The sequence below is a fragment of the Kogia breviceps genome, chromosome 12 (assembly GCF_026419965.1).
Source record: "Kogia breviceps isolate mKogBre1 chromosome 12, mKogBre1 haplotype 1, whole genome shotgun sequence".
Lineage (NCBI taxonomy): Eukaryota > Metazoa > Chordata > Mammalia > Artiodactyla > Physeteridae > Kogia > Kogia breviceps.
In genome coordinates this window covers 30,813,596-30,950,176 of record NC_081321.1, presented here as the reverse complement: position 1 = coordinate 30,950,176, position 136,581 = coordinate 30,813,596, and the positions used below count along the sequence as shown (strand labels likewise).

Sequence of the window (136,581 nt, the reverse complement as noted above, 5' to 3'; positions counted from 1 at the left end):
GTGCCCCGGTCCGGGAGGATCCCACATGCCGTGGAGCGGCTGGGCCCGTGAGCCATGGCCGCTGAGCCTGCGCGTCCGGAGCCTGTGCTCCGCAAAGGGAGAGGCCACAGCAGTGAGAGGCCCGTGTACGGCAAAAAAAAAAAAAACTTTGGCACAGAGAGAAAAGTGACTTTTCAAAGTCAGAAATATAAGAAGTATGATAGAGGCTGCAATAACACTAAATAATCCAGATTATAAAGAGAAAAAAGAAATATCAATTGTATAAGCAGTTCCCACATTATAAAGATCAATAGAATTAGGGATAAGTCAAAGTCTAAATACAGTCTTAATATATGCATAAACCAACTGAATTTATTCCAGGCTGATTTTCCATTATCCAGGACATTATCACCAAATTCTATGTACTACATAATCCCTGTTCCTATGTGCCTAAGAAAAAATTAATTGGGAATTCAAGACCAGTTGCTAGATCGGCTTACTAATCTAAACCACAGTGAAAGTAAAAAAGGATCCTGATGTATAAGTCAAAGGTAATTTCTTAAACAGAACTTTTTAGACTATTATTAAGGCACCCAATGCTAGTAAACAGTAAGTACTCTACGTCTAAATGTTTTACTGGATATAGTCCCTTTCAATTACCTATATTAAAGAAGAATATTGCATCAGTTAGGATTCTTAGTTAAAAGAAATGAAAGCATCTTTGGTTAATTTAAACAGAAAATAAATTAAAAGGAAATTGGATAAAACTACAATGAAATATTATCTCATACTGGTCAGAATGGCCATCATCAAAAAATCTACAAACAATAAATGCTGGAGAGGGTGTGGAGAAAAGTGAACCCTGTTACATTGTTGGTGGGAATGTAAATTGATACAGCCACTATGGAGTACAGTATGGAGGTTCCCTAAAAAACTAAAAATAGAACTACCATGCAACCCAGCAATCCTGCTACTGGGCATATACCCTGAGAAAACAATTATTCAAAAACAGTCATGTACCACAATGTTCATTGCAGCTCTATTTACAATAACCAGGACAGGGAAGCAACCTAAGTGTCCATTGACAGATGAATGGATAAAGAAGATGTGGCACATATATACAATGGAATATTACTCAACCATAAAAAGAAACGAAATTGAGTTATTTGTAGTGAGGTGGATAGACCTAGAAACTGTCATACATAGTGAAGTAAGTCAGAAAGAGAAAAACAGATACCGTATGCTAACACTATATATGGAATCTAAAAAAAAAAAAAAAAAAAAAGGTCATGAAGAACCTAGGGGCAAGACAGGAATAAAGATGCAGACCTACTAGAAAATGGACTTGAGGACACAGGGAGGGGGAAGGGTAAGCTGGGACAAAGTGAGAGAGTGACATGGACATATATACACTACCAAATGTAAAATAGCTAGCTAGTGGGAAGCAACCGCATAGCACAGGGAGATCAGCTCAGTGCTTTGTGACCACCTAGAGGGTTGGGATAGGGAGGGTGGGAGGGAGGGAGACACAAGAGGGAAGAGATATGGGGATATATGTATATGTATAACTGATTCACTTTGTTATAAAGTAGAAACTAACACACCACTGTAAAGCAATTATACTCCAATAAAGATGTTAAAAAAAATAAAAATAAAAAATAAATTCTCTTTGAGTATTGATATTTAAAAAAAAGGGAAATTGGATAGCTAATAGACCTGCCAAGAGGGCTGAGGAAGCAGATTTGGCAACTGGCAAGAACACGGAAGTCGAGGCAGCTGTGGGGTCACAATCAAAATTACGCCATGATTAATCTCATAAAGACACCACTGCTGGCACTGGCAAACACTGGACACCAATGACTGCACCATTTCTACACCTGGACAATGAACAACAACCTCTTCTGGCATCACTGGCATTACTAACCCTGAAAACTCAATGTTGTTTCAGATCCTACAACTGCCTGCAACTACAATAGGTGCCCTGTAGGTCTTATTTCTTTGGGTCACTAACCTCTGATTCAAGGTATAGGACAAGTACATCAAAGTCTGAGCTTAGATCATATGCCCATTCACTAGCAGCAAAACAGGCTGAAACAGGTATCTGGGTTTGTTTTTTTTTCCAGATTCTATAGAGGTAGGTAGGCTATGCCTATCATCAAAATTCAAAAAGTGAGAAATACCTAAGGCATAGACAAGGTGCTCAGATGCTGGGCTGCCAAAGGGTACAAAGTCCACTAAAGAGATGTTGTACAATAAAGTTAAAATAGTTGACAATCAAAAAGTGATTTTTTATTTGGCTACGTAAGGTATGGATTTATATGTATATATTTATGTGTGTGCATGTTGGAAATATATATATATATATATATATATATTTCTAATAGTTGCTTCTAATGGTTTTGCTTAGATTAACATTAAAATAAGAGAGCAAAGTTGTTTTTTGCTCCCAAGGGTTGACCAAGATTGTGTCAGAGAAGAAGAATTTTTCTTCTGCCTTTCCAGGGTCTTACAACTGGTCTAAGAATTAAATTGACATGAGACACGTTAACAGGAGAAAACCAAACAAAAGTTTAATAACATGTATACATGAGAGAGATCCAGGAAAACTGAGTAACTCACCAAAATGGCTGAAGTCCTCACCTTTAATACCATCTTCAGCTAAAAACAAAAGAGGATGTTGGGAGTAGTGGTTTGGGACTTCAAAGGGGAGAAAGGCACTTCATATGGAGATGGAAAAGCAAATGTTTGGTACATAAATGTTTGCCGGGCCATGCAGACAATGGGATACAGAGTGGACTCTGATCTGTAGGCCCTGCCAATTTTCCCACACCACACCTAGGTGATATTTGCAGATATCTCTGATGATAGCTCTGTTCTGGGAACAGGCCATCTATCTGAATTCTTTTAGGCAATTAGGAGGAAGGTCAATGTTTCTTCCTGAGTCTTTTGGGCCTAGATGTTTTCAGCTTGAAATAATCCACATGCCAAAGAGACATTTTGGGGTGGAAGATTTTGTTCCCTTACAGTGGCAATATAAGAGTTTCCTAAGCTTCCTTCTTCTCACAGACACACCCAATGTACAGCTACACTTGGAGCATTCCCTGTGAAAGAGATCCAGAAACTAGGTGAGTGACTCCTGCACATTGGACAAATGATAAAATTTCCATATTAAAATGAATAGGAAAGGCTGAGACACACTGTTACCATAAACCCTACCCTAGCACAATGCCATACAGTTGGGAAAGAACCCCCAACTTCTAGCTTCTCCCTGAGGAGCAAAGGGTTTGGACTCCATATTTACCACTCCAACCCACAGCTAATATTCAATGGTGAAACACTAAAACCTTTTCCTCTAAGATCAGGAACAAGGGTGCCCAATCTTACCACTTTCATTCAATACAGTAAGGAAATCCTAGCCAGAGCAGTTGGCAAGAAAAAGAAATAAAAGGCATCCAAAATAGAAAGGAACAAGTAAAATTGTCTTTATTTGCAGATAACATGATATTATAGATAGAAAACCCTAAAGATTCCACCAAAAACTGTTACAACTAAAAAACTCAGTAATGTTTCAGGATACAATATCAATGTACAAAAATCACTTGTATTTCTATGCATTAACAACGATCTATCAGAAAGAGAAATTAAGAAAACAATCCCATTTATAATGGCAGCAAAGAGAATAAAATACTTAATAAATTTAACCAAAGAGATGAAACATCTGTATACTAAAAACTATTAGACACTGATGAGAGAAACTGCAGAAAACACAGCTAAATAGGAAGATATTCAGTGCTCATGGACTGAAATAATTAATGTCATTTAAATGTCCATACTACTCAAAGTGATCTGCAGATTCAATGCAATCCCCATCAAACTTCCAGTGAAAGATTTTACAGAAATGGAACTAATAATCCTAAAATTTGTATGGAACCACAAAAGACCCCAAATAGCCAAGACAATCTTGAGAAAGAACAAAGCTGGCGGCATTACACTGCTTGATTTCAAACAACATTACAAAGCTATGGTAATCAAACAGTATGGTACTGGCATAAAAACAGGCACATAGACCAATGGAACCAAACAGACAGCCCAGAGATAAATGTACATACATACGGTCAATTAATTCATGACAAGAATATAAAATAAGGAAAGGATAGTCTCTTCAATAAATGGTGTTGGGAAAACTGCACAGCCATGTGCAAAAGAATAAAATTAAACTACTATCTTACACCACACACAAAAATTAACTCAAAATGAATTAAACACTGGAATGTGAGACCTGAAACCATAAGATTCCTAGAAGAAAACAGAGAAAAAGATGCCTTGATACTGGTGTTTGTAGTGATTTTTTGGATATGGCACCAAAAGGATAAGGAAAAAAAGCAAAAATCAGTAAGTAAGACTACATCAAACTAGAAAGCTTCTGCGCGGTAAAGTAAAGCATCAACAAAATGAAAAAGCAACCTATGGAATGGGAAGGTATATTTGCAAATCTTACATCTGATAAGGGGTCTATATCTAAAATATGTAAGGAGCTCATACTACTCAATAGCAAAAGACCAAATAACCCAACTTAAAAATTACAAAGGACTTAAATAGACATTTTCCCAAAGAAGACATACAAATGGCCAACAGGTACATGAAAGAGTGCTCAATATCACCAATTATCAAGAAAATGCAAATCAAAACCACAATGATTTATCACCACACACCAGTTAGGATTACTTTTATCAAAAATAAAAAAGATAAATGCTGGGGAGGATGTGGAGAAAAAGGAACCCCTGTAAAGTGTTGGTAGGAAAGTAAATTTATGCAGCCACTATGGAAAAAAGTATGGAGTTTCCTCAAGAAATTAAAAATAGAACTACCACATGATCCAGCAATACCACTTCTGGGTATGTATCCAAAGAGAAATCCATATCTCAAAGCGATAGCTCTAGTCACATGTTCATAGCAGCATTATTAACTCCAGCTAAGATACAAAAACAACCTAAGTGTTCATCAATGAAAGAATGGATCAAGAAAATGTGGTGTATATATACACAATGGAAAGTCATTCAGCCTTTAAAAAGAATGAAATCATGTCATTTGCAATAATATTGATGAACGTGGAGTGCATTATCATAAATAAAATAATCCAGAGAAATACAAATACCACATGGTAACACTTATATGTGGAATCTAAACAAAAAAGTCACACTCAGAAACAGAGAATAGAAAAGTTGTTGCTGAAGGGTGGGGGAAATAGGGAAAGCTCTGTAAAAATGGCACAGATTTTCAGTTATAAGATGACTACAGTCTGAGGATCTAATGTATACCATGGTAACTGTAGTTAATAACATTGTACTATATAACTGAAATTTGCTAAGAAAGGAGAGCTTAAATGCTTTCACCAAAAAAAAAAAAAAAAAGAGAGAGAGATTGGTTCAAGACGGTGGATTAGAAGGATATGAGCTCACTCTTTCTTGCGAGAACACCAGAAGAACAACTAACTGCTGAATAATCATTGACAGGAAGACATTGGAACTCACCAAAAAAGATACCCCACATCCAAAGACAAAGAAGAAGCTGCAATAAGATGGTAGGAGCAGTGCAATCACAATAAAATCAAATCCCATAACTGGGTGGGTGACTCACAAACTGGAGAACACTTATACCACAGAAGTCCACCCACTGGACTGAAGGTTCTGAGCCACGTCAGGCTTCCCAACCTGGGGGTCCAGCAACGGGAGGAGGAATTCCTAGAGAATCAGACTTTGAAGGCTAGTGGGATTTGACTGTATGACCTCAACAGGACTGGGGGAAACAGAGATTCCGCTCTTGGAGGGCACACACAAAGTAGTGTGTGCATTAGGACCCAGGAAAAGGAACTGTGACCCTATAGGAGACTGAACCAGGCCTACTTGCTAGTGTTGGAGGGTCTCCTGCAGAGGCGGGGGGTGACTGTGGCTCACCGTGGGGAAAAAGACACTGGCAGCAGAAGTTCTGGGATGTACTCCTTAGCATGAGCCCTCCCAGAGTCTTCAATTAACCCCACCAAAGAGCCTGGTAGGGTCCATTGCTGGGTTGCCTCAGGCCAAACAACCAGCAGGGAAGGAACCCAGCCCCACTCATCAGCAGAGAGGCAGATTAAAGTTTTACTGAGCTCTGCCCACCAGAGCAACACCCAGCTCTACCCACCACCAGTTCCTCCCATCGGGAAGCTTGCACAAGCCTCTTACATAGCCTCATCCCCAGAGGGCAAATAGCAGAAGCAAGAAGAACTACAATTCTGCAGGCTGTGGAATGAAAACCACATTCACAGAAAGATAGACAAAATGAAAATGTGGAGGACTAAGTACCAAATAAAGGAACAAGATAAAACCCCAGAAAAACAACTAAAAGAAGTGGAGATAGGCACCCTTTCAGAAAAAGAATTCAGAATAATGAACATGAAGATGATCCAGGACCTTGGAAAAAGAATGGAAGCAAAGATTGAGAAGATGCAAGAAATGTTTAACAAAGACCTAGAAAAAGTAAAGAACAAGCACCTAGAAGAATTAAAGAATTAACAAACAGAAATGAACAATACAATAATTGAAATGAAAAATACACTAGAAGGAATCAATAGCAGAATAACTGAGGCAGGAGAACAGATAAGTGACTGGGAAGACAGAAGGGTGGAATTCACTGCCACGGAACAGAATAAAGAAAAAAGAAGGGAAAGAAATGAAGACAGCCTAAGAGACCTCTGGGACAACATTAAACATAACAACATTCACATTATAGAGGTCCCAGAAAGAGAAGACAGAGAGAGAAAGGACCCAAGAAAGTATGTGAAAAGATTATAGATGAAAACTTCCCGAACATGGGAAAGGAAATAGCCAACCAAGTCCAGGAAGTGCAGAGAGTCCCAGGCAGGATAAACCCAGGAAAAACATGCGGAGACACATAGTAATCAAATTGACAAAAATTAAAGAAAAAGAAAAAATATTGAAAGGAACAGGAGAAAAAGGACAAATAACATACAAGGGAACCCCCAGAAGGTTAACAGCTGATTTCTCAGCAGAAACTCTACAAGTCAGAAGGGAGTGGCATGATACATTTAAAGTGATGAAAGGGAAGAACCTACAACCAAGAACACCCTACTCTGCAAGGATCTCATTAAAATTCGATGGAGAAATCAAAAGCTTTACAGACAAGCAAAGGTTAAGAGAATTCAGCACCACCAAACCAACTCTACAACAAATGCTAAAGGAACTTCTATAAGCGGGAAACACAAGAGAAGAAAAGGACCTACAAAAACAAACCCCCCAAAATTAAGAATACGGTATTAGGAACATACATATCAATAATTACCTTAAACGTGAATGGATTAAATGCTCCAACCAAAAGACACAAGCTCACTGAATGGATACAAAAACAAGACCCATATATATGCTGTCTACAAGAGATCCACTTCAGACCTAGGGACACATACAGACTGAAAGTGAGGGGATGGAAAGATATATTCCATGCAAATGGAAATCAAAAGAAAGCTGCAGTAGCAATTCTCATATCAGACAAAATAGACTTTAAAATAAAGACTATTACAAGAGGTGGGATGGGGAGGGTGGGAGGGAGAGGCAAGAAGGAGGAGATATGAGGATATATGTATATGTATAGCTGATTCACTGTGTTATAAAGCAGAAACTAACACACCATTGTAAAGCAACTGTATTCCAAAATAGACTTAAAAGAAAATAAAATTTAAAAAGAAAAAAGACTATTACAACAGACAAAGAAGGACACTACATAATGATACAGGGATCAATCCAAGAAGAAGACATAACAATTTTAAATATTTATGCACCCAACATAGGAGCACCTCAATACATAAGGCAAATGCTAACAGCTATAAAATGGGAAATCAACAGTAACACAATACTAGTAGGGGACTTGGACACCCCACTTTCACCTATGGACAGATCATCCAAAATGAAAATAAATAAGGAAACACAAGCTTTAAATGACAGATTAAACAAGATGGACTTAATTGATATTTACAGGACATTCCATACAAAAACAAGATAATACACTTTCTTCTCAAGGACTCATGGAACTTTCTCCCATATAGATCATATCCTGGGTGACAAATCTAACCTTGGTGTATTTAAGAAAATTGAAATTGTATCAAGTATCTTTTCCGACCACAACCCTATGAGAGTAGATAACAATAACAGGAAAAAAAAAACAGTAAAAAAATACAATCACATGGAGGCTAAACAATACACTACTAAATAAACAGGAGTTCACTGAAGAAATCAAAGAGGAAATCAAAAAACACCTAGAAACAAATGACAATGAAAACACGATGGCCCAAAACCTATGGGATGCAGCAAAAGCAGTTCTAAGAGAAAGGTTTATAGCAATACAATACTACCTCAAGAAACAAGAAACATCTCAAATAAACAACCTAACCTTACACCTAAAGCAATTAGAGAAAGAAGAACAAAAAATCCCCAAAGTTAGCAGAAGGAAAGAAATCATAAAAATCAGATCAGAAATAAATGAAAATGAAATGAAGGAAACAATAGCAAAGATCAATTCAACTAAAAGCTGGTTCTTGGAGAAGATAAACAAAATTGATAAACCATAGCCAGACTCATCAAGAAAAAAGCGATAAGACTCAAATCAACAGAATTGGACATCAAAAAGGAAAAGTAACAACTGACACTGCAGAAATACAAAGGATCATGAGAGATTACTATAAGCAACTATATGCCAATAACATGGACCTGGAAAAAATGGAGAAATTCTTAGAAAAGCACAACCTGAACCAGGAAAAATACAAAATATAAACAGTAATATAATTGAAACTGTGATTAAAGATCTTCCAACAAACAAAAGCCCAGGACCAGATGGATTCACAGGCAAATTCTATGAAACATTTAAAAAAAGCTAACACTGATCCTTCTCAAAACTCTTCCAAAATATAGCAGAGGGAGGAACACTCCCAAACCCATTCTATGAGGCCACCATCATCCTGATACCAAAACCAGACAACGATGTCACATAAAAAGAAAACTACAGTATCACTGATGAACATAGATGCAAAAATCCTCAACAAAATACTAGCAAACAGAATCCAACATCACATTAAAAGGATCATACACCACAATCAAGTGGGGTTTATCCCAGGGATGCAAGGATTCTTCAATATATGCAATCAATCAATGTGATACAAAATATTAACAAATTGAAGAAGAAAAACCATATGATCATCTCAATAGATGCAGAGAAAGCTTTTGACAAAATTCAACACCCATTTATGATAAAAACCCTCCAGAACGTAGGCATAAGGGAACTTACCTCAATGTAATAAAGGCTATATATGACAAACCCACAGCCAACATCATTCTCAATGGTGAAAAACTGAAACCATTTCCACTAAGATCAGGAACAAGACAAGGTTGCCCACTCTCACCACTATTATTCAACATAGTTTTGGAAGTGTTAGCCACAGCAATCAGAGAAGAAAAAGAAATAAAAGGAACCCAAATCAGAAAAGAAGTAAAACTGTCACTGTTTTCAGATGACATGATACTATACATAGAGAATCCTAATGATGCTACCAGAAAACTACTAGGACTAATCATTGAATTTGGTAAAGTAGCAGTATACAAAATTAATGCACAGAAATCTCTCACATTCCTATACACTCATGATGAAAAATCTGAAAGAGAAATTAAGGAAACACTCCCATTTACCATTTCAAAAAAAAGAATAAAATACCTAGGAATAAACCTACCTAAGGAGACAAAAGACCTGTATGCAGAAAACTATAAGACACTGAGGAAAGAAATTAAAGATGATACAAACGGGTGGAGAGATACACCATGTTCTTGGTTTGGAAGGATCAACTTTGTGAAAATGACTATACTACCCAAAGCAATCTACAGATTCAATGCAATCCATCTCAAACTACCAATGGCATTTTTCACAGAATTAGAACAAAAAATTTCACAATTTGTATGGAAACACAAAAGACTCCAAATAGCCAAAGCAATCTTGAGAAAGAAAAACAGAGCTGGAAAAATCAGACAATACCACAAAGTGACAGTAGTCAAGACAGTATGGTACTGGCACAAAAACAGAAATACAGATCAATGAACCAGGATAGAAAGCCCAGAGATAAACACACGCACATATGGTCACCTTATCTTTGATACAGGAAGCAAGAATATACAATGGAGAAGAGACAACCTCTTCAATAAGTGGTGCTGGGAAAACTGGACAGCTACATGTAAAATAATGAAATTAGAACACTCCCTAACACAATACACAGAAATAAACTCAAAATGGATTAAAGACCTAAATGTAAGGCCAGACACTATAAAATCCTTAGAGGAAAACATAGGCAGAACACTGTACGCCATAAATCACATCAAGATCCTTTTTGACCCACCTCCTAGAGAAATGGAAATAAAAACAAAAATAAACAAATGGAACCTAATGAAACTTAAAAGCTTTTGCACAGGAAAGGAAACCATAAGATGAAAAGACAACCCTCAGAATGGGAGAAAATATTTGCAAATGAAGCAATTAACAAAGGATTAATCTCCTAAATTTACAATCAGCTCGTGCAGCTCAGTATCAAAAAAAAGAAACAACCCAATCCAAAAATGGGCAGAAGACCTAAACAGACATTTCTCCAAAGAAGATATACAGATTTCCAACAAACACATGAAAGGATGTTCAACATCACTAATCACTAGAGAAATACAAATCAAAACTGCAATGAGGTATCAACTCACACCAGTCAGAATGGCCATCAACAAAAAATCCACAAACAACAAATGCTGGAGAGGGTGTGGAGAAAAGGGAACCCTCTTGCACTACTGGTGGGAATGTAAATTGATACAACCACTACGGAGAACAGTATGGAGGTTCCTTAAAAAACTAACAATAGAACTACCATACTACCCAGCAATCCCACTACTGGGCATACACCCTGAGAAAACCATAATTCAAAAAGTGTCATGTACCTCAATATTCATTGTAGCTCTATTTTCAATAGCTATGACATGGGAGCAACCTAAGTGCCCATTGACAGATGAATGGATAAAGAAGATATGGCACATATATATAAAATGGAATATTACTCAGCCATAAAAAGAAACGAAATTGAGTTATTTATAGTGAGGTGGATGGACCTAGAGACTGTCATACAGAGTGAAGTCAGAAAGAGAAAAACAAATACCACATGCTGACACATATGTAAGGAATGTAAAAAAAAAAAAAGTTTCTGCAGAACCTAAGGGCAGGACAGGAATAAAGACGCAGACACAGAGAATGGACTGGAGGACGTGGGGAGGGGGAAGGGTAAGATGGGACGAAGTGAGAGAGTGGCATGGACATATATACACTACCAAATGTAAAACAGATAGCTAGTGGGAAGCAGTTGCATAGCACAGGGAGGGGTGGGATAGGGAGGGTGGAAGGGAGAGGCATGAGGGAGGAGATATGGGGATATACGTATAGCTGATTCAATTTGTTATACAGCAGAAACTAACACACCATTGTAAAGCAATTATACCCCAATAAAGATGTTTAAAAAAAAAATGAACCATGCTGACTACCGAAATGTATCAAGGCATTCTGCCCCTTGCTATTCTTTCTAATAGGAAAATATTTAAAGGAAATGTTAAAGAAATACTTTCTTTAAAAAAAAAAAAAGACAAAATAAGGTTGTCAAAGTAATATGAAAAAGAATACTGAAGTACATGGAATATACAGGATATATTGAAACTACATTAGGGATTAAAAACTATGGGTGTCTTATGCCTTAATTGTCAGTCTTAAATTGTTCTGTTTTGTTTCTTTTATTTTGTTTTGTTTTTTAGTTTGCTGCTTATTTTTTTCAGTGGCATGATACCATGCAAGAGAAACTGTTTCTAGATTGTTAAAATTTTATAATACCTTATGTGTAATTAAAAGTGGAAAATGTAAATAAAATTAATAGAGCAATAACTAAAAAATGAAAAATAATATTTTATGGTTCGTGTTACACTGAAATTAATATTAACCTAAAACATCATAATCTAGCACTGTTAGCTAGCAGACTTATTAAGATTCAGGGCAGTAATTAGCCTAGAAAAAGTACTTACATTGGCTTTCCACAAAACTAAAGCAGGTCTACCTGATGCGTTAAGAATATTAATGATATATTTTAGAATATTATAGCTTTAAATAAACTCTTCTCTTGTAATACAAGAAAAAAGTTTTTAGATGTATGAATTACAAAAGGTAAAGTATTGTGAAAAAATATTGGTACATCAATAGCCAGAAATCCATCTAATACTCAGAATACAGAGGCTAATTAAAAGTAAGTTCTTAAGAGACTGAATTCTTATAGTATTTTCACACAGAAAACAATGTTTCACATTTACAGGCTGTAATGATAAACATGAGCCACCATCTCTTGAGTCACACAGTGGAAGAGATTTTAGAATGTGAATGATACCCCAACATAGGTGTATATTTCAGGCTATTCACAATTAAGTTTAAAAAACATTATTTTCAATAATTATAATTCACTAAAACCTTCAAAAGTTGAAGTTTTTTCCCTCCACTTAGGGACTACTTTGAATAAAAATTTGCAACTGTTTTTGAACAAAATGTCATCAAAATTTAGAGGACTTGCTTATAAAAATGTCCAATAACAATGTAGGACAAACAGACTGATTTATAAAGTAATTTTTTTTTTTTTTTTTTTTTTGCGGTACGCAGGCCCCCACTGCTGTGGCCTCTCCCGTTGCAGAGCACAGGCTCCGGACGCGCAGGCTCAGCGGCCATGGCTCACGGGCCCAGCCGCTCCGCGGCATGTGGGATCCTCCCGGGCGGGGGAACAAACCCGTGTCCCCTGCATCGGCAGGCGGACTCTCAACCAGTGCGCCACCAGGGAAGCCCTATAAAGTAATTCTTAAAGGATTCAAATGTTCATGAAATTCAATTAAGGAAAGGCAGCAAAGAGAGAAAGCTTTTAATGGCATGCCAAAGTATTCTGTTTGTATTCAACATTAGTATTGTCTCAAAAACACTGTAATTCAGTTACATTAACTGCATATATAAAATTGTTTGAAACTGTGACAAGTGCAGCTTCTGTTTGGTAAAATATAAAGCCTCTTTGGATGCAACTACGAAATATATGTAAACCACAATCAATTCCAGGTATATCTTGGCTACATAGGTACATAATTTAGTAAGAACCCTGTTTTACCCATGATGCTATGATCCATCAAATTTGTATTCATATTATTATTGCAGAAGTAATTTTATCTTTAATGTTCTTCAGTTCCATGTGTCAAATTACCGTCTGCAGCTATAATCGCGTTAAAATAACTACTATATCTGAAAGTAAATCCTGATGCTTTTCAGTAGGTTTGTGGCTTCAGATTGTCGTGTGGTCAATGACATAACCATGAGAGATGATACATGCTGGCACACATCTTGTACACAAGTTACAGATTCACATTAACTTAACTGAAAAACAAAATATCAGAACTTAATTTATCATTATTTATTTTTCTTTATTTGAGCTCCATGCTGCAAAAAAGATTACAAAAGCATTACCAAAAAATATTTAAAAAGAAAATAATTGTTGGCAAAACCACTATAGCAGCAACAGTCCTACTACTCTTTGTATGTTCTACCACAGGACTGAAAGGCCCCAATTCCTTATAGATATTTCACTGACACCTAATCTAAAATTTCCCAACCCCAGCCATGGTGGCTGGACAAATCTCTCCGACCTTAGCATACAATGGTACAACTAGCTGGTACAACAAGCGGCCAGCAAGGATAGCAGCGTTAAATACTTCCCACCCAATGCAGCAAGTTAGTTGCCCCAAGCTGCTCATGTCCCAGGCACACTTAATTTTATCAGCAAGTGCTGATAACAGCAAGTTCCTACTGTATAGCACAGGGAACTATATTCAATATCCTATAATAAACCACAATGGAAAAGAATATGTGTGTGTGTATATATATGTGTGTAACTGAATCATCACTTTGCTGTATACCAGAAACTAACACAACATTGTAAATTAACTATACTTCAATTAAAAAACAAAACAAAACAAAAAACCTCCAAGACCAAAGCTGAACTGGGCATGCCACTAGGACCACAGGCATAAACCATGACTGTCCCAAGCAACTGAGATGAAGTTCACTGTACATTTAAGTATTATCTCCATTTAACAGATGAAGAAAGAGATGTATAGAGGCTAATTTACTGTGAAGACAATTTATTGTAAAGCTTAAGCTTCAGCGCACTTCACCTGAATATGCATGCCCTTTCCAAGCCCTGTACATAATTTTGTAGTCACAATTTTGTATTCTTTTTCCATAAAGAAGGCTCCTTACAACCTGGATCTGCCCCTGTACAGAGGTTTAATAATTAACCCAAATTCACATAGTCCACAGTACCTAAAAAGGAGCACTGGTATTGATTTGATTTGGAGAATATACAGTCATATCAGAAAATGAAAAAAATAGTATGTTGTTTTTTTTCCCCCCCAAGCAGAATCCTAACTAGTATTCCTATCTTGGAGTCTTTCCCTGCTATATTCCAACCTACACACCACTAACATCACAAATAGTCATAAAATACCACATTCATTGCGTTACTTCTGAATTTGATTCAGAGTCCTCAATAACAGATCAAATTTCAACTTCTCAGTCTGTCTTTCAACCTGTCAAGCAAATACCACACACATTTTAAAATATTTAAATATATAATCTTATCTCCAATTAGTTATGTAATGTTTATTTTCTTCTTTGTCTTTCTCCATCTGAACTTTCTTTCATCCTTGTTTCTGATTTGCCAAACCCTATCTAAAACTATCCTATGTTCTACTATTATTCACAGTATCTATTTTTTAAACCACATATTTTGGCCTCTGACCTTAAACATTTTCAAGCTTAATAGCATGTCATATTCCCCCTCCCCCCAATAAACTATAAATCTATCAGAAAGAGACTAAATTTTGGTTATTTTGTACCCTGACCTGGCACAGCACCTGGTACATAGCATTCAACAAATGTTTTGCACAGGTGAACATTTTAGGCTACATTTACAAAGGCAAACCTCTACCTCACCTAAATTTAAACAAGATTTTAATCTGTGTCTTTCTTATGACACTGGTCACATTCTTCAATATAAGTTATAAAAAGGCGATCTCATTCTGAATAGCATATTCTGGCCCAAAGACTGGTTACATCTTTATATTCGACTTCCTCTCCTCTATCCTACCACCCTCATTTCTGAGGTGGCTATGAATTTGGTGAAACAAATCACCAATCAATAAATAAGGAAAATAAAAGAGAACCTTTTCCAAATTTAAAAAAATCAGTGCTTATACCTGACCTCTCTCAAATTTACACCTTAACCTGACTAGGAAAATACAGGGTCTCAGCAGTGACTTGTAAAAAGTATAAAACAAAAATTAGAGTTCTAGGTCAATGATTCCCAAATAAAAATAATTTTTTAATTGGTAAGACTGACAAATTACTGATATTTTAATTTTGTCAAGAGAGGACTTAAAGGGGGTGAGGTACTTAAAAATCAAAAAAAGTAAGAGGAATATAATTTTAGAACAGTCCTTAAATTGAAAAACCTGACATCATCACTGATTAGCAAGTTTCAGGGACAGTAGATTGGGAACTGCTATCAGAGATGTATAAATTAGTTTCAGCTTAGATCAAATATCTTACCCCTAAATGAGACTTTGAAATGAACTGTTATGACATCTTGCAAAGATGTCCACAAACCATAACACTAAAGACAAACCAAGTTAAGTAATTTAAAAAGGAAAATAAGGGAAGCTTACTTCTTCCCTAGCCCTTTCCCTCACAAAAGAAGACATTTTATGTATAACCGGTAGAGTCCCTAAAGTGAAGAGCAGCAAAAAGTCAAATGCCAAGAAAAACTGTAAAGACCTTTGCAACTATAAAGATGCTCCTATTAGATGATTCTGTAATTAAACTTAACATATATCAGGTTCCTATAATATACAAGAATACTCCCTTCAGTTTAATGTATACAATCAAGTTGTTATGACAAAAACGTAAACTGGCTATAGCCTGCTTCATTCATTCCCTTGACAAAAATGTATAGTCCCTTAACTGTTTTCCTGTCCTTATGCAGACGCCCCACACACACTGTCTGCAAAATAATCCTTTCAAGTTCTTTAATACCTCCCCTCCCAATCCATCTCTTCTAAGAAGTCTTGCTAAAGATTAGGTCTCCAACTTGATCAATTATTTATCTCACATGCTTTTCAACTTTTAAGAACCTGTATTTCATTGCTTCTCTGTGGTGTTTGTTCTGCTATCCTTCAAGGCTTAACATAATTTCCTGTTTCTCAATTCTCTAAATATCCGCAGCCCTTTATTTATCCACAGGCCACTTTTACAATACACATGTTTCTATATAGCACTGTGTAGTGGTTAAGCACATTGTTCTCTAATCTTAACTCTGTCACTGATTAGCTAGATGACCTTGGATGAGTCGCTTAACATTAATGGTTTGTTTCCCCATCAGTAAAATGGGGATAACATCTGTACATACCTCATAGGGTTCTTGTTAAGAGTAAATGAGCTAATATACAAAAAGCACTTAGAACAGTGCTTGTTATATATTAAGTGCTATCTATCTTGTATTATAGTCATTTACCTAATTCTAATCTCACCATTCTACCATATATTCTTTTTGTGGGCCCAAATTATATCTTTTCACTCTGAATCCCCCCATACAGCTTAACAATGTCCTAAACATGTAGGCATGTAAAAACATACTTGTTGAATACTTAATATTGAATGTTATAAGGGAGCAGTTGTTCTGAGGGGACTCTGTAAATGTTCTCCAGTTATTTCACTTGTCTATATTTTAAGTTCCTAACAGTTCCCCAAATTTTCAACCACAAAATCATCCTAACATCAGAGGGGAAGTAACAATTACTCCAGGATGGTCTGGGATAAGAATTAAAATTTCTATTCTATAGTAGCTCCAATCAGCTGCTAGTGATTACTAAGCATTGTCTGGGATTCTGAGGCCCTTTAGGATCTCATGATCAGATGCCATGATCAACTAATCTTGTCAACTGTTTTAGTAGAAAGTGGAAGTACTCATCTTTTCATTACAAATCTGCAGTTTGACCCTAAGGAGCCCATTCACCCCCCTGCACCCCCACCATGCACAAGAAAATTTATTTTAAATTACATATTGTATCTTAAAATTTCACAAGAGTTTTGTATTTTGCTCTATAATGTATCCATGTTAGTTTAAATTTTAAAATATATTTTTCTCTGATCTCCAAGGTGATCTGATGCTCCAAGGAGATGTGTCATGTTTCTTCTGTGGTTTCTTAAGCCCCCTGGTACCTAATACCTCCAGGTACAGCACTACCTCACTTTGAGAAACACAGTCTTTGACTACACGTTTCCTGTGGTTTACTGCTTTTACATCCTCCCAATAGCAACTAAAATATTACTCCCTGAATAACCAGAAGTTTGAGATATATAACAGAATAAGAATAGCACTTTTACATTTTCATGCTTAAAATGTAACACATTAAATGCTTAAGCATTTGTAAAATGACTTCATATCTCGTTTAATATTCACATTTTAGAAAATATTATAATCAAATAATATGAAATCATAATCATATATCAACTAAATCTTGCAAAGCCTGTAAATGAATTTCACTTTTCTCCAAAGTGGAAGTTTGATGGTAGAACACTAGCCAGGAATAATCAAGATAAATTTCTAAAATAAAATGCTAACATATTCTTCAACAGGATACATGTGCTTGCTAAAATTATTGGGCACAGTTACAATATTTGGTGAATACAAAAACTGTCTTTCCTCTTACAAATTTGTTAGAATGTAAATGTGTTATATTCTAACCATATACCACTCTCCTGGGTCTACTTGTGAAAAAAATTGTATTTAATGGCTTAGAGTTTCAATCAAAACAATTTTTTTCATCAAGGAATTTGATCAAATGAAATTATAGGCCCACATGATTTCCATCCTAGTGGACTTCAAGGTCTATAGCAATGAATAGGTTATATAAAACTAAATTGTCAACCCATTATGTTTTATATGATTACTCCTAAATACAAAGTACATTGTAAATTCTCTGTAAGTTATTAAAGTAAAAACTATTTATTTTACCTCACTTTAAAACAAACTATATTGGATTTTTATGGTTGATAGTGCCCCCTCATCGATGTATTTAAGGGCTGCAAGGAATGTCCTCTTCCATAATACTTTGCAAATTCATGCAAAGATTATATATTGACCTAAAAGAAACCCCTCTCAAGAAAGAGGGGCAGGGCGGGAAGAAGGCAGAAAAGGGCTCAGGTGCTCAGAGGCCTCATTAGAGGAGGACGCGGGACACAGGTGAGCAGAGAACCGCATGGAAAGTAGCCCCAGCCGTGAAGCCTTTGGAAACACAGCGGGGAGAAGCTGGATTGCTTCTGGTTTAGGAATATAGACTTGGTGCTAGGATCTCCCATCTTAGATAACGACTGAAAGACGCACTCCTGACAAATTCTTTCCAGCTAAGTCTGTGCACTCCCCACCAGGGCTAACGGAAGAGGCGCCATTATGGGAATGAATGTCCACGGACTCAAATGCTAATAGTTTCAGGCTCCAGCAGCACAACTCACCGGGATCCCCCGACCCAATTCATCTCCTCAAAACTTCGGAGCAAAAAGACACCGGGGTCGCGACAGGCTGTTGCTCTGACTTCGTCGTGGGCTGAGCGACAGGTTCTTAGGCTTCAGATGGCTCCTTCTCGGCTCCAGGGAGTACGGCCCAGCCTCCCAACAGCCTCTGTGGCCTGGGGTAGGCTGCTTCCGGGCCTCCCGGCAGCCTCTGTGGCCTGGGGTAGGCTGCTTCCGGGCCTCCCGACAGGCTCTGCGGTTTCTGCGGAGAACGTCACCTGACAGAGCCGCAAGCGAAGCTCTGGGAAAGCCCGCTTCAAGGAGGAAGAACACAGGTTTAACAGCTTAGGCAAGGGAAACCTAAGTAAATGAAATATCGGATTGTGGCCACAGGGTTAGTGTTTCAAACCACCTGCACCATAATTTTATTTAGTTCTGTATTGGTTTCAGCCTTTTCTTTCAGGTCAAAGACCAGACTTGGTGGAGAAAAAGAGAGGACAAACTTATAGATCCATAATCCTGAAGATAATATTTCCTTTCCCACTTACCACTCTTTCTCCAAATCCTTTGAAATCTTTCGCTTGTAGTTTTAATATTCAGTAAACAATTGTCTATTAGAAACATTGCACTATAGTAATTGATTATTCTGTATATTTTGTTATTTTTTGAGAGAACTTCATCAAAACTTAATTTAGCTGTAAAGGCCCAAAGACTGTAAACTCCTTACCAAAAAGAAAAAAACCTCAAAACAAAAATTGGGTTTTGCTTTTCATATCTGTGTTATGTTTGTATATCCTTACAAAAAGTTCTATGATATTTTGGTTAGAAACTAGGAATCTCTTATCCCAAAGAAATGCACAAAATACTTTTTTTTTCCCCCAGTTGTCATGATTGTTTTCCACATTTTAACCTGGGGAATATCTCATAATTTCAAATATAATATGTTTTCTGTTGTCATTAGGAAATAGTACGTAAAATAGGATTATGTCCCAGGATAGACATCTTGTGTAATCATATAAATACTGATTTTTTTTTTTTTTTTTTGCGGTACGCGGGCTTCTCACTGTTGTGGCCCCTCCCGTTGCGCAGCACAGGCTCGGGACGCGCAGGCTCAGCGGCCGTGGCTCACGGGCCCAGCCGCTCCGTGGCACGTGGGATCTTCCCGGACTGGGGCACGAACCTGCGTCCCCTGCATCAGCAGGCAGACTCTCAACCACTGCGCCACCAGGAAAGCCCATAAATACTGATTTTTATAACAAAAATTCAATGAAGTACTAAAAAATTTAGACTAGTTATTAGGTAGTTATTTGTAACAGCTGAAATGTTGACCTAAGATCTCATCATCAATGTTGTGCCTCACGAGAATAAGGCTAGCATGACTGATAGATAATAAGAATCAAAGACAGCTGTTTTAGGGCCAGAGGGCAATTAGGTAACCTCTTGGGTCAGGAAACTGTTCAGGAAAGAAATACAGCACTGATAAAATATTTAGCATTTGTTGAAAAGGAAATCCATCCAAAATTCTTAAACCTTAGTTTATCTTTATTACTAAAAATTATTTACTTTCTGGTGATTTACTATCTAAACACACAAGGGTATATTATCTACATGATATATACTTTTATTTACATACCTGTATATGTAGATCTCTTTATTATAAAATATTACTTATGTTTTACAGTTTATAAATCATATAGTTTTCCTAAAATATGTAAACATGTGTATATGTTCTCTAACACATATAAAATGTATTTAATCCTGCTCTTCCATGGACATTGGTAGTATCCACTTTGACACAGACATTGAGAGTATCTCACTTGAGAACAGAGTAATTTAATAATTATTGCTTATTTTTAATTTTTATTTACTTTCAATATCTTTGTCTAAGATTATTTCTCCCCTCTTAAGAAAATTTTAATACTTCCCCATATAAAAACATGTAAACTTGACAAGCTTGAGTGGAAATTAGACTGAACTATATTTACTATATTAAGCAGTGATTTTTTTTTCCACCTCCCTTTTCTCTAGTTTGGAACTCAAATTAAATTAACATTATCGTTGCTTTAATTGCATCATGCCAGTATAAAAAAATGAAAGAAGTACTTTGACATTCATAGTTTCTTATTTAAATGGCATATATTTCCAACTGGAATTACCTATCTGGTTTTCTATCATCTCTGTCTTTCCTGAAGGTTTGAGCCTAGTCTCAGATGCTCAAGTCAGTCCTGGCCCTTGGGGGCAGGGTGGGATAAAGGGTGGGAGTGGAATTTAAGTGGTGATAGTTAGGCCTGTACTTCAGTGGCTTAACAACAAGTTAAATCTTATATTGACCTTTTCCTTAGTTCTAGTAACTGGACTTCAACCTTCCGTGTACCACATTTCTGGCAATCAAATTTCTCTTCTTGATCATTTTCTTTATACCCAGTTCCTCAGTCTAACAAGGCTTTCACTCCAGGCTTTGAAAGCTTTTTCCTGTACCCCAGCTTCATTACCAGTTGGTAAACTGACCTGCCTACATATTTAGGCCTGCATATTTAGGTCTCTAATTTTCTTTGCTTCTAGATTTACCACTGCCCTGCTCCTCCCCTGATCTTGTTGTCCTATGCCAGTGATGCAAGCCACTTCCCTTGACTGCCAGCTGCTTTCTGACCCATGCATCCCTCTGTGTATCATGTTCTGCAAGCTGAACATCCTCCTATCACCCCCAGTTAAGTTTATCCTGACCCTCCACATGTCCTATCATAGTCAGGAGATGTGACATAAAGAATTAAAATTTATAAATGTAAGGCAGCCTTATTTTGACACATGAAAAGCATGAGATTAGAAACAAAAATTATTTTGAAAATAACCACTATGACACTATGATCTCTATGTACAGACTTAGAAAGTCTTAATGGAATGATAGATTACTGTGCTCATATAGCCAGCTATCAAAGAATCCTGCATGAATTTGCTACTCATGTATTAGTAAATCTGAATTGAATGCAAACAAATGAAAAGAGATCTGTGATGATTCTTGGAACTCATATACTACCTGGAAAAGGAGGAGTTTGAAAAGTTTAAGAGTATGGTTACTAATAAAAGTGAGGGTGGTTCTTTATTCACCATAAACTGAATAATGAAGATCACAACGCTGAGGAAAGTTTTATATTCTAGCACAGAGTTTGGCAAACTTCTCTAGAGGGCCAGAGAATGAATACTTTGGGCTGTATTTCATCTACCCAGTTCTGCCACTGTGCCTTGAAAGCCAAGAAGTAAATAAATGGGTGTGGCTTGAAAAATAATAAGTAAATAAGTGGGTATGGCTATGTTCCAATGAAACTTCATTTATGGACACTGAAATAAAAATTTCATATAATTTTCACATGTCACAAACTATTATTCTTTTGATATATTTTCAGCCATTTTTAAAATATAAAAACTATTCTTACTATATAAAAATAGGTGGTGGGACAAATGTGGCCCACTGGTTGGGTTGTAATTTGCCAACCTCTGTTCTAGTTTACTGCATATCTTCCCAGGCTTCCAACTGACTAGAAATGTGTGTGTATGTTGTGTATGGGGGAATGCGGGCAGTGGAGAAACAAAAATGTTTTTGCATTTTTGAGAATAACTCATCTTTGCTTAAAAACATGCCTTTTACATTTTTTAAAATATCAAAATTTTGCTTGACTGTTTAGCAGCTAAGTTTTCCATTAGGGATGTAGAGAATTTTTTTAAACAATTTTGATTTTTATCAAATAATCAAAATGGAAATGGGAAGTAGCCAGTAGATTATTATTATTATTATTACCTAAGCAAAACAAACAAAGCAAAAGCTTACAAAAGACAAGAAACTCTTGCAAAATGAGGTAAGATCCTGGAGAAGCTATTTCTACCGTCTAACTCCTGTTTGATTCCGAAATGGTTAACTTTTGATTATAAAGTAACATACCTCCAAGTAACAACTCTAAAGGACACGGGGTGGTAGAAGTGAAACACTGCTCTCATTTATTTAGTAGTCACATTGTAAATAATCACCAATGCATCAGATCTCTGTTGCTAAAAATAGCAGTTATGGGGCTGAAAGATTTTCATTATAAGGACAAACTTTGGAATGGATGCATAGCAAAGAATTATTTTCTATTATACAGAAGATTTATCTCCTATTTATTTACAAAAAATAGACTCAACTTGTCTGATAGGTTCTGGGACTTCATGTGAAATTACAGAGACGGAAAAAAAAAATTTAATGGAGGAGGGAGGAGTGCAGAAAAACAGATCCAAGTACTTGATACTTTGTTTTTTTCCAGTGCCCCTCCCATTTGTCACTTTCATCTCTCTCCCTTTCAGATTCATTCCATACCCTTTTCATTATATGTTGATCCTCTTGTCCCTCTTACCTCATCTCCCCAGTTCCTCCAACCTCATTCGTTTTTTAGCTCTTACAAATCTCCCTTTCTTTTTGCTCTTCCTCTGTGGTATCTACTAAAACCTTAGAGAAGTGATGTATTTTCTGAAACTTCTGTGGGTTTCTAAGTGACGCTGAGCATGCTCAGTCGCTAGGGCAGGTTTTGTCGCCAGCAGCTGCCCTGATTCGACCTCTCCAAAAATAGACATTTAACTCTTTGAACTGTTTAAGGATGTAATTCGTTTTGCTCTCTCTTCATTTTCAAGGTTCAAAGGAAAGCAGCGAGGATTCCAGGGGTCCCGTCGCCCCTACAGCCAATGAGGGGCCTGAGAGGGAGGAGCTTGGGGCTGCTTGGTGCAGCTTGAGCTTCTGAGGGAATCATCCCCAGTAGACGCAGTGGAGTCTGAGCTGTGCTGCATGACACAGAACAAAATCTTAAAAAATAAAAACAAAAAACAGAAGAGGAGAAACGCTGCAGAGTATGGAACGCTATAGAACTTTCTGAAACATTTGCTTGGGATTCCCGGGGAGCATGATCTTTTAAAACCAATTCTTTCTGAAGCCGGTTTGGGTAACTGGGAAAATGATACATATGCTAAATGCAGCAGCTGATCGAGTGAAATGGACCAGATCGAGGACTGCTAAAAGGGCTGCCTGCGTGGTGGCTGCAGCATATGCTCTGAAAACACTCTGTCCCATCATTGGCAAGCGTTTAAAGCAATCTGGCCACTGGAAGAAAAAAGAAGCTTACCCGGCTGCAGAGAACAGAGAAATACTGCATTGCACCGAGGCCACTTGTAAAAAACCTTCACCTGGAGTGAATGCAGATTTTTTCAAACAGCTACTAGAACTTCGGAAAATTCTCTTCCCAAAACTTGTGACCACTGAGACAGGATGGCTCTGCCTCCACTCTGTAGCTCTAATCTCAAGGACCTTTCTGTCTATCTATGTGGCTGGTTTGGATGGAAAAATTGTGAAAAGCATTGTGGAAAAGAAGCCTCGGACTTTCATCATCAAATTAATCAAGTGGCTTATGATTGCCATCCCTGCCACCTTTGTCAACAGTGCAATAAGGTATCTAGAGGGCAAATTGGCCTTGGCCTTCAGAACTCGCCTAGTCGACCATGCCTATGAAACCTATTTTACAAATCAGACTTATTATAAGGTGATCAATATGGATGGGAGGCTGGCAAACCCTGACCAGTCTCTTACTGAGGATATTATGATGTTCTCTCAGTCTGTGGCTCACTTGTATTCCAATTTGACCAAACCTATTTTAGATGTAATCCTGACTTCCTATACGCTTATCAAGACTGCTACATCCAGAGGAGCAAGCCCAATTGGGCCCACCCTTTTAGCAGGGCTTGTGGTATATGCCACTGCTAAAGTGTTAAAAGCCTGCTCTCCCAAATTTGGTAAATTGGTGGCTGAAGAAGCTCATAGGAAAGGCTATTTGCGGTATGTGCACTCCAGAATTATAGCCAATGTTGAAGAAATTGCCTTCTACAGAGGACATAAGGTAAGAAAGAAATTAAGGTGACGGGTGAAATGTGAGACTGTTCAAGCTGCCACTGCAGTGCTAGATACCATCTGTTGTACTGTTGATGGACCCACTTCTTTAAGGTTTTAGATTCTTATGACATTCAAACCTGTATTAAAATATATGCTTCATTACCCTTTTTAATCATAAGCTGTTAAAGAATTATATGTAGAGTGCAAACTTTTCTAAAGTTTCATGAAAATAACATTTTCAGTGTTCTAAAAAAGTCTACTTAGTCTCAGTTATTGAAATATGCTCAGAATTATCTCTAAAGCATTTTCTTAAAACTGAAATCCTAAGTAGATGGTCCTAGAACATTGAAGAAAATATATATTTAGAAACTAAGTAAACATACTTCCACTGAGATGGAAAATTTAGGATGGTATTGTTTGTTTGTTTGTTTTTCAAGAGAAAAAAAAAAGTGCTTTCATATGAAAGACAGGTGTGACAATTTTGCATGCCTGGTCCATGATGGAGTTCCTCAGTTCTAAGAAATGCAGGAGTGGCTTACAAATGGCATTTCCATTACTCTTAATGTTCAGTACCATATTTTGACACAAATAAAAAAAGGTAGTGAAATGAAATTTTGTCTAGCTTAGAGGGAAAAGCTAAGATTACAGATGAAGAGGAAAAAAGGAGTTCCAGAATGTTATTTTTAAATATTAAAGATTTTCAACATTAAGCAGGTCCCTTAAATAGTTAACCTGATTACATAAACTTGCATACATTAAAGACTTTTTAAGGGGATGCATCTGAAATCTTAATACAAAGGACTTGGCAAATGAAATAGTAAGTTATTCTAAAGTTGAAATGGTATTATAATTAAAAAGCAGAATTATTTAATTTTGAAACATCATCAGTAACAACAAAGAAATTTTATAGTAGTACCAATCTGAAGAAGAAAATTTAAAGCCAATTTAGGACTTCTATTCCCACTTGAAAACTGGCTTAATATGTTGTAGTAATCATATTTATGTCATTCTTGAATCACTGAGCTCAGTGATATAAATTATAGCATGTTGTGTAGGCTTCTTGCATTTAAGACAAAACCTAGTAAATTGAGTTAGTTCAAAAGTGGAGTCTAATTACACATATACATGTCATGTGTTTATTTTCATATTTTTGCTGTAATCAAAAAGGATAAGGTTCTAACTGTTTATTCATGTCTTATGGAATATCATTTAATTTTAACATCTTATACATATAAATTTGAAAACATAAGTATAAATCACTTGTATATATTTATATTTAACATTATATTTACTGAATATCAGACATTTAAAAAATAATACAGGTGTGATTACAACTAAATAATAACTAATTCTGACATTAATCTGTATTTATTGGTTGTTAGAATCACAGATAATAGTATACTAAGTAAAACAAAATAATATGTAATTATCTTTAAAGAAAGTCCTCAAACATACGTTATTTATTTTTATAGTTCATACTAGGTTAATTCTTATCTTTTTTTCTCTCCATAGGTAGAAATGAAGCAACTCCAGAAAAGTTACAAAGCTTTAGCAAATCAGATGAACCTCATTTTATCCAAACGCTTATGGTACATCATGATAGAGCAGTTCTTGATGAAGTATGTTTGGAGCAGCAGTGGACTAATTATGGTGGCTCTACCTATTATCACTGCAACTGGCTTTGCAGATGGTGGTAATGGCATTTATGCTTAATATTAAATATATGTTTCTGATTATTTCTCTTTAAGGTGTCACTGCTGGAGTTATGACAGTGAATTGTGTAGCCATCATTCTATAGTCCTTAATGGTCAGAAACAATGGCAGACTTTGCAACATCCAGTAATAAGACCAGCAATATGAAAGAAATGACTCAAAAGACCTTTCCAGTTCTGTGATAATTTCAGAAAACTCTGATGTAGTGTTTTGGGGAGTTGATCTTAAGCAATTTTAATTATACTGCCTAGTATAGAATGATTCTCTAGTTTACAGTTCAACTCAACATAAGTTAATACCTTCAAAAGGAGTATAATAGAAAGTCTCCCCATGTGTTGTAAATTTCAATTCTGCACATAGCATGCATTTAGTCTATAAATATTCTATAACTAGATCTGCCCTGATTTATGATTTGAATAGTTGGTTGACTACATTAGACAACTAATAATACTGTTTCAGGGAGAGCTTCATGCCATGGAACAAGGTCTCCTCTACTTGTAGGTAATATAGAAAACCTCCTATTTGGTGGTATTGTGGGGATAGGGATTGTCAAGTTTCAGGGGTCTAATTCTATCCTACCACTGTCCCAGTGTTTTTTTTAATCAACATTTTTCATCCTTTGGAACAACTAAGAAAGATAAAGGCAAGGAGGACAATATTAAAATGTTATGTAATACTTGAGATGGGAGTTTGGGTCTTAATTGGCAGGACAGAGGGGGATTAATTAAAGAAGCAGCATTTTCCTCTCTTTTTGCAAAGTAAAATATTCCCCCTCCTCTTTCAAAACCACTTGACCAAAATTGGTCTTAGTGTTGAAGGAGCTAGACAAAAACATGGGCTTTGTAGTGAGACAGAGCTTTGCTCAACTCTGCTTTCCCTCTTTCTGTCTGTGTCCTTTTAGTCATGTTAATTAAACTGTCTAAACCTCAGTTTCCTCATCTATAAAATGAGAATCAGAAAGGCTACTTCAGAGTGGGATGGTGAGGATTTAGTAGAATAATGTATCAAGAACATTGACATGGTGACAATTATTGCCTAGAAAACAAAAGGCAACACTAAGAAAACTGTAACAGAATTCACACTATTTTACAGTTATTTTTGGTGTAGAATTAAGTATTAATAGTTATTTGTTTGACGTCATCCAATAAAAACAAGTAAAAAATTACCATATGCTTTAATATTTTAAAACAGTGCTTTAATGCTTTACCAATTCTCACAAAAACACCTGTCAAATTTGAGTCATTCTTAACCTAAAATTGTTCATTTTGGTAAAGTAGGATTTGTCAATCCCTTGTGGTAAGTGCTATACATATACCAAATGTACTCTGCAACTCAACTGTCTAATAGTGTATTTAGACCACTAGGAAAACTGAATTTTATCTGTTTATTTAATGTTTTCAAAATTCGTTTTAATCATTTTAAAAAGCTTCTATTGAAAAAGGCATTGTTAGTATTTTTAGATTTAATCCTTTCATAATGAAATAAAATAAATTGCTTTTTCAAAAGAGTATTAGGGAAAAAAAGACAAAAATGTATGGTCTTAAGATTAGTTTTACTAAGAAATTTAACAAAATTGTCAGATATTCATAGTGAATATCTATCCATCAGTTTATGGATATTTTAAAAGTTTCATGTATAATTATGGTGTTGTTCTGTTAGTCTTTGGAAGAACTGGTCTTATTAGAAAACCCTGGAGTATTCAACATAGAACAGAGAAAATGCAGCTATTAATGGTGACAAATTAACCCCACAGAGACCAGTAAGAAGTACACAATATATGCAAACAATCTAACAATCTTCTGTAGGTGCTGTAATAAGATATTTAAAAATAAATCCTACAAATCTTGAAAATATAATAGTAAATTAAAGGAACAGCATTGAAATTTTAGATTGAAATTGTGATAATAATCACATTGATGCAAGTGAAACAAAATAATTCTTAAAGCTTCTTTTCAAAAGAAAATTTTATAAAAAGAAAAGCAATGTAAGAATTTCATAGAAGAATAAAATGAATTCCTATGATAATATTAAGAGAGTATGCTTTGATATCTTCTATAATTTCTAAGGTTACTGCGTGTATGCTTATAATGTTCGTATGTATGTATTTATGAAATATATTTGACTTATGATGAAAGTCATACCACATGAAAACACTAAGTTATCATTTTACTCAGACAAAACACTAAGTTATCACTTTACTCAGACAAAATAATTGGTTTTTTTTAGATAATGATATTATATTTGAGGCTTTAGGTCTTGGAATTAAATACTATCTATACTAATCTAGTCTTCCATCTTAATTTATACTTACGCCCTGAGTTGTCTCTTACATTAGAGATAAATTAAGCGCATGATAGTACATATTTTAATGCAAAAATAGATGGAAAAAAATGGATGAATAAGAGAGGGATGGCAAAGAGAAAAGAGAGAAAAAGCAGAAAAGAGGAAAGAAAGAGAAAAGGAAGAAACAGGCCACTCTTCAAATCTTGACTCTGCTATTTAGTAATTATCCATCCTGAAGAAAGTTACAGAAACTTTATATGCCTCAGTGTTCCTTTCTTAACTATAGGAATAATAATATATATTTTACAGAATTGTTATGAAATTATAAATAATGTATTTAATGTGCCTTGAAACAGTCCATAGCAAATAGTAAGAATTTAGGTGGAAGAAACGGTAAATATTACATTCTTCCTATGTGGGCTCTGGTATCATATTGCCTGGGTTCAAATGCTGGCTCTTTGCTTATTGGGCTGTGACTTTGGACAAATCATTTAACCTTTTTGTGCTTCAGTTTCCCCATTTCCAAAATGGGGGAAATTATAGCAGGGTTGTTAAGAAAATTAAGGAAGATCCCATGTGTAAAATTTAGAGCAATGCCTGCATCATAGGTAATGCTCAATAGATGTTTGCTGGCCTGATCATTGTTAAAAGAACAAGGCATTTGAAAGTGATTAGGAAGTTGGATGTAAAGATGCAAATAGGAGGAATAGCCTACATAAATTGTTTGAGAGGAGAAAAGAAAAGCAGTTCTGTAGTAGATTGGTTACACCATCTAGCTACAACTTTAAGTAAAATCTTGTGGTAAGGACAGGATTATATTTATATTCAACTTCACATTACAAAACTGCATATGGTATCATGTCATTTTCACGTCAGAAGAGGAGCTTACAGGTGATCTAGTCTGGAGCCCCAAGCCTGCCTAAGGTCACACAAATGGTTAGTGGAAGCACTAAGGATAGAAGACATTATGTAATTCCTTGTGCATTGCTTTTTTTCCCTTCACTATGCTGCCTCTATATTAGCTATATTGGAACTTATTCTATAAGGGACTTAACTTATTTGAGACCAAGTAATCATGGGAGCAAATGGTTGAAAAAAGGCATCGAAATAGTTAATTTTATATCATCTCTATTATCTTTATAGAGGACATTACCCCTTTATTTGCTTCATATTAAGAGAAAGAATGAAATTATGTGAAGAAAATAGTTACTTGGGAGCTATAATCTCAGTTGTTTCACGTTATAGGCCACTTCCACTTTTCTTCTCTTTATATCAAGAGCAGTTCTGGGCAAGGCCAGGGAAAGCTACTTATAGGTCTCTCCTGTTAGACCTTATTACAGACACCTAATGAGTAGGGAAGAGAGCAGCTAAGCCACTGGCACTGCCAGTGTTGTTAATCTGCTAGTGTGAGGTGGCACATCAGAAGTAGCAACTGAGAGATTCTGTGCTTAGGAATAGAACTATATTCTACCCATCACCCTAGTAACGTGGGTGATGCTTGTATTCTCAAAATGTACCTGCAACAAGATTATATCCATAACTCCTGCTGCACTAGTATGTCTCATATTACAATGTCAAAATATTCAAATAAAATGTTATAATAGGTCATTTTAGATATGATTACTCTCCTGTCAACCAATAACAGTAATTATCAATATATATCAAAAACATACTTTCAGCTGTAAGTAGCCATGCATATATGTAGTTATGTCAACAAGACACAATCATTAGTGTACCACTCAACCAATTGTCACAAAGTTAAGACATATACATAATCACTACTCAGAAGAAATAGAATCTTACCTTCATCCCAGAAGCCTCCATACCCCTTCCCAGTCCTATCCTCATCATTAGCCCCCCACCCCAACTCCACTTACTCCTGCCCTTGCCATGCCACAGCAAAGATAATTATTTTACTGACCATTCATTAATACTTGCTGGGTTTTGAATCTTCTATAAATAGTATCATATAGTACACATGAGCATTCTAGTCACTCCACATCTTTGTCAATGTTTGACGTCAGTCTTTTTCGTTTAGGCATTTTTCATCTTAGGCATATGGTGAGTGTATAGTGGTACCTTACTGTGGTCTTAGTTTTCATTTCTTTGATGACTAATGAGATTAAGCACTTTTGTTCATTTATTGGCCATTTGGATAGCTGTTCTTATGAAGTGCTGATAATTTTTAAAATTAATTTTAAATTAGCTCATCTGTTTTTTCTTATTGATTTGTGAGAGCTGTTATGTATTCTGTAATAAGTCTTTTGTCAGACACACACACACAAAATCTCAAATATCTTTTCCCACTTGATTCTTCCCTTTTCAGTCTCCTAACAGTGTCCTAGAGAAGTTATCATTTTAATATAGTTCAATTTATCAATCATTTCCTTTGTGGTTAATGGTTTTATGTCCTGTTTAAGAAACATTTGTCTAACCCAAGGTCATAAAGATACTCTCCAATTTTATCTTTTAGAAATTTATTGGTTTTTCATTTCACATTGATATCATCAATCTATTTAGAGTTGATATTTATATATGGTATGAAGTAGGGTAAGGCTATAGTTTTTGCTGAGATTTGTCAAGGTGACAAAGGTAAAATGTAAATGAAATTAAATAAACTCAGATTATAAAAGCAAAGGATAAAAGTACAGAATAGCCTACTTTTTTAACTTTTAAAAATTAATAAACTTAAACCTGAGTTATAAAATTCTTTCTCATCTTTTCAGTGAAATAGCAACAGATGTGACTATGTTTCAGTACATACTTATTAGCAGTGATGAAAAGTAGCAGTAAAATGAGCAGATATGTTAACTATTAAATCCTTAAATGTGGAACTTTTGAAAAATTATTTTAAATATTTGGTGAGGAAAATGAAATATGTTTCCTAGGATACAAAATAGACTAGTGCTTTAGGTCATGAATTTATATCTCTGACACTAAGGAATCTGGCCTTGTCATAGAACTTATCTGCTAATGTGTGCATGACAAAATACTCTTGCACTGCCCTCAAACTACCTGCCAAAGAAAAACCAGTAGAATAAGTCAAATGAAGTCTTTCCAGAGCTATTTGTAATTTTGTTACAAATTTGTAATTTTAAAAGCATGGAGAAAACCCAGTAGATAATAGTCTGCCAAAGCAACATAGAAATTACCATGCCATACCAAACGCCAGTCCATCTGTGCTAGTGTTATTTCTTTTTTTGAATTTTATTTTATTTATTTTTATACAGTAGGTTCTTATTAGTTATCTGTTTTATACATATTAGTGTATATATGTCAATCCCAATCTCCCAATTCATCCCACCACAACCCCTGGGCTTTCCCCCCGTAGTGCCCATACGTTTGTTCTCTACACCTGTGTCTCTATTTCTGCCTTGCAAACTGGTTCGTCTGTACCATTTTTCTAGACTCCACATACATGCATTAATATATGATATTTGTTTTTCTCTTTTTGACTTGCTTCACTGTGTATCACAGTCTCTAGGTCCATCCATGTCTCTACAAATGACCCATTTTTGTTCCTTTTTGTGGCTGAGTAATATTCCATTGTATATGTGTACCACATCTTCTTTATTTTATTTTTTTTTAACATCTCTATTTGAGTATAACTGTTTTACAATAGTGTGTTAGTTTCTCCTTTACAACAAAGTGAATCAGTTATACATATACATATGTTCCCATAACTCTTCCCTCTTGTGTCACCCTCCCTCCCACCCTCCCTATCCCACCCCTCTAGGTGGTCACAAAGCACAGAGGTGAACTCCCTGTGCTATGCTGCAGCTTCCCACTAGCTATCTAATTTACATTTGGTAGTGTGTATATGTCCCTGCCACTCTCTCACATCGTCACAGCTTACCCTTCCCCCTCCCCATATCCTCAAGTCCATGCTCTAGTAGGTCTGTGTTTTATTCCCATCCTACCACTAATCTCTTCATGACATTTTTTTTTTTTTTAGATTCCATATATATGTGTTAGCATACGGTATTTGTTTTTATCCTTCTGACTTACTTCACTCTGTATGACAGACTCCAGGTCTATCCACCTCATTACAAATAACTCAGTTTCATTTCTTTTTATGGCTGAGTAATATTCCATTGTATATATGTGCCACATCGTCCTTATCCATTCATCTGTTGATGGACACTTAGGTTGCTTCCATGTCCTGGCTATCGTAAATAGAGCTGCAATAAACATTTTGGTACATGACTCTTTCTGAATTATGGTTTTCTCAGGGTATATGCCCAGTAGTGGGATTGCTGGGTCATATGGTAGTTCTATTTGTAGTTTTTTAAGGAACCTCCATACTGTTCTCCATAGTGGCTGTATCAGTTTACATTCCCACCAACAGTGCAAGAGGGTTCCCTTTTCTCCACACCCTCTCCAGCATTTATTGTTTGTAGATTTTTTGATGATGGCCATTCTAACCAGTGTGAGGTGATACCTCATTGTAGTTTTGATTTGCATTTCTCTAATGTTGAGCAGCTTTTCATGTGCCTCTTGACCATGTATATGTCTTCTTTAGAGAAATGTCTATTTAGGTCTTCTGCCCACTTTTTGATTGGGTTGTTTCTTTTTTTAATATTGAGCTGCACGAGCTGTTTGTATATTTTGGAGATTAATCCTTTGTCCATTGATTTGTTTGAAAATATATTCTTCCATTCTGAGGGTTGTCTTTTTGTCTTGTTTATAGTTTCCTTTGCTGTGCAAAAGCTTTTAAGTTTCAGTAGGTCTCATTTGTTTATTTTTGGTTTTTTTCCATTACTCTATGATGTGGGTCAAAAAAGATCTTGTGTGATTTATGTCAAAGAGTGTTCTTCCTATGTTTTCCTCTAAGAGTTTTGGTAGTGTATATATGTCCACTTTGATTTGTTTCATCAGTGTCTTATAGTTTTCTGAGTACAGGTCTTTACCTCCTTAGGTAGGTTAGCTCTTCTGTTAGCTGTTAGCTGTTCTCTAAATGTTTGATAGAATTCACATTTGAAGCCATCTGGTCCTGGACTTTTGTTTGTTGGAAGATTTGTAATCATAGTTTCAACTTCATTACTTGTGATTGGTCTGTTCATATTTTCTATTCCTTCCTGGTTCAGTCTTGGAAGGTTATACCTTTCTAGGAATTTGTCCATTTCTTCCAGGTTTTCCATTTTATTGGCACAGAGTTGCTTGTAGTAGTCTCTTATGATGCTTTGTATTTCTGCGATGTCCATTGTAACTTCTCCTTTTTCATTTCTAATTTTATTGATTTGAGTCCTCTTCCTCTTTTTCTTGATGAGTCTGGCTAAAGATTTATCAAGTGTGTTTATCTTCTCAAAGAACCAGCTTTTTCATTGATCTTTGCTATTGTTTTCTTTGTTTCAATTTCATTTATTTCTGATCTGATCTTTATAATTTCTTTCCTTCTAACTTTGGGTTTTGTTTGTTCTTTCTCTAGTTCCTTTAGGTGTAAAGTTGATTGTTTATTTGAGATTTTTCTTGTTTCCCGAGGTAGGCTTGTATAGCTATAAACTTCCCTCTTAGAACTGCTTTTGCTACATCCCCTAGGTTTTGGATTGTTGTATTTCTGTTGTATTTTGTCTCTAGGTAGTTTTTGATTTCCTCTTTGATTTTTTCAGTGATCTCTTGATCATTTAGTAACATATTGTTTTGCCTCCATGTGTTTGTGTTTTTTCTGGTTTTTTCCCTGTAATTCATTTCTAATCTCATAGCATTGTGGTCAGAAAAGATGCTTGATATGATTTCAAATTTCTTAGATTTACCAAGGTTTGATCTGTGACCCAAAGTGTGATCTATCCTTGGGAATATTCTGTGTAAACTTGAGAAGAAAGTATAATCTGCTGTTTTCAGATGGAATGTCCTATAAATATCAATTAAAGCTATCTGCTCTATTGTGTCATTTAAAGCTTGTGTTTCCTTATTAATTTTCTGTATGGATGATCTGTCCATTGGTGTAAGTAAGGTGTTAAAGTCCCCCACTATTATTGTGTTACTGTTGATTTCCTCTATTATAGCCACTGGCATTTGCCTTATGTATTGAGGTGCTCCTATTTTGGGTGCATATATATTTGTAATTGTTTTATCTTCTTCTTGGATTGATCACTTGATCATTATGTAGTGTCCTTCCTTGTCTCTTGTAACACTCTTTAATTTAAAGTCTATTTTATCTGATATGAGCATAGGTACTCTAACTTTCTTTTGATTACTATTTGCATGGAATATCTTTTTCCATCCCCTCACTTTCCATCTGTATGTGTCCCTAGGTCTGAAGTGGGTCTCTTGTAGACAGCATATATATGGGTCTTGTTTTTGTATCCATTCAGTGAGCCTGTGTCTTTTGGTTGGAACTTTTAATCCATTCTCATTTAAGGTAATTATCGATATGTATGTTCCTATTACCATTTTCTTAATTATTTTGTGTTTGTTTTCGTAGGCCCTTTTCTTTGTTTTCTGCTTAGAGAAGTTCCTTTAGCATTTGTTGTAGAGCTGGTTTGGTGGTGCTGAATTCTCTTATGTTTTGCTTGTCTATAAAGCTTTTGCTTTCTCCGTCAAATCTGAATGAGATCCTTGTCAGGTATAGTAGTCTTGGTTGTAGGTTCTTCCCTTTCATTTCGTTAAATATATCATGCTACTCCCTCTGGTTTGTAGAGTTTCTGCTGAGAAATCTGCTGTTAACCTTATGGGAGTTCCCTTGTATGTTAGTTGTCATTTTTCCCTTGTTGCTTTTAATAATTTTTCTTTGTCTTTAATTTTTGTCAATTTGCTGACTATGTGTTCAGTGTGTTTCTCCTTGGATTTATCCTGACTGAGACTCTCTGTGCTTCCTGGGCTCGGGTGGCTATTTCCTTTCCCATGTTAGGGAAGTTTTCAACTATAATCTCTTCAAATATTTTCTCGGGTCCTTTCTCTCTCTCTTCTCCTTCCGGGACCCCTATAATGCAAATGTTGTTGCATTTAATGTTGTCCCAGAGGTCTCTTAGGCTGTCTTCATTTCTTTCCCTTCTTTTTTCTTTATTCTGTTCCATGGCAGTGAATTCCACCATTCTGTCTTCCAGGTCACTTATCTGTTCTTCTGCCTCAGTTATTCTGCTATTGATTCCTTCTAGTGTATTTTTCATTTCAGTTATTGTACTATTCATCTCTGTTTGTTTGTTCTTTATTTCTTCTAGGTGTTTGTTCTTTAAATCTTCTAGGTCTTTGTTAAACATTTCTTGTATCTTCTCAATCTTTGCCTCCATTCTTTTTCCGAGGTCCTGGATCATCTTCACTGTCATTATTCTGAATTCTTTTTCTGGGAGGTTGCCTATCTCCACTTCATTTAGTTGTTTTCCTGGGGTTTTATCTTGTTCTTTCATCTGGTACATAGTCCTCTGCCTTTTCATTTTGTCTGTCTTTCTGTGAATGTGTTTTTTGTTTCATAAGCTGCAGTATTGTAGTTCTTTTTGCCTCTGATCAGTTTTATTTCTTCTTAACAGAGGCTATCAGTGAAAGCTATTATTCAAACCCCTTTTAACCCAAATTCATAAAATCTCATAATTATTTTAGATCATCAGCCAGATTCTCTGAGCCAAAACTATTCTTAGCACTTTAACTGATACAACAGTCACTATTTTGGCAGCTTGCTGAGAATCCTTTGTTAATTTTTTGTGGCTATCTAAATTTTATTACACATTTAAATGTGTTTAAGAATATCTACATTCTGTTCCCAGCCTATTTAGCCATTCAGGTCTTTCTCTCATCACTTATACTAACACTCAAAGCCTTTCTTTTTTCATTCTTCAAGGAAACAGACTAACTTCAAGGGAACTAAAGATAGTTCTTTAGAGCAGTACTTAACTCTCGAGCTAGGAGGTCCCCATGAACTCATGGTTTTTCTGATACTGAAGTAAAATTAGTGCTTAACACCAACCCATACTGTAACTTGACCAGTTTATTATTCAATTGGCATTGCTTGAAATTTACCTTCTTTGAGACATTGCTTATGCTGTACTTGTGATCTTTTAAAATTGTATGCAGTCTTCAAGGCCTCACTCCCAGTCTACTCCTTCATGAAGCATTTCTTGTCTCTTGCAGAAAGAAATTATTTTTGCATCCTTCAAATGTGTCATATTAACTCTCCTCATAGGCTGCCCTGCATTGTTATTTGGGAACTTGTCTTCTTTCTCCTATCAAACTGTAAGCTTCCTAAGGAAAGAATCTGAAAATTACATTTAATCCTTGTGTATCCTGTAACACCTTGCCTTATTTCTTGTAAATCCTGCTGTTCAGTAAATATCTACTGAGTGAATTTTACCTTATATTATGCATGGATCCCTTTCAAACTCAGCTGAGCTGTCTATAAGCAAGTAAAGGTGAAAGTATCCAGTAGTTATAACAGGGCACGTGTTAAATATTTGCATGTCATGGAGAAAAAAAAACCCTTTTCACTGAGATAAATCCAAGCAACATAAATAGCAAAGTGGGCCCATGGCTATTTATATTATTCTAATTTCTTCATTAATTTACAGCTTTCAATTTAGAATTTTGGTGATTGTCCATAGAAAGACCGGATAGAGAGTCAAATTGATGCCAAGATTAAAGTAATGACCTGGAGAGAATAATTTTAAAGAATAATACTAAATGGAGTAGATATGCAATAATAACAATAACACAGAGAAAATAATAACACCTAATATTTAAGAGCAATATTATAACTATGGATTAGGCTAACACTTTGTTTGTATTTCCCCTTTAAATCTCACAACAGCCCTCTGAGATAGAATTGTTTGAGATAGTACTATTATTTCCCTCATTTACACATGAGAAAGTAGCATGTCTCCATGCTGCTTGTTAGTAGAGCAAGATTAGTGGCTTGCTCTACTAACCTTACTACTTGCCAATAAGTAGTAGATTCTGGACTCTAACCTAGTATGATTTCTAGCTTTTGACCATAATTCTGCATTGACAGTAATTTAGGATATTTATCTATCTATCCATCCATCCATTCAATACACAGTAAGGAGTACTGTGTTCTAGACACTCTAGTGAGTACTAGGAATAATGAATAAAATACAGTCTTGCCCCTTAAAGAACTTATAGTCCACTGGAAAAGCCAGACAACGGTTTCCAGGGAAACCTGTACTAAAGAGTTAACTCTTTAAGAGACAGCTTGGCAAAAAAGAAGGTATATTAAAGTCAGAAAATATTATATATGCAAATACCAGAGAATAAGCAGAATATTGCATGGTTGGGGTGTTGCTAAACTGTAGGGTGAAAGTTAAAACAGGTAGACAGAGCTAGATTATGAGGGTCAGCTACTTTGCATTTCTATTAAAGAAATCACACTAGAAATATTTGCTTAGATTCTAGTTAATGGTATTTTATTGACTGAATCAGTAGTATTTTATTACCTAGCTCTAATAAGGGCAGGACATTGACTTTGGTAAGGGCTGAAAGAATGCTAAATGAAAATAGTCTTAATTCCTATAGATTTAATTCTTCTAACTCTCCTTCTAGAAAAATAATAAGACAAAGGAAGATTTCAATAAAATCTGGTACAAACACTATTTTTTAAATAATTCATTAATTCCTAGGAAATTGCTGATACTAATGAAAAATTTTCATACAGTTGTTTTAGTCACAGTCTCATAGTACAAAACAAAACATTTAGTTACTTAAAAAATTCAACAGTTTTGTAATTTGCTTTTAGATCTAGAGGATGATCGAAAGCAAGCTATGGTTAGTGAGCGGACAGAAGCGTTTACCACTGCTCGAAATTTATTGGCCTCTGGAGCTGATGCTATTGAAAGGATTATGTCTTCATACAAAGAGGTACTTGCATTTCTTGTTATCAATTTGATTAAGATATATGAAAATCAAGCAAAAATGTAAATTACCACATGTTTATTATTTTGGAAACATCTTTTCTCTACCAAAAATTGCTAAGAGTATAATCAAGATAAAGGACAACTCCCAAATCTATTGCTGCTAATACCTTTCAATTTTTATACTCTCAATTGTCAACTCCTTTTTCTATCTATAGTATGACATATTTGCTCTTAAATTTTACTAAAAGGCCCTTTGGTATGGATTTTGGAGCCAGAGTGCCTAAATCTAAATTCTTGCTCCAGTATTTACAAATTATATGAACTTGACCTGTTTGTGTCTGTTTCTTCATCTGTAAAATGGGGATGATGATAGTGATGACTTTGTAGAGTTGTTGTGATAGTAAGCACTTTAATAAGTGTTAGCCAGTAATATTGCTTATATACCTTGCAAACTTTTACTTATACTTCAGGTCAAGTCAAGCCTTACCAACCACGTATAAAAAACCCTTTTGTGATTCCACTTTCTTTCTGACTTCCCTGCAGAGTCTGGGTCTTCCTTCTCTGTGTTCTTAGTACATCTGGTGCTTTACCACATTATAATTATCTATCTTTTGCATAAGACCCTGAGTGGAAAGCAGGAACTATCTTATTCATCTTTACATTCCTAATATCTATTTTAATGCTTGGAATATTGTATATGGTCAGTAAATGTTTGCTGAGAGAATGGTAATAAGACCTACAGATCGCACAGGGTTAAGATTAAAAATCACTTTATTCAATTCAGATATTAAATAATATTCCCATGGACAGTCATTCTCACTATTAATTACTCTTGTGGCTTTTGTATCAATATAAATTGCCGGAGCATCATAAATTTAGCTACCTATTAAATTATCCTTGAATAAATTATATAAAATAGTTGCAAAGTTTGTGATTTGCTGACAAAACTTTTCAATCTCACTTAACAACTGATTTATTGAATTGGGTTTTTTTAAAAAAGGTAAAACCAGTTGTTTAGGGCCACAAAGCAAGACAACTCAATTAAAACTTTTTTTTCAAATAGTAATTTTGATAATCTGGAGACACAGTTTTAGAGATAGCTTTTTCAGCTAATAAATTACTTATTATTAAAATTAAATGAGAAATCAAAATTTTATATATCTCACATTCAAACACTTTGCTATCTAAGTCACAGAGAGAATATCAGTTCTTTTTTCTAGATTGTCTCCAACACAAGAAATTATTGCATTTTGTTTCATTTTGCCTGTATGTGTATTGAATCATAGAACTTTTACTTCTAAAGAATCTTATTACTCCTGTGAAAGCTCATGAAAGCATCATGGATTCTTCACTAGCTCTAGAGGGAACAAGGTTTCTTTTTAGACAAACCCCCTTGTCTTATATCCCAAAGTAATTTGTCCACAGTCACATTCTCATTTTTTTTTTTTTTTTGACACTCTGCCCATTCATCCCTGCATCCTGGTCTACTAACTCAATGACTCCTGCCTTTCTTTAATTGACCTCCACATTTGTTTCGGATTATTTTAATGCAACTATATTTACTTAGGTTTCTTTTAGATCCATATTTTGTTAATCCTTAGTTCTGTTTTCCTCTACTTGGGAACTCAAGAGCTTCTTCTAGATAACAGTTTAGAAATTATCCTATATAATAGCTATAACATTAATATATAGAAATGAAATACTAATCTAATTATAGACCTCTCACACAGTAGAGACATGTGGTAGAAGACTTTTAACAATAATACCTGCTCATTCACTGTTTAAGTTTTGCACACACAAAAATCTTACACAATGTTGGTAATGTATTAGTCCATAGTCTATTGTTTAAGAGACATTTATTAGTGACATGCCTTGCTTATTGATACCAGTTTCCTACTAAACAGTTCTGTAAGGGAATGGGTTTTGTTGCTTCCATTTCACTGAGAAAGATGGTCTTGACAGGACATGAGTCACCTTTCAGATGAGTCACCTTGATAACAAGGTGTTCTTTTAATAGAAAAGCAGCAGAGATTCAACCTAAATTGGACAACTGGCAGAATAGGAGCACGATACCACTCTATTGAGCCTTTTGAACTAAAGCAGAGATTTATCTCATCTTATAATCTCATCTAGAAAAAAAGTCATATTTAATATTTTTCTTTGGGCATATAAATCATGTTTGACTTGAAAAGAAGCTGAATTTTGTGGGATTTGGACTGAAAAGGATTTAAAGCTTTTTACTGAGCTCACGCCCAATATTAGTATCCACTAGCAGGGGTATTTTCTCTGGCCAAACTTAGGAATTTTGACAATCATTTTGACTCAGAAATGTCATTTCATAATAAGAAAAATATGCATTTTTCTTCTATTTAAAATCTTCTATTTTTAATTGAAAAAAGATATCAAAATAAAGAATCATTATTTCACTGAATGGATTTAAGCTTTTCACAAAACTTCTAATTTCAGGAAATCAAATTTTCATGCAAACAGGGGCCAAATCAGAAAATTGATTGAAAGATTTTTAAGTCTCACTAATATTCTGAAGTCTTTACATTTCACTTTGAACCCTGACTTGAATGAATAATTTTTATGTGCTTTTTAATTCCAATCAAACTTAAGCTGTCGACTTGCTATGCTGCTTTCTTGGTAAGTTTTTTAGTGTTACTTAGTTATCAGATGTATTATCTATTTCATGTATAATAAAATAGGATCTTTAACATTAAATCAAGAAGCTTACATGATTGCATATTTGTTTAAAAGTCTGTCTTGAGTATACTATTTTATCTCCCTATGTTGGTTTTAGATAACTGAATTAGCAGGCTATACTGCTCGAGTATACAACATGTTTTGGGTCTTCGATGAAGTAAAAAGAGGCATTTATAAGAGAACTGCTGTCTTGCAAGAGTCTGAAAACCATAGCAAGAGTGGAGCTAACGTAGAATTACCCCTCAGTGAGACACTGGAAATCAAAGGTATTAAACTCAAATGTTTTTATATTTTTTCTATATTTAAATGTTTATCAACAGAACTGAAGTTTTTTAGAAGACAGCTTTGAACAGATGTAAGGAACCAACATTTAGTTATTTAAACAGTTATTCCTAAAGTTAGTGTTGCATTTTGAGTAGTGACTAATATTACCATAAAAAATATTATGCTACTTTTATTTAGGATAAAATGTCTAAAATTATTTTTAGAAACTGCACATATGGCAGATTGAATTGTTTGCATTTAAAATTCAAATAACAGAATTAGAGCTAATATCATACTGTTCTCCATCATTCTAGCATTTGGTTTGGTTATTATAGTTTTAAAACATAGTTTTCTATGTCTTAATTTCCTTTTGGCAGCTGTGTTTTTTTTCTATAGGAAAGTTTAATTGAGAGAAATAAGTAGTTATAAACAGTGTGGCTGGGTTATACCAGATAGAGTTTAGCTTTGCTCTCATTATGATATTAACATCATATTACAGTAAAATAATATTTCTGAGGAAGATTTTCCAAATAGATATGTCAAAATGTGCAAATTTACATTAGACTTTGCTTTAGATATAGATATCTATATTTACATTTATTTCTATGATTCATTAATGTGAATTATCTTTATAGTGAATTTATCTGTTATACTACATTATGCTTTAAGTTATTTAATTAGCAATAACACATGATAGCTTTTGAAACTTAAACTCTTCCTTAACTTATAGGAAAAGTTATTGATGTGGATCATGGAATTACTTGTGAAAATGTTCCCATAATTACACCAACGGGAGAAGTGGTGGCTTCCAAGCTAAACTTCAAAGTAAGATGATATTCAAGAATCTTCTGATTGTTGCCAACACAATAATACAAAACAACTCAGAATTCATGTTACCTTATATTAAATACTTGGAGGAGCATATGGAAAGGAGGGGAAATCAAGAAAGGTATGCATAGGGGCTCAATTACAGAAGCAGTTACTTCCTCAGAAAGCAGAGAGAAAGAAAAATTTGATTTCCACTGCTTTATGGCCTGGTTGAAAATCAAAATTAGAGTACACTGAGAGCCTATACAAAGTAACTTTGGGGAACAATAGGAAATTTCTTCAGAAATTAATATCTGGAAATATATTTTATTTTTTTTCTTATAGGAGTTACTCAAAAAATACAAGCCTATATTGTTATATATTTACTAAAATATGAGAGAAGTCATCAGCAAGTTTACATTCTCTAAATTTAATTTATATTTTCAATAATCACATCTTCTATTAGGAAAAAATGATCAGAAGATTCATGAATTGAAATTTAGCTTTTAATTATGTTGAGAATAATAGTTATTTGTTATTTAATACTCTGTCTTGATTACAAAAACTAAGGTGCAAAAATAGCTGATAAATCTGAGACCCTGATTTAAAGTATTATAAAATTCAAACACACACTTTGGAATTCAAGTACAAAATAATTTGCTGATAAGTGTAATTGAGTTATCTGTGCTTAGTTCAAACAATAACATGATTGGACTTGATAAAAGAATTAGAAACATGACCGTATATGTGCATTTAATGATTTTAATATGGACCTTAGTCTAGGTTTAATTATTAAAGATGTATTTGAAAATGCATAAGTCTGCTGGAAGAGGATGAGAAGTACTGAACAGGGAGAAATTCTGTGTTAAATAAACGTAAGAGAAATTGTGTTTTAACTACAATTTGGTTGGGCTCTATTTTTCCATTAATTGACCTATAGAGTAGCAATAAGGTGCTAATGATGCAGCATAATCTTAAGTAGATTTAAAATAAAGCCTTTGAAGAGGACTACATGGGATATTTAACTATTTGCTAATACTTTAGCAATTTATAATATATGACTTAGTATAGAGGTTTTTCATCAGGTTAGGTTTCATAATATCAATTCTTGTTGCTCCATTTATTAAATAGAGGAAGAGTCTTGAATTCTGCCACCTACTAACTAAATACATTATTGTGGGCACATAACACTCTTTCTATGAAAACATTCATAGCTCAGTATATTTTTATATAAAATGAATTTTAAAATACTTAATCTAGTGAAAGTATCATAAATTTTGAGGTTCTACAAAGGTATATGTTAATATAGTATACATTTATGATTATTTATTTCTGAGTCAGACAGGGAGTTTTATTTAAAGTTTCAGGTCCCCAAAGTATAATACAAAATTTTGTTTCTTCTGTATGGATTGATAAATAAACAGGTTTCTAGAGGAAAACATTCTCATTCTTAGGTTAGCGTTTTGGAATTAAAAAACCATTTGGAGAAGAAAATTTCAGTAAATGTGGGAATTATTTTGCCTCACACTGTTTACTAAACATCAGAAAACTTATGATAAAAAATAATATGAATGTAGAAAAGTGTTCTATTATGACTCAAAATGTGTTAAATTTCTGAGAATTCCTAGTAGAGAATGACCCTATTAAATATTTTATTTATATACCTTTTGCCATGGCACATACCTTTAAAAAATCATTTGAAGGGCTTCCCTGGTGGCGCAGTGGTTGAGAGTCCGCCTGCTGATGCAGGAGACACGGGTTCGTGCCCCGGTCCGGGAAGATCCCACATGCCGTGGAGCGGCTGGGCCCGTGAGCCATGGCCGCTGAGCCTGCGCGTCCGGAGCCTGTGCTCTGCAACGGGAGAGGCCACAACAGTGAGAGGCCCACGTACCACAAAAATTAAAAAAAAAAAAAAAATCATTTGAAAAGTGTTTATGCTTTTACAAAATTAAACTTTCTTAATCCTCTCTCTACTGAAAGAGCAGAGCAAATCACAAAACCCTTTCTGGGTTCTTCCCAGGATTTTTTTTTTAACTTTATTCTATCAAAATGGCATTTCAGTTTGCCTACAATTAGGGAGAAAAAATATCTGTGGTCAGATTTTATAGACTCAAGCTTGCTCCTGTCTTATGTCTTTGTGGTAGCTATCTTTATTGCCTGGAATGCTCTTCCACCAGATCTTACTTGTTGCTTCTTGTCACCAGGCTAAGGCAAAATGGTATCTCCTCAAAGAGGACTTTCCTGACCACTTAATCAAAAGAAGCCCCCTTCCCCTGCCAACCTCACAATGCCACCATCTTTCCCTAACACATCTTCCTTTTTTGCTATCATAGCATTTATGACTACTTAATTTTTTGTTCATATGTTTATTGCCATCTTTGCCATTGAAATGTAAGCTCCACAAGAACAGGGACTTTGTCTTGAGCAGCACTGTATCTTCTGTGCCTAGAAGAATGTCAAGCACATTTAGATATTCAATCAATGTTTGCCGAGGAAATGACTGATTACTTAGAATATAAATCTGAACCATTTTTGCTTTACATATATTTATTACGTACATTCTTAGTTCTTTTATCTAACCTTCATATCAACCTTTTTTTCCTTCCCTTCCTCCCTTCCCCCCTTCCTCTCCCTACCATCTTCTTTCAGCAAAAAGATTTTAGCTTATGTTATACACAGCAAATGAGTAATGGATATACATGGATATGGTTCCTTATACTGACATAATACAAGTAATATTATGCTCTTTCACCTTTGAGTTTTCAACATAATGTATTCTACATCATGGACTTTAGATATTTGTATCTATACTGTACAAATCTATATATACAGGCATACTGTAAATTTCTGCCTCTCGTACTTTCATACTATATTAATTTTTTAGTCACTAATTATTAAATATCATTTGTTCTTAAAAGTAAATCAGATTTTTAAATAATGTTCCTTTTTCTTGACCCTTACAATGCCTTTTAAATAACACCTTGACAACTTCCTGATCCTATTGGGTGGAATAAATTTAACTGTTAACTGTCATGAAATTTAACTGTTTAAATGATAAATAAGCTGAAAGATTCTAAGGGAATCATCCAATCAACAATCGATAAATAACTTAATTCATCCCTAGACATAAGACTAAATTACAATCTTCTTGCTTGTCTCTGTCTTAATTTCATAAACGTATTTTCTCCATCTGTGAATAAACCAAAATTAGAATCATTTTATGTCTCTCATTATGGGCTTTTGTGATTTCTGTAACATTTCAGACTACTGAATTAAACAACCCAGCTGACTTGTAGAACTCCAACTTACAAATAAAACAAAGTTGTATCTTAATTGAAGTAAATTTAATCAAATATTAATATAAATAAAATAAATTTAATCTATTTTAATTTAAATTAAATTTTTACAATTTCTTATTTCCCCGTGGTTATGTTCCTACATATTTGTGTAGTATGTGATGGCAAGACCTCAATGAAAATTTTGGGAAGTCAGTGCCCATTTGAAGAAGATCCATTTCTTTGGAATTGGATTATTTTATGATGCTTTTAGCATCAGAGCATAATCAAAAGCCAGATTTGATGGTCTCAATCCCGATATATTTTTCTTTGATTTCCTTGCCCATCCTAGGTTATCATGTGTTTGAAAGTTTTTTTTTTTTAAATCCCTTTTAAATGCTGTGAAATTAAACCATTTTTACATATTGTAATTTCTAATTTTATTTCTTACCTTAGGTAGAAGAAGGAATGCATCTTTTGATAACTGGTCCCAATGGTTGTGGGAAAAGTTCTCTCTTCAGAATTTTAAGTGGGCTCTGGCCTGTGTATGAAGGAATCCTATATAAACCACCTCCACAACATATGTTCTATATTCCACAAAGGTAGGTAAAGTTTCTTATATCACAATGAAAAATTTCCTTTTGCTTTTGAATTATCTTGATTCCTTAAGCTCTTCTGTAGGTAATCTTGAAGCATGTTTTTATTGAGAGATGCAAGTAAGGAAATAAAAATTATCCTAGAAAGTTTTATTACTGTTTTGATTATAATAGTTTCCAGGATAATAACAATTCTTTTCATTTTCACATCATTGTAGTGAACACTCAAAGACTAGAGATGTTAGTCTCAAGGAGTAGCAGGCTAGTCCAAAGAGTAAGTACATTGCCTTAGATGTCAGATTATCTCTTCTCACAAAAAAATTAATAGTTCTTGGATAGTATACTAGTCTTTCCATCAAGCTGCATACATTCATATGTTATAAAATTGTTCAATTATGTTTTAAGAGCCTCTGTGAAATAATCTTTATCACAATTCTGTTATATAATTAATTAATGATTTGAAACTACCTTAGTTAAAAATATTTTACCCTAATAATGAGTGTAAAAGTAAGCATAGAAATATTTAAAAGGAACATTTTTCTTCTGAAGTTTTTAACTATCTTCCTTCATAACAATTTACAGATGTCTAAACAGAAAGTTATACTTGAAAACTTGGAATAGTCATTGTGGGTGAGAGAAAATTAAATTTAAAGAAAATTAAAATTAAATTCATCTGACCCAGTACTTTTTCCATCTGTCATCACCCTGGATTAGGTTTACATCACAAAAGTACTCCTACTGTGTTAGAGGACTATTCTGTGGAACCTAATAGAGCACCTATGCTGAAATTATATTACAAGAGCAAATATAAAAGTAACATCAAGTATGATGCTATCACATCTCTCTTCCTCTTTTTCCTTTGTCAGAAAGTGTTTGTACAGTCCTGCCCACTGGACTAGTTTTTAGATCATATGTTGTAGTTATGCAGATGAGGCTTTGTGGGGCTTTTTCTTTAAAGTAAGACCTATCAGAGTAGTAGGAAGCTATCTGAAGTGTAGAAGGATGAAGAACTGTATTGGCAGTAAAAAAATATTGGATGTGAGTGGTGCTATGCATACTTATATTTAACACAAAATAGATAACATCTGTGACAGCAGAATCATTGTCTCTTTCTGTCTGTGCTTTAGAATCCTTTTGGGAAATGTTCTGGATCTGAAAACTAAATAATACTATGAAAGTTTTAAGTTTCAGACATTAATGCATTAAGTAGACCAATTTTAATTTCTTATTTAGGTTTTAAAGCATAAAATCATGAGGAAAATATTCTGTTACATCATAAAATCTACTCTTTTAATGCAAATAAGATTGTATACATAAATTTTACATTTTTTGCTGTTTTAGATTTCATTTATAATATAGATACAGTTCTTGAATATAGCTATACCCTGAGCAATAAAAGACATTTCTCAGGCATAAGAAAGTGCATAATCAGCAAAGTTATCCTTCAGAAATGAAGGAGAAATATTTTCCCAGACAAATAAAAGCTGAGGGAATTCATGTTCATTAGACCTGCCTTACAATAAATGCTGAAAGGAGTTCTTCAAATTGAAATGAAAGGCTGCTAATTAGTAACAGGAAAACATATGAAAATATACAACCCTGGTAAATGTAAATATATAGTCAAATTCATAACACTCTAATACTGTATTATGGTGGTGTGTTAACCATCTAACTCTTAGTATAAAGGTTAAAGGACAAAGTATTAAAATAACTATAACTAGTACAATTTATTAATGAATACACAATATAAAAAGAGGAAAATTATGACATTAAAAACATAAAAGGAGGAGAGTAAAACTTGCAAGATGTTTTGTATACACCTCATAGGAACCAGAAAGCAGAAACCTACAGTAGATTCACAATAGATAAAGAAAAGGAAATCAGAGCATACCACTACAGAAAATCACCAATTCACAAAGGAAGGCTACACGAGAGGAAGAAAGGAACAAGAGACAAAACAACCAGAAAACAATAAGATGGCATTAGTAAATCCTTACCTGTCAATAACTAGTCTAAATGTAAATATGTTGACTTCTCCAATCAAAAGACATAGAATGGTTGCATGGATGAAAAAACAAGACCCAACTATATGCTGGCTATAAGACACTCACTTCAGCTTTAAAGACACACGTAGACAGAAAGTGAAGGGATGGAAAAAGTTATTCCACCTGAATGGAAACCAAAAGAGAGCAGGGATAGTTATACTTATGTCAAAAACATTAGATTTTAAGCCAAAGTTGCTAAAAAGAGACAAAGAAGGTCATTATATAATGAAAATGGGGTCAATTCATCAAGAAGATATAACAGTTGTAATATATGTACACTTAACATCAGAGCACCTTAATATATTAAGCAAATACTAACAGATCTGAAGGGAGATAGACAGCAATAAATTAATAGTTAGGGACTTCAGTACCCCACTTTCAACAGTGGGTAGATCATCCAGACAGAAAATCAACAGGGAAATATTGGACTTGAACCAATATTTAGACCAAATGGATTTAGTAGACATATACAGACATTCCATCCTATGGCAGCAGAATACACTTCTTCTCAATCATGCCCGGAACATTCTCTAGGAATATTATATGATAGGACACAAAATAAGTCTTAGCAAATTTAAGAAGACTGAAATCATACCAAGTATTTTTCTCATTATAACAACATGAAACTTGCAATCAATAACAGGAGGAAAGCTGAACATTTTACAAATAGGTGGAAATTAAACAACACACTCTTGAGCAACCAGTGGATCAAAGAAGAAATCAAAAAAGAAATTAAAATATCTTGAAAGAAATGAAAATGGAAACACAATATATGAAAACCTATGTGATGAGGCAACAGCAGTTCCAAAAGGGGTATTTATAGCAATAAGTTAAGAAAAAAAGAGATCTTAAGTAAACCTAACTTTACATCTCAAAGGAACTAGAAAAAGAAGAACAAATAAAGTCCAAAGTTTGCAAAAGGAAGGAAATAATAAAGAGAAGAGCAGAAATAAATGAAATAGAAACCAGAAAACCAATAGAAAAGATCGATAAAACTAAGAACTGATTATTTGTAAAGATAATATTGATGAGCCTTTAGCCTATCCCTGGGATGCAAAGATGGTTCAACATTGCAAATCAATAAATATGATACACCACATTAATAGAATGAAAAACATATATCATATGATCATCTCAATAGATGCAGAAAAAGCATTTGACAAAATGCAATATCCTTTCATAATATTAACTCTCAACAAACTGGATCTAGAAGGAACATACTTCAACATAATAATGGCCACATTTGACAAACTCAGAGTTAATATCACATTCAATGGTGAAAGAATGAAAGCTCTCCCTCTAAGATCAGGAGCAAGACAAGGGTGCCCACTCTGACCATTCTCATTCAACAAAGTACTGGGAATCTTAGATAGAGCAATCAGGCCAGACAAAGAAATAAAGGCATTCAAACCAGAAGGGAAGAAGTAAAATTGTCTTTGCAGATAATATGATATTTCATGTAGAAAATCCTAAAGACTTCACCAAAAACATTTAGAACAAATCAATGAATTCAGTAAAGTTGAAGGATACAAAATCAACATACAGAAATCAATTGTGTTTCTATACATTAACAACAAACTATCTGAAAAGAAATAAAGAAAATCTATTCCATTTACAATAGCATCAAAAACAATAAAGTACTTAGGAATAAATTTAACCAAGGAAGTGAAAGACCTATACACTGAAAACTATAAGACTTTGAGGAAAGAAACTGAAGACACAAACAATTGGAAAGATATCCCATATTCATGGATTGAAATAATTAATATTATTAAAATGTCCATACTGCACTAAGCCATCTATAGATTCAATGCAATTCCTATCAAAATTCCAATGGCATTTTCCACAGAAATAGAAAAAACAATCCTAAAATTTTTGTGGAAGTACAAAGGACCCTGAATAGTCAAAGCAATCATGAGAAAGAAGAACATGGTTGGAGGCATCACACTTCCTGTTTTCAAACTCTGTTACATAGCTATAGTAATCAAAACAGTATGGTACTAGTATAAAAATAGACATAAACCAATGGAAGAGAATAGAGGGCCCAGAAATAAATGCCTGCATATGGTCAATTAATATTTGCCAAGAGAGTCAAGACTACTCAAGGATAATCTCTTCAATAAATGGTATTGGCAAAATTGGATAACCACATGCAGGAAAATGAAATTGGGCTTCTTCTGTCTTACATCACTCACAAAACTGAACTTGAAATGGATTAAAGACTTAAATGTAAGACCAGAAACCATAAAACTCTTAAGACATAGGAAAAACTCCTTGACATTGGTCTGGGCAATGATTTTTTGGATATGACACCAAAAGCACAAACAATAAAAGCAAAAATCAGCAGGTGGAACTACATCAAACTAAAAATCTTCTACACAGTGAAGGAAACCATCAGAAAAATGAAAAGCCAACCCATGGAATGGGAAGAAATATTAGCAAATCTTACATCTGATAAGAGGTCAATATCCACAATATATAAGGAGCTCATACAACTCAATAGGAAAAAAAACCAAACAGTACAGTTTAAAAATGGGCAGAGGATCTTAATAGACATTTTTCCAAAGAAGATATACAGATTGTCCAACAGGTACATGAAGAGGTGCTCAATGTCACTAATCATCAGGGAAATACAAGTCAAAACCACAATGAGATATCACCTCACACCTGTCAAAGTGGCTAATCTCAAAAGATAAGAAAAAACAGGTGTTGGCAAGGATGTAGAGAAAAGGGAACCCCTATGAACTCCTGGTGAGAATGTAAGTTGGTGGAGCCACTAAGGAAAGCAGTATGGAGTTTCCTCAAAAAATTAAAAATTGTAGTCAACAGATGAATAGAAAGAGATGTGGTATGTATGTATATACAATGGAATATTCTTAAGCCATGAAAACGGAAATCCTGACATTTGTGACAACATAAGTGAAATAAGTCTGACAGAGAAAGATAAATACTGTATTGATATCACCTATATGTGGAATCTAAAAGAGCTGAACTTGTAGAAACAGAGTAGAATGGTGGTTACCAAGAGCTGGAGAGTGGGGGGGAATGGGGAGATGTTGGTCCAGAGTACAAACTTACAGTTAGAAGTTAAATAAGTTCAGGGAATTTAATATACACCACTGTGATTAGAGTTAATAACACATTATATACTGGTAGTTGTTAAGAGAGTAGGCCAATGTTCTCACCACAAAGAAAAAGTAGTAATTATGTGAGTAATAGAAGTGTCAGGTAACAATACCTGACACTGATAATTATTTTGCTATATGTAAGTATATCAAATCAACATGTTTATAACTTGAACTTACACCATGTTATATATCAATTTTATCTCAGTAAACCTGGAAAAAATATCACTGAGCTGTACACTTAAAAATGGTTAATATGGTAAATTTTATTTAACATGTATTTTACCACAGTTTTTAAAAGTAGAAAAAAAAAGTGCAAAAATTCTAGTCTTTGCCCTCAGGAGACCTATGTTATTTTGCAACAAACATAAATCATTAGGAAACTTTTTCTTAATTATGAAATTTACTGTTGCCGAGGCAAAAGGTCAACTACAACTTAGTTAAGAAAAATGAGAATGAAAGTCTATTTTTTAAGGCTTAATTTTCTTTTAATAATTAATGTTAAAAGTCATTTTATCTTGATTATAAAGCTTCTAGAAACATGAAAATTTGTATTTGTTTAAAATCCTATAGGACTGGGCTTCCCTGGTGGCGCAGTGGTTGGGAGTCTGCCTGCTGATGCAGGGGACACTGGTTCGTGCCCCGGTCTGGGGAGATCCCACGTGCTGTGGAGCGGCTAGGCCCGTGAGCCATGGCCGCTGAGCCTGCGCGTCCGGAGCCTGTGCTCCGCAACGGGAGAGGCCACAACAGTGAGAGGCCCGCGTACCGCAAAAAAAAAAAAAAAAAAAAAAAAAAAAGGAAAAAAAATCCTATAGGACTAATATCTTGCAAAAGAGCATAAAATTTATTTAAATGTATATGTAAACTAGGAGAGCCTAAATATAGTATTTACGTCTAGTATTCTAAAAGCAATTGATTTTTTCAAAATGTTTGAAAATAATCTTATATGCCTTTATGATTTAAAAGAAAGCTGCTACATAGACGGGAGGGGACTTTGGGGGAGAATGGATACATGTATATGTATTGCTGAGTCTCTTTGCTGTGCAACTGAAACTATCACAACATTGTTGATTGGCTATACTCCAATATAAAATAAAAAGCTTAAAAAAAAAGAAAGAAATCTGCTACAACCTATTTCAAAATATTTGTCAGTTGGTAATCTTAAACTTTTCTTTTTAGGATATTCTTATTAATGAATATTATCTAGTATCTTATTGCATTAATTTATAGCAATAGAATATAGGTTAAGTACTAGTTTGGCAGAAAAAAACTGTAAATTAAATATAGAATTGAGTCTTATGTACCTACAGAATAAACTTCATAAGTCACAAACAGACCTTTATAATAATCCCCCTGTTTTCACTTTTCATGATTGAAAGACTTCTTTGTAGAGGATCAATCTCATTATGCAATGATCAAATGTAAATTACTTGTTATTTTTGTGGGGAAAAAGGAGTGGGTTTTGTTAAAGTGGATTTCTAATGTAGCGTACAGAAGAAAAAGTAAACTGAGGGAAAAAATGTTCTGATTAAGTACATTGGGACTGCTTATTTTTTTAATGAAATTTTCAGAGAATTTGAAGAGCCGCTATGGCTCATTTTCAAGTTGGGAAACCTGAATTCCTGAGAAATTGTGAAATCACCTCAATATTTTCCCAGTTAATATCTTCTGATACTTCAGCAATGTTAATAATGAGAACCAGATAAAAGAAAATCTTGGCCTTGGTTCAAGAATACAAATTAAAAGTTATTTGGGTTGGTAGATGGTAAAATTCTTAGTTTTGCTCAGATAGTTCTTAAACTATTTTGGCAATCTTAGGCTGTTTGAGACTGAATTTCTTGAGCAATGTGACTATACTCTTTAAACTGATAGTTGAAACTCATTGTTCCCTACTGTATTAGCCATCTGACCCTCAGGAAAATTCTTACACTTGAATACAGATCCTGAATTTCTTTAGTCAGTTCTTGGTGCACTTTGTCTTAACCACTTAAGGGTTGATTTATGATCTCCTGCTCTAGATTTCACTAATCCACAAATTGATGGCTCATTAGTCATTTAGTAATTCCCTAGTACATCTCTGTCTTCAGCCATTAAAGACTCTGAAGCCTAATCTTTTTTTCTTGGCCGCGTCTGGTCTTAGTTGTGGCGCGGGCTCTTTGTTGCTGTGCGCGGGCTCCAGAGCGCACGAGCTCAGTAGTTGCAGCTTGCGGGCTTAGTTGTCCCGCGGCTTGTGGGATTTTAATTCCCCGACCAGGGATCAAACTGGCATCCCCCGCACTGCAAGATGGATTCTGAACCACTGGACCACCAGGGAATCCCTGAAGCCCAATCTTTAATTTGTTTAGTTCACTTGCTAACAAAATACTATTGTATGCTAACACTTAACAAAATGGGAAATTGAAACATTTGGTGGGGGTTGGGGAAACAGAGCGTGAAGGAGAGGAAGGGAAGGAGGGAAGAAGGAAAGAAAGAAGAAAGGGATGGAGGATGGAAGGGAGGGCAGGAAGCAAGACAGAAGATAATAGGTGTTTACTGACAAAAGGCAGCAAAATCTTGGGTTCCTTTGTACTACTTAAAAAAAAAAACTCTCCAGGGTATCAGTTGTATACATCACATATTTCTCTCCAGCAACAGTCTCCAGTTTGGCAACAACCCACCATGTAATTCTGTTCCCAAAGCTCCTGCTATCACTACCCTTTCTTGGTAGAAATATCTAGGGACAGAAATTTCAACCATGATCTTCTCACTACTGTGAACTTTATGCCCAAATACTTACACTAAGGCCAACAGATCTAAAATAGATTGACTTCCCACAAATTTGCATGAAAAGATAATTTGTACACATTTCTGCCCATACTTGACTTGGAAGTATGAGAAGTAAAAGGTTAAGAAAGTGAAAGGATTATAAGGATTGAATTAAATTTTTTTTTTTTTTTTTTTTTTTTTTTGCGGTACGCGGGCCTCTCACTGTTGTGGCCTCTCCCGTTGCGGAGAACAGGCTCCGGACGAGCAGGCTCAGCATCCATGGCTCACAGGCCCAGCCACTCTGCGGCATGTGGGATCTTCCCAGACTGGGGCACGAACCCGTGTCCCCTGCATCGGCAGGCGGACTCTCAACCATTGCGCCACCAGGGAAGCCCAGATTGAATTAAATTTGACTAAACATTTTTTAAAAGAAAGAGAAAAAGAAAAGAAAAAATGGGGGTGGAATAGTAGGGATATTTTATTTCATATCTTGGGAAAATTACTGTACTTTATTCTTTGTCAATGCTCTACTCTTTTTTTAAAAATCAATGTTTATTAATGCCCTGCTAGAAGATGCTTTAGAGGATAGTGAATAAAGAAAGACACAGTCACTCTCAATGTGTGTTTGTGTCTAATTTGGTTATTAAAAAAATCATGCAACTATGTCCTATAAAACCCAGAATAAATGCCTCAAGAAAGACAAGAAATGCTATAGAAATATTCAAAATGAGAAAAAATATTGTAGAACAGCATGTCACTTGACCTGGGTTTTGAAAGTTAGAATTTTAACAATTGTCATAAATTGGATGTTTCTCAAATGTCTAAGTAGAGCAGAAATGCCACAGATTCAGGTAAGCGTGAGTCTTCTGTTTTTGTTTTTTGGATACTTCCTTCTAAGCAGGGCTGTTCTATCCACCCTCCTTCTAATACACCAAGCTGAGGAAAGCAATTATTTATTATTAATATTATGTCATTGGTACATACTGAAGATAATAGAATCCATCCCCTAGGTCCTTAATCATTCCTAAGATGTTCTTTCAGCTGAAGTTCTTTGAATTACTTTTTATTTTTTTATTTTTATTTTTATTTTTTTTGAAATAAACAAAAGTTTTAATACGTGCCCAGATTTTGTAGGTCAGCAATTCAAACAGTACACAGAGGAGGTGGCTTGTCTCTACTCCATGACTGTCTGAAACCTCAGCTCATGAGGATTCAAATGGCTGGGGTTGGAATGAATTACTTTTTAAAGTTCTCTAGTGTTTGGGGGTGTGCCCTTTCCCTAGTGCTTTGGGGGTGTGCCCTTTCCCTAGCATCCACCTAAGAAGCTCGTCTCCTCTTTTTGAATAAATGACATAGTCTTAACAGGTTAAATTTTAGTCTATTAGTGCTTCTTGAAAAACAAAGCAAAAGAAGACAGTAACTTGTTTCTACAACACTCATTTTTTTTTGGTCAGAAGATATTCTGAAATAATAAATAACATTATTTATCAGCTCAGTATTTATTTACTAACTACTTCATTCACAAGGTATTATATTCAAGTATCATGTTACTTAATCTTCTAGACTAAATGTAAATGCTGCTTAATAGATAAAGTAGTTATGAATCATAGTTTTAAATTAAATACAACATTAAAATCCTAAATTTCGTTGTACACAGGAATAATAGCATGACTAATTAGATTGTACAGAGAATTAAATATAGATAACATTACTTCTATCTTTTAACATATGAACAGTACCTATTGATTACTCTCTGGATGTCATGCTAAATAGATTATTTTAAATGATTAAATTTGAGTTCAAAGGAATTATAAACTTTAATTCTTAGAGTTGCACACCAGTTTAAAGCCAGGGTCAGAGTTCACCAAATCTCTGGATACAAATCTTCTGTATTCACTGCCTCTTATTGCAGGTTAATAAAATAATCTTATTAAAAACATCTACCTCAGGTAGAAAAAAAAAAGCCCTACTGTTTGACCTTAAAATATTTTCTCAGACAGTCTTAATCTTAATTAATAAAATTAAAAGATTCTCTAACACTGTCCCAAATTTATGGGGAATAACAAACTATCATTCTTTTATAGTTTGCATTCACTTCCAAAAATTTCTATATTCTTCAACTGTTTCTCTTAGAAGAGCTTATGACATGAAATCTCATCTTTTAGAAGTGCCAACATGTAAGCCATTGTTTTCTTTGATGGCATTTCCACACATCCCTTTAATGATATAGGTTATGTATTTTTAAAATAAGGTGAATTAATATTGATTTTTCTTTTGACAATCTTATGACCTCTTGAGATAATTGGCGGATCCTAGGGCATCCTGAGCAAGGGCTGAGCATCTCTGGTCTATTACTACTAACCTAAGCAATTACTATGTATTAGTCTCTGCTTACATATATTACATGTTTCTGATTTTTCTGTATGACAACTCATAAAGTTGGTGTTAGTATCCCTGTCTTATGGATGAGAAAACTTGGAGAGGTTGAAGTCATTCCACTGATAAATTTTGGAGCCAGCATTTGAACTTTGGTGTGTCTGACTCTAAAGTCACTTTGTCTTGCTTATTGCTAGCAGCAGGGTACATGTTTCTGAAAAATTACTACTCTCCTGCCTGCCCTTGAAAGTGAGTATCACCAGTTAAGGCTGTTTGCTTGGTATGCTGAATCTGTACTAATATCAAGCTATTGTTTGGAAGCAGAGGTCCTTATAATGCTTGGGGAACAGGGCAATCCAAGCCAATTTTAGCATAAAGTTTAGCACAGATACTTGGCTGTCATTCACTTATGTTAATGTGAAAGAAGCTATATTCTTGTGTAAAAGTGAAATTCATTTAAATTAAACTATGTTAAAATCACTTTCAAATTAGAATATGTTCTCTGTTCTTTCCTATTCTTCTAAAATCATTTCTCTATAAAATATAAAATAATCTCTCAAAAATATACCCGTAGTTTTCAGACTTCTTGCAGAAATGTAAAATAAGCAAATCTTAATTTTCATGATGCATTGTGGCATAAAAAAATTATTATTTACCCTTTAAATTGTCAAAAGAAGAGATTATCTTTTGCAACAAAGACTGTTTTGTGTTAGGAAGTTCAGCAGAATGGACAGAATACTTAAATAACACTAGTAACAGCAGCATTGCCACAACTGTACTGCATGCTAAGATATGCCTGTGTCAAATAAGTTCTGTAGATATTTTAAAATATGAACTTTCTTTTGAATTTTTTTCTTTATGAATACCTTCCAAATCCAGGATTTCCTCTTTGGAGGGATAAGAGAACTATGTTATACAACAGCATTGTTTAGTCCACACATTTAAAACTAGATAATGACTATTAAGGAACCAGAAAGCACATGAGACCAGAAAGGAGGTTAGAAGACCTAATTTGCCTCCTTTCTCCATGGAATAGAGGGTGCCCTCATAGTAAAGAATTTTTGGTGTGATCCTTACTTTTCTTCTTCTTTTTTTTTTTTTTTTTTTTTTTTTTTTTTTTTTTTTTTTTGCGGTACGCGCCTCTCCCGTTGCAGAGCACAGGCTCCGGACGCGCAGGCTCAGCAGCCATGGCTCACGGGCCCAGCCGCTCCGCGGCACGTGGGATCTTCCCCGGGCCAGGGCACGACCCCGTGTGCCCAGCATCGGCAGGCGGACTCTCAACCACTGCGCCACCAGGAAAGCCCTACTTTTCTTCTTTTTGCCTAAAATCTCAGATTAAAAAATGAGGGTGTGATCTGGAAAAGGACGTACATAAGAATATGGGGTCGTGCTACTTTAGATATCTTGATGACTGTTTTCTATTGAGTCTCTAGCTTTCGGACTTTTTGATTCGTTTCGATGAATGTCTGGGTGCCAGAACGAGATAGGGAGAGCCTCTGAAGGACAAGGAGTGTATTTACTTAAGTAAGATGCAGGCTAGCCTGAGTGGAATGTTGGTCTGAAAGGGCACTGTTGTAATGGAAAAATGTAATGTGTCTTAATCCAGGCATACTCATGGAGCCCCATACCTAAAAGGTTATACATACACTGATCTTGTTGCCCCCAAATTAGAAAAATCTGGACTTGAGGAGAGGGGGTTGTCACTGGAACAGATTTTACCCTTTTTGCGTCACTGTTGAACAAATCTTTATAACATATAAGCTAGAAAGGGCACGTCTCTGTACAGCACTCTGTACAGCACTCTGTACAGCACTGGGGGTATTCTACTAAGTCTGTAGTATACCTATTGGCATACTGTAACTGTGCAATGAATGTCTGATGAATAATTTAATAAATGAGTGAATTAACATCTCCACTGATTTGGTTTCTACTGCCAAATTGGTCTGGCTTCTTATACTAATTAGGAAGCAAACTATTTATTTCCTTGCTTTCACTAGATATGTCACAGAATCTTCTTTGTGATGGCAATAAATATTTGTCACTTAACATATTTTTTTTTAAAAGAAATTATTTTAGCCATGAATAAGGCTCAGTAGTATTGCTATAGCTAATTCACTTCTATTCCTTTGCTTTCTGACTATTAGAATCAAATCAAGTAAACTTTGCATAAATATCTTTGGGCAATTGGCTCAGAATGATAAACTATACATTTTAATACCTCCTCTGTATTAACTGGTACAGTTCAGTTTTTAAAAATCTCTAAAATAGATCTATAAATATAAAAATGATTTCCCGTAGCTTTAAATTTTTTGCTTTAGTTTTTATTTATCGCTTGGAAAAATGTTAAGGATACTTTTTTTCATATTTAACTCTTTTATAGGCTAATTTATAAAAATGATAATGGAAAAATCTTCCTTTGCATATAAAAGTTTTCATTATTTTATGAGTCAATTATTAGGTTAAACCAAATGGAACTGCATTTTTTGTAGGTCAAAAGGTCAAATATCAGGAATTTCATACAATAATCTAATATAATGATAAATACAACAAAGTTGACTTTTAAAAAGTTTGCATTCTTCCCAGTTTGGGAGTACTTTGATTATTACACTAACAGTATTTTTATTACTACTTGGAAATAAACACAGTTCCTGCTCTTAAAAGGCTGTGCACATATCTCCTTTGGTACCTAGAAATTAATTTCAGTAATGGTAAGTATATCTTTTCAGCTGGGAATTTCTTCTTTTTTGCTACATATTTATTTTAAGACTATTATGAGTGACTTACGCATTGAGAACTCAAATCTAGTTGTTGCTGTTCATGAAAAAATTCTGATGACATGATTGGTTCCAGAATGTACATTTATACGAATTATTAATAGCTAGATTTTATGGCTTTCAGATTCCTAACTTATTACTATGGTAACACAGCAGTACTTAGCTGTACCTTATTCTTAAACTTAACACATCTCATGCCTTAAATACATGAGTATTGCTGTAAAATTTTTATCAATATTGTTCACAATTAAATTCTAGATGACTGAAATATTTAGCATTTTGGGTGATCATTCCAAAGACTTCAAGTACAGAGCTAACATTTCTCAGTGCTTTCTTCTTCCTACTTTGTCTCTATTAAGAAGAAAAAGAGAGAATATTATAAACCCTAATAAATGTCAATACATTTTGCCAAGAATCATATATTGTCAGATATTTAATATAGAAAAGTAGGCAGTATAATACAAATTATAGAAGTACCCTGAGACATTGTAATATAACTGTAAAAAGCCATAATCCCTGGGAGTGGATTTGATCTCTAATAATTTTACTTTAATTCTACTATTATAATTAACAGTTTTAAATATAGATGCAGAGTAATTTCAGATTACAAAGGAAATTTTTATAATTGCTCAAATAATGATAATCTAAATTATAGTGTGATACCTGTAGCTTTATTCCAATATCTTTTCCACAACAAATAGAGGTAATTCTGGATTTTACTTAGAGAAAGTAAATTGAAACTAGATAATGTTTCTTTTTGATATCTACTAATTGTAAGCAATCTATTTCTTTTGTTGTTTGGACTCTGTGTATACTTTCTGATGGGCCAGAGCAAGTGACATGGTAATTGATCTACCTGAAATATTTAGAAGATAATCTGAATAGGTCTATATATCTAGAAAGGAAAGTTTAGTAAAGAGTACTTTAAGTCCTTATCAATTATGTATAACTGTGGTAGCACTAGAGAAACTTGAGCTAACTTAAAATGTTAAATTCCAGGCCTATGAGCAGGAAAAAGGATCACATGCAAACTAATCGTATAAACATGGGATATAGGGGCCTCCATTTTTTTGTGCTTTCAAATAGATTCAACATCAACCCAAATTTCCTTGATATAGCCTTTCCAGAGAATTCAGTTGTAACTTTATAGTAGTATTTTTAAATAATTACATTAATAAAATCTATTATTAGAGTATCCTTAGTTGCTATGTACATCAATAAACACATAGAATGTGTTATTTTTACCATTTCACATGATCATAAAACAATTGAAAAAAAATGGAACTTTAATAAAGCAATATTTTTTAGTCCTTAATGAATATATACTTTTATGAAATATTTTTGTATAATTTCATCAATATTCTGTTCACATAAATTTTCAAAATAGCAATTTTCATATTCTGTTAAATCATTTTGAGTAACAGTAAATCAAATAACAAATTATGTAGACATTTAATTTAAATCTCATCCTGATTGAATTTTTTAAAACTTAGTAGCTAAGAGTATCTTCTTTATAGTTCTATTTTTACTTTATTAAAATTTTGAGAATGCATATTCAACATATTATTAGGCTTATAAACACAATAAGAAATTAAGCATTGCAAAATAAAACTTAATTATAATTGAGTTTTTATGAGATAAATTTTCATATCTGTTCATCAAAGAGAATTGACATTTCATAAGTCATAAAGAAGTCATAAATAATATTAAATGAATATTTTAAAGAAGTTACAAAGTTTTTAAAATAAATTTTTTTTATTTACTTACTTACCTATTTATTTTTGGCTGCGTTGTGTCTTCGCTACTGTGTGTGGGCTTTCTCTAGTTGCGGCAAGCGGGGCTACTCTTCGTTGCGGTGCACAGGCTTCTCAGTGCAGTGGCATCTCTTGTTGCGGAGCACCAGCTCTAGGTGCGCGGGCTTCAGTAGTCGTGATTCACGGGCTCTAGAGCGCAGGCTCAGTAGTTGTGGTACATGGGCTTAGTTGCTCCGCGGCATGTGGGATCTTCCCAGACCAAGGCTGGAACCCATGTCCCCTTCATTGGCAGGTGGATTCTTAACCACTGCACCACCAGGGAAGTCTCAAAGTTACAAAGTTTTTAAAATTAATTTTTATTGGAGTATAGTTGCTTTACAATGTTGTGTTAGTTTCTACTGTACAGCAAAATGAATCAGCTATACTTATGCACATATCCCCTCTTTTGGATTCCCTTCCCATTTAGGTCACCACAGTGGATTAAATAGAGTTCCCTGTGCTATACAGTATGTTCTCATTAGTTGTATATTTTATACATAGTATCAATAGTGTATGTGTCAATCCCAATCCCCCAATTAGAAGTTACAAAGTTTTGCTTCTTCAAATTCCTTTTACTAAGAAAACATTTGGCAGCTTTATGCATATTGATACCTTTGAGGTCCCATACATTGCTGCAATGAACTAAGTGGTGCTCCAGTTACTAAAAGAAATATTTCTGGGTAAACGAGATACTTAAGTGTTTAACAGAATATACTCTCTAAAATCTAGGTAATTATGTATTTATTATTTATTAATCATGTTGAGAATAATAAAAATTTACTATGGGAATGCAACCACATGTCTTTTAGCTGGCTAAATAGAAATTCTTTTGTATCTGCTTTTTTCTTTTTTTTTTAAATTGAAGTATAGTTGATTTACAATGTTGATGTTAGTTTCTGGTGTATAGCAAAGTGATTCAGTTACATATATATTCTTTTTCATATTCTTTTTTTAATTGACCTATAGTTGATTTACAGTTAATTACTGCTGTACAGTGAAGTGATTCAGATATATATGTATATATATGTGTATATATGTATATATATGTATATATATACATACACATACACATTCATACATATCTATACATTCTTTTTATATTCTTTCCCATTATGGTTTTTCATAAGATATTGAATATAGTTCTCTGTGCTATACAGTAGGACCTTGTTGTTTATCCATTCTATATATAAAAGCTTACATCTGCTAATCCCAACCTCCCACTCCATCCCTCCCCCGAACCCCTCCCCCTTGGCAACCACCAGCCTGTTCTCTATGGCTGTGAGTGTGTTTCCATTCATAGAGGGGTTCGTTTGTGTTGTATGTTAGATCCCACATATAAATGACATCATATGGTATTTGTCTTTCTCTTTCTGACTTACTTCACTTAGTATGATAATCTCTAGTTGCATCCATGTTGCTGCAAATGGCATTATTTCATTATTTTTTTATGGCTGAGTAGTATTCCATGGAATAAATACACCACATCTTTATCCATTCATCTGTCAATGGACATTTAGGGTGTTTCCAAGTCTTGGCTATTGTGAATAGTGCTGCTATGAACATAGGGGTTCATGTATCTTTTTTTTAATTTTTGAATTTTATTTTATTTTTTTATACAGCAGTTTCTTATTAGTTATCCATTTTATACATATTAATTTACATATGTCAATCTCAATCTCCCAATTCATCACACCACCACCACCACTACACCCCTCTGTGCCACTTTCCCCCACTGGTGTCCATTTGTTTGTTCTCTAAATCTGTGTCTCTATTTCTGCCCCGAAAACCAGTTCATCTGTAGCATTTTTCTAGGTTCCACATATATGTGTTAATATATAATATTTGTTTTTCTCTTTCTGATTTACTTCACTCTGTATGACAGTCTCTAGATCCATCCATGTCTCAACAAATGACCCAATTTCCTTCCTTTTTATGGCTGAGTAATATTCCATTGTATATATGTACCACATCTTCTTTATCCATTCATCTGTTGATGGGCATTTAGGTTGTTTCCATGACCTGGCTATTGTAAATAGTGCTGCAATGAATATTGGGGTGCATGTGTCTTTTTGAATTATGGTTTTCTCTGGGTATATGCCCAGGAGTGGGATTGCTGGGTCCTATGGTAATTCTATTTTTAGTTTTTTAAGGAACGTCCATACTGTTTTCCACAGTGGCTGCACCAAATTACATTCTTACCAACAGTGTAGGAGGGTTCCCTTTTCTCCACATCCTCTTCAGCACTTGTTATTTGTAGACTTTTTAATGATGGCTATTCTGATTGGTGTGAGGGGGTACCCCATTGTAGTTTTGATTTGCATTTCTCTAATAATTAGTGACTTTGAGCATCTTTTCATGTGCCTGTTGGCCATCTGTATGTCTTCTTTGGAGAAATGTCTATTTAGGTCTTCTGGCCATTTTTGGATAGGGTTTGTTTGGTTTTGTATTTGAGTTCAATGAGCTGTTTGTATATTTTGGAAATTAAGCCCTTATCAGTCACATCATTTGGAAATATTTTCTGCCATTCTGTTGCTTGTCTTTTCATTTTGTTTATTGTTTCCTTTGCTATGCAAAAGCTTGTAAGTTTGATTAGGTCCCATTTGCTTATTTTTGTTTTTATTTTTATTGCCTTGGGAGACTGACCTAAGAAATCATTGGTATAATTTATGTCAGAGAATATTTTGCCTATGTTCTGTTTTAGGAGTTTTATGGTGTCATGTCTTAAGTTTTTTTTTTTTTTGCGGTACGCGGGCCTCTCACCGCTGTGGCCTTTCCCATTGAGGAGCACAGGCTCCGGACGTGCAGGCTCAGCGGCCATGGCTCATCGGCCCAGCCACTCCATAGCATGTGGGATCCTCCCAGACTGGGGCACGAACCTGCATCCCCTGCATTGGCAGGCAGACTCCCAACCACTGCACCACCAGGGAAGCCTGATGTCTTATGTTTTAAGTCTTTAAACCATTTTGAGTTTATTTTTGTGTACAGTGAGAGGATGTGTCCTAACTTCATTTATTTACATGTGGCTGTCCAACTTTCCCAATACGACTTGCTGAAAGACTGTCCTTTTCCCATTGTATATTCTTGCCTCCTTCATCAAAGATAAATTGACTGTAGGTATGTGGCATATTCTTTTCCAGTATAGGTTATTACAAGATGTTGAATATAGTTCCCTGTACTGTACAGTAGGACCTTACTGTTTATCTATTTTATATATAGTAGCTTGTATCTGATAATCCCAAATTCCTAATTTATCCCTCACTTTCCCCTTCCCCCTTCCTTTGGTAACCATAAGTTTGTTTTCAAATTAACTTATTTACAAAATACAAACAGACATACAGACATAGAAAATAAACTTATGCTCTTTTTTAAGATATTGCCCTTTCACATAGGTAGATAACTAAGTTGAAATGAACTTTTTTGTCTCCATAATGGTTTATGGAATGCCTACTATGTGCCTGTGGTACTGTACTAAGTGCTCTACATTGTTTTATAAAAACCTACTGCTTCATTTAATCCTCATAACAAATGCAATAAAGTGAGTTACTTTACAAATGACATAACTATAGCTCAGAATTTGGGTCACATTGCTAGTAAATGGTGAGATTGGGATTCCAGTCCAGAACCATCTCCCCAAAGCCCATTATCACAACCATGACTTTACACTGTCTTCCCCAAAATGTAGATATAAAATATAATTTCATCAAATATTTCCAGCTAATCAAGTCTTATGGTGGAACCCTGTAGGAACACCATTGAAATGAACATTCAGATGTATTTTAATCATTGCAGTCTCAGTTATGTATTGTGTCATGGCTGTTCTGTGGATTGAATTATATTTGGGGTTTATGCTAGGGATATATATACTTCTAATTTACATTAAGTTGGAGCTGGCATCACTTTGTAAGTTAGCTAAAGTACTGACTCCTAATATTTCCTTGTATTTCTTCTTAGTAGTCTCAGGATACCGACTAAAAAATTGTTCACTGGCCCTGATGGTCAGTATCTATTTTATGCTACTGTTATTATTACCAGATATTAATTAAGATAATATCATATTATATAAATGCTTAAAATGATAGAAATAAACATATAACTTTTTGTCCTAATTCTGTTTTTTAAAAATATATGGTTAGACTGGAGAGGGAAGAAAATCAGAGATCAGGAGAAGACATACAGAATATGGTAGAAGAAAAGTGACTAGAAATGGTGCAGCCACTTGGGAAAACAATTGGTCAGTTCCTCAAAAAGTTAAACAGTTACCAAAAGCCCCACTCCTAGGTGTATGCCCACTATTCATAATAGCCAAATAGTGGAAACAATTGAAATATCCAGATTAACAAAATATGGTGTATCCATACAATGGAATTTAATTCAGATATTAAAAGGAATGAAATACTGCTACATGCTATAACATGGGTGAACCTGAAGATATTATGCTGACAGAAAGAAGACCACATATTTTCTGGTTCCGTACATATGAAAATATATGAAATTTCCAGAATAGGCAAATCCACAGATACAGAAAGTAGATTAGTGATTGCCAGGTGTTGGGAGGAGGGAGGAACTAGGAGTGCCTACTCTTAGGTATGGAGTTTCTTTTGGGGGTGAAGAATATGTTCTGGAATTAGATACTGGTGATATTTACATGAGCTTGTAAATATATTGAAAATCATTGAATTTTACACTTAAAAGGGTGAATTTTATAATGTGAATTATATCTCAATTTTTAAAATATGACTAGAGATTCCTTATATTTGCAAAGACTCCACTGAAAATCTTATTACATGAATGAATATATGTATAATTGAAATATAAATATTTTGATTTTCAAATATTAGTTAAATCTGTTATAAAATAAATTTTTGTGCTATCTATCTTTCAACTAAATCATTTGCATGTTATGGGAAAATAGGTAGAGAATTGATCTACAAACACAGTTTGTATTTTAAAACCTTTAATTCTCTCTCTCTGTACACACACACACATCTTTTTTTTTTAAGTAAGTTGCTATAAATAAATCTTCACCCCTAACTTCTTTAGGGTGTACAGTTGACCCTTGAGCAATGCAGAGGTTAGAGACACTGACCCCAGCACAGTTGAAAATCCATGTATAATTTATAGTCGGGCCTTTATAGCTACGGTTCAACATCTGCAGATTCAACCAACCACAGATTGTGAAGTACTGTAATATTTCCTATTTAAAAAAACCCATGTGTAAGTGGACCCATGCAGTTCAAACCCATGTTGCTCAATGAGGAGCAGTGTTTTCAAAGAGCAAGAATAGTCTCCAACATAGACATAGTATGATGATCAAATTCATGAAAATTAACATTGATATAATATTATCTGAACATACTTTTGTTGGTTCTCAAACCGGCCTTTGTACACAGAGGGCAAGAAGAGACAGAAGAAAGAGGCAGACCACTCCAGATTGGTGGATGGTAGGTTTCATAAGCAAGGGAATTTACATTTGAGGCTTGTCTTGGGCAGCCTCAAGATGAGCCTCTCTACTTCAATCCACCAGAATCTTAAAAGTTTATATAGAGGCCTCAATGGGGTTCGGTCATGTATACCATCCATATGGTCTCAACACCACATTGCTCCCTCAAGTCTGTGTCCTTGAAAATAGTTGTCGACTGTGGGAACTGTGAGTTGAGCATACATTCCAAGGTCAGGGAAGGGGGTTGGAGCATCAGATTGCCTGGGTCCAGCTCACAGGTCAACTGGCAGTGAAGTCCTCTTGACTACCTCGTCCAACAACTTTCCACATTCAAATTTTGCCAATTGTTATAATACTATTCTTTATAATAACTTGTTTTTCTCAGTCCATCATCATGCGTTGTATTTTAGTTGCCATGTTGCTCTAGTTTCTTTTAATGTGAAAGAATTCCTTAGGCTTTCTTTGTTTTTTATGACATTGATATTTGTAATGAGTGCAGGACTGTTGTTGTTGTATATTCATAAAGTCCCACAATTTGGGTTTATCTGATAGCTTCCTAATGATACAATACAGTTTACACATTTTTTTTGCAACAGTACTACCTGCATTAGTTTCCAAGATCTACTGAAACCAAAAACTTGCTGATCTGAAACAACAGAAATTTATTTTCTCACAGATCTAGAGGCCAGGAGTCCAAAATCAAGGTGTTGGCAGGGCCACCCTCCTTCTGGAAGCTCAAGGGGAGAATTTCTTCTTACCTCTTCCAGCTTCCAGTGGTGCCAGGCATTCCTTGGCTTGTGACAGCATAACTCCAATCTCTGCCTCTGTCTTCACATGACTTTCCTCCCTTTGTTTTTCCTCTTCTTTAAAGGTATTTATTGGATTTAAGACCCATCTGGTTAATCCAGGATAATCTTATCTCAAGATCCTTAACTTAATTACATCTGCAAACACCTTTTTTTTTTTTTTCCTAAATAAGGTCACATTCACAAATAATAGAGGTTAGGACTTGGACATATCTTTGTGGTCCACATCTCAACCCTCTATACTTCCTAAATGCTGTTGTGACCTTCTCAAAGGATAGTATCAGGATGCAGCAAATGTACACAGAACAAAGGAATAGATTTTTGTTCAAAAAATTATGAATTCATGCTGATACTATAATTCAAATTAAACATTACAGTATATTTTTATTGCCTTCCCACATTTCATATTTGTATCTTCCTTCTTCCACAGCGAGAACCTTGCCTTCTAACATTATTAAAATGTTTACTTACTTGGTCAATTCTACAACATAGTTTCAGAATTGCTACACCTATAGCAACAAGAAACATGAACAATTGGTTTTAAGGTTTCTTTGTGGTTCTTTTGGTTTTCAACTGAAATTATGTAACCAAATATGAAAGTTACTTGGATCAATCCCTCCTCCCCGTTTTATGTGGTTATGTTATTCATTTGATATACTTTTCAGTTCATTTGTTTCTGTTTGTATTCAATTTTAGGGTTTCTTCCTTCATTTTACTGGTTAAATTTTTAAAAAAATAACACTTTAACATGATTCTAAGAGTAAAAACTATATAGAAAGTATTCTTAAAGAGGTCTTTCCCTCCCTTATCTATTCTGCCTTGTTCCTCCCATCTCCTATAGGTAACTGATTTCATTAGTTTCTGGTTTACTGTTTCCTTTTGTAAATATAAGCAGACAGATGTATATTTTCTTATTTTGCTTTCATTTTACATAAAAGTGGTATACTACATATTAGTGGTTCTATCAAATGGGGATAGTTTTGTCCCCTAAAGGGATAAAATAATATTTGGAGACTTTTTTTTTTTTTGTCACTGCTGCAGTGGATGCTAGTAGCATCTGGTGCATAGAGATCAAGTGTTCTGCTAAACATCCTATAATACACAGGATATACCTCAGTGACAAAGAAGTATCTGATTTAATATCTCCATAATACCACTGTTGAGAAACCCAGCTATATATCTACTTTACACTTTGCTTTTCAACTTAACAATATATTATGTAAATCACCCTATATCATTTCATAGAGATCTTCCACATCCTGTTTTATAGCTGCATAGTGCAGGTTCTATACTTTATTCAGTCAGTCTCCTTTGTGTGTGCATTTAGGTTGTTCTCAATATTTTGCAATTACAAAGAATGCTGTAATGGATAACTTTACTCATTTTTTTTGTTGATGGTGGTGTATTTTTAGAAGTATATCTTTAAAGTAAACTCCTAGAAGTGGGTCAAAGACCACATGGTATATTGGTTTGTGAATCCTCTCCAAAGGGTTGTACCATTTTGCATTTTCACATTGTATGAAAGTACCTTGTGTCTCCATAGACTTGCCAATTGAGTGAGTTGTCAAGCTTTTGAAGTTCTACCGATGTGATAAGTAAGAAACTCAGTATAGTTTTAATTTTCATTTCTCTTATTATGAATGATACTTTTAAAGTTTTGTTTGTTCACATTGCTGGGTCAAAATCTCAAATTTTATGTTTAACCCAAATAGTTTTAGATGAAATACAGAAGCAACATTTATAAAATACAACAGAACAAGTATGTATTTCTGTGCTGAAAACATCCAAGTATTTCTTGTAGAAACTTGTGGCTATGTCTCTATATGTTTTTACACGAATATAATAGTGTTTTATCCTGCCATGCCTGAAAGAGAAATACTCATCACCAGGTAATAAATATAATCCTAGAAATATGGTATTTAAAGTCTGATCTCGAGTTTTCAGACCACGAGGATATCACACTGAGTAAACTAAACTGATTTTGTACTAAGATTCTGTGTTCTTGGTGTTTTACAGGCCATACATGTCTCTTGGAAGTCTTCGGGATCAAGTCATTTATCCAGATTCAGTGGATGACATGCATGATAAAGGCTATACAGACCACGATCTAGACTGTATTCTACGTAATGTTCACCTCTATCATATAGTTCAAAGAGAAGGAGGTAAAGTCTATAATTTGTGGTTTTTTCATGTATTTAAATTAATTTTTAAAAAATAAACTTGGGTTTAATTTGAACGTTTGCTGTTTTGGGAACATAAGCACACAAGTAGAGATGGAGTTTACAGCTTTTGTTGCTTTTCCATTATTGACATGCTCTTTTCTGCTTATGTTATATTTCATGCAGTACACTAAGCTTTTTCCTAAGTCTGCTGCTAGCATTTGAAAACAGCTCTTTTTTTTTTGGTCATATTTTAATGTACATGTGTCCCTCAGGCCATAGTCAATTTAAATGTATGTAAAGTTCATGACAGAAATATTCTCCTGTCAAGCTCTCAGCTTACATTAAATGTAATAATTTGAGAAGTAGGTATCACAAACTTATTTATTTTCAGACCCACAGTCTTACCAATACATTTTTTTCTCTAAAGCAACACATAGAGAATTAGATAAAATATAGAAACTTCTGTACTGTAGTATTTCAACATAAAACATACTTTTGAAAAAGGAGGAATACAGTTATATATATTAGCTCAAAAAAGATTTACTTTCAAAAAAACAGAATTACTTTCAAATAACTTCATAAAAATATAATTTGAGGGCTTCCCTGGTGGCGCAGTGGTTGAGAATCCGCCTGCCGATGCAGGAGACACGGGTTCGTGCCCTGGTCCGGGAAGATCCCACATGCCGCGGAGCAACTAAGCCCGTGAGCCATGGCCGCTAGGCCTGTGCGTCCGGAGCCTGTGCTCCACAACGGGAGAGGCCACAACAGTGAGAGGCCCGCGTACCGCAAAAAATATATATATATATATATATAATTTGATAGCCTAGAAAAACTAATGAAATAGCAAGCTAGAATTCTATGTTAAATTTTGCATGAGTTTTATTTCTTAGCTCCTTTACATTATCAAAAGAAGCAGGGTAGTACAGTATTTAAGAATGTAAGCTTCAAAGTCAGAGTTCTAGATCAAGTCTTAAATAGCTGGGGGACCTTCAAGATGGCAGAGGAGTAAGACGTGGAGGTCACCTTCTTCCCCACAAATACAAGAAAAATACATCTACATGTGGAACAACTCCTACAGAACACCTACTGAACACTGGCAGAAGACCTCAGACTTCCCAAAAGGCAAGAAACTCCCCACGTACCTGGCTGTGTGGCTGACAGGGTCTCAGTGCGCCAGGTGGGTGTCAGGCCTGAGCCTCTGAGGTGGGAGAGCCGAGTTCAGGACATTGGACCACCAGAGACCTCCCGGCCCCATGTAATATCAGTCAGTGAAAGTGCTCCCAGAGATTTCCATATAAACGCTAAGACCCAGCTCTACTCAAGGACCAGCAAGCTCCAGTGCTGGACACCACATGCCAATAACTAGCAAGACAGGAACACAACCCCACCCATTAGCAGAGAGGCTGCCTAAAATCATAAGTTCACAGGCACCCCAAAGCACACCGCTGGACACAGTCCTGCCCACCAGAAGGACAAGATGCAGCCTCATCCACCAGAACACAGGCACCAGTCCCCTCCAGCAGGAAGCCTACACAACCCACTGAACCCACCTTACCCACTGGGGGCAGACAATAAAAAACAACAGGAACTATGAACCTGCAGCCTGTGAAAAGGAAACCCCAAACACAGTAATTTAAACAAAATGAGAAGACAGAGAAGTGTGCAGCAGATGAAGAAGCAAAGTAAAAAATCCACCAGAACAAACAAATGAAGAGGAAATACGGAGTCTACATAAAAAAGAATTCAGAGTAATGATAGTAAAGATGATCCAAAATCTTGGAAATAGAATGGAGAAAATAGAAGAAACGTTTAACAAGGACCTAGAAGAACTAAAGAGTGAACAAACACTGATGAAAAACACAATAAATGAAATAAAAAATTCTCTAGAAGGAATCAATAGTAGAATAACTGAGGCAGAAGAACGGATAAGTGCCCTGGAATATAAAATAGTGGAAATAACTACTGCAGAGCAGAATAAAGAAAAAAGAATGAAAAGAATTGAGGACAGTCTCAGAGACCTCTGGGACAACATTAAACACACCAACATTCGAATTACAGGGGTCCCAGAAGAAGAAGAGAAAAAGAGACAGAGAATATTTGAAGAGATTATAGTTGAAAACTTCCCTAATATGGGAAAGGAAATTGTCAATCAAGTCCAGGAAGTGCAGAGAGTCCCATACAGGGTAAATCCAATGAGAAACATGCCAAGACACATATTAATCAAACTATCAAAAATTAAATACAAGAAAAAATATTAAAAGCAGCAAGGGAAAAGCAACAAATAACATACAAGGAAATCCCCATAAGGTTAACAGCTGATCTTTCAGCAGAAACTCTGCAAGCCAGAAGGGAGTGGCAGGACATATTTAAAGTGATGAAAGGGAAAAACCTACAACCAAGATTACTTTAACCAGCATGGATCTCATTCAGATTTGACAGAGGAATTAAAAGCTTTGCAGACAAGCAAAAGCTAAGAGAATTCAGCACCACCAAACCAGCTATAAAACAAATGCTAGAGGAAATTTTCTAGGCAGGAAACACAAAAGGAGGAAAAGACCTACAAAAACCAACCCAAAACAATTAAGAAAATGGTAATAGGAACATATATATCAATAACTACCTTAAATGTAAATGAATTAAATCCTCCAACCAAAAGACATAGACTGGTTGAATGGAAACAGAAACAAAACCCGTATATATGCTGTGTACAAGAGAACCACTTGAGAGCTAGGGACACATACAGACTGACACTGAGTTGACGGAAAGAGGTATTCCACGCAAATGGAAATCGAAAGAAAGCTGGAGTAGCAACTCTCGTAACAGACAGAAAAGACTTTAAAATAAAGACGAGACACAGAAGGACACTACATAATGATCAAGGAATCAATCCAAGAAGAATATAACGATTGTAAATATTAATGCATCCAAAATAGGAGCACCTCAATGTATAAGTCAAATGCTAACAGCTATACAAGGGGAAATACACAGTAACACAATAATAGTAGGGGACGTTGACACCTCACTTTCACCTATGGACAGATCATCCAAAATGAAAATAAATAAGGAAACATAAGCTTTAAATGACCCATTAAATAAGATGAACTTAATAGATATTTATAGGACATTCCATCCAAAACAACAGAATACACTTTCTTCTCAAGTGCTCATGGAACATTCTCCAGGATAGATCATATCTTGAGTGACAAATCAAGCCTTTGTAAATTTAAGAAAATTGAAATCATAGCAAATATTTTTTCTGACCACAACGCTATGAGACTAGATATCAATTACAGGAAACAAATGGTCAAAAATACAAACATATGGAGGCTAAACAATTCACTACTAAATAACCAAGAGATCACTGAAAAAATCAAAGAGGAAATCAAAAAAATACCTAGAAACAAATGACAATGAAAACACGATGGCCCAAAAGCTATGGGCTGCAGCAGAAGCAGTTCTAAGAGGGAAGTTTATAGCAACAGAATCCTACCTCAAGAAACAAGACATATCTCAATTAAACAACCTAACCTCACACCTAAAGCAATTAGAGAAAGAAGAACAAAAAAACCCCAAGTTAGCAAAAGGAAAGAAATCATACACATCAGATCAGAAATAAATGAAAAAGAAATGAAAGAAACAGTAGCAAAGATCAATTAAACTAAAAGCTGGTTCTTGGAGAAGATAAACAAAACAGATAAACCATTAGCCAGACTCATCAAGAAAAAGAGGGATAAGACTCAAATCAACAGAATTGGAAATGAAAAAAGAGAAGTAACAACTGACACTGCAAAAATACAAAGGATCATGAGAGATTACTACAAGCAACTATATGCCAATAAAATAGACAACCTGGAAGTAATGGACAAATTCTTAGAAACGCACAACCTTCCAAGACTGAACTAGAAAGAAATAGAAAATATAAACAGACCAATCACAAGCACTGAAATTGAAATTGTAATTAAATATTTTCCAACACGTATGGACACCACGGGGAGAAAGTGGTGGGTGGGGATGGTGTGATGAATTTGGAGATTGGGATTGAAATATATACTTTAATATGTATAAAATAGATAAAGGATAACAACCTGCTGTATAAAAAAGTAAATTAAATTAAATTTTAAAAAAACCTTCCAACAAACAGAAATCCAGGACCAGATGGCTTTACAGGTGAATTCTATCAAACATTTACAAAAGAGCTAACACCAATCCTTTTCAAACTTTTCCAGATGTAGCAGAGGGAGGAACACTACCAAACGCATTCTATGAGGCCACCATCACCCTGATACCAAAACCAGACAACGATGTCACATAAAAAGAAAACTACAGGCCAATATCACTGATGAACATAGATGCAAAATTCTCAGCAAAATACTAGCAAACAGAATCCAACAGCACATGAAAAGGATCATACACCATGATCAAGTGGGGTTTATCCCAGGAATGCAAGGATTCTTCAATATATGTAGTTAATCAATATGATACACCATATTGACAAATTGAAGGAGAAAAACCGTATGATCATCTCAATAGATGCAGAAAAAGCTTTCAAAAAATTCAACACCCATTTATGATAAAAACCCTTCAGAAAGTAGACATAGAGGGAACTTACCTCAACATAATAAAGGCCATATATGGCAAACCCACAGCCAACATTGTTCTCAATGGTGAAAAACTGAAACCATTTGCACTAAGATCAGGAACAAGACAAGGTTACCCACTCTCATCATTATTATTCAGAATAGTTTTAGTAGTTTTAGCCACAGCAATCAGAGAAGAAAAAGAAATAAAAGGAATCCAAATAGGAAAAGAAGAAGTAAAGCTGTCACTTTTTGCAGATGACATGATACTATACATAGAGAATCCTAAAGATGGTACCAGAAAGCCATTAGGACTTATCAATGAATTTGGTAAAGTACCAGGATATGCACAGAAATCTCTTACATTCCTATACACTAATGATGAAAAATCTGAAAGAGAAATTAAGGAAACACTCCCATTTACCATTGCAACAAAAAGAATAAAATACCTAGGAATAAACCTACCTAAGGAGACAAAAGACCTGTATGCAGAAAACTATAAGACACTGAGGAAAGAAATTAAAGATGATACAAACGGGTGGAGAGATACACCATGTTCTTGGTTTGGAAGGATCAACTTTGTGAAAATGACTATACTACCCAAAGCAATCTACAGATTCAATGCAATCCCTATCAAATTAACAATGGCAGTTTTTACAGAATTAGAACAAAAAAATTCACAATTTTATGGAAACACAAAACATCCCTAAAGCAGCCAAAGCAATCTTGAGAAAGAAAAATGGAGCTGGAGGAATCAGGCTCCTTGATTTCAGACTATACTACAAATCTACACTAATCAAGACAGTATGGTTCTGGCAGAAAAATAGAAATATAGATCAGTGGAACAGGATAGGAAGCCCAGATATAAACCCACACTCATATGGTCACCTTATCTTTGATAAAGAAAGCAAGAATATCAAGTGGAGAAAAGACAGCCTCTTCAATAAGTGGTGCTGGGAATACTGGACAGTTACATGTAAAAGAATGAAATTAGAACTCTCCTAACACCATATACAAAAATAAGCTCAAAATGGATGTAAGACCTAAATGTAAGGCCAGACACTATGAAACTCTGAGAGGAAAACATAGGCAGAACACTCTATGACATAAATCACAGGAAGATTTTTTTTTATCCACCTCCTAGAGAAATGGAAATAAAAACAAAAATAAACGGAACCTAATGAAACTTAAAAGCTTTTGCAGAGCAAAGGAAACCATAAACATGACGATGAAACACCCCTCAGAATGGGGGAAAATATTTGCAAATGAAGCAACTGACAAAGGATTAATCTCCATAATATAAAAGCAGCTCATGTAGTCAATATCAAAAATAAACAACCCAATCCAAAAATGAGAATACCCAAATAGACATTTCTCCAAAGAAGACATACAGTTTTCCAACAAACACCTGAATACATGCTCAACATCACTAATCATTAGAGAAATGCAAATCAAAACTCCAGTGAGGTATCACCTCACACTGGTCAGAATGGCCATCATCAAAAAATCTATAAACAGTAAATGCTGGAGAGGGTGTGGAGAAAAGGGAACCTTCTTGCACTGTTGGTGGGAATGTAACTTGATACAGCCACTTGATACAGCCACTTGAACAGTATGGAGGTTCTTTAAAAAACTAAAAATAGAACTACCATATGACCCAGCAATCCCACTACTGGGCATATACCTTGAGAAAAACATAATTCAAAAAGAGTCATGTACCACAATGTTCATTGCATCACTATTTACAATAGCCAGGACAGGGAAGCAACCTAAGTGTCCATTGACAGATAATGGATTAAGAAGATGTGGCACATATATACAATGGAATATTACTCAGCCATAAAAGGAAACAAAATTGAGTTATTTGTAGTGAGGTGGATAGACCTAGAAACTGTCATACATAGTGAAGTAAGTCAGAAAGAGAAAAACAAATACCGAATGCTAACACATATATATGGAATCTGAAAAAAAAATTGGTTCTGAAGAACCTCGGGGTCAGACAGGAATAAAGACACAGACGTAGAGAATGGACTTGAGGCCATGGGGAGGGGGAAGGGTAAGCTGTTATGAAGTTAGAGAGTGGCATGGACATATATACACTACCAAATGTAAAATAGATAGCTAGTGGGAAGTAGCCACATAGCCCAGTGAGATCAACTTGCTGCTTTGTGTCCACCTAGAGTGGTGGGGTCTGGGAGGGAGATGCAAGAGGGAGGAGATATGGAGATGTATGTATACGTATAGCTGATTCACTTTCTTATACAGCAGAAACTAACACATTGTAAAGCAATTATACTCTAATAAAGATGTTGAAAAAAAATCTTAAATAGCTCTGTTCTCTGTATCTTCACCTGTAAAGTGGGGATAAATATCTACCTTATAAAGGTTCTGTGAAGATTAAGTTAGACTGTATGTAAAGTATTTAGAACAGTGGCACATAGTAAATGTGCAAGAATCAGTTGCTAAAGGTAATAAAACTAGTTGATATAGATACCATGATATTTTGTCTTTGTGTGATGGTACTTGATATTTTACATAGAAAGTTCACATGTATTATTTTATTGATCCTTACAATAAGCAAATGAGTTAGGCAACAGAGGCATTATTCTATTTATTTTATTGTGTTTATAATGTCATAATTCGTAAGTGCTGTAAATATGGAAAGCAGGTTGTCTTTTTGTTTCATATGGTCAACTTTTCCCCAGTTTTAAAACACTGTGGCTGAATAACAGCTGCCTGTTAATTTTGGGTAAGTTATTTTGGGTAAGTTTGAAATCGAACAATCTGAATAGAAATTTATAATAAACGAGATATTCTATCCTTTTAGAAGTCAAAAGAAATTCTGGAACTGTTTTTAAGAATTTTCCAACCTTAATAATGTAATAGTAATTGTTATGGTTTATTGAGTACTTACTCTGCAGAATATAACATATTAAACAATTTACAGTGTCATCCTGTTTAATATTTGTGACTGCCTGATGATGTGGGTTTTACCAACTCCCTTTTACAGATGAAATTCAGAAGTTTAGTAGTTTCCCCAGGGCCCTCAGCAAGTGGCGGGACAGGGATTCAAACACAGATGGGACTTGAAAGTCAATATTCTATATTAGGCTGTGCCACTGCGCTATGCTATCTTAGCTTCATAGATGCTAATAAGACTTGCTATATCCTTACACATAAAAAGAAAAATGCTAAGAAACCCACTTTACTTGCCTAGTCCTTAAAACATGAAACGTGTTTTAAAGCAAAGCAGGAAAGCATTTACATTTGCAAGGACATCACTTACTCTGGAAGAAGCCTGCTGAAGTTCTAGTAAGATCAGCTAACACTTTGCTTAGAGATATTCTTTGCTTTAGTAAAAGATGGATTTTAAAACTGTTTTATTCCATCAAAGATATTACAGAATAGAAAGGAGTAGAAGTGTTAATGAAAAGACGTGAACTAAAGCAGTTTGTTCATCTTTAGGAAGCAGGAAAACTGTTAACTTCTTAGCTGACTTATTCTCACTATTTCAACATCAGAGATGATATTATGACTTAGAGTTTTGATTTATAAGTTCTCTGATCATGAAATATTGCCTACTAAAACTTTTGGGTTTAGTGGAACAAAGGACATGCTTTATTTAAATACATAAAATTAAAGCTTCCTTTGACCCAAATACTTTTGTCTTGTGTATTCTCAGTTGAGGGGGGGAAATTTTTTAAGCCCAGAATTTTTCTCCACTGTGTAGCAATCTGAACCTATTTGTCAAATCCTCACTTATGTTTCATAAATGCTACTAAGTTAAGTCATAGAGAAAATTTTATTTCAACAGTTTTCACTAGAAGCAAGAACTTTGAACCACATGGCATTTAGAGATTGTTTTTTCCTAATATAAAATTATGGTTTTAAATGGATAGAAAATTCCTGGAAGTTTGCCCAAGAATGAACACTGCTCCCTACTGGGGAATATCATTGGGAAACAGGGAATATCTTATTTTCAATCCAGGACACAAGAAACAATGAAACTCTACTTCTTATTTCCTTTCCCTTTGACCAAGTTTATTTAGAAATTTTAATAAAGATGAAAATTCCACTGAGGAAGAATAAAGAAAGCAAAGAGCCTGGATTTTTTCCAAATGGAAAAATTAAGCCTTGAATACTCTGGGATTTGGAAATGTCGTGTGTGTGTGTGTGTGTGTGTGTGTGTGTGTGTGTGTGTGTGTATGTGAAGTTTTGACAGTCATTTTCCTCTTTGAAAATCAGGCTTTGCCTAGTCTGCTCCATTTTATGATATTCCCACTTTAGAAAAATACTTGATATGGCTGTCTTCCTAATAGGACCCATGGTTTTGTTTCTAAGTAATGTTTTTTTCTTATTACAAAATTAAGAAAGTCCATAAAAATAATTTTCAAATAATAAAATTTTCAAATATTATAAAAATGTATAGCTTAGAAAATAAGTCTCATAATTCTATTCCCAGAGAGGTTGTGTTTGTGTGTTTATTTACAGAAATGCAATCATAATATATATATGTATATGTGTTCTTCTAGTAAAAATTGTAGACAGAAAATTTTCTCTATGACTTAATTGTATAGCATTTATGAAACATAAGTGAGGATTTGAAAAATAGATTCAGATTGCTATACAGTAGAGAAGTGTTCTGGGCTTAAAAAATTTTCCCCCTGCCAACTGAGAAGGCAAAAGAGAAAGATATTTGAGTCAAAGGAAACTTTAATTTTACATATTTATATAAATCAGGTCCTTTGTTCCACTAAACTCAAAAGTTCTAGGAGTCAATCGAAAAATCTGCAATCAAAAATCTGCATATAACTTATAGTAGGCTGTCTCTAACCAAGGTTCCTCCATATCTGCCGTTCTGCATTTGTGGATTAAACCAACTGCAAATTGTATAGTACTGTAGTATTTACTATTGAAAAAAATACGTGTATAAGTATTTCACAGTTCAGTCTGTGTTCAAGGGTCAACTGTATACAAACACACACACAATTCTGCAATTTGGTTTTCCATATAAAAAATATTCTAGGTACGTTTCTATATCAGTATGTATTGATCTAACCTATTTTTTTAAAAAAATAGAAGGCTTGCTTTCTGAATAAATAGCCAACAGAAAGTCCTGCATATAAATAGACCTGCATATAAATCCTAGCTCTAATATATAGCTGTGAAAAATTTGATATATCAATTTCTCCATGAATTTCAGCTTATCGACCTACAAAATAAAACTAATAATAGCTACCTAATAAGGTTGTGAAATATATAATGAGAAAACTCATATAAAGTGCCAGGCAGATGGAAACCACTTAAGTTAGCTCCTGTCATACCCTTTGTAGACTTTGCAGTAAGCCTATGCAAATCTGTTGATCTTTTCTCCTACCACCCTCCGAAATAAGTCTATCAACTCTTTGGAGATATTCAGAAACAAACACATTTTCAAAGTGTCAGTATTTGGAATTCTTAGAAGACGTTTTGTCAATGTAAGTAATTATTACTGGTAAAAAAAATATCAAATCTAAAATAAAATGCTTAAAAATAAGGCTCTCTAGCTTATCCAAGCATTTCTGAGAAATATCAGGTTCTTTGTGTTAATAACTTAAACTTGCTAGGAATCACTTGTTTAGATAAAAACTGTAAAAGATGCTCTCTTTAGTTAAAAGATGCTTTATAAAATATATACTTATATGTATTTTAAAGGATGGGATGCTGTTATGGACTGGAAAGATGTCCTGTCAGGAGGGGAAAAGCAAAGAATGGGCATGGCTCGCATGTTTTATCATAGGTAAGTATATTATATTCAAGTAATGACTCTTCCATTGTTGTAACCAAAAAATGTTTGGATAGGATTCCGTGCCCTCATCTTTAGTCTGAAAATATTTTTCTGAAAAACTAGTGCTTAGAATTTACAGTTTTTTAATTTCCTAGGTTATTTTTTTAATGTGACAGAAATCTCCAAGTATTTTTAAAATTTTTTTATGTTGAGTAATGTTAGATGACAAAATTAAATTTTTATATGTCCTAAGTTTGAAAGTAGGATTATTACTAATTTTAAAATGTGAAGAATACATAACCACTGTTATACTGTTGTGAACACAGGAGGTAGACATTCAGTAATACTTCTCAATTAACTTATTAAATTCAAACTAAATTAACTTTCTAACCACTCAGTAGCCTATAAAACTTAGTAGTGCTCTCCTCCGTGAAAATCAGAGTCATATCCAATGGAAAAAGGAACCAGCCAGCCTAAGTCTTCATGGACTAAGAAATAAAGAGGTGCACGAAAACTTTCTCTTGATAAAACTTTTCTATTTGCAACCAGCTTCATATCCTTTTGAATTCAAGGTACCAAACATAAGACATTGGAAAGAAGTATTAAAGCTATTCTGATTTGTTCCTCTTTTTTGTCCTATTCTTCTGTGAAAAATAAATTCCCTTTTTTTTTTTTTTACGTTAGTCCTCTGGCAATGAGAACCTGAGTTGTTACTGACTTTTAATACTTATATCTTGGGCAAAAAAGCCCAAGAGTTATGTACATGAATGCCTGAATAGACCATAAGCTGGGGCTTATGCCATACTCTTAAAGGAGCTGCAGTGGAAGCAATAATACCTTCATAGGGAACATTTAAAAGCTGATAAAAACCACACACAAAAAAATGATCAAGTAAGCCTCATTAAACACTTAACAACAAGTTGGCTACCAATTTCTAAAAAATCTTTTATTATGGAAAAACCATTACAACTTCATCAAAGAAGAGAAAATTGTAAGATGAACCCAATATTCTCATCACACTGATTTAATACAGCACTTGATTTATCTGTTTTTTATTTATGAAGCATTTTAAAGCAAATCCAAAATCATGGATTTTTTTCATTAAATAGTTTGGCATCAATCTCTGAAATATTAGGATATTTTCTTACAAAATATATCATAATCATAACTAAAAATTTGATAATAATCATTTAAAATCATTAAATACCTGGTTCATATTCATTTTCCCTGATTGTCTCCAAAATATCTTTTTATACTTGGTTTCTTCAAACCAAGATCCAAACAAATTTTTTTAACGTCTTTATTGGAATATAATTGCTTTACAATGCTGTGTTAGTTTCTGCTTTACAGCAAAGTGAATCAGTTATACGTATACATATGTTCCCATGTCTCTTCTCTCTTGTGTCTCCCTCCCTCCCACCCTCCCTATCCCACCCCTCTAGATGGTCACAAACCACCTAGCTGATCTCCCTGTGCCATGCGGCTGCTTCCTACTAGCTATCCACCCTACGTTTGGTATTGTATATATGTCCATGCCACTCTCTCACTTTGTCACAGCTTACCCTTCCCCCTCCCCATATACTCAATGCCATGCTCTAGTAGGTGTTTTATTCCGGTCCTACCCCTAGGTTCTTCATGAAATTTTTTTTTCTTAGATTCCATATATATGTGTTAGCATATGGTATTTGTTTTTCTCCTTCTGACTTACTTCACTCTGTATGACAGAATCCAGGTCCATCCACCTCACTACAAATTACTCAGTTTCGTTTCTTTTTATGGCTAATATTCCATTGTATATATGTGCCACATCTTCTTTATCCTTTCATCTGTTGATGGACACTTAGGTTGCTTCCATGTCCTGGCTATTGTAAATAGAGCTGCAATGAACATCGGGGTGCATGAGTCTTTTTGAATTATGGTTTTCTCTGGGTATATGCCCAGTAGTGGGATTTCTGGGTCGTGTGGTAGTTTATTTGTAGTTTTTTAAGGAACCTCCATACTGTTCTCCATAGTGGCTGTATCAAGTTACATTCCCACCAACAGTGCAAGAGTGTTCCCTTTTCTCCACACCCTCTCCAGCATTTATTGTTTCTAGATTTTTTGATGATGGCCATTCTGATCAGTGTGAGATGATATCTCATTGTAGTTTTGATTTGCATTTCTCTAATGATTAATGATGTTGAGCATTCTTTCATGTGTTTGTTGGCAATCTGTATGTCTTCTTTGGAGAAATGGCTATTTAATTCTTCTGCCCATTTTTGGATTGGATTGTTTGTTATTTTGTTATTGAGCTGCATGTGTTGCTCATAAATTTTGGATATTAATCCTTTGTCAGTTGCTTCATTTGCAAATATTTTCTCCCATTCTGAGGGTTGTCTTTTGGTCTTATTTATGGTATCCTTTGCTGTGCAAAAGCTTTTAAGTTTCATTAGGTCCCATTTGTTTATTTTTGTTTTTATTTCCATTTCTCTAAGTGGTGGGTCAAAAAGGATCTTGCTGTGATTTATGTCATAGAGTGTTCTGCCTATCTTTTCCTCTAAGAGTTTGATAGTGTCTGGCTTTACATTTAAGTCTTTAACCCATTTTGAGTTTATTTTTGTGTATGGTTTTAAGGAGTGTTCTAATTTCATACTTTTACATGTACCTGTCCAGTTTTCCCAGCACCACTTATTAAAGAGGCTGTCTTTTCTCCACTGGATATTCTTGCCTCCTTTATCAAAGATAAGGTGACCATATGTGTGTGGGTTTTTCTCTTGGCTTTCAATCCTGTTCCATTGATCTATATTTCTGTTTTTGTGCCACTACCATACTGTCTTGATTACTATAGCTTTGTAGTATAATCTGAAGTCAGGGAGCCTGATCCCTCCAGCTCCATTTTTCATTCTCAAGATTGCCTTGGCTATTCGGGGTCTTTTGTGTTTCCATACAAATTGTGAAATTTTTTGTTCTAGTTCCCTAAAGAATGCCAGTGGTAGTTTGATAGGGACTGCATTGAATCTTTAGATTGCTTTGTGTAGTAGAGTCATTTTCACAATGTTGATTCTTCCAAGCAACAACATGGTATATCTCTCCATCTATTTGTATCATCTTTAATTTCTTTCATCGGTGTCTTATAATTTTCTGCATACAGGTCTTTTTTCTCCTTAGTTAGGTTTATTCCTAGATATTTTATTCTTTTTGTTGCAATGGTAAATGGGAGTGTTTTCTTAATTTCACTCTCAGATTTTTCATTATTAGTGTATAAGAATGCCAGAGATTTCTGTGCATTAATTTTGTATCCTGCTACTTTACCAAATTCATTGATTAGCTCTAGTAGTTTTCTGGTAGCATCCTTAGGATTCTCTATGTAGAGTATCATGTCATCTTCAAACAGTGACAGCTTTACTTCTTCTTTTCCAATTTGGATTCCTTTTATTTCATTTTCTTCTCTGATTGCTGTGGCTAGAACTACCAAAACTATGTTGAATGAGAGTGGTGAGAGTGGGCAACCTTGTCTTGTTCCTGATCTTAGTGCAAATGGTTTCAGTTTTTCACCATTAAGGACGATGTTGGCTATGGGTTTTTCATATATGGCCTTTATTATGTTGAGGAAAGTTCTGTCTATGCCTACTTTCTTCAGGGTTTTTATCATAAATGGGTGTTGAATTTTGTCAAAAGCTTTTCCTGCATCTATTGAGATGATCATATGGTTTTTCTCCTTCAGTTTGTTGATATGGTATATCACATTGATTGATTTGCGTATATTGAAGAATCCTTGCATTCCTGGAAAAAACCCCACTTGATCATGGTGTATGATCCTTTTAATGTGCTGTTGGATTCTGTTTGCTAGTGTTTTGTTGAGGACTTTTACATCTATGTTCATCAGTGATATTGGCCTGTAGTTTTCTTTCTTTGTGATGTCTTTGTCTGGTTTTGATATCAGGGTGATGGTGGCCTCATAGAGTGAGTTTGGGAGTGTTCCTCCCTCTGCTATCTTTTGGAAGAGTTTGAGAAGGATAGGTGTCAGCTCTTTTGTAAATATTTGATAAAATTCGTCTGTGAAGCCATCTGGTCCTGGACCTTTGTTTGTTGGAAGATTTTTAATAACAGTTTCAATTTCAGTGCTTGTGATAGGTCTGTTCATATTTTCTATTTCTTCCTGGTTCAGTCTCGGCAGGTTGTGCATTCCTAAGAATTTGTCCATTTCTTCCAGGTTGTCCATTTTATTGGCATAGAGTTGCTGGTAGTAATCTCTCATAATCTTTTGTATTTCTGCAGTGTCAGTTGTTACTTCTTTTTCATTTCTAATTCTATTGATTTGAGTGTTCTCCATTTTTTTCTTGATGGATCTGGCTAATGGTTTATGAATTTTGTTTATCTTCTCAAAGAACCAGCTTTTAGTTTTATTTATCTTTGCTATCATTTTGTTCATTTCTTTTTCATTTATTTCTGATCTGATCTTTATGATTTCTTTCCTTCTAAATTTGGGGTTTTTTTGTTCTTCTTTCTCTAACTGATTTAGGTGCAAAGTTAGGTTATTTATTCAATATGTTTCTTGTTACTTAAGGTAGGATTGTATTGTTGTAAACTTCCTTCTTAGAACTGCTTTTGCCACATACCATAGGTTTTGGGGTGTCGTGTCTACATTGTCATTTGTTTCTAGGTATTTTTTTATTTCCTCTTTGATTTCTTCAGTGATCACTTCGTTATTAAGTGGTGTATTGTTTAGCCTCCGTGTGTTTGTATTTTTTACAGAACTTTTCCTGTAATTGATATCTAGTCTCATAGCGTTGTGGTTGGAAAAGATACTTGATATGATTTCAATTTTCTTAAATTTGCCAAGGCTTCATTTGTGACCCAAGATATGATCTATCCTGGAGAATGTTCCATGAACACTTGAGAAAAGTGTGTATTCTGTTGTTTTTGTATGGAATGTCATATAAAACACTGTAGCTTTCTGGTCGTTGAGTGAAGCTGGGTCTTGACGTTGAGATGGAGATCTGTGGGAGATTTTTGCCATTTGATATTATGTGGAGCCAGGAGGTGTCTTGTGGACCAGTTTCCTGAAGTTGGTTCTCCCACCTCAGAGGCACAGCCCTGACGCCTGGCTGGAGCACCAAGAGCCTTTAATCCACATGGCTCAGAAGAAAAGGGAGAAGAAAGAGAGAAAGAGAGAGAGAGAGAGAGAGAGAGAGAGAGAGAGAAAGAAAGAGAGAAAGAAAAAAAGAAAGAAAGAAAGAAAGAAAGAAAGAAAGAAAGAAAGAAAGAAAGAAAGAAAGAAAGAAAGAAAATAAAGTAGGATAAAATAAAGTAAAGTTATTGAAATAAAAAATAATTATTAAGAAGAAAAATTTTAAAAAGTAAAAATAAAAAGGGGGGGGGGGATGGTCCGAACCCTAGGAGAAATGGTGAAAGCAAAGCTATACAGACAAAATCTCACATAGAATCATACACATACACACTCACAAAAAGAGAAAAAGGGAAAAAAAATAATATATCTTGCTCCCAAAGCCCACCTCCTCACTTTGGGATGATTCGTTGTCTATTCAGGTATTCCACAGATTCAGGGTACATCAAGTTGATTGTGGGGCTTCCACTGCTTCTGAGGCTGCTGGGAGAGATTTCCCTTTCCCTTCTTTGTTTGCACAGCTCCTGAGGTTCAGCTTTGGATTTGGTCCCGCCTCTGCGTGTAGGTCGCCTGAGGGCATCAGTTCTTCACTCAGACAGGACGTGGTTAAAGGAGCAGCTGATTCGGCGGCTCTGGCTCACTCAGGCCGGGGGCAGGGAGGGGTATGGATGCGGGGCAAGCCTATGGCAGCAGAGGCCGGCATGACGTTGCACCAGCCCGAGGCATGACGTGCGTTCTCCCAGAGAAGCTGTCCCTGAATCCCGGGACCCTGGCAGTTGCGGGCTGCACAGGCTCCTGGGAGGGGAGGTGTGGAGAGTGGCCTGTGCTCGCACACTGGCTTCTTGGTGGCGGCAGCAGCAGCCTTAGTGTCTCATGCCCATCTCTGGTGTCCGCACTGATAGGCGCGTTTCGTGCCCATTTCTGGAGCTCCTTTAAGCGGCGCACTTGATCCACTCTCCTCTTGCACCAGGAAAAAAAGAGGCAAGAAAAAGTCTCTTGGCTCTTTGGCAGCTCTAGACTTCTCCTGGACTCCCTCCCGGCTAGCCATGGTGCACTAATCCCTTCAGGCTGTGTTCACGCAGCCAACCCCAGTCCTCTCCCTGGGATCCAACCGAAGCCTGAGCCTCAGGTCCCAGCCCCTGCCCGTCCTGGCGGGTGAACAGACAAGCCTCTCGGGCTGGTGAGTGCCAGTCAGCACCGCTCCTCTGTGCGGGAATCTCTCTGCTTTGCCCTCCGCACCCCTTACTGCACTCTCCTCCGTGGCTCTGAAGCTTCCCCCCTCCACCACCCGCAGTCTCCACCTGTGAAGGGACTTCTAGTGTGTGGAAACCTTTCCTCCTTCACGACTCCCTCCCACTGGTGCAGGTCCCGTCCCTATTCTTTTGTGTCTGTTCATTCTTTTTTCTTTTGCCCTACCCAGGTACGTGGGGAGTTTCTTGCCTTTTGGGAGGTCTGAGGTCTTCTGCCAGCGTTCAGTGGGTGTTCTATAGGAGTTGTTCCACGTGTAGATGTATTTCTGATGTATCTGTGGGGAGGAAGGTGATCTCCACGTCTTACTCTTCTGCCATCTTCTCTTCTGCCCTCCAGGGGTTTTTTTGGTTTTATTTTTTGTTTATTTTTTGTTTTTTGAGGTACGCGGGCCCCTCCTTGTGGCCTCTCCCGCTGCAGAGCACAGGCTCTGGATGCGCAGGCTCAGAGGCCATGGCTCACGGGCCCAGCCGCTCCGCAGCATGTGGGATCTTCCCGGACCGGGGCATGAACCCATGTCCCCTGCATCGGCAGGCAGACTCTCAACCACTGCGCCACCAGGGAAGCCCTGGTTGTTATTTTTTAATGTAACTACTTTCATACAGTATATTTCAGTTCATATCCCTCTTCCTCTTTTTTGGCCACACCACACGGCTTGAAGGATCTTAATTCCCTGACCAAGGATCGAACCCAGTTCCATGACAGTGAAAGCACAGAGTCCTAACCACTGGACTGCCAGAAAATTCCCTATATCCCTCTTTTTATTTTGTATGCTATTATGTGTACTATTAGGTAATAGCTAGCTAGCTTTTATTTATTAGTATTATCATTAGTGTAATTAATTATTATAACATTTATGTACCAAATAATAAATGTATTTAAGTATACAATTCTGTGACTTTTGACAAATGTATATACATTATGTTACCAATATCTCAATTAACATAAAGAATGTTTCCATCACCATACAAAGTCTCTCATGCCCCTTTCCAGTCAAATCTCTCCGTAGACAATTTCTGTTCTGATTTCTATCCTTATAAATTACTTCTCTTGTTCTACAATTTCATATAAATTAAATCATACAAATATTTATTATTTTTGTGTTATACCTGGATTTTATTAATGAAAAAATATTGTGTAATAACATGGTATTTGTAATAATGACACAGTTAGTTCAAGAATATGGCAAGCTAAAGAAATATGAACCAAAATTTGTGAACTCAGAATTTTTAGTGAAGTGCATTTTGGAATGACCTTTTTGAGATTATTTGGTGAGATTCAAGAGTAACCTTTACAGTGTGACATTTATGACTAGCTGTTACTCACTATTACCCTGAATCTGTTTGAGCCTCGTCCATAAATACTCAGTAATATGATCCCCAGCATAATTGGTGAAATGTAATATGACGGAATGTAAGGTATGACCATAAATTTGTCACTGTGTCAGTGTATTAATAGGATAAACTCTGTAAGAAAAAACAACAGGCATTAATTTAAAAGATGCTAACCTGTGCTTCCCTGGTGGCGCAGTGGTTGAGAGTCCGCCTGCCGATGCAGGGGACGCAGATTCGTGCCCTGGTCTGGGAGGATCCCACTTGCTGCGGAGCAGTTGGGCCCGTGAGCCATGGCCGCTGAGCCTGCGCATCTGGAGCCTGTGTTCTGCAACAGGAGAGGCCACAACAGTGAGAGGCCCGTGTACTGCAAAAAAAAAAAAAAAAAAAAAGATGCTAACCTAAAGAGATTTTAAGTACCTATAACTTAAATACTTGAAACTTTTGTATCTAAAATATTTTGGATATAATATGATACTGAATAAAGTTATAACAGTGGAAAGAACTTAGTGCTCCACAGAAAGATGAGCGAAGATGAGCAAGTTGAAAAGCAGAATTTATTGAGAAAAAAAGAAAATTAAATAGAAATGTTAAATCCAGTGAAGGACCTGCACTGTTGGTGGGAATGTAAGTTGGTGCAGCCACTGTGGAAAACAGTACGGAGGTTCCTCAGAAAACTATAAATAGAACTACCGTATGATTCAGCAATCCCATTCCTGAGCATATATCTGCACAAAACTATAATTCAAAAAGGTACATGAACCCCTATGTTGAGAGCAGCACTATTCACAATAGCCAAGACATGGAAACAACCTAAATGTCCATCAACAGATGAATGAATAAAGAAGATGTGGTACATATATACAATGGAATACTACTCAGCCATAAAAAATAATGAAATAAAGCCATTTGCAGCAACATGGATGCAACTAGAGATTATCATACTAAGGGAAGTAAGTCAGAAGGAGAAAGACAAATACCATATGATGTCATTTATATGTGAAATCTAAAATATCACACAAATGAACCCCTCTATGAAATGGAAACAGACTCACAGACAGAAAGAACAGACTGGTAGTTGCCAAGGGGGAGGGGCTTGTGGGAAGGATGGAGTGGGAAGTTGGGATTAGCAGATGTAAGCTTTATATATAGAATGGATAAACAATAAAGTCCTACTATATAGCACAGAGAACTGTATTCAATATTCTGTGATAAACCATAATGAAAAAGAATATCAAAAAAGAATGTATAGGGACTTCCCTGGCAGTCCAGTGGTTAAGATTCCATGCTTCCAGTGTTGGGGGTGTGGGTTCGATCCCTGGTCAAGGAACTAAGATCCCACATGCCACGCAGCATGGCTGAGGAGGGGCAAAAAAAAGTGTGTGTGTGTGTGTGTGTGTGTGTGTGTATCTGAATCACTTTGCTGTACAGCAAAGATCAACACAACACTGTAAATCAACTATACTTCAATAAAAAGTAAAAATAGGGCTTCCCTGGTGGCACAGTGGTTAAGAATCCACCTGTCAATGCAGGGGACACGGGTTTGAGCCCTGGTGTGGGAAGATCCCACATGCTCTGGAGCAACTAAGCCCGTGCACTACAACTACTGAGCCTGCCCTCTAGAGCCTGCAAGCCACAACTACTGAGCCCACCTGCCACAACTACTGAATCCTGCAAGCCTAGAGCCCGTGCTCCACAACAAGAGAAGCCACCGCAATGAGAAACCCGCACACCGCAACGAAGAGTAGCCCGAGGTCACCATAACTAGAGAAAGCCCACACACAGCAACAAAGACCCAATGAACCCAAAAATAAATAAATAAAATAAATAAATTTCTTTTAAAAGTAAAATTTTTTAAAAATTGAGTGAAGGAAAAGTGTAATAATGAGAAAGTGCCTCCCCTCATTCTCAAAGGGTTAATAACAAGATTTGAGTTGTAATGTGGAACACTTGAGCTAAATAAAATGGAGAACGTTGGCAAGGAGTATTAAGTATCAAAATTGTATACTCTTTTTGAGAGGATTTTAATTTTTTTAAAAGGATTACTATTTTTATTATTTTTATTTTGGGGGGTACTTTTTCTTTTTTTAAACAACTTTATTGGAGTATAATTCTTTACAATGTTGTGCTAGTTTCTGCTGTATAACAAAGTGAATCAGTTACATATATACATATATCCCCATATCCCCTCCCTCTTGCATCTCCTTCCACCTTCCCTATCCCACCCCTCTAGATGGACACAAAGCACCGAGCTGATATCCCTGTGCTATATGGCTGCTTCCCACGACCTATCTGTTTTACAGTTGGTAGTTTATATATGTCCATAACACTCTCTCACTTCGTCCCAGCTTATCCTTCCCCTTCCCTGTGTCCTCAAATCCATTCTCTACATCTGCATCTTTATTCCTGTCCTGCCCTAAGGTTTCACAGAACCTTTTTTTTTTTTTTTTAGATTCCATATATATGTGTTAGCATACGGTACTTGTTTTTCTCTTGCTGACTTACTTCACTCTGTATGACAGACTCTAGGTCCATACACCTTGCTACAAATAACTCAATTTCATTTCTTTTTATGGCTGAGTAATATTCCATTGTATATATGCGGCACATTTTCCTTAACCATTCATCTGTCAATGGACACTTAGATTGCTTCCATGTCATGGCTATTCTAAATAGTGCTGCAATGAACATTGTGGTACATGACTATTTTTGAATTATGATTTTCTAAGGGTGTATGCCCAGTAGTGGAATTGCTGGGTAGTATGGTAGTTCTATTTTTAGTTTTTTAAGGAACTCCATACTCTTCTCCATAGAGGCTGTATCAATTTACATTCACACCAACAGTGCAAGAGGGTTCCCTCTTCTCCACACCCTCTCCAGCACTTATTGTTTGTAGATTTTTTGATGATGACCATTCTGACTGGTGTAAGGTGATACATCATTGTAATTTTGATTTTGCATTTCCCTAATGATTAGTGATGGTGAGCATTCTTTCATGTGTTTGTTGGCAATCTTTATATCTTCTTTGGAGAAAAGTCTATTTAGGTCTTCTGCCCATTTGTGGATGAGGTTGTTTTCTTTTTCATATTGAGCTACATTAGTTGCTTGTATATTTTGGAGATTAATCCTTTGTCAGTTGCTTCGTTTGCAACTATTTTCTCCCATTCTGAGGGTTGTCTTTTTGTCATGTTTACAGTTTCCTTTGCTATGCAAAAGCTTTTAAGTTTAATTAGGTCCCACTTTTTTATTTTTGTTTTCATTTCCATTTCTCTGGGTGGTGGGTCAAAAAGGATCTTGCTGTGATTTATGTCATAGAGTGTTCTGCTTATGTTTTCCTCTCAGAGTTTTATATTGTCTGGCCTTACATTTAGGTCTCTAATCCATTTTGAGTTTATTTTTGTGTATGGTGTTAGGGAGTGTTCTAATTCCATTCTTTTGCATTTGGCTTTCCAGTTTTCCCAGAACCACTTATTGAAGAGGCTGTCTTTTCTCCATTTTATATTCTTGCCTCCTTTATCAAAGATAAGGTGACCATATGTGTGTGGGTTTATCTCTGGGCTTTCTATCCTGTTCCATTGATCTATAGTTCTAGTTTTGTGCCAGTACCATACTGTTTTGATTACTGTAGCTTTGTAGTATAGTCTGAAGTCAGGGAGCCTGATTCCTCCAGTTTTGTTTTTCTTTCTCAAGATTGCTTTGGCTATTTGGTGTCTTTTGTGTTTCCATACAAATTGTGAAATTTTTTGTTCTAGTTCTGTGAAAAATGCCATTGGTAGTTCGATAGGCATTGCCTTGAATCTGTAGATTGCTTTAGGTAGTATAGTCATTTTCACAATGTTTATTCTTCCAATCCAAGAACATGGTATATCTCTCCATCTGTTTGTATCATCTTTAATTCCTTTCATCAGTGTCTTATAGTTTTCTGCATACATGTCTTTTGTCTCCTTAGGTAGTTTATTCCTAACTATTTTATTCTTTTTGTTGCAATGGTAAATGGGAGTGTTTCCTTAACTTCTCTTTCACATTTTTCATCATTAGTGTAGATGAATGCAAGAGATTTCTGTGCATTGATTTTTATCCTGTTTTACCAAATTCACTGATTATTCCTTCTAGTTTTCTGGTATCATCTTTAGGATTCTCTATGTATAGTATCATGTCATCTGCAAAAAGTGACAGCTTTACTTCTCCTTTTCCGATTTGGATTCCTTTTATTTCTTTTTCTTCTCTGATTGCTGTGGCTAATACTTCCAAAACCATGTTGCATAATAATGGTGAGAGTGAGCATCTTGTCTTGTTCCTGATCTTAGTGGAAATTGTTTCAGTTTTTCACCATTGGAAACGATGTTTGCTGTGGATTTGTCATATATGGCCTTTATTATGTTGAGGTAATTTCCCCCTATGCCTACGTTCTGAAGAGTTTTTATCATAAATGGGTGTTGAATTTTGTCGAAAGCTTTTTCTGCATCTTTCAAGAAGATCATATGATTTTTCTCCTTCAGTTTGTTAATATGTTTTATCACATTGATTGATTTGTGTATATTGAAGAATTCTTGCATTCCTGCGATAAGCCCCCCTTGATCATGGTGTATGATCCTTTTAATGTGATGTTGGATTCTGTTTCCTAGTATTTTGTTGAGGATTTTTGCATCTATGTTCATCAGTGATGTTGGCCTATAGTTTTCTTTTTTTGTGACATCTTTGTCTGGTATTGATATCAGGGTGATGGTGGCCTCATAGAGTGAGTTTGGGAGTGTTCCTCCCTCTGCTATATTTTGGAAGAGTTTGAGAAGGATAGCTGTTATCTGTTAGCTGTTCTCTAAATGTTTGATAGAATTCGCCTGTGAAGCCATCTGGTCCAGGCCTTTTGTTTGTTGAAAGGTTGTTAATCACAGTTTCAATTTCAGTGCTTGTGATTGGTCTGTTTATATTTTCTATTTCTTCCTGGTTCAGTCTCAGAGGTTGTGCTTTCCTAAGAACTTGCCCATTTCTTCCAGGTTGTCCATTTTATTGGCATATAGTTGCTTGTAGTAATCTCTCATGATCTTTTTTATTTCTGCAGTGTCAGTTGTTACTTCTCTGTTTCATTTCCAATTCTGTTGATTTGAGTCTTATCTCTCTTTTTCTTGATGAATCTGGCTAATGGTTTATCAATTTTGTTTATCTTCTCCAAGAACCAGCTTTAAGTTTTATTGATCTTTGCTACTGTTTCCTTCATTTTTTTTTCATTTATTTCTGATCTGATGTGTATGATTTCTTTCCTTCTGCTAACTTTTGGGTTTATTTGTTCTTCTTTCTCTAATTCCTTTAGGTGAAAGGTTAGGTTGTTTATTCGAGAAGTTTCTTGTTTCTTGAGGTAGGATTCTATTGCTATAAATTTCCCTCTTAGAACTGCTTTTGCTGCAGCCCATAGCTTTGGGGCCGTCATGTTTTCATTGTCATTTGTTTCTAGGTATTTTTTGATTTCCTCTTTGATTTCTTCAGTGAACTCTTGGTTATTTAGTAGTGCATTGTTTAGCCTCCATATGTTTGTATTTTTGATCATTTTTTTCCTGTAATTGATATCTAGTCTCATAGCATTGTGGTCAGAAAAAAATATTTGCTATGATTTCAATTTTCTTAAATTTACCAAGACTTGATTTGTGACCCGAGATATGATCTATCATGGAGAATGTTCCATAAGCACTTGAGAGGAATGTGTATTCTGTTGTTTTGAATGGAATGTCCTATAAATATCAATTAAGTCCATTTTCTTTAATGTGTCATTTAAAGCTTATGTTTCCTTATTTATTTTCATTTTGGATGATCTGTCCATAAGTGCAAATGGGGTGTCAAAGTCCCCTACTATTATTGTGTTACTGTCGATATCCCCTTTTATAGTTGTTAGCATTTGCCTTATATATTGAGGTGCTCCTATGTTGGGTGCATTAGTATTTACAATCATTATAATCTTCTTGGATTGATCCCTTGATCATTATGTAGTGTCCTTCTTTGTCTCTTGACTTTATTTTAAAGTCTTTTCTGTCTGTTACGAGAGTTGCTACTCCAGCTTTCTTTCGATTTCCATTTGCATGGAATATCTCTTTCCGTCAACTCGGTGTCAGTCTGTATGTGTCCCTAGCTCTCAAGTGGTTCTCTTGTACACAGCATATATATGGGTTTTGTTTTTGTTTCCATTCAACCAGTCTATGTCTTTTGATTGGAGCATTTAATTCATTTACATTTAAGGCAGTTATTGATATATATGTTCCTATTACCATTTTCTTAATTGTTTTGGGTTGGTTTTTGTAGGTCTTTTCCTTCTCTTGTGTTTCTTGCCTAGAGAATTTCCTTTAGCATTTATTGTATTGCTGGTTTGGTGGTGCTGAATTCTCTTAGCTTTTGCTTGTCTGCAAAGCTTTTAATTCCTCTGTCAAATCTGAATGAGATCCATGCTAGTTAAAGTAATCTTGGTTGTAGGTTTTTCCCTTTCATCACTTTAAATATGTCCTGCCACTCCCTTCTGGCATGCAGAGTTTCTGCTGAAAGATCAGCTGTTAACCTTATGGGGATTTCCTTGTATGTTATTTGTTGCTTTTCCCTTGCTGCTTTTAATATTTTTTCTTTGTATTTAATTTTTGATAGTTTGATTAATATGTGTCTTGGCGTGTTTCTCATTGGATTTATCCTGTATGGGACTCTCTGCACTTCCTGGACTTGATTGACAATTTCCTTTCCCATATTAGGGAAGTTTTCAACTATAATCTCTTCAAATATTCTCTGTCTCTTTTTCTCTTCTTCTTCTGGGACCCCTATAATTAGAATGTTGGTGTGTTTAATGTTGTCCCAGAGGTCTCTGAGACTGTCCTCAATTCTTTTCATTTTTTTGTCTTTTTTCTGCTCTGCAACAGTTGTTTCCACTATTTTATATTCCAGGGCACTTATCCGTTCTTCTGCCTCAGTTATTCTGCTATTGATTCCTTCTAGAAAATTTTTTATTTCATTTATTTTGTTGCTCGTCGTTGTTTGTTCACTCTTTAGTTTTTCCAGGTCCTTGTTAGACGTTTCTTGTATTTTCTCCATTCTATTTCCAAGATTTTGGATCATCTTTACTGTCATTACTCTGAATTCTTTTTTAAGTAGACCTCCTATTTCCTTTTCATTGGTTTGCTCTGGTGAGTTTTTACCTTGCTCCTTCATCTGCTGCGTATTTCTCTGTCTTCTCATTTTGCTTAACTTACTGTGTTTGGGGCCTTCTTTTCATAGGCTGCAGGTTCATAGTTTCTGGGTTTTTTTGTTGCCTGCCCCCAGTGGCTAAGGTTGGTTCAGTGGGTTGTGTAGGCTTCCTGCTGGAGGGGACTGGTGCCTGTGTTCTGGTGGATGAGGCTGGATCTTGTCTTTCTGGTGGGCAGGACTGCGTTCAGTGATGTGTTTTGGGATTTCTATCAAGTTATTATGATTTTAGGCAGCCTCTCTGCTAATGGGTGGGGTTGTGTTCCTGTCTTGTTAGTTATTTGGCATGTGGTATCCAGCACTGGAGCTTGCTGGTCCTTGAGTGGAGCTGGGTCTTCGCATTTATATGGAGATCTCTGGGAGCACTTTCACCAACTGATATCATGTGGGGCCAGGAGGTCTCTGGTGGTCCAATGTCCTGAACTCGGCTCTCCCACCTCTGATGCTGAGGCCTGACACCCGGCCGGAGCACCAAGACCTTGTGAGCCACATGGTTGTGCCGAGCCAGACTCTGGTCCAACAGGCCTTGACCAAGAGTACTTTAATTTTAATGTTTAAAGAATAACCAGAAAAGTCCCTTCTTATGGGGAATAGACTAGATTCTTCTCAAGGCTCACTCTTCTGATCATGCACCAAAAGAGAATGGAAGGAAAATCTGAGAAACAATGTTATCTAATGTTTTACCTTGTTATATCAGTTTCAGCTTACAACCATTGCTTAATATATTTACATATGTGTACACACAGAGACTCACACACACAACCCATCCCACCAAGAAAACAAAGTGTTTGATACATCTTATATCTGATAGGCTAGGGGTTGCTATGACAATGGATGGTAAGAAATATGCTATTTTTCTAATTCTAAAATGGCATGTCTTCTGTTTAGCTCAATGGACTCTAATTACTGAAAAGGGATTTATAGAAAAAGGAAAATTTACTACAAACCTCTCTGTTTTATACTTCCTTTCCTTCTCCCTCGTTTCCACTTAAGAAAATCGTCCACAAACAGAAATCAACTCTGAGACAAAGAAATAATGCTTAATACTTAAACCACAACAGTAACCAAAAGTTAACCAGCAAAACTATTTCTGTTGTCAAGAGGAACCTGCAGTGATCTTTTCATTCTTTGCATAGAGAGCTGATATTAAAGTCAAATGGAGTGTTAAAGTTGGCTTTGACTCCTGTATCTATTACCCCTGACTATACCTGGCCCCCCAGGTGGTAACAGGACCTTATTGATAAACAAGTCCATCATAGAAAAACAGTTTGCAGTACTAAATAATTATTTACGCTAAATGAGAACTTAATACTGGTTTCAATTTGTATCTTTTCATTGTCATTTATTTTATTTTATTTTATTTTTTTGGTGGTACACGGGCCACTCACTGTCATGGCCTTTCCCATCGTGGAGCACAGGCTCCAGACATGCAGGCCCAGCGGCCACGGCTCACAGGCCTAGCCGTTCCACGGCATGTGGGATCTTCCCGGACCGGGGCACGAATCAGTGTCCCCTGCATCGGCAGGTGTATTCTCAACCACTGCACCACCAGGGAAGCCCTATTTTATTTTTTACAATGTATTTTTTATTGAATTATGGTTGATTTACAATGCTGTGTTAATTATTCCTGTACAGCAAGGTGATCTGGTTATAAAATATATTATATATATATGTATATTATATGTATGTATTATATGTATAATATGTATATGTATATATGTTATATATATACACACACACACATTCTTTTTTAAAAATTTCCTCTCCTATGGTTTGTCATAGGATACTGAACACAGTTCTCTGTGCTATAGAGTAGGATTTTTTTTTTATCCATTTCATATATAATAGCTTACATCTGCTAACCCCAACCTCCCACTCTATCCCTCCCCCAACCCCCTCCCCCTTGGCAACCATAAGTCTGTTCTCTATGTCCATGAGTCTCTTTGTTTCACAGATAGGTTCATTTGTGTCATATTTTAGATTCCACATATCATATCCATATGATATCTCTAGTTGCATCCATGTTGCTGCAAATGGCCTTATTTCATTCTTTTTTATGTCTGGGTAATATTCCTGTGTGTGTGTGTGTGTGTGTGTGTGTGTGTGTGTGTGTGTGTGTGTGTGTGTGTGTGTGTGTGTTTCTGTATACTCATTTTTATCCATTCATCTGTTGATGGACATTTAGGTTTCTTCCATGTCTTGGCTATTGTAAATAGTGCTGCTATGAACATAGGAGTGCATGTATCTTTGCAAATTATAGTTTTATCTGGGTATATGCCCAGGAGTGGGATTGCTGGATCATATGGCAACTCTATTTTTAGTTTTTTTTGAGGAACCTTAAAACTGTTTTCCTTAGTGGCTGTAACAATTTACATTCTTACCAACAGTGTAAAATGGTTCCCTTTTCTTCACAACCTCTCCAGCATTTATTTGTAAACTTTTTGATGGCCATTTTGACTGGTGTGAGGTGGTACCACATTGTAGTTTTGATTTGCATTTCTCTAATAATTAGCAATGATGAGCATCTTTCCATGTGCCTTTTGGCTATATGTATGTTTTATTTGGAGAATTGTCTATTTAGGTCTTCTGCCCACTTTTCAATTGGGTTGTTTTTTTATTGTTGCTGTTATTGAATTGTAGGAGCTGTTTGTATATTTTGCAAATTAAGCCCTTGTCAGTCACATCATTTTCAAATAGTTTCTCCCAGTCTATAGGTTGTCTTTTCATTTTGCTTATGGTTTCCTTTGCTGTGCAAAAGCTTACAAATTTGATTCGGTCCCATTTGTTTATTTTTGCTTTTATTTCTATTACCTTGGGACACTGAACTAAGAAAACATTGGTACGATTTATGTCAGAGAATGTTTTGTCTGTGTTCTCTTTTAGGAGTTTTATGGTGTCTTGCCTTATATTTAAGTTTTTAAGCCATTTTGAATTTATTTTTCGTGTCAGGGTGTGTTCTAACTTCATTTATTTACATTCAGCTGTCCAATTGTCCCAATACCACTTGCTGAAGAGACTGTCTTTTCCCCATTGTGTATTCTTGCCTCCTTTGTCAAAGATTAATTGTCCATAGGCGTGTAGCTTTATTTCTGGGCTCTCTGTTCCATTGATCCATATGGCTGTTTTTGTGCCAATACCACACTGTTTTTTTTTTTTTTGGTGGTACACGGGCCTCTCACTACTGTGGCCTCTCCCGTTGTGGAGCACAGGCTCCGGCCGCGCAGGCCCAGCGGCCACGGCCCACGGGCCCAGCCGCTCCGCGGCATGCGGGATCCTCCCGGACCGGGGCACGAACCCGCGCCCCCTGCATCCGCAGGCAGACTCCCAACCACTGCGCCACCAGGGAAGCCCCACACTGTTTTGATTACTGTAGCTTTGTAATATTGCCTGAAGTCTGGGAGGGTTATGCCTCCTGCTCTGTTCTTCTTCCTCAGGATTGTTTGGCAATTCTGGTCTTCCATGGTTCCATATAAATTTTAGCATTATTTGATCTAGTTCTGTGAAAAATGTCATAGGTAATTTGTTAGGGATCACATTAAATCGGTAGATTGCTTTGTGTACTATTTTAACAGTATTAATTCTTCCAATCCAAGAATGTGGCATACCTTTCCATTTCTTTGAATTATCTTCAATTTCTTTTATTAATGTTTTGTAGTTCTCAGCATATAAGTCTTTCACCTCCTGGTGAAGTTTATTCCTGAGTATTTTATTTTATTTTTTGATGTGATTTTGAAAGGGATTGTTTGTTTGCATTCCCTTCTGATATTTCATTGTTAGTGTAGAAAATACAACCCATTTCTGTATATTAATCTTGCAACCTGCTACCTTGCTGAATTCATTTCAGTTCTTCTCTTCCAATTTGGATACGTTTTATTTCTTTTTCTTGCCTGCTTGCTATGGCTAGCACTTCCAATACTATACTGAATGGAAGAGGGAGAGTGGGCATCCTTATCTTGCTCCAGATTTTCCTGGGAAGGCTTTCAGCTTTTCACTGTTGAGTATTATATTGGTTGTGGGTTTGTCATAAATAGCTTCTACTATGTGGAGGTATGTTCCCTCTTTACCCACGTTGGTAAGAGTTTTTATCATGAATGGATGTTGAATTTTGTCAAATGCTTTTTCTGCATTTTTCAAGATGATCATGTGGTTTTATCTTTTCTTTTGCTGATGTGGTGTATCTCATTGATTGATTTGCTTATTTTGAACCATCCTTGTGAACTTGGGATGAATCCCACTTGGTTGTGGTGTATGATCTTTTTTATGTGTTGTTGGATTCGGTTTGCTAATTTTTTTGACAATTTTTGTGTCTACATTCACCAAAGTTGTTGGCCTGTAATTTTCTTTTTTGGTGGTGTCTTTGTCTGCTTTTGGTATCATGGTAATGGTAGCTTCGTTAGAATGTCTTTGGGAGTGTTCTCTCCTCTTCAACTTTTTGGAAGAGTTTGGGATGGATCAGTGTAAGTTCTTCTTTGTATGTTTGGTAGAATTCTCCTGTGAAGCCATCTGGTCCTGGACTTTCATTGTCATTTATTCTAAAATATCAGAGGAGGTTGTCCTGGTAAAGACTTGGTACTGATTTTCAGCTATGAAATAAACAATAAATGTGACAGTGCATGAGTTGACCTTTGGTCCCATTAACAAAACTAAGTCATGCTACTGAGTACCAAATAAGTCCAGACAGCCTTGAAAGAAGACAGAGAAAGGGAAAAAAAGAAAAAGAGCTGTGGGGTGAAAATGGAAGGGAGAGAGTTATCAGAAGGAAATGGTGGCAAATGATAGGTGCCTCTGATAGTATCAGACAGTCATTTCCAGAGTAAAAATTGAGCTAGGAAAAAAATTGTTGAGTATAATCAGAAAAATATTTACTGATTCTTTTTCCTTAAGAAAATGGTCTCAAAGTTACCAGGTTAAATGCCTACTCTAAATTTGTCAGATTAAGCGTACTTACTTTTGCAGGGTCTTGGGTCAATGAAATTCCATTAACTGTGATTAGGTACTCACATTGTTGATAAAATTATCTTCTCAATAAATGTTTGCCAACAGGGTTGTGACCTGTTTGATAGTTAGCTACTATGTGTAATGTATTTTTCGTGTTAATTAGTCAGAACCTTGTCACCAAGAATGAACCTGAGTGCTGCAGGAAAGTGCATTCAGTAAGCTGTCTCATTTTTACTCTGCCTCATATTCACGATTCACCCATCTGCAATAAAGCATATTGTATTATGAGCAGGTATCAAAAAAAATCTATTTTAAAATCTAAGAAGAGATGTAGAGAACAAATATATGGACACCAAGGGGGAAAAGGGGGATGGGATAAATTGGGAGATTGGGATTGACATATACACATTATTGATACTATGTATAAAATAGATAAATAATGAGAACCTACTGTATAGCTCAAGAAACTCTGCTCAGTGCTCTGTGGTGACCTAGGTGGGAAGGAGATCCAAAAAAGAGGGGATATATGTATACATATGGCTGATTCACTTTGCTGTACAGTAGAAACTAACACAACATTGTAAAGCAACTATACTCCAATAAAAATTAATTTAAAAAGTAAAATCTAAGAAGAATATGAAATTCTAGTCCAAATAGGGGTAATGACTGCTTTTTTGCTTTCTTATTTATCACCTTTAATATTGTCATTTTTCTCTTTTGCTCCTTTAAAATTGTTAATATTGCAGCTCATATTGCCCAAATAAAGATTTATAATTCAAAATGGAAAATTTTAATGTATTTGTACTTATTTTTAAGACCAAAATATGCATTGCTGGATGAATGCACCAGCGCTGTCAGCATTGATGTTGAAGGAAAGATATTTCAGGCTGCGAAAGGGGCTGGAATTTCCTTACTTTCTATAACACACAGGTCTTCTCTTTGGTAAGTGTTTCCAATGCTCATTTATGATACATGATTTTTCTTTATATTTCTGAAAGAATAATTTTGCCAAATTTTTTACTGTAGAGCATAAGACATTTCAGTTATTTTCTGCCTGTATTTCTGTTAACATTAAACTATGTCTAAAAGAGTAAAATCACTCTCAAGCTAAAGGATAAAGTTCATGTGTTTGATAACATATGACAGAGATTAGTGATCTTTTCTGTATACTTTTGAATAACTATCTTTAGGGTTTTAAGGTTTCCAAAAATTTGACTGCCCAATGGGTGGGACCTTATGAAAATTAAATTGAAAACAATGTATTTCCATGTCAAGGGAAAAATTGAAATGTGAAAATACTGCTATTAAAATACAAAAGTGGGCTTCCCTGGTGGCACAGTGCTTGAGAGTCCGCCTGTCAATGCAGGGGACACGGGTTCATGCCCCGGTCCGGGAGGATCCCACATGCTGCAGAGTGGCTGGGCCTGTGAGCCATGGCCGCTGAGCCTGCGCATCTGGAGCCTGTGCTCTGCAACAGGAGAGGCCACAACAGTGAGAGGCCCGTGTACCACAAAAAAAAAAAAAAAAAAATGAGAGCTAAAATAAAAGTAATGGAAGAACAAAAGGTACCCCAAACCTGACATTATAACAATGATTTTTTGGAAAATTATCATCACATTCCAATAATTCTGAAAGGAAGTAGAAAAATCCAGTGACTTTTAAAAACTGAAACAGTCATTATTCCATAGCATACACTGGGAAAGAATATATTTATATAATTTGCATCATCTTTTTAGTTCTTTTTTAAAAATCCAGGAAAAAGAAATATCACAACTTAATATCCCTCAAACGATTAAGTTGGAGAAAGCACAGGAAAGAAAAATCGGTTTTTTTGCTTTGTTTTAAGGAAAAATGAACAAAAATGTTTTATAAATAATATTTCATAAAACCTAATGGGCCCTCCCATCAGGAAACTTGCACAAGCCTCTTAGATAGCCTCATCCACCAGATGGCAGACAGCAGAAGCAAGAAGAACTACAGTCCTGCAGCCTGTGGAACAAAAACCACATTCACAGACAGATAGACAAGATGAAAAAGTAGAGGGCTATGTACCAGATGAAGGAACAAGATAAAAACCCAGAAAAACAACTAAATGAAGTGGAGATAGGAAACCTTCCAGAAAAAGAATTCAGAATAATGATAGTGAAGATGATCCAGGAGCACAGAAAAAGAATGGAGGCAAAGATCGAGAAGATGCAAGAAATGTTTAACAAAGAACTAGAAGAATTAAAGAACAAACAAACAGAGATGAACAGTACAATAACTGAAATGAATAATACACTAGAAGGAATCAATAGCAGAATAACTGAGGCAGAAGAACGGATAAGTGACATGGAAGACAGAATGGTGGAATTCACTGCTGAGGAACAGAATAAAGAAAAAGAATGAAAAGAAATGAAGACAGGCTAAGAGACCTCTGGGACAACATTAAATGCAACAATATTCGCATTATAGGGGTCCCAGAAGGAGAAGAGAGAATGAAAGGACCCAAGAAAATATTTGAAGAGATTATAGTCGAAAATTTCTCTAACATGGGAAAGGAAATAGCCACCCAAGTCCAGGAAGCGGACAGAATCCCTTACAGGTAAACCCAAGGAGAAACACTCCAAGACACATAGTAATCAAATTGGCAAAAATTAAAGACAAAGAAAAAGTATTGAAAGCAGCAAGGGAAAAACGACAAATAACATACAGGGGAACTCCCATAAGTTTAACAGCTGATTTCTCAACAGAAACTCTACAAGCCAGAAGGGATTGGCATGACATATTTAAAGTGGTGAAAGGGAATAACCTACAACCAAGATTACTCTACCTGGCAAGGATCTCATTCAGATTCAATGGAGAACTTAAAAGCTTTACAGACAAGCAAAAGCTAAGAGAATTCAACACCACCAAACAGCTGTAAAACAAATGCTAAAGGAACTTCTCTAAGTGGGAAACACAAGAAAAGAAAAGAACCTACAAAAACAACCCAAAACAATTAAGAAAATGGTAATAGGAACTTACATATCAATGATTACCTTAAACATGAATGGATTAAATGCTCCAACCAAAAGACACAGGCTTGCTGAATGGATACAAAAACAAGACCCATATGTATGCTGTCTACAAGAGACCCACTTCAGACCTAGGGACACATACAGACTGAAAGTGAGGGGATGGAAAAAGATATTCTATGCAAATGGAAATCAAAAGAAAACTGGAGTAGCAATACTCATATCAGATAAAATAGACTTTAAAATAAAGAATGTTACAAGAGACAAGGAAGGACACTACATAATGATCAAGGGATCAATCCAAGAAGAAGATATAACAATTATAAAAATATGCACACCCAACATAGGAGCACTTCAATACATAAGGCAACTGCTACAGCTCTAAAAGACAAAATTGACAGTAACATAATAATAGTGAGGGACTTTAACACCTCACTAACACTAATGGACAGATCATCCAAAATGAAAATAAATTAGGAAAAAGAAGCTTTAAATGTCACAGTACACCAGATAGATTTAATTGATATTTATAGGCATTCCATCCAAAAACAGCAGATTACACTTTCTTCTCAAGTGCACATGGAACGTTCTCCAGGTTAGATCATATCTTGGGTCACAAATCAAGCCTCGGTAAATTTAAGAAAATTGAAATCATATCAAGCATCTTTTCTGATCACAATGCTATGAGATTAGAAATAAATTACAGGGAAAAAACATTAAAAAAACAAACACATGGAGGCTAAACAATACGTTACTAAATAACCAAGAGATCACTGAAGAAATCAAAGAGGAAATCATAAAATACTTAGAGATAAATGACAATGAAAACACGACGATCCAAAACCTATGGGATGCAGCAAAAGCAGTTCTAAGATGGAAGTTTATAGCAATACAATCCTACCTCAAGAAACAACAAACATCTCAAATAAACAACCTAACCTTACACCTAAAGGAACTAGGGAAAGAAGAACAAAAAAAACCCCTAAGTTAGTAGAAGGAAAGAAATCCTAAAGGTCAGAGCAGAAATAAATGAAATAGAAACAAAGAAGACAATAGAAAAAAAAATAAAACTAAAAGCTGGTTCTTTGAGAAATAAATAAACTTGATTAACCCTTAGCCAGACTCATCAAGAAAAAGAGGGAGAGGACTCAAATCAATAAAATTAGAAATGAAAAAGGAGACGTTACAACAGACACAGCAGAAATACAAAGCATCCTAAGAGACTACTACAAGCAACTCTATGCCAATAAAATGGACAACCTGGAAGAAATGGACAAATTCTTAGAAAGGTGTAACCTTCCAAGACTGAACCAGATAGAAATAGAAAATATGAACAGACTGATCACAAGCACTGAAATTAAGACTGTGATTAAAAATCTTCCAACAAACAAGAGCCCAGGACCAGATGGCGTCACAGGTGAATTCTATCAAACATTTAGAGAAGAGATAACACCCATCCTTCTCAAACTCTTCCAAAAAATTGCAGAGGAAGGAACACTCCCAAACTCATTCTAGAGGCCACCGTCACCCTGATACCAAAACCAGACAAAGATACTATAAAAAGAGAAAATTACAGACCAATATCACTGATGAATATTGATGCAAAAATCCTCAACAAAATACTAGCAAACAGAATCCAACAACACATTAAAAGGATCATACATCATGAGCAAGTGGGATTTATCCCAGGGATACAAGGATTCTTCAATATACATAAATCAATCAATGTGATACACCATATTAACAAGTTGAAGAAGAAAAACCATATGATTATCTCAAAAGATGCAGAAAAAGCTTTTGACAAAATTCAACATCCATTTATGATAAAAACTCTCCAAAAAGTGGGCATAGAGGGAACCTACCTCAAGATAATAAAGGCCAAATATGATAAACCCACAGCAAACATCATTCTCAATGGTGAAAAACTGAAAGCATTTCTCTAAGATCAGGAACACGACAAGGATGTCCACTCTCACCACTACTTTTTTTTTTTTTTAAAGAAGATGTTGGAGGTAGGAGGTTTTAAAAATTATTATTTATTTATTTATTTATTTTTGCTGTGTTGGGTCTTCATTTCTGTGCGAGGGCTTTCTCTAGTTGTGTCTAGAGGGGGCCACTCTTCATCACGGTGCACAGGCCTCTCACTATTGTGGCCTCTCCTGTTGCAGAGCACAGTCTCCAGACATGCAGGCTCAGTAGTTACGGCTCATGGGCCCAGTTGCTCCGTGGCATGTGGGATCCTCCCAGATGAGAGCTTGAACCCGTGTCCCCTGCATTAGCAGGCAGATTCTCAACCACTGCGCCACCAGGGAAGCCCTCACCACTACTTTTCAACATAGTTTTGGAAGTCCTAGCCACAGCAATCAGAGAAGAAAAAGAAATTAAAGGAATACAAATTGGAAAAGAAGTAAAACTGTCACTGTTTGCAGATACTATACATAGAAAATCCTAAAGATGCCACCAGAAAATTACTAGAGCTTATCAATGAATTTGGTAAAGTATCAGGATACAAAATTAATGCACAGAAATCTCTTGCATTCCTATACACTAATGATGAGAAATCTGAAAGAGAAATTAAGGAAACACTCCCATTTACCATTGCAACAAAAAGAATAAAATACCTAGGAATAAACCTACCTAGGGAGACAAAAGACCTGTATGCAGAAAACTATAAGACACGGCTGAAAGAAATTAAACATGATACAAACAGATGGAGAGATATATCATGTTCTTGGAATGGAAGAATCAATATTGTGAAAATGACTATACTACTCAAAGCAATCTACAGATTCAATGCAATCCCTATCAAATTACCAATGGCATTTTCTAAGAAACTAGAACAAAAAAATCTTAAAATTTGTATGGAGACACAAAAGACTCCGAATAGCCAAAACGGTCTTGAGGGGAAAAAACGGAGCTGGAGGAATCAGACTCCCTGATTTCAGACTATAAAACGAAGCTACAGTAATCAAGACAATATGGTACTGGCAGGAAAACAGAAATATAGATCAATGGAACAGGATAAAAAGCCCAGAGATAAACCCACACACCTATGATCAACTTATCTATGACAAAGGAGGCAAGGATATACAATGGAGAAAAGCCAGTCTCTTTAATAAGTGGTGCTAGGAAAACTGGACAGCTACATGTAAAAGAATGAAATTAGAACACTCCCAAACACCATACACAAAAATAAACTCAAAATGGATTAGAGACCTAAATGTAAGACCAGACACTCTAAAACTCTTAGAGGAAAACATAAGAAGAACACTCTTTGACATAAATCACAGCAAGATCTTTTTTGATCCACCTCCTAGAGTAATGGAAATAAAAAGAAAAATAAACAAATGGGACCTAATGAAACTTAAAATCTTTTGCACAGCATAGGAAACCATAAACAAGATGAAAAGACAGCCCTCAGAATGGGAGAAAATATTTGCAAAAGAATCAACGGACAAAGGATTAATCTCCAAAATATATAAACAGGCTCATGCAGCTCAGTAGTAATGAAACAAACAATCGAATCCAAAAATGGGCAGAAGGGGCTTCCCTGGTGGTGTAGTGTTTGAGAGTCCGCCTGCTGATGCAGCAGACACTTGTTCGTGCCCCAGTCTGGGAAGATCCCACATGCCACGGAACGTCTAGGCCCGTGAGCCATGGCCACTGAGCCTGTGTGTCCGGAGCCTGTGCTCCGCAACGGGAGAGGCCCCAACAATGAGAGGCCCGTGTACCACAAAAAAAAAAAAAAAGAAAAAAAGAAAAAAGAAAAATGTCAGAAGACCTAAATAGACATTTCTCCAAAGAAGACATACAGATGGCCAAGAAGCACATGAAAAGCTGCTCAACATCACTAATTATTAGAGAAATGCAAATCAAAACTACAATGAGGTATCACCTCACACCAGTTAGAATGGGCATCATCAGAAAATCTACAAACAACAAACGCTGGAGAGGGTGTGGAGAAAAGGGAACACTCTTGCACTGTTTGTGGGAATGTAAATTGATACAGCCACTATGGAGAACAGTATGGAGGTTCCTTAAAAAACTAAAAATGAATTACCATATGATCCAGCAATCCCACTGCTGGGCATATACCCAGGAAAAACCATAATTCAAAAAAACACATGCACCCCAATGTTCATTGCAGCTCTATTTACAATAGCCAGGACATGGAAGCAACCTAAGTGTCCATCAACAGATGAATGGATAAGAAGATGTGGCACTTATATACAATGGAATATTACTCAGCCATAAAAGGAAATGAAACTGAGTTATTTGTAGTGAGATGGATGGACCTGGATTCTGTCATACAGAGTGAAGTAAGTCAGAAGGAGAAAAACAAATACCGTCTACTAACACATATATGTGGAACCTAAGAAAAAAAAAATGTCCTGAAGAGCCTAAGGGTTGGACGGGAATAAAACAGAGACCTACTAAAGCATGGACTTGAGGATATGGGGAGGGGGAAGGGTAAGTTGTGATGAAGTGAGAGAGTGGCACGGACATATATACACTACCAAACGTAGGGCGGGTAGCTAGTGGGAAGCAGCCACATAGCACAGGGAGATCAGCTAGGTGGTATGTGACCACCTAGAGGGGAGGGATAGGGAGGGTGGGAGGGAGGGAGATGCAAGAGGGAAGAGATAATGGGAACATATGTATATGTATAACTGATTCACTTTGTTGTAAAGCAGAAACTAACACACCATTGTAAAGCAATTATACTCCAATAAAGATGTTAAGAAAAAAAGAAAAGCTTTTGCAAACCAAAGGAAACTACAAACAAGACGAAAAGGCAACCCTTATAATGGGAGAAAAAATTTGCAAACGAATCAATGGACAAAGGATTAATCTCCAAATATATAAACAGCTCATGCAGCTCAATATTAAAAAAACAAACAACCCAATACAAAAATGGGCAGAAGAAAGTAAAAAAACTAATGGAATTTTCCCTTTAAAAAAAATTATGATACCACTTTTATCATTCCCCAACTTTTTATTGATTCATCATCATCATAATAGTTGCTAATGCAGATTCAGCACCTATTCTATTCCAGGCTCATTTTATTTAAGCCTAATAACAACACTATAGAGTACAGGTAGTCTAATTATTCCCATTATACAGATGAAGAAACCGAGAGCTAGAAAGATGAGAAAAATAATTTACTATGATCATACTCCCTATACTCTACTATATTGCTCTATATACTATAAGGAACTCAACATGTATCTCATGCATAAATCATGAAAACGCTTTTTCATTCATACTACATTCTACTCTCTACATTCGCATTTCTATTTCATAAATCAAAATCTTTTCCTTTGACATGTTAGTAACTATATAACGGACTCTATATGGTTTGGGCTCCTATTTCCCAAGGGACAGGAAGGATTCTTCCTCTGTCTCTGACTGGAGCATTCTTTGGCATGTGGCTGATCACATTTATGCCAAAGTTGTCATTATATACATGACTTCAAACATAGACTAAGTAGCAAGCTTTATTTGAGTTAAAGCCTTCGGGTCTTTGAAGCCTTTCCAGACCCATTACCTTATAGAAATGTTTACTTTAAAATTGTGAGTAAGCTGGGCTTCCCTGGTGGCGCAGTGGTTGAGAATCCGCCTGCCGATGCAGGGGATACGGGTTCGTGCCCTGGTCCGGGAAGATCCCACATGCCGCGGAGCGGCTGGGCCCGTGAGCCATGGCCGCTGAGCCTGCGCGTCCGGAGCCTGTGCTCCGCAACGGGAGAGGCCACAACAGTGAGAGGCCCGTGTACCACAAAAAAAAAAAAAAAAAAAAAAAAAAAAAATTGTGAGTAAGCTGAGCAGTCCGTGCAGATCAGGCTTTAATTGTTCAAACTTCTTTGACTGAATTCTACTTCTATAGAGAAGATAATTATCTATTTTACACTTTATTTAAACATTCAGATTTTTCACATTTTTCTTTCCTCAGATAGTTTACCTGAAAATAGAGGATTTCATGAAGTGACCCTTTCTACGGAATTTTGTAGTTTGTCTCTCTGTTGTTAAAGAATTAATTAGCATCTGGAGTGGTAGGACCCTGATTTTCCAGTCTCCCCAGAGGCAGTCTGGATCTAGTCCAGGATGAGGTAGAGTCCATGTCAATGAGTGTGATTGCTCTGATTTCCCCTTGGATAAAACCAACAGGAACTGGTTTAAGACAGTTATGACATATGCCTGTGGAACCAGGCCAGAAGAACTCTTGAGTCCTTTCTGGCTCTTAGTCCTGGTGTTTTTCTGACTTCTATCAATGGGTTTATTATGCCTTCCTGTCATTTAGTTCCTATTCAAGTAGCCTAAAGAGGCATTGGAAGCATATTTAGCCATTTTTTTTTTTTCTTAATTTAAGAACAAAGAGGTTTTTGTTGTTGTTGTTATTGTTGTTTTTAAGATTTTTTTTAGTTTTAGGTTCACAGAAAAATTGAAAGGAACAGAAATATGCCTTATACTCTCTGCCCACACATGCATAGCCTCCCCTATTATCAACATCCCCCACCAGAGCAGTATAATTGTTACAATTGATGAACCTATACTGACACATCATTATCATCCAAAGTCCATAATATACATTAGGGTTCGCTTAGTGTTGTGCAGTCTATGGGTTTGGACAAGTTTATAATTACATGTATCTATCATTATAGTATTATATAGAATATTTTCACTGCTCTAAAAATCCTCTGTGCTCTGCTTATTTATCCCTCCCTCCCCAACACCTAGAAACCACTCATTTTTAATGTTTCCACAGTTTTTCCTTTTCCAGAATGTCATATACCTGGAACCATACAGTATGTGGCCTTTTCAAATTGGTTTCTTTAACTTGGTGATGATAGTCATTTAATTTTCCTCCATGTCTTTTCACAGCTTGCTAGCTCATTTCTTTTTAGTGCTGAATGATATTCCACTGTTTTGATGTACACAGTTTGTTTATCCATTCACCTATTGAAGGACATTTGGTTGCCTCCAAGTTTTAGCAATTATGAATAAAACTGTTATAAACATTCATATGCAGGTTTTTGTGTGGACATGAGTTCTCTCAATTCCTTTGGGTAAATATCAAGGCATTCAGTTAATGGACCATACTGTTAAGAGTATATTTAGTTTTGTAAGAAACTGCAAACCTGTCTTCCAAAGTAGCTCTACCATTTTTCATTACCACCAACAATGAAAGAGAGTTCCTATTGGTCCACAGCTTTACATTTGGTGTTGTCAGTATTCTGGATTTTGTCCATTCAAATAGGTAGGTAGTGGACAATTTTTTAAACAAATAATAAAATCTAATTTTTTACTTTCTAACAAGAAAAACATGTTTTTAATTGCAGCTACCCATAGTATATTTCCCTGTAAACTGAAAAGCACATTAGTTCTACTTTATGAACTAGTTTAGTCATTTTAGGTTGTAGAAATCTATTATTTCTGATTATCCTTTCTTCCTACATGAAATTCTTATTTTTCCTGAAAAGATTTCAGAAGAGGAAAAATATGTATTATATTTTCCTCCATTAACAACAAATGGGTAATTGTTGATTGTAAAGATGAAAATCAATACCAGTATCTGGAGGTCAAAAAATATAGAAGCTTATTAAGTTATCTGATTCCTGAATAGAATTACAATTTTATAATTATCACTGTCCAGTGCTTTATCTTATTTGTGTAGAATGTCTGCAGATTATTTCCAATGAGGCTCTGTTAAAATAGTAGTTTCTTTTAAATTCCTCTAAGATAAACTCTGAAATATTATTTTAGCCCATAATATAGAACACACCTTTGAATATCAGGTCATAAAACACCTATACGGTTTCTTCCCCCATGTAAAAACCAATAATGTTGTAGGACCAGAGTGATGAGCCAAACCTCCAATATAAATTGAAGATGGAAGTTGCTCAAGATCTGAACTACTGTGTTCTAAAATTGCTCCTGGTTGTAGATCCAAGGTTAGGAAAGGCCAAGAGAAGTTGAGAATGAAATAAACAAAATGATTTTTTTACTATTATTTATCTTATATCACCATCCTTCTTTTGTTTTTCCATTACTTTTGTTTTAACTCTCATATTTTAATAGCACTTTTGTCACATTTAAATTTTTTCCCTTGATGTAGGAATACATTGTTTTCAATTTAATTTTTGTCAGGTCCCACCCATTGTGAGGTCAAATTTTTGGAAAACTTAAAACCCTAAAGATAGTTACTCAAAAGCATATGGAAAAGATTAATCTCTGTCATATGTTATCAAACATATGAACTTCAGCCTTCAGCTTGAGAGTGATATTTACTCTTTTAGACATAGTTTAACTTAGTTTAGTTACCCCATCTTACAGCATGTTAAAACCATCCAGACAAAATGGGATGAAACCCAAATTTCTATCAATTGGTGAATGGATAAAATGTGTAATACAATGGAATATTATTCAGCCATAAAAATGAATTAAGTACTACACTACAACTAGATGAACTTTGAAATCATTTTGTTGGGTGGAATAAGTCAGTCACAAAAAGCCACATTTTGTATGAGTCCATATATATGAAATGTCCAGAACAGAAAAATCCATAGAGACATAAAGGAGATTGGTGGTTGGCAGGGGCTGAGCAGAAGGAGAAATCAGGAGGGACTGCTAATATGTATGAGGTTTCTTTTTGCGGTGAAGAAAATATTCTGGAATTGGATAGTGCTGATGGTTGCATAAGCTTGTAAATATACCAAAAATCATTGAATTTTACATTTTAAAAGGATGAATTTATGGTATATGAATCATATCTCAGTTTAAAAATGGAGGTAAAAGCTACTTGATATACTCCCACTGATCATAGTAAATAATGACTGATGAGAGCTTAAAAGAAGGCAAGAAGTGAGAAAAACTGTAAGAGAAAGACAAAAACTGAGGACACATAAGAACATGTGCCTCTTCAACATAGTGACAAAATGCAGTGGCTCAGCCATGCAAGGACAGCTCTGCCAGATTACCCTCTTTACACACACTCCACAATTCCCAGAGATTGGTGACCTTAGCCTTTATTTAGGAGAAGGTGAACTGCCTTCTGTCTCAGCGATAAAGTCATCTCTATACCTCTCTGAAGTTCCTAATTATGAACTTGAGCCATGAGAAAAGAGATTAAATTATATGAAACATGGAAGTATTGATAGCTGAAGATTTCTATCAGTTCATTTTTTTAAATGTTTTAAAACTTTCATTTTTGAGAAATGTTTACCTATGTTGACTAACTCATTCCCAAAGGATAGTGTACTAATGAATTGGTATTGTATTTCCTTTATTTTTCTTAGTTATTTTTTTGTTTTTGTTTGTTTGTTTGTTTTTGTGGTATGTGGGCCTGTCACTGTCGCGGCCTCTCCCGTTGCAGAGCACAGGCTCCGGACGCACAGGCTCAGCGGCCATGGCTCATGGGCCTAGCCACTCTGTGGCATGTGGGATGTTCCCGGGCCGGAGCATGAACCCGTGTTCCCTGCATCGGCAGGTGCACTCTCAACCACTGCGCCACCAGGGCAGCCCTTCTTAGTTATTTTTTTTAATAGCCTTTAAAATTTTTACTTTCTTCCCTCTGCTTCCTTTCCTTATTCCCATTCTTAGTATGCTTTGATATTTATTCATACTGGGCTACGAATATAAATAGATGCAACAGTATGTCTTCCTTTGCAATTCACATGTATTCACAATATAAAATGAATTTAATACAAGCAATAGAATTTCCTAGAGGCTAGACTAATGACTTTTGGAGTAAAAAAAAAAAAATCACAATATTTTACCTCTTTGAGGGATTCTTGAAAATCAAATGTAAAATAGGCACCTTACTTAAAATTTGCCTTTGGATATCAATTAGAATGATAAATCTATAACTAAAATGGCTTTTTGTAATTATTGCTAATAATATTATTTCATTTTGATTACGCAGGAAATACCACACTCATTTATTACAGTTTGATGGTGAAGGAGGTTGGCGCTTTGAACAATTGGACACTGCTATTCGTTTAACACTAAGTGAAGAAAAACAAAAGCTAGAATCTCAGCTAGCTGGAATTCCCAAAATGCAGCAGAGACTCAATGAACTATGTAAAATTTTGGGAGAAGACTCGGTGCTGAAAACAATAAAAAATGAGGATGAGACATCCTAATTTATTTTGACATGTTTTAAAAGTTAATTTTTAGTTAAAGGCTCAGAGACACTGTTATAGGGCATGCATTGTGTTAAGCTAAGCACAGAGGAAAAAAAGACCACAAGAAATGTTTTATAAGATTTTAGCATCAAGGAAATATAAGATCTAACTTTTCAGAAGAAAATAAACAAATGCATTATGTAAGATTAGTCATTATGGCTTATACTAATTCCTAGTGAAAGCCTAATTCACATGTAAAACAGGATTTTCTAGGTAAATTCATGATGAATACTAGATTTGCTAATGTGTATGTGTTGTGTCTGAAATTCTTAACAAACATGAGACATATCTTGAGAATGGACAACTTAAGAGCAGTGTTTGGGTTGAAACAAGGTGCATAAAATTAGAAGTTTGAGTAACATTTCTGTCCATTTCTGGTTTTTAGATTTAACAGCTAGAATTCATGTTCCTTTATTGCTAGTGGTCAACTAAACTTGTGTAGAAAACCGCTAACAGTTTGATAAATAATTTCAATATGAAAGAAATTCTTTTAATGGCAGTGGTTGAAAGAAAGAAGCATGGCTATACTTCTTTTATATGTATAAAATATCCTATTTTTAATTTTAGATTTTGAGCATCTCATGGGCACATAAGTTCATTTTAATGAGAATCTTGTTAATAAACTTTCATTTTAAAAAGAGAATTGCCAATACAGAAAAGGAGTATCCAAACAATATTTGTCTCAGCCTGTTACTTTACTTGGAACGATTATTTATCGCAAACTCTGTCCAGAAATACTTAGCTTTTTCTGTCCCCAAAGGAGGAGTCCACCACATTTTGAAAATAGCAGTGCTATAATACAATGGAGATTTTCAAAATCATAGTAGTAATAACATACATTGGAATAGTACTTTATAATTTACAATCCTCACTTACATCAATTAATTTTAATCCTGTGGTAAACTTTTGAGGCAAATATTATTTTTCCTAGTTTGCTTTTGAGAAAATTGACACTCAGATTTGCCCTAATCATGCAGTTTATTTAGGGGCAGATCCAGGTGTCAAATGAATTTCCCCTGTTTCCCTGGTTCAGTGCTATTTTCAGTATTATCCTTGAAATTCAACTGGGCTATAATAGCAATAAAAGTTAGATGAGATGTTGAAAAGAGAATAAATTTAGTAATGTTAGTGTTATTTGATTATTGTTTACAAGGTATGGAAAATTTAAGTACAAAATGGAAAGGTTATTGATCTGTGGTTTAAAATAGGGCAGGAAAGTTAGCAAATCTTTCAGCAGCTATGCACTCATATGCAATATTAATGTACCTCTACAGCCGGTATTCAGAAGGGGAATTGTGTTATAAATCAATTTAATATTTATTGAACATAATGAGAAAGAATCTGTATGGAATAGTCATATGAAATAAATCTTATATATTCGATTGCCTTGGAGTTGGAAATATGAAAGCCAGGACTACCATTTTAATCTCCTACTGCGTATGCCACCATGTTGATAGGCCAGGGAAAATGGGAATGCTGTTATTAGTGGTTTAGGATTTTATTTGCATATTTAGACACAGCCATAGTAGATGCTAAGTCAGTGATTCTCTGACTTTTTCAGCTGGTAGAGTACCTCGATGTCATTCATGATGCTTTGTAATAGAACATGTAATAGAATCATGACATTTTCATATTTTCAATTCTTCCATGCTAGGACATTTTAAATTATCAATAAATGTAACCACCTTATGTGAAGGAATGTAATATAAAATCAAAACCAGTACATCTAAGTTTTTCTGTTAGTATCATTAGCTGTTCATTTATTCATTTGTCAGTTACTACTACTTCCTATTAGAAAAGTGAGGCAGATATCAAAGGTTTAAAAAAATGCATGGAACCAAAACTTAAACTTGATAAAAATTATTCATTAATCTAAGTTCTATATTAGCAGTTATTCAGTTTATACTGCTGTAGGGAAAATTCTGGGGCAAGTAGCTTAATTTTTAAAGGTATAAGAAGAAAATGAAAAGTCCTCATTTGAAACGTGTACATAATTTTTATGCCTTAATTTTCTTAATTTGAAAAATAAAGCATTTAGGAACCAATATATTGTGTTTTGAAACTCTGAAAAGAATGCCAAAACAAATATTAGATTTTTAATTAGCCCTTATTTAATATATCCTACCAACTGGCTGAAGTAAAGAACTCATTATTTATAATGTACAGGATTCAAGGATGTTTAAAATTCTGTATTAAAAGCTATACACACTGCAGTTTAAATGTTAAAGTTCTAAGAGAAACATGTTTTGCATGTGCTTTTTTCTGCCCCCCTTTTTTTTTTTCTGAATTTTCTTCCATGACCAATATCCTCTAACTTGCAGGAGAAAAAAATCTTTAATTTGAATTTGTATTTGTTTCATTTAACTGTTTACAAAATGGTCCGAGTATACCATATTTTACTATTCTTATAGTTACATTTTGTGAAAAATGTGAACAAGATTGAGAAATGAAGTAGCCATCTTTGAATATAGACGAGGAAACGAAAAAGAATATTTCAATTTTCAAACAAGTTTTACCATGTTATCTATTTGCCCCAATTATTTTGACTTCCATTTGTTTTGTTTTGTTTTGGTCAAAAAAAGCTGTAAGTTTATAGAGCTCGATTTTTAAATGTGCTTTTTTTGGTTAACTTATAAACTTGGAAAATAAGTTGCATTCTATGAAAATGTTGTGTTACATTTCTACAGCATGTAATGTTATGCCAAGCATGAGTCTAAAGTAGTGTGCATTCTTGTCGACAAGATAATGTGTAAAAATCTTTCTCCATTAATCTCAAGGAGAATGATATATATTGAAATGCAACCCGAGTTTACATTTGTTTCCAGTGGGAATGGTTTTCCCTTGATAGTAATTTAGTTTTTGTGTCAAATTTTGTTCTTCCAGTAAAGGTATAAATGAACATGTTAGTTTTTTTTGCGACTTTGCTTCCAAATATAATTTCATATTTGGCAATAGTTTTAGCTTATTAAAACCTGTTTGGAATAGTTTTTTGATTCCATAAACCTTGAAAAATTTGTTACACATTGGAACACTGATCCAGAGAATGTTACACACTTCTGAGATATGCATAAAATGGTAATGGTTATTAAACCATCGATTAAAAGAGATGTCTTTGATATAACTACTTTATGGGCAAAATTATTTTCATTTATAAGTGTAAAGTACTTTCACATAACCCAGAGTATTTACAGGTCTGATGATTTACGTTTAGGTATGATTAAGAGTTGTAATGTTTGCCACATGAGAACTTTCAGGTGGATGTATAAAATACTTTTATTAAAAGCATCCCTTCTTCATTGGTGGTGCCTTTCTTGATTAACAAGTACAAAACAGCTTTACAGTTTTTATTGTGAAATTTTCAAAACCAATTATCTATACTTATAAGCAGGGGTTGAGTAGTAGTTGTATTAATGAAAGCAAATGAGAAAAATGTCCTTAATGGTAAAAATCACTATGTGGCTAAACTACAATGTAGTTATGGTGTGAATACATTATAATATACTCTCCATCCAGTATGCAGTTATTTGAGGTCAACATTACTTGTGAGTTCCTAAATCATCATGAAAAAAACTTTATTAATCAAAGGAATTACAGATTATTCCAATGATAGAAAATATCCTATTTCTATATTTTAAATGATTCTGTTGGGTATATACATACACCTCAGTTACAAGTTGTATGATGCACAATTTTGTCAAGTACTGTGCACAGCAGTCACCAAATAGTTTAAATATTTATTTTCTTTATTAATTCAACACATTTATTTATTAAGTACCAACTTATGCCAGACACTGTGCTATGTTCTAGGAATGAATAAAATATGGTCCCTCTCCCAAGAAGCTTACAGTCCACTGAAAATTAGGAAAATGAGTACCTTCATTCAGAGAAAAATTCAATAGCTGCTATTTATTATTTACCAAGTAGGCACAAAGCATTGCATATACATTGACTCATTAAGTCTTCACAAAACTCTAATAAAAAAGGAAAGTGAGAACAGAGAAGTTAAGCAATTCATCCAACTTAATGCAGCTACTAAGCTATAGAGGTGAAATTTGAACCTAGAAATATTTGATTACAAAGCCTTTGCAACTCCCCATCACCTTCCTTTTAATTAGTTTAGGTCATTTTTCATTATTACAGTTTTTAACTCTGAAGTTGTAGTATATTTTTTAACTGGCTCAGCGTTTCTGGTTAACCAAAAAGAAGCATTTTTTTTTCATCTAAAAAGGAAATTTGTCACACAAATTATATTTTTCCTTGTTTTTATTATAAATGATGGATATGGTCCTATGGGAGAAGGAGAACAGAAGGCAAATTTTCAGATATTTTGAGGAAGAAATTCCAAATCGGTTAACATTTATTAATTCAGTAAATATTTATTGACACATTCAAGGTACCAGTTACCATGCTAGGGATTCAGAATTGAAGGAGACAAACCTTATCTCAGCCCTCATGAGATAAGCCCTTTTAGTACCTCAATACTAAACAATTTTATGCCTGTTGATATTGTGGTCCCATCTAAATGGTATATTTGTTTTATGTGTCTTCTCAGTTCTTTTTCTTGCCTAAGACCACCCTCTTGCAATATTTAAGCAATAAGCATTTTTTGGCAGCAGAATTCCCTTGATTATACACTTAAGGGCTTCATAAGCCTCATGCCCTCCAACTTGGTCTAAATTACAAGGTCCAATAAAACCAGTCTGTAGGACTATATCATCCTTCACCAGTAGGTGCTCCCATACATTTAGCATGTTGTCTTGAAATCTGAGAAATATGAGCTTCTCAAGTTCAGATCATGTAAAGTGAGCCAGTTTTGTACAATGAAAAGCTTCTCTCTCGTGTTAACACAAAATGAAGATAACTATAGCAGAAAAGTTCTAAAAAGCAAAACACAAAGCAAAACAAAAACCAAAAAGTCCCTAATAATTATAAAAGTAAATAGACAAGGGTTCCAGAGTTAAACATATTTAAAATTATATGCTTTATCTCTGTACTTGTGTTCTAATGTAGGTGATATGGTGATTAGGTATTCACCTTATGTATTTTTATGTAATTTAATGCCTATAAAATAGATGAGGCATCAATGAGGCAATTAAATATTAAACACTAAATGATATTCACTTGGCTCTATCATTTAATTACAGCTTCATCTGTATAAAAGAGGAGACAACTTTATATATCAAATATATTATTTAATTTTTACATATTGAATATGTTAAACTTAATACTTAAAAAGCACTGGGTCTAGACATTATGCAGATGTATAAAATTAGACAAGCTTATATTAGAAATGTGTCAGAACTCACACAGGCAAAAGAAGTCCTATAATCAGATGACATTGTATTGGGAAACTAATGTAATGGGAACTTTTGCAACACAGATATTGATAATTCAAGAGTAATAAAAACTGTTGAAACAATAATCAAAGTCCCCTTGTTTAGGACAGCTTGTTGCTCAAGATGGGAAAAGTTTCCAAGATCCATGTAAGTGGGGTTTAGATAAATGAGGTTAATGTAGATCCAAACAGATACATATATTTTCCTGCAACCTAACACACACACACTTTAGAAGTTTAATAGTTTAATACAAAAGCAGCATAACGATCCTGAGAACTAAAGTAACTGAATAATTTTTTTTATTTTGATAAAAAACAAAGTTTACCATCTTAACCATTTTCAAGTTTATTTTTCAATAGATTTAACTACATTCACATTGTTGTGAAACAGATTTCTAGGATTTTTTATCTTATAAATCTGAAACTATCAATAACTCCTCTTTCCCCCTCCTCCCAGCCCCTGGTAACCATCATTCTACTTTCATGAATTTGCCAATGTTAGATACATCATCTAAGTAGAATCATACAGAATTTGTCTTTCTTAAACTGGCTCATTTCATTTAGCATAACATCCTCAAATTTAATCCATATTGTGGCTTGTGAAAAGATTTCCTTCCTTTTAAAGGCTGAATAATATTCCATTGTATGTATTACTACCTTTCATTTATCTTTTCATCCATTGAAAGAATAGGTTGCTTATTCCTCTTGGATATTGTGTATAATGCTGCTATGAACATGGGTGTGCAAATATTTCAAGAACCTGCTTTCAATTATTTTGGAGATATACCCAGGAATGAGATTATTTGTTCATATGGTAGTTCTGTTTTTAATTTTTGAGAAACCTCCATTCTATTTTCCATGGTGGCTGTACTCATTTACATTCCCTCCAACAATACACAGGGATTCCCTTTCTCCACATCCTAACCAACACTTGTTGGTTATCACTTGTCTTTTTGATGATAGTCATTCTAACTGATGTGAGGTTATGTGTCATTGTGGTTTTGATTTGCATCTCTCTGATAATTAGTAATGTTGAGCATTTTTCACATGCTTCTTGGTCATTTGTATATCCTCTTTGGAGAAATGTCTATTCAAGTCCTTTGCCTGAAGAATTTTTTAATTAAAACTTGTTTCATGATGTTTAGGACTGCAGTCTGTTTCTTTTGCTTCCAAAAGCTGTCTCCCCTTACCCCTCATCCATCCTTCTGCACCTCATTCCTTTGGCTGTACATGGCAGGTGTTCCCTTTTATTTCCTCCCTTATTCATTTTCTTTCTCAAATCAGAAATGTCTGTATTCCACCAACTTCATCTACCAAAACTCTATCTAGCTTTAAGGATGTCTTAAATTCTTTCCAGTTACACAAAACTATTTCTTTTTTAATGCTTACAGAGCACTTTATTTAAAATCCTGTCATCACATTTATCACATGCTACCTTTAATCAATTTTATTCATTTGTCACATAATCTAAAATAACCCCTCAACAAGTTCCTCTCTATCACATCAGTTTTATTTATGAAACTTATTTCTCCATTTATCTTATTCATTAATTTCTTAGTTGATTCTCTCTGTCTACTATGTTTGCCCTCCATAGACTGTGAACTCTGTGGACCAGGAATTTGCTTGTATTATTTATGGCAATATTTATAGCACCTAGAACAATACATGGCAGTTGGAGGACATTTAAAAAGTATTTGTTCAATAGGTGCATAAATGGATGAGTAGAAGAATGAATATATTGTAAAACAGTTATACTCAAATAAAGATGTTAAAAATTTTTTTTTTAATTTTAAAAAATTTAAAAAAAGAATGAATAAAAATAGTGTAAAAGAACAAAAATGAATGAATGAAAGAATGAAAATGAATTAATGACAGTGAGTGAAATCACTGAGGAAGAGGTATAAAAGAAGTGCATTCTCTCCTTCATTTCCTCATAAACTAAACCCATACTGCTAGGTAAAACTATAATGTGTATTTTTTTTCTTTTCTGCTGAAAAAACTTGAGCATATTGGGATTTCATACTATTTGCTTCATCCACCTTCTTTCCTTTTCTCTAAGTTAAGAAGTAATACACTGGTCTCAGTCTTCCCAAAAGAATTCTGATTATAAAAGTTTCACATAATTTGCTGATTCAGTAGAAATTAGATATCACATTAACTGTCTAATTGGATCACCTAGCTCCATGTTTAGTTTCTTTCTGAGATCCCACAAGTGTATATCCTTCCTCTTTCTACTTCTCTGGGTAGGTGTCAACACTCCTCAAGTCAGGTAGAATAGGCCCAGGAATTCGTAGATCCTATACCCTCATTATTATCAATCCCAATGACCATAAAGAGGTCTTTCTCCAAATTAGAGACATGAATAGACTTTTGTTTTCTTTAATGTTTACATAAAATTCAATAGCAACTGAACAACTTCACCCTAATGACCACTACACTCCTGATGATAAGAACAAAAGGGTGAATTCAAAGGCTAAAGCAATTCAATTCCAACCCATAACAGAGTCTATTAGAATGCAGCACTTCTTCTCACCTCACAACAAGCCTCAGGTGTAGGCTATGTTGGGCAGTGATTTGTGAAATGCAGCAGGACCCTGTGGGGTCCTCCCAGGTATAAATTCTTTCTGTGTCCCCTGTTTCTTTTTTGTAGGAAATAAGCTTTGTTCAGCCTCCTTGACCTTCCCTGAGTTCCAAAGGGCAGATTCAAACAGCTGCTTATCAGAGAAGGGAGGGAATGCAGAAACAAAGAGGAGCAGTCAAGAAACAGTAGTGCAGCCATGGGGCAGGGTCCTGGTTCCTCCTCAAGGAATATATGTAACAGGATACCTTTGAATTCTTCTGAAAGAGAAAAGGCCCCCAACCAGGTGGAGGATGGTAACTTCAGACTGCGCACAAGGGTCCTGGAACACTGCCCTGGTTACCTCACCACCAACCAATCAGAAGAAAATCTGCACACAGTGGAAGATAGCAATGACTCTGACCCCTCTCCTCAGATGATTCTCCCTTTAAAAACTTTCATGGCTGAGCAGAATATTCGGAACTGGTTTTTGGACATGAGTCCACATTCTCCAAAGGATGCTGGCCTCCTGAAAAAAAGTAGCTTTTTCCTTTTCCCTTTCATCTCTTGAGTATTGGCTTTCAAGTGGCAAGCAGCTGAACCTGAGCAGTAACATTAGGAAAACAGACTTTGGAGAAAGACTGTTTTGTTGAGTCCTGCCTCTGCCACCTCCCTGATGACCATGTTACTTAATCTCTCCATCCCTTGGGTTTCTCATTTTTAAAGTAGAGATAATAATACTACTTACCTCATAGTATGTTATGAAGATTAAATGTATTCATACTTATAAAGTACTTAGGCGAAAGCCTGGCATATGCTTATAGTTATTACCATTTATGCATATACTGGTATGAGTTATCTAAATAAAAATCTAATCAGCATCCCCTAGGAAATGGTTGGTTTTGATTGAGTCATGGAAAAGAGAGGGCTAATTTAGGAGAGAAGGGTGGTCCTTTTGGATTGAGACCCCCCCCCAAGGTCTGACTTGTTAGAAGACAACTAGCTTAGTGTCTGATATATTACTATACATCAGTAGTTATTCAATGTTTGTGGAATAAATGACTGAATAACTGAATGAATAAATTAGCTATTAGCAGAAGAAAAAGGGAGATAGGCACACAACAAAAGGTAAAAATGCTTTCTTTTGCAATTTTGCCTAGTGTCCAAATGCTAGTTGGCATATCACTTAAATCGTATAGACTTTGCATTGGGTCTTTGCAATGGGTCCACTGGTTACTAAAGTCTAAAATTATGTATAAACTGATGTGTCCAAAAAGTTAAAACACTAATCTTCCTCTCAATTTAGTTTCTCCAGTTCCAAGTCTGCCGGTGTCCCAACACAATTTTGGCAGATCCACTTCTTTTATATCTTCCATACAATCCCCTAAAGGGAAGAGGACGTGAGGAGGAGAAAGGGACTTGTAGGAAAAGAACAATAAAGAGAAAGATAAGAAGGAAAAATGGTAATATGTGACTGTGGTTGTAGTGACAATGGAAAGTATGTTTAGAGATGAGAGGAATAGTAATTCTGGAGACCTATGACCTTCATCACACTGGCTTCCCTTATCTCTGTTACCTTCTCAAGTGAATTTCCAGATTCCCAGGGAACACTTGAATAGATGCTCATTGAAAATCCTCTTTCATTATGATGAGTATGGAAAGTTGGAATGTATCCCAACCTCTTACTGATCTATTTTGACTTATATTACCTGAAAACTATATTGATCACACCCTTCCAGCAAAACTCCAATCATGTGTTATCCTAATCACTGGTTCTCTTCATGCCTGGACAGGAACAGCTGAGTGTTGATGGAGCAAGTCACTCTTCACAGTAAAATGTTCACTAGAAAGTTATGATGGTTCAGTACCACTCTGCAATCCTATCATATTTCTTTAGTTCATTCACTCTCTCACTCTCCACAACTCTCTGCTCTCTGAACAAATGCAACCCTACCTCCTTCTCCTTTTCTCACAGCTCATTTGTTCTACCTCTTGTCCCTTCTCACAGAGGACTGCTTCTTTTGTTTCCTCAATCAGTTGCTCCAAGGAATACTCCTTATTACTTCCTCATTCCTCACAGTCCATATCTAATCAGCAACAAATTCTGTTCATTTTGCCGCCTAAATAATAACTCTCAAATTAGCCCCCTTTCCATTTTCACATTAGCAAGGTTCAAGGAGAAATCATTTCTCTCACTTGGATTACTGCCATTGCTTCCCAACCAATCTCATAGTATCCATTCAATAACTCTTAATAATTCAATCTATTCTTTTAAAAAGTTTAAAAATGTTTTTCAGTGCAATATTGTACATATACTGAAAACTGTACAAAGTGTGAATATACGGTGAAATACATTGTCACAAATCCAACACCTGTTTAACCACCACCTAATAAATAGGGCATTGTCAGCACTGAAGCCCACCTAATGCTCCCTTCTAATAACTATTCCCTCCTTCACCACTCGTAGTATAACTACTATCCTAATTTCTAACACCACACATTAGTCTTGCCTGCTTTTAATCATATGCAAATAGAATGACACTGTATGTGTCTTTCTGTGTCTGGCTTTTATCTAACATGTGCTTGAAGTTCATCCATGTAGTAATGTTCAGTCTTAGTCTGTTCATTCCCACTTTACATAGAAATCCATTGTATACGTGTAACAATTTACTTATTCATTCTACTCTTGATGAACATTTGGTCTGTTTCTAGTTTAGGGCCGTTAAGAACAGTAAACTTCTATGAACATTTTTCTACATGTCTCATGCTACACATGGGCACACATTTCTCTTGGGCCCATCCACTCTAGTCACAATAGTCAGAGTGATTTTCCTAATGCAACTCTAATCCTATTGTTCTTCTCTCAATGACTTTCAATAACTCTTGGGAAAAACTAAAATCTTAATTTGGCCTATAAAACCCTGCATAATCTGGATTCTCTCCTTCCAGAGCCTCTTCTTGAACAATGCCTTCTTTATTCCAAGTTCGTCTTTCATTCTCTGAAATGGGAAACATACCTTCTTGTCACAGGGTCTTTCACATCTTCTTTATCCATACATCAATTGATGGACATTTAGGTTGTTTCCATATCCTAACTATTGTAAACAATACTGCAATGAACAAAGGGGTGTACATATCCTTTTGAATTCGTGTTTTTGTTTTCTTCAGATATATACCCAGAAGTGAAATTGCTGGATCATGTGGTACTTCTATTTTTAACTTTGTGAAGAAACTCCATAATGTTTTCCATAATGGCTGCACCCCAACAGGGCACAAGGATTCTCTTTCTCTACTTCCTTGCCATTACTTACTATTTCTTATCTACTTGACAGTGGCAATTCTGACACGTGTGAGGTGATATTTCATTGTGGTATTGATTTGCATTTCCCTAATGATTAGTGATGTTGAGCATCTTTTCATGTGCCTGATGGCCAACTGTATATTTTCTTTAGAAATATGTTTATTCCTCTGCCCCTTTTTAAATTGGATTGTTGTTTCATTGTTGAATTGTATAAATTTTTAAATATATTTTGGATATTAAGCTCTTCTCAGATATCTAATTGCAAAAATATTTTCTCCCATTCTGCCTTTTAATTTTGTTGATGGTTTTATTTCCTGTGCAGAAACTTTTTAGTTTGGTGTAATCCTACTATTTACTTTTGCTTTTGTTGCCTTTATTTTGGAGTCAGATCTCACAAAAACCATTGCCAAGATTGATGTCAAGGTGCTTACCACCTATGTATTCCTCTAGGACTTTTATGGTTTCAGGTTTTATATTCAAGTCCTTAATCAATTTGGAGTGATCTTTTGTGTATGGTGGAAGACAGTAGTCTAATTTTATTCTTCATATGTGGCTGTCCAGTTTTACCAACACCATTTAGTAAGGAGACTATCCTTTCCCCATTACACAATCTGCACACCTTTGTCATAAATTAATTGACAATATATGCATAGGGTTCTTTCTGGGCTCTCTATTTTATTCCATTGGTCTATATATGTTTTTATATCAATACCATACAGTTTGATGACTATAGCTTTGTAAAGTCATGAAATCAAGAAGTGTAATGCCTCCATCTTTGTTCTGCCTCAAGACTACTTTGGCTATTCAGAGTCTTTTGCAGTTTCATACAAATTTTAGGAGTGCTTTTTAGTAGTTCTGTGAAAAAGGACATTGGAATTTTGATAGGGGTTGTGTTGAATCTGCAGATTTCTTTGAGAAATATGGCTATTTTAATGATACCAATTCTTCCAATCCATAAACACAGAATAGCTTTCCATTTATTTTTGTCTTTCATCAATGTCTTATAAATTTTAGTGTACAGGTCTTTTACCTCCTTTGTTAAAATTATTGGTTAATGTTTTGATGCAATTATAAATGGGACTTTTCTTAATTCTCTTTCTGAGAGTTTGCTGTTAGTGTATAGAAGTGGAACAAATTTTTGTATATTGATTTTGCACCCTGAAACTTTACTGAGTTTGTTCATTTGTTATAAGTTGTTTTGGTGGGGTCTTTAAGGTTTTCTATATGTAGAATAATGTCATCTGCAAACAGTGACAGTTTTACTTCTTACTTTCTAACTTGGATGTTTTTATTTCTTTTTCTTGTTTTATTGCTGTGGCCAGGACTTCCAATACTATGTGGAGTGAATGTGGTAAAAGTGGACATCCTTGTCTTCTTCCTAATCTTAGAGGAAATCCTTCCAGTTTTTCACTATTGAGTATGATGTTAACTATAGACGTCATATATGGCCTTTATGATGTAAAGTTATGTCCACTCTATGCCAACATTGTTGAGAATTTTTATTGTAAATGGGTGTTGAATTTTGCCAAAATTTTTTCTGCATCTACTGAGCTGATAATATGATTTTTATTCTTCAGTTTGTTAATATGTATCACATTAATTGATTTGCAGCTGTTGAACTATCACTGGAACAAATCCCACTTGATCATGATGTATGATTATTTTAATGTATTGTTGAATTCAGTGTGCTAATAGTTAGTTGAGGATTCTTGCATACATATTCATCAGTGATAGTGGTTTGTAATTTTCATTTTTTTTGGAGCGTCCTTGCCTGGTTTTGATATTAGGGTAAAGCTGGCCTCGTAAAATGAGTTCAAAAGTGTTTCCTCTTCAATTTTTTTTTTTTTTGCGGTATGCAGGCCTTACCACTGTGGCCTCTCCCGTTGCAGAGCACAGGCCCTGGACGTGCAGACTCAGTGGCCATGGCTCACAGACCCAGCCACTCTGCGGCATGTGGGATCCTCCCAGACTGGGGCACGAACCCGCGTCCCCCGCATCGGCAGGCAGACTCTCAACCACTGCACCACCAGGGAAGCCCTCCTCTTCAATATTTTAGAAGAGTTTGAGAAGTATTAAATCTTCATTGATTGTTTGGTAGAATTCACCATTTAAAGCCATCTGGACCTGGACTTTTGTGTGTTGGTAGGATTTTGATTACTGCTTTAATCTCCTTACAAGTAATAGGGCTATTCAGATTTTCTATTTCTCCCTGATGAAGTATTGCAAGATTATATGTTTCTAGAAATTTATCCATTTTAGAAGGTTGTCTAATCTGTTGGTGTATACTTTTTCATAGCAGTCTCTTATGATTCTTTTATTTCTGTGGTGTCGGTTATAACTTCTCATCTTTCATTTCGAATTTCTAAAAAAAAAGGCCCTGCCTTTTTTCTTAGTGAGTGTAGCTAAAGGATTGATAATTTTGTTTATCTTTTCAATGAACAAGTTCTTGGTTTCACTGATTTTTTTCCTATTGTCTTATTAGTCTCTCTTTTGTTTATTTCTGCTTGGACCTTTATTATTTCTTTCCTTCTACTAAATTTGTGCTTCAGTTATTTTTCTTTTTCTAGGTCCTTTACATGTAAAGTTAGATTGTTTGAGATTTTTCTTGCTTCTTGAGCTAGGCCTGTATCAGTATGAACTTGCCTCTTAGAACAGGTTTTGCTGCATCCCCACAGATTTTGGTATGTTTTCTTTTCATTTTCATTGTACTAAGGAATTTTTAAATTTCCTCTTTGATTTCTTCATTGGACACTGGTTGTTCAGTAACATGGTGTTTATCTTAACATATTTTTGATTAAAAAATTTTTTTCCTTGTAACTGATTTCTTATTTCATACCATTATGATTGGGAAAAGTGCTTGATATTACTTCAACATTCTCAAATTTATTGAGACATGTTTTGCAGCTTAACATATGATTTATCCTGGAGAATGTCCCATGTGCATTTGACAAGAATGTATTCTGCTGATTTTAGATAGGATTTTCTGTATATATATATTAAGTTCCTTGGTGTAAAACTCATTTAAGGCCACAGTTTTCTTATTGATTTTCTGCCTGGATGATCTATCCATTGATGTAAGTAGGAGATTAAAGTCCCCTACTATTATTGTATTGCTGCCAATTTCTCCATTTAAATGTGCTAATAATTGTTTTATTTATATAGGTGCTCTTATATTGGGTACATAAATATTTACAAATGTTATATCTTCTTGTCATGACCCCTTTATCATTACATAATGCCCATCTTTGTCCCCCATTAAGCCTTTTATTTTAACGTCTATTTTGTCTGATGTAACTACAGCTACCCCAACTTCCTTTTGGTTTCCATTTGTATGAGACACCCTTTTCCATTCCTTCACTTTCAACGTGTGTGTGTCCTTACATCTTAAGCAAGTGTCTTGTAGACAGCATATAGATGGGTCTTCTTTTAAAAAAATTCACTCATCCATTCTATGTCTTTTGATTGAAGAATTTAGTTCATTTTCATTTAAAACAATTATTGATAGGTATGTACTTATTGCCATTTTATAACTGTTGTTTAAAATGTTAAATATTGCCAATTATACACAGAATTATATGGACAAACATATAAGTGCCTTTTCTTAACATATAACTTAAGCTCAAGAATATATTTGAACACTTCCATCTTGATGGAATGTTAATCTTGGAGCCTCCATTTGGTCCTCTCCAGTGCAGCTGTAATGTACAGACAGCACTCTCACTGCCAGCAGCATTCCTGTGGTAAAACTATGTGGGGCCTAGATTGTCCTCAAATTATCAGAGCAACATTTTTTTAAAATAAGAGAATAATGAACAAATAACAAACAGAAATAAAAGTAGCATCCCAGATATAAGGTTCTGCTGTATGTGTGAAAAATAGGTGAATAACTATAAAATGTAACTTCTGGATTGGATATTTTACATGAATTTTTCATTTCTTTATTGTTTACATTTTTAGTTGATACTTTTAATCATATAGGGTATTTGATATTATATATATATATATATATATATATATATATATATATATATATATATATATATCTCCACTCATTTTTTTTTTTAGATTCTTTTCCCATTTAGGCCATTACAGCAGGTTCTTATTAGTTATCTATTTTTTATATAGTGTGTGTATATGTCAGTCCCAATCTCCCAATTTATCCCTCTCCCCCCTTATCCCCTGATAACCATAAGTTTGTTTTCTACATCTGTGACTCTACTTCTGTTTTGTAAATAAGTTCATTTGTACCGTCTTTTCAGATTCCACATGTAAGCGATATCATGTGATATTTGTTTTTCTCTGTCTGGCTTATTTCACTTAGTATGACAATTTCTAGGTCCATCCATGTTGCTACAAATGGTATTATTTTGTTCTTTTTATTGCTGAGTAATATTCCATTGTATATATGTACCACATCTTCTTTATCCATTCCTCTGTTGATGGACACTTAGGTTGCTTCCATGTCCTGGCTATTGTAAACAGTGCTGCAATGAATATCAGGGTGCATGACTCTTTTTGAATTATGGTTTTCTCAGGGTATATGCCCAGGAGTGAGATTGCTGGGTCATACAGTAGTTCTATTTTTACTTTTTAAAGGAATCTCCATGCTGTTCTCCATTGTGTCTGTATCAATTTACATTCCCACAGTGTAGAAGGGTTCCCTTTTCTCCACACCCTCTCCAGCATTTATTGTTTGTAGATTTTTTGATCATGGCCATTCTGACAAGTGTGAGGTGATACCTCATTGTAGTTTTGATTTGCATTTCTCTAATAATTAATGATGTTGAGCATATTTTCATGTGCTTTTTGGCCATCTGTATGTCTTCTTTGGAGAAATGTATATTTAGATCTTCCACCAATTTTTTGATTGGGTTATTTGTTTTTTTGATGTTGAGCTGCATGAGCTGTTAGTATGTTTTGGAGATTAATCCTTTGTCAGTTGCTTTATTTGCAAATATTTTCTCCCATTCTAAGTGTTGTCTTTTGGGTTATTTTAATGGTTTCCTTTGCTGTGCAATAGAGATTATACATTTTTAATTGAATGTATGGATTTATTTTGGACTTTAAATTATTTGAATTGAACAACCTGCAAACTGGCTTTGCTGCTAAAAGTTTTCTGCCCTCACATTTGTCTTTTGTCTTTTTTTTTTTCAGAAAATGGTTTAGAGGAAAATTTCAAGGAAAAATAAAATTTATTTTTTTAACTATATATATTGTAGAGGTAATGATTTGAAAAATATAACATTTACCTGATCATATTTGTTTAAATACCTAGTTCCTTCATATTTAATATTATGTGTTTTATTAGGTGTTTTCTAATATCTCTTCAACATTCTGTAGTTATTTGATTCTTCTTTGATTCTTTGATTTTATCCTCTGATCCCAGTGTGATCAGGATGAGTGGAATTATATCTTATTATATATCCCTCTAGTGGCTAAAATTTAAGAGGAACACAATATTAAGGGAGAAAAAGAATCACAATTGTTCCAGAGAACGAATATGCATTTAGAGAAGGAAAAGGGTCAGGAAGAACAGAAAGTAAGTGAACTAGTGAGTGAGAGAAAACTTAAATAAGAAGTCAGGTAGGTAAAATAGGTAGATGAGGAGATGAGTCAATATTTTCTAAGCAGACATTGCACCAGGAACTTATCATGTATTTTCTCACTTAATGTTCACAAAAGCTCTACAAAGAGGATACAATCACTATTTCATAGGCAAAGAAGTTGAAGCTTAGAGGATAAAATAACGTGCTCAAATCATACAATTAGAAGCTGTAGAGTTGGAATTTGATTCTCTTAATATCCAGTGAAGTTGGAAACATTGAAGTTTAAGTGGATGTTTTCCTTTATTCCTTATAGAGTTGCAATTTCCTGTTGGCTCAACAAGTGGATGAGCAAGGATATGACAGGTGGATGTGACAGGGCCACCACCCTAACACACACCTATCCACCTACTTATGGTTCTTGTGGAACTGGAAATGAGGGGTGGAGTTCATTGATGACATCCAGGTTCGTAACTCCAAACATGATGCATTAGCTTAAATAGATGAAGGAAATATAACCCCAACAACCCAGCAACACCATGACAATTTGGGCTAAAGAAGTAGTTTGTATATCCCAGTTCTGCAAAACATAGTATTCATATGCAGGAATTCTTCATGACGTTGGGTTAAGAGTGATAATAGCCTTCAACTCTCACATATGCCTGCTATTTCTTATTTTTCTTTATCATTTTCATGACATGCAATACTGTCATGAAAATACTGTATCTATAGCCAAAGGCTAGGGATGGGCTGTATTTAGTAAAACAATACACTGGTTCTAGGCAATATCTAGACACAGTGAATAGTTTTAAGGATATGTCTCAGGCAATTAAACATGTATCATGGAGTGCCTGTTAAATTCTAAATACTGCTTGTCAAAATCTAGAGCTTATTGCTTTCTGAAGCAGTTTTTTTCTTAATGTTTGAAGGAACTCCTAACACATATAAAGAAAAAAAATTCCTGTAAGGTAGATCTCACTTGTACATTGTCTACTTGTCAATCTAACTTAGAATTTTGAATATGTTTTTTTGTTTAAATATTATTAGGCATGAGAAAAAAATTCATGGACATCTTTCCTTAGACTATGCCCTCAATAGATTATTTATTGATTTTTCAAGGCCCATCAATTGTTCTGCTTCTTGATGCTATTTGTATACTTCTTTTATCCTTTTATAAGGTTTTAATTTCCTTTTAAGATAATATTTTATTTATTATGATAATTTTATTTTTAAAAGTAAAAGTAGTACTGACAAGTCAAAAAAATCAAAGTGTATAAGGAAAGCATTCATAAATTCTATCTTTTCCATTTAATCCTATCCCATAATATATCCCATGTGATCAAATTGGTGGGTAATCTCCAAACCTTTTTCTATTTTCATACCAATATATACAGGATTTATTTCCTTTTTATTGCTTACTCCACATATAATTCTGTAACTGCAAAAAATTCTTACTTATTATAGATATTTGCTCTTAAATCACTTATTTCTAATGTTCATTTTAGTAGGAGCATATTATTCTATACAATCAATGCACTGTCCCACTATTGATAAATATTTTGTTACCAATTTTTTTAACACTGCTATAAGATTTGTACCCAACCAAAAAGTTCTTAGAACTAATAAATGAATTTGGTGAAGTTGCAGGATATAAATTTAATTTACAGAAATCTGTTGCATTTCTACACACTTATAGCAAACTATCAGAAAGAGAAATCAAGAGGACAGTATCATTTATAATGCATCAGAAAGAATACAATACCTAGGAATAAATTTAACCAAGGAGGTGAAAGACCTGTACTCTGAAAACTATAAGAAAGAAGTTGAAGATAACACAAATAAATGGAATGATATCCTGTGTTCTTGGGTTGGAAGAATTAATATTGTTAAAAAGCCCATACTACCCAAAGCAAACTACAGATTCAGTGTAACTCTTATCAAAATACGCACGGTGTTTTTCACAGAACTAGAACAAACAATCTTAAAATATGTAATGGAACAACAAAAGACCTTTTAAGGAGGTTCTTAATCTTCACAAGAAACATATTCACATAGAATAAAGCATCAACAAGTATACTAAATTTTTTTCTCCTCAAAATTGGGTAGAGTTGTTTCTTCTTTCCTTAATTAGATATTTTAAAATTGCTTTTCATTCTAATATGGTTTAAGTTCCATTTACTATGTCATCTCTTCTTTATCTCTCCACATATCTTCACTCCCTTTGCTTCTATCATATTTAACTGGTCACCATCTCCTGGATTTGCAGTGTATTTCACCCTTCTCAGCTTTTTGTCGTATTGTTTCTGTTACTCATTATTCTAACAGCGGAAGCATAGTCATCCTTCAAAACCCAACTCAGCATTATTTTGTCCATAAATTATTTTTCTGACTACAATCAGAATTATTTAGTGATTTTTCATTTCTAAATTACATAATTTTATCTTTTATGGTTTTATTTGATTATGTCACATGTAGTTAATTGTATATTTAAGGTATGCCTTTCACTAGATAGTATACTCCTGGAGATCAGAGCTATCTCTTTTTCATATTTGGGTCCATGTCTCACAGGACACAGCATCATGCCTTGACTACATCTAAAATATCTGCCTTTTTACTTCTTTTAACAACACACTATTCATTTCCCCTTCAGCAATTATCACAAGCTGTAATTATTTTCTTTATTTATATATACATTTACTGCCTGAATCTTTCAATAGAATGTAAAGTCCATGAGGAAAGGAACCATGCCTATTTAGTTACCATTGTTTCTCCAGATGAAAAAGGAGCTAATCAATAACTGCTTGTTTTTCCATAAATTTAGCCTCTAGATTGTCAACATCTTGAAGTTATGGACTAATGTACAACTTATCTTCAGATTATTCCCTAATGTGTAGTAAGTAAATGCTAGTTAAAACCATACATGGAGAGAGGAGGTGTTCAATATGGTGGAGTAGGAAGACACTGAACTCAACCCCTCCCATGGACACACCAAAATTACAACTATTTACCCCCCCAAAAAAATCCCCAAAACAAAAACAAAAAATCCCAAATTACAGCTACTTACAGAGCAACTAGCTATGAGAGCAACCTGAGACTAGAAGAAAAGATTTTCTACAACTAAAAATATAGACAGGAACCACAGTGAGACAGGTAGGTGGGGTGGAGACACACTAGAGTCAAGACCCACACCCCTGGGTAGGCAGTGCACAAACAGAAGAACAATAACAAATTGCAGAGGATCTCCCCAAGAAGCAACGTGTCCAAGCCAGATCTAGGAAGCATAGAGAGTACCAAACTAGATGAACACAAAGAGGTCCTTACCAAGACACATTATAACAAAAATGGCAAAAATTAAAAAGAAAAAGAAAATCTTAAAGGGAGCAAGGGAAAATGTATCTTTAAAGAAGCCCAAAGAATGCTCATAAGAACATCAGCTAACTTTTCAGGTGAAACTCTGCAAACCAGAAGGAAGTGGCATAATATTCAAAGTAATGAAAGGAAAAAACCCTACAACGAAGAATACTCTACCAGGCATGTTTATCATTCAGATTTGAAGAGGAAAAATTTTTTTCACAGACAAGCAAAATGTAAAAGAGTTTAGTACCAGTAAACAAGCTTTAAAAGAAATGTTAAAGGAATTTCTCTAAGCAGACTAGAAAAGACCACAATTACAAACATAAAAATTATGAAAGGAAAAAAATCTCATTGGTAAAGAAAAACATATAGTTAAGGTAGCAGATCAACCATTTATAAAACTAGTGGGAGAGTTAAAAAGGAAGCATCTATATTCACAATAAGTAGTTAAGGGATACACAAAACAGAAAGATGTAAAAATGTAGAGTGATTTGAATGTGTTCAAAATGAGATGATCAATTTAAAGTATATAACAAACATAACAATAAAGATAATAATCAAATCACAAGAAAGCAAAAGACAAGAAGAAAGGATAAAAAAATAACTACAAAACCAAAAACTGGCCATAGTACATACCCAGCAATAATTAATTTAAATGTAAATGGATTAAATGTTCCAATCAAAAGATATAGCCTGGCTGAATGGATTTCTTTTAAAAGAAAAACAAGAACAATATACATGCTGCCTACAAGAGACTGACCTAAAGACACACATAAGCTGAAAATGAGGAGACAGAAAAATATATTGAATGCAAATGGAAATGAAAAGAAAGCTGGCGTAACAATACTTACATCAGATAAAACAAACTTTAAAACAAAGACTGTACCTAGAGACAAAGAAGGGCATTACATAATGATAAAGAGACTGACCCAATAGAAAGACATAACAATTATAAATATGTATGCACCCAACATGGGCACATCTAAATACATAAAACAAATATTAACAAACATAAAGAGAAAGATTTACAGTAATACAATAATAGTAGGGGACCTTAACACCTCAGTTACATCAATGGAGAGATTATTCAGACAGAAAATCAATAAGGAAACATTGGTCTTAAATGACACATTTGGCCAGATGGAATTAATCGATACACACAAAATATTTCACCCAAAACAGCAGAACACACATTCTTTTCAAATGCACATGGAATATTCTTCAGCATAGATCTCACACTAGAGCACAAAAGAAGTCTCAATACATTTAAGAAGTTTGAAATCATATCGGACATCTTTTCCAACCATAAAGTATGAGACTAAAAATTACCCACATGAAAAAAAAAAATCTGTAAAAAACACAAACATTTGGAGTCTACTCAACATTCTTCTACACAACCAATGGTCAATCAAGAAACAAAACAGGAAATAAAAAACTATTTGGAGACATGAAAATTGAAACACAATGTTCCAAAATATATGGCATGCAGCAAAAGCAGTTCTAACAGGGAAGGTCAGAGCAATGCAAAACTACCTCAGGAAACAATACAAAATCTTAAATAAACAATCTAAACTTTACAGCTAAATGAATTATAAAAAGAACAAACAAACCCAAAGTTAGTAGAAGGAAAGAAATAATGAATATCAAAGCAAGTATAAATAAAATAGAGACTAAAAGTAGAAAACATCAATGAAACTAAGATGTAGTTCTTTGGAAAGATAAACAAAATTGGTAAACTTTTAACCATACTCATGAAGAAAAAAGGAAAGAGTACAAATTAATAAAATCAGAAACAAAACTGACATCACTGAAATACAAAGGATCATAAAAGATTACTATGAAGACCTATACACCAATAAAATGGACAATATGGAAGAAATGGAAAAATTCCTAGAAATGTAAAATCCCCCAAGACTGAATGAGGAAGAAATAGAAAATATGAATGGACCAATTACTAGTAATGAAATTGAGTCAGTAAAAAAAAAAAAAGTCCCAACAAAGAGAAGTCCAGGATGAGACAACTTCACAAGTGAATTTTACTAAACATTTACAGAAAAGGAAACACTATTCTTCTCAAACTATTTCAAAAAATTGAAGAGGAAATAATGCTTCTAAACTCATCCTACAAGGCAGAATCACCCTAATACCAAAACCAGACAATGACAATTTAAAAAAAGAAAATTACAGGCCAATATCACTGATGAGCATAGATGCAAAAATCCTCAACAAAATATTAGCAAACCAATTAAACACTAGGTTAAAAAAATCATACACCATGGGATTTATCCTGGGGATACAAGGATGGTTTAATATCTACAAATGAAATTGTGTGATACCTCACATTAACAACTTGATGCATAAAACTAATATGACCATCACAATAGATGCAGAGAAAGTTTTTAACAAAATTCAACATCCATTTATGAGAAAACCTCTCTACAAAGTGGGTATAGAAAGAATATACCTCATTATTATAAAGACTATATATGACAAACCTGCAGCCAAAATCATACTTAATGGTGAAAAGCTATAAGCATTTCCACTAAGATCAGGAACAAGGGTGCCCACTATTGCCACTTTTATTCCATATAGTATTGGAAGTCTAAGCCACAGCAATCAAACAAGAAAAATAAAGGTATACAAATTAGAAAGGAAAAAGGAAGAGTGTCATTGTTGCAGATGACATGATACTATATATAAAAACCATAAAGTTGCTACCAAAAAGCTATTAGAACCTATAAATGAAATCAGGGAAAATTCAGGATACAAAATTAATATACAGAAATCTGTTGCACTTCTATATACTACTAACAAACTATTTAAGAAATTAAGAAAACAAACCCATTTACAACTGCATCAAAAAGAATAATACCTAAGAACAACCCTAACCAAGGATGTTAAAGACTTTAACTCTGCAAAGCATAAAACTTTGATGAAAGAAATCAAAAATGACACAAACAAATGGAAAGACACACTGTGGTCATGGATTAGGAGAATTAACATTGTTAAAATAACCATACTACCCAAAGCAATCTACAGATTCAATGAAATTTCTATCAAAATAAAAATGGCATTTTCACAGAACTAGAACAAATAATCCTAAAATTTGTATGGAACCACAAAAGACCCCAAAGCTAAAGCAATTTTGAGAAAGAAGAAAAAAATCTAGAGATATCATGCTCTCTGATTTTAAACCATATTACAAAGCTAAAATAATCATAGCAGTATGGAACTGGCATGAAAACAGACACATAGATTAATGGAACAGAAAGAGAATATAGAAATATAGCCATGCTTATACAGACAGTTAATCTGTGACAGAAGAGGCAAGGCTATACAATGGGGGAAAAGACAGCTTCTTCAATAAATGGTTTTCGAAAAACTGGAAAGTTACATGCAAAAGAATCAAACTGGACTACTTCTCACACAATATATAAAAACAACAACAAAAGCCACCTCAAAATGGATTAAAGACTTAAATATAAGACCGGATAGTATAAAACTCCTAGAAGAAAACATAAGCAGTACAGCCTTTGACATTGGCCTTAGCAACATTTTTTGGATATGTTTTCTCAGGAAAGGTAAAAAAAGCAAAAATAAACAAATGGAACTTCATTTAAAAAATAGCTTTTGCACAGTGAAAGAAACCACAAATGGAATGAAAAGGCTGCCTACTGAATGGGAGAAGATATTTTCAAATGATATATCTGATAAGGGGTTAAAATCCAAAATATACAAAGAACTCATACAACTCAACATCAAAAAAACAACCTAAAAAAAAACGATTTAAAAATGGGCTGAGAATCTGAATAAACATTTTTCCAAAGAATACATAGTGATGGCCAACAGACATGT

At 35.1% G+C, this 136,581-nt stretch overlaps 1 protein-coding gene across 1 annotated transcript; it reads left to right on the top strand.

Annotated features, from left to right (window-relative positions):
* The first annotated feature begins 23,415 nt into the window (after nucleotides 1-23,415).
* ABCD2 (ATP binding cassette subfamily D member 2) lies at nucleotides 23,416-115,932 on the top strand. Its single transcript, XM_059082257.2, has 10 exons — nucleotides 23,416-24,581; nucleotides 26,087-26,267; nucleotides 38,250-38,371; nucleotides 41,171-41,339; nucleotides 42,068-42,162; nucleotides 45,876-46,021; nucleotides 69,136-69,281; nucleotides 79,553-79,637; nucleotides 100,275-100,400; nucleotides 112,375-115,932. Exons 1-10 carry the CDS (start codon nucleotides 23,646-23,648, stop codon nucleotides 112,592-112,594), a joined length of 2,226 nt encoding a protein of 741 aa, XP_058938240.1. The 5' UTR covers nucleotides 23,416-23,645; the 3' UTR covers nucleotides 112,595-115,932.
* Nucleotides 115,933-136,581: the final 20,649 nt, after the last annotated feature.

Bases quoted from the DNA above. Each gene is read 5' to 3' on its own strand.
- ABCD2 (XM_059082257.2), top strand. From the start codon at position 23,646: ATGATACATATGCTAAATGCAGCAGCTGATCGAGTGAAATGGACCAGA. The intron at 46,022-69,135 runs GTAGGTAAAGTT...GGTGTTTTACAG, and splicing joins ATGTTCTATATTCCACAAAG to GCCATACATGTCTCTTGGAA. The intron at 79,638-100,274 runs GTAAGTATATTA...CTTATTTTTAAG, and splicing joins GCTCGCATGTTTTATCATAG to ACCAAAATATGCATTGCTGG.